The following is a 118,959-nucleotide window of genomic DNA, read 5'->3' on the forward strand; positions in this document are numbered from 1 at the left end:
TTTTAATGATTACTCCAAATCAGAATTGTTTTATTTTTTCCATAATACCACATGGAAATAATATTAATTTGTTTAACTTTCTGTTTGCGAGCATGCTTAATTTTGTAGTACCAAATCATCACAAGCAATAAAATTACTTTCACAAAAGCAATATATTTATATTATTTGTTTTTTTGTTGTACAACTTTATTATAAATAAATAAATCGACAATTTCTTGTGATGCAATATTCATTCCATGCACGGTAGTAGAATCTATTGATTTAATACTTCTTCTTTGTTTCATTCACCAGGCTATATTTAGAGTTTTTGTGACATTTATAAGTTTTATATTGTTTTAACCCAAAACTAAAGCTATATTTATTAGTACACTAATAACTAATAAGCATTCTGTATTGATAATTATTTTATATTATCAAACTATTAACTATTAACTGAGCTATTAATAATTATTTAAAATAGTTTTCTAATCTAAACATAACAGAACCCTTTTTAGTATTTACTGAGTTCATGATTGGTTTAGAGCAAACACATTTATTATCAAAACAAAATATATAATATTTTTAAGGGGTGTATGGATTTTTCATGAACTGAAAGAGGCTTTTAACATTTCATAAACAAAAACCTAATTTTTATATATTTATAAACAGCTGTAACGTCATTTAAGTACACTTTTCACAAATTCGTCAACGTACGGCTTTAGAAATATTCTTCTGGTTTTATAATAAACCCTCCTGGATTATAACATTAAAACTACTCAACAGTCTATAGAACAGTCCTGCATGAACATATATGTTTTATATAAAATGTATAGGACCCTCTTAGCGCCTTCTTGAAAATAAGTTTTTTTAACATGTATATGTTTTATCCCTGAGGGTCGTTGTAAAAAAATTGTCCGAAACGTAACGCTGAATGTCATACTCGGCGGGGGCTGAGGAAGGAGGGGGGAGATTAGAGATAACGTATTAGATATAATAGGTTAGAGATAAGATATTAGAGATACTAGATTAGAGATAAGAGATAACACTTGGAATGTAACTATGGTAACCACGATACTCGAGCGAATGGTAGGTGATGAAAAACGGGTAACACACTATTCAGCGATTAGATAACATTTATTTTACAATGTTATTTGCAGAAGTAATAGATAATAACGGTCGGTGGGTACTGAAGTACGAGATGTATTCGCGCGTCTAACACAGCGTCAATGCACGTCGAATTGCGCGAAGTGGAAACGGCGAGATCGTTGTTGAGTTGTAGTCCGAGATCGGTACTAATAAAATCGAATAATTCTGCTCCGTTTGGTCCACGTAAGTCGACCAAACTAATTGCAATTTCATTTATTTGCCGTATATGTCTGCTACGGTGTTCCTGGTTCCAGCCAGTTAACTTGAATGCATGGTTTAATTGATTCAAAATAACTAACCAAGTGAATGTTGCCAATAAATCGATGACGGCCAAATATTAAAAAACTACTAAAAAAACGTTTGGCCAACAACATTTTTTTAAAAAATCAGAAAATTAGAAATGTAGCTTATACTCAAATTGACATTTACTCGGTCATAAGACATTTACCCTATGTGCCTATGTATCCGCTTGTAGTGTGGGTACTTTGAATTTTTTTCACTAAACACAGCTTTCTAAACCAAAAAATAAATATTTAGATTACATAATATTATATTTAGATGTTTAAACAATAATTTCATAATAATATGCATAGGTCAATGTTCTTAAATAGCGAGTATAGCTTAAAATTACTCATTTCACTTCGATTAGAATAAAGTATTACCACAGTAATTAAACACTCGTTTATTTTGTTTAGATTGCTCAGATACTTCCTTAATACAATTTTAAATCGTTAAATTTCACTATATTATCATACATAAAAAGGGAGCTTAGACGTTCAACCACAATAGTACATTTTATACAATCTCTAATATAGTTATTAACAGTTGTTTTAAATCCTTAATGGTATGCACTCAAGACCAATGCATTTTTCGTCCCTTCGTTTGAATACCGTACATAACAAGGAAAAAAGATACTGTCGTTGTAAATATTTTATGTTTATGCTATACTTTACACAGAACTATAAAAAACAAAACAAAAAAAGAAGCCCAAATAAATAAAAACCACTAAAATTTAGTCCATAAATCTTTTAGCTATTAAAGTACTCGTTGAGTTCTATAGATATTATTGGGACCGAAAAAAAAGAATGATATACGACCGATAGAAATAAATTCCATAAAAACGCATTTAAAAGATTAAATAACTAATATTATAATAAAATAATCTGTCATACGAATAAATAACCTATAATAAATTAAAATTTTCTCTAGTCTGTTGGCAATAATGTGTAATCATAATTCATAATTTGAATCAAAATTGAATTGTCCACAAAAAAAAATAGTGAAAGAACATTTGATTTTTCTTTCAATTTCTCAGACGTTAGATTGATGGAAGTACAAAATAAAAATTCGTCGTGGCCTTTGCGGGGTGGAAAAGTATAGCATGAAGTCCGAGGACTATGTACGTCTAAGTAGTAGGTATGCACGTGACGTGTTGTTATTCGTTAACGAAAATACGTTTTTTGTTTGGACGAAATCAATAGAGACCTTTTTCGCGTTATTATTTTAGCATCTGTAAATAACGGACAGGTAAAAATGCGGACGGAAAATAAAATAAAAATATCCCCTCTTGTTTTTCTCGTCCCAAAATCGAATGACGGTGGACCGGAGGAAGAAATAGTGGCCGTTGGTACGTGCCTCGAGCATCACAGTGATGAGAGGCCGTCGAAAGGGGGTTAAAAATATATTTTCCTTGCCGAAAAAAATCACTCTCTGCCGAGTCGCCTTTGTGTCCACCGTGGGCAGGAAACGTCGTCGGTCGAATGTTAAAATGAAATCGTCGTGTACCTCTTCTATGTACTCTGTTGAGCGATAAACCCGTGTCCCGAATACCAGATAAGGTGGCTGGGTAGGTAAAGGGGTTGGGACGGGAACACACGACGAATGCGGCCGCCTATTCTTTGGTTTTTTATGTTTTATTTTTGTTCCTTTTAGATCTTATACACGACCGAAATCCTCTTTGGTCTCGGTCAATTTACGCGCGCAAGACTTACCCGAACAGAAACGTCCGGTCGACCGGACACATCCAATAGATCCCGGACAACATCGTGTGTGTTTTTGTACGCATCACCCGATGCGGAAACTTCCCAACGACGGTCAAGTGCCACTTTTTCTACAATCTTTTTTTTTATTTGTCAAAAGTCTTCGCGGTAATACAATGCAAACGAGATAACGTCGTTTTCCTTTCGGTTCAGTGGCTTCAATACCGTGCATGGTAAAAATATTGAGTGGCTACCCTTCGTTCGCTCGTGTACACTTTAAACGCAACGGATTTTTGTCTTTACTAAATCTACAGTTCAAAGAAGCCGTAGGATTTCTAACTTTCCTCGTCTTTATATTCTGAGATAAGGTAGAACACGTCAACCCGTATTTCAGCAGTAGATAATCAGACTTTAATCCGGGCGATACCGGGTTGGATTTAGGACCGTCTACGTTTACCTGTGTAAGACTATACTATTTCTACATCGTTTTTACACTCGCATTGTATTGAATATTAAGAAATAGCCTATTTTTACATCAGTGAACAAATCCATTTTTCCAATTAGTTAGCCGGATATGTTCCCTTATATGTATTAAAGTAATTTGAATATAAGTACCAATTTGTGCTATAAAGATGAGCATTAGGTACCTACATCATAAAACAGAATTGTGAACAAAAGCGAGTTTTTGAAAATTATGATTTTTTAATGTTTTTCATTCTCAGTCAGTGATTTTAAATATAATAAAAACTAATTTTGAGGTGCCCTCGAAAAAATTGTATTTTATTTATTCGTATGGCAGCCTAGAAAAATGAGTTGAAGTCATTCATTTTTAGTTAGATATTAATTTTTCGATATCTAATTATTTTGACGCAAACTCCGTCTATAATTAAGCAAAAAAAACAATCAAAATAGAAGTGATAAAATAGCAAACTTCCACACTAAATCATAAAAAAAAATTATTTTTATTTAGATTGCTTAAAATAAATAATGCTTTTATATAATATGTTTATACCGATTTAACATATTTATTATTGTTTTTACATAATATGTTTTGCTTATCATCTAATTTACATATTTAAATTCAATCGTATCGTTACCTAGAAATTCCATAATTTTTTTTTAAATTTACATTTTTTTTTTGACAGGTTGACCGAAGAACAATAATTATTAAATAAAGACTTTTTGGTGTGTAGAGTTAGTAACAAAATGGTGGGAACAGATATTATATATGGAAAGATAAGGCCCAGAACGACGAAGAGGATGAATTTGTTTGTTTGTTAATGCAGTTAATGAGTTAAGCAAAAACCATACTTCGGAGATTGTCCAACATCGTAATTAATAATATAATATAATAATAATCTTAAAAAGAAACGGGTAATAAATAATAATAAAGATAAATACACGGCTCGGGGAACAAGGGAGTTGTGCATCATATTTCCTAAATTTATTTCCGTAGGTACAAAATATTATATTATAAATAATACTTTACAACAAAAATAATATTTAATATATTATTATACGGTGTTCATGGTGTCCTATGGCATTTTACTATAACGCTACGGGAAGTCGTAATCGTAACTTTTAAAAGCGCGCGAGACCGTGAACGCCGCTCCGGAGGATTTAGACGGCAAACAGCGGTTAACTAAGGGTTATAGTGATAGGAGGGTTAGAGGAACGTAGAAAAGATGCTCGGAAGAGGACAGGGTAGAAGTGATATAGAAAGCAGCCGCAGCTAACCCCGCATTAAAATATTATTATTACTGCGTTTTCGGCGCTCACACACACGGTGTGTATATTATATGGAACACGACCGTTTTCTCTTTCGGTGTTTTGGGAAGGGGTGAAATATACGTCCGAAGAATATTAACCGACCCGCCACCGTTCTACTTCTGTTACTGTTGTTTTGTTGCCTTCTAATTAAAACCGCCGGTAGATATCGTATATCAGACGACGTCTCTTTCCCCTCGCTGTGGTACGCTTTAAGCAAAAGCCTAACACGAGTGCAGTAAAGAGATGCGGTCTCATCTGAAATTTTACTTTTTATATTTTAAAACCGCAACACCCTTGGTTACATCCCTACCCATTTTCCGGATTATCTTCGGGTAACGCCTTCTTTTGCAGTGTATAATATAATTGGTATACGTGGGACTTAAGTAACTACTGTGTCACCCACGTTTTCCACGATAATTCTATTGTCTTCGCAGTTACCTGTAATTTGAATTCTGAGGTCGACCACTATTAGTCATTTATAATATACAATTCTTTCAAGTCTATATCGCAATGTTCATATTTGAAAATTGTACTATAATAGTATATTAAAATACTTTATTGAAAATTGTACAATTTTCATTTTTTTTGTAAACGTTTATTTTTATGTATTATGGTTAATTATATCATCACATCCTTCTTATTCCACTATCAATATAAGGTGATTGATAGCCATGTTCAACAAATATATTATCCATTATTTTTCGGTTTAATTAAATTGGCAATTGTTCAGTAACAAAACTGTATTATAATTGTGCATGCAGTTTTTACCCCGATTTTTATATTTAATGTCAATCACATATTTGATTTTAAAAGTACTAATTAATTTTCCAATTTATTTATTTTATTTTTTATTAATTATGAAGTCTAGTTTGTATGTACGTAGAAAAATATAATAATTAATATTTTGATATTCTGCGTGCACAGCATGCGTTTTGTTTCTTCTTTGATCAAAAATATATTTTGAAAGATTTGATTTTAGTATTTTTCGATTTTCAACGTTGTAATTAAACAAACTTTAAAAGTTTATTATGTTTTTGAGATCACAGACCATTGACAACGGGGGGTAAATTAATATAAGTACACTGTGCGTCATAAGCCACTGATGACATTTTTACCAGCCGTCAATAATATAAAGTATGAACCAAACAGATTAAAAATAAAACCTATTTTTTCTACCTAGAAAAATTTAAGATTATTTAAAAAAATTATTATATTTAAGTTATTTAAATAATAAGTTTTTATATAGCTAATTATATATTAAAATTTAAGATATTTCTTGGTTTTTTTTTTTTTGGACAACTGGTCAACTAATAAACAACATAACTTGTGTAATGTAGATGCTAAAGACCACTGAATAAACAAAAAAATACATAAAAACTTTCAAAACTTGTTAGAACCCCACATGCTTTACTAACCTCTACAAAGTCGTTTTTAAATTTTATTTTTACCTTAGTAGCGCCACCAAAAATTGTAAAATTATGACTTATCTGTGACATAATTTTTATAATATCTACCGTAATGTTATCAAATTCAAAAAAAAAAACAAAACTTTATAATTGTGGCAATCACTTGCGTCGGACATAATTCACTTAAAAGTAACATAATAATATATAGTAAGTATAGTATAATATTATGTACTATATTATAATATAATATATTTTTTGAAAATATCTAGCTTCTAATAATCAGCACCTTTATCTAACCAGAAAATCATCATCATGTAGCTTTAACGGGCTATGAAGGCCCAACGCTGCCATCATGAGATGGTTTCTTGGCGAATTCGCTAACCGGGACGGGTCCTTTTACACCGGACGATTGCCGAAACGTCGACAGTGAACGCTATAACACTGCCGCCGTACCCACTCGGCCACTCATCCACCCACCAGAAAATAAAGTTTAAAATTAATAATTGAAAAATATGTGCATAAAAATGTATGTGTTAACTAAAAGCACGATGGCTACAAATAGCCAGCATAGAGAAGTAAGAGTGGTTATAAGTGTTAGTACCAATAAACATTGGTTCATTAAACATCAAGACCACAACGTGATTTTGTAATAATATCTAGAATTCGCGAAAGCTTACTAAACTATCAATACCGCTATGCAAGTTCGGGATTGAAAATTCTCTCGACCTTTTCGATTAATAATTAAGTTACCGTCGTCTATACATACACCGAAACTTAATTATCCCGCAGGTCGGTTATATCTACCGACAAAAGGATTGATCGAATTAACGAAGTATTTGACGTTCGCAGACGGTGTGTTATTATTATCATTATTATATAACATTGTACACAGTGTTTAGTATATATACGCGCATATCAGCCCTCGGGCTTCGCAGGCCAATTTGTACATACACCTAATGGCGATGCTGGCACGCACGCATAAAAGCGGCCAATTTGCCGGCATGGAGTTATGTGACAAACAATATTATTTTATAATATAATAACATACTCTGTCATCCCAAGTTAAAACTCCCGCACCCCTCGGTGATACATTTCGACTTTTAGCAACTCAAACATCACAAACTGCAGTCTTTGATTATTAATGCGCGCGCTTGAGTTTCACGATATTAATATAATAATAATAATACACGCTGCTGTGTATTGCATATAGGTACCAGCTACCAGTGTACAAACATATATATGTATAATGATGATGTTGACGATGTATACACACGTTGAAAGACGATGAGTCGCGTATGCTTCTTCCGACGGTTTGCATCCGGATGACAAGGCAATTAGCAACCTAACCCGCTGCGAACCCTTCAAAAGCACACTGTGACTTCAATATCCCAATATAAGATAGCGCCATCGATAAATACAGTGTAAAGGAAACGAGGCGAACAGTAGGTCTTCTTTTTAGTAAAAGCAGAATATTCTACTGTTTAACGCCGTCGAGGTACCCGACTCAATTAGACTCTCGTTTTATTAAGTAGACATAGTATAAATTATAATAATAGACATCTTTGATCACACCCGGTATACGTCAAAAGCAACTAAAATTAATATCCCGCTCATTAATTGTCTACCAGATGATTTGAAACTTAAAACTACCAAAATCAAAAGAAATCCGTTATTGCGATATCTATACAAAACCAGTCTTGTATCAATGTAAGGTAGAACCAATTATAAAGTTTTTCGTTGTCACAGATACAACTAATTTTGTGTTATGCAATCGAATCTTTATTCTGTGTCATATCAATTAAAATAAGCTTCTATATTTTTATTTGAATGCTTTTAATAACAAATTGTTTGCTATCACTACACGTTAAATTATCCATTATTCTGTAATTATAATATTATGTATTTTATAGATAATCCGCCGTAAACCAAAATCTCAATTAAAATAGATTTATTTGTTTGCTCAGTCTTTATATATTTAATGATGTCAATTTTTTAAATGAGGAGAAAACAAGTAGATAAAAAAGATTCAACCAAAAAGAAACAAAACCCAACAATGATGTTGAAAGGCCAAGGGATTAGGTTTAACCATCTAAGCATACTCTGCGTAATGCGTTTTACGTATTCGGCGAGGGTCCGGTAACATAATGTCGTAAAAAAGCGTTAAGTTACTGACAAGAACATAACATTCAGTATACGGTTTCAGATTGTTTGTACTATTACTATAATGTTTACATGCGGTTTACACTGTTAATTAATAACACTATACAGTATACCGGTTGTAAAATGTCTGCTTAGGTTTTTTCCTTGCTTTGAAACGTATTACATTATAATTAAATGACTACAATATTATATTAATTTGCTATAATAATATGTATGTATTAGTATTTATACATGATCGCATCCAGTACAGGTGGTTTTTGAGGAAAGATAGTTTACTAAATTAACTATGAATTTATTCGGAACTAATTGGACAATTTTTAACAATGTTTTTGTTAAATTAATTATATATTTCTTATTTTAATAAATATCCCGTTGCTAACAATTAATACGTTTATATTTACAAAAAAAGCCAGTACAGTGTATACTAGGGGCAGAAGGTCTTCGGAAGTTATTCAAACTATATTGAATCACTTTTCAATAAACGCTTCGATTGAAAAATGTATGATGGTAAAAAATAACTAATGTGTTTTATAATCGTGTTATTTGATTTCTGTGGGTTTCCCGATAAAAAAGCGTGATTACAGGTATTTGAGTTTTTTTTTTTGTTTAAATTTTGAGTTGAGAATAATTTACTAAATTAATAGAAAGGTTATATATTATTTATACATATATGTTTTGTTTTTATTATGTTTATCGATTTTACTATACATGAGAAACATTCCATACAAGTTTGGAAGTAGTTTGATGATTAATTTGGTCATTTAAAATATTTATAGCGTATTGTATTTTTAGGATGAATTATGTTTAATTTTTATAATGCTTTTTTTGATTTTAAAGGGGTGAACTTTCTTAAATTTTTGGTCCAATTAAGTCAATTTTGGTCAACAAAGAAATCGAAATAGCGGCTTAATAGATATCGTGGGTCCAGACACAAAAATTAAAACAAGACATTTGCAGGTCCGCATCAAAACTTATTAAGTTGGCTGCTATGTAAACCGTTCACATCACCATTACTGCCTTTAGTTTTTAAGTCCTATACTCCTATATACCAACCAGCGGTCAGTCATAAGACATTGTTTATCTGTTGTCCATGTGCCATTATAGACAATTTGACCATAATACACTTATTTTTCAATAACTTGGTGTTGGCAAGTTCTCTCGGCCCAAACTTTGTGCAATGTGAATATTTATAATATACATAAATTGCAATACCTATTCAATGTAAAAAATAAAAATATTATTATTTAAATATATTGATGATGCATTATTTCAATTCGGTATTGAAATGTTTGTTATCGTTCCATCCAAATCACGAAATTATTGTTTACTCTTACAGATTCGTTTTATGCGCTTATGTAGTACACATTATTATTTTTGTTTAAGAGGATGTTATCTTAACACACAATTGACGTGTCAGTTGTAGTTATCATTGTGCGTTGCTTGTACTTATACTGATTTTCAATCGTAAGATTCGTAACTTTAAGTGACTTTATTTTATCTGTCCATTTTTGCAGTTACCCAAGAACGTTCTATTTTACTGATCTCGTATTTAGTTACTTGCGAGTTGGCCGAATTGAAGGGGAAATTAAAAAAAAAAGATAAATCAACAGAAAAGGAATTCCCAACCGTTATAGTCGTAAATTTCCTTTTGCCATTTTGTAATCAACATTTTCTTTCGGTTCCGCGCACGGATGAAACGCTTACACATTGTATATTATTATTATTGCTATAACGAGACACAGTGTTATTATTGTATTTGTGTAAGTTCAAGCATTTTGAGCGAGGGGAGCGTGGACGGCGGTAGAGCGGTGACGCGAGGAATTATTGTTTTATCTTTGGGAAGAAGAAAAAAGGTCATATCCCAAACAGAATATGAATAATTTTACATAAAAAAATTACATTTGAACGTTGGAATAAAAAATGTAAATAAACGTTTTTGGTGGAAAACATTTTTGATATCGTAATTTGCCGTACACACTCATACAATATATTATAATATTATCTTTCCCCTCGACACTTTCTATTTTGTTCAAAGTTGATTTAAGCGAAAAAACAAAATAAACTGTTGTTTGATAAAACAAAAATTTAATTGAATGGTGTTTTTAGTGTATAACGTTCGTGTGCAGCATGCCGTCTGTTTATTGTTTCTTTTTAGTTGTGATGGATAAATAAATAAAATTAATATAATAATATTATAATACTCGGGCCGTTGACTTTTACTGTCTGCAAGCATTCTGAAAAATGTATAGAACCGTTTTTGAAAGTCGATATTTTCCGCCGAGTTCTATAAAACCATCTAATAGTACAACATTAGCGCATAACCACCTAACTACATATCTAGATTTTTAGGGCGTAATGACTTATGACATAGCAAAAAGACAATAATTACCTACACAACTGGAGTAGTTTCTAAAAGTCTTTCGGTTCGTAACGATCATGTCCTTGACACTTGTGTTATTGACACAAGTGTCAATAACACTTCTTCGTTTTTAGTGGCACCTTGGATACATTTCTTTTTTAATAATAGGTAAAAATATTATTTTAAATGCACTGCCACTACCTCTTATTGTGCTTGCATGTACTCAAACGAAATTAATCTAAGAAGGGGTAGCAATTGACAACCGTATTTTTTTTTTTAATGCCACCATTTCCAAAATAAATGTAAAAATTTAGGAGATAAGCTCGATGGCAGAGTAGTCATAACATATTCCTTCAATATATATAAACCTTCTTCGGGTCACATAAGAGTTAAGACTTATGTTAATAGAAGATTTTCACATTTAGATTAAAAAAATATGTTTCCTTTGCCTAAACTAAGTACGATATAAATAAATAACTTATAAGTTATAATTATTTGGCTTGCTATTTAGTGTCGCTGATATTTCTGCTACCACTAAAACTACTCACAATATAGTATATATATATATATATATATATATCTATTTACAGTAAACCCTTGGATAACAAGTCGTTCATTTCCGCTATTTAGACGAACTTTGATTCCAACTTAATGCATTTACTAAAATTAGTTTAATATTTAGATTCTGTCATCTAAATTTTAGATTCTGTCAACGCATACTAAAAAAGTTGTAAACACAGTTTTCTTTTTAATTTAGAGAGTACATATTATTGAATACATTTTAGACCACTGAATGCGGTTACTGCTTTAATTAAAAAAAGAAATACAACTATTTTTGTTAAAACGATTAACACATACTATACAGTACAATGGTAGCATTTTAGTACTATACACTATACCTACCATTAAAATATTTTTTTTTTATCGGTATCAATGACTGAATATTATATGACATGATCTAAAGTAGAGATTGCTGACCATATAATATTAGTATTGTTTTCATAGCAATGTCGCGCTTCGACATTGGCATTCCGTGTGATTGTATTGTACGATCCGGACGAGAGACGAAATAACAATATCAATACAAATACATGAATTATATTATTGTATGGAATCTGTTGACGATGGCACGAGAGAGCCGTAATCTTATCTGGAGCCCAGCGAGTACGTGCCGCGTAAGCTTTGCAGATTGGGCGACCGATGGCCGCCATACAAGGACAATCGGACGCCGCAGTCAGTTTTATGTCAGAAACATGGGACAAAACGTTTTTCCATTGCTGTGCTATCGTTGCCCGCCGTTATTCGTGGCCGTCGCTCTGTTATGCTCCGTATCGGCGTCACAGAACCACCGCGTCGGAAGATCCATCATCCAAGTGCCCATTAGAGATCAGTGCCAGTGTCCATCTGGCAGTATTGCATACGACGGACAGTGTAGGCCCTTGTTTCCCGATTGGGGGGACTACGACCTAACGTCCACCCAACGGCAAAACAACGCCAACGCCGTGGCCGTCATGGAAGCTGCTCAAGCTGTATCGGCGGCCACTAACCCCGGCGGGAGCGGCCATCCGTACGGCAGTCAGACTGACCGTAAATTAAATTTTTTACATACCTGCTTATTCTCTCTGTTATAACACTAATGTATTGCGGTGGTCTAAACTGATCATCTCTATATCCTATAATTAATATTAAGGGTAGTATACTCACAATAATATAATAGTAATAGTAATAATAGTAGGATGATAACATAACATTTTTTTTTTTAAACTGTTTTTGAAAAATATTTCAATATGAATAATTTTTATGCCGGTTTGTAAGTATTTCGCAACGCTATCGGCTGCCAATCGCAAAGTCGATACTCAAATTCAGAATTTGTAAGCTTAGTCATAAGCACATTTTAGGGGGTTTGTGTATCCATAGGAATCCAATTTAGAAATTAGCACCTCTGAAATTGTTTGCGTTCCTTCATCATTACACTGAGTTACATGGAAGAGTAGCGTTATAATACTTTGGATGTTTAAACTCATCTACTTTGTTTTAGCGTAAATGCGCCACTTCACTTAGTATATTCTAATATTACGGGGACGTTTTATCCCCTATTTATTAAGGAATTCGGTATAGGAAATGTTTTTCAAAATCTTAATTTAAAGTTTTTTACTGCAATGTGTACTTTGTTTAGTAATTAGTACTCCTTTTTTAGTATTTAATATTTGTTTTACTATCACAGCATCCATGACAACGGTTTTAAATATTTTTTCATCTACACATACGCAGAATGCAATTTTTTTATTCATATAGTAGTTTTAGAAAAATACCACTTATTATAAAATCGAAAGATTTTCAAATTTTAGAGATAATGGCAGGTAATTTTTCTAATGTGTTCCTTAGAGTTAATTTAGCTTGATACTTGTTGTTAAAAAAGATATTTTTTATTTTTTTAAAACAGTGATAACTTTTATCCTGAGAAATATTTTGAAAAAGGATAGGCCATTGTTTCTAAAATGTTGTTTTATTACATTTTCATCATGGGATATTTTGCTCTTAAACAATCATCAGTCAAGTAAAATGCATTATGCGTAGACAAGTTTTGCTCTAGAAATGTGAGTGTACGACGTCCTCTTAATATGCAAAATATTTGTTATTTTCTGGATACCAACAATGTACATCATGTAAATCAGAAAGTAATCAGAATGCTAATAATATTAAAAATATAAAATATAATTGTACAAAAACCAATGTAATATAATCTAAAAAAAATAAAAATTGCTTATCACTTATCTTACTATATTACTAGAGAGTTTAAAAAAGAAAATGGATCTCATAATGGTTGGATTGTTGAAAAATGATAACCATATCAACATTACAATAGCTACTAATTTGACTAAAACGAGGTTGAATGGTTTATTCACAACTGTCGACGCTAAAATCGGTTTTAATAATAAGTCATACAATTATTACATTTTCATGTAAACGTTTTCTATAATATTCTTTTCCTCTACGAATAATAATTATTAATAATATAAATATATCCTATTATATATAGTAGGATAACCTTATAAAAAAAATTGCACTTGTCCGCCATATTTTCCAAGACGGCAGTACTAAACATAAGCAGTGTAAGCACTGCCTATTTTGAGATCTAATAATATATATTTTGGTTTTTCATAATGTCAAAAAAAAAGTTTAATAAGTAGTTTTAATTTTTGTGAACTAACGAGTACAAGATATTTTGAAAATCTAAATATTAGTATATTAAAACAGATAAAAACTGGTATTGATCCGGATTTTCTAAAAATATTTAAATATTGGAAATTGGGAACGATAATTATAACTAAACTCATAAATTTATAATATTTTAAAACCCCTAAATTATTACTTTTTAAATGATTAAAGACAATAAGAACTTAATCGGTTCTTTTAGAATTAGAAAAATAAACTGACTATATTTAAAACCTTATGAATAAAACGAAGTATAAATATTGTTATGATCATTGTTATTAAATGCCTTTTACACGGGATTAACTGAAGTCAAAAGCTTGTAAGAGCTAAACCCTATTATATATTTTATGATAAAATACTATTTTTGGCTAGGATAAGAGCATTCAGAATATTTTACAAATGTTTGGGGGTATATTATTAGTTTTGGGGTACCTTACCCCCCCCCCCCAAAAATTTTTTTTAAGTCTATGATACTTTAGGAAAAATTAAGCTAAAAAAAAAATATATTTCTTATCCCCCTCCTCGAGAAAATCTTATATAAACCTCTGGATCCGATAGACCTAAATGCTTATGATCTAATACACTTTCTACGATTTTAGCAAAGGTACGCACCTTTAGAAAAGATCTGAAACACAACGAGTTATCCGTAATCATTTTCGCAAATTGAAATAATATAACTTTAACCTTTGAGTGATTTAGACTAACCGTAGCCGAAATTTTGATTAAAGCTTTTAAAACTTGTAATAGGTAATTTAAAAATAAACGATGGAGAATGCAAACATGTACATGTAATATAATAATATAGCCGCGCAAGCAAAAAATCTTTAACTGAATTTTGCTTCCCTCGGTCCCCTTGCTATACTTTATTTTACGAGTATTTTGTTCAAAATTAGATTTTCATGCTCAATCGTCCCATATAGTCTACCGGGATGTCTATAAATTGGTCGTTTTAAAACAATATCTCTTGGGTACTGTGCATGCCTTTGAACAATCAAGCAATTTAAAAATTGTTCTTCTGAGTGAAAAAATCTGTATATAAAATGAACTCTGTGATTATATTTGTATTTTAGAAGACGCTGTGAACACCTTTCTGTATGCCATTTTAGCAGATCTCCGAGAGCCCAGGAAAATATCAACAGAAGATAAGATTTCAACAAACTTTGTTCATTCTTGTATCTATAGTCATTATAGTTATTAATTCATGTATACGGTCAAAATACGTAAAATATATATATATATTTTTTTTAATATGTAATTTTTTTTTTTTTTTACAAATTACTGACTACCGAATACTATAATTTATAAAATTCAAATTTTATATAGACATTTAATTTTGAAAAATCCTATGCTTGGATTTCTTGTTTTTTGTGTTGAATGATATGTGTTTTAAAATTAAATTATATATTAACACGTATCACACAATACTAATTTATATTAGGTACTCCAGAGTGTCGTTAAAAGACAGCTAGAAGTTTCACTATTGGAATTGCGCCTAAAATAATATTTATTTATGACTTTACGATTGCTTTACAATGTTTTTATTTGCTTAACGTTTTATACTATTTTTAATCCATTCGGCGGCTGTTATAGATGCAAGAAACTCGCTCGCGTATTATATTACTAAATCAAAATATGTGTACTTTATCGTTCATTCTACCACATAATTTAACCCTCGCAAGACAAGCAATTTGTGTTAGTTTTGTGTAAACACTATTATTCAAAAAGTTTAAGGTCGACACGACACGTGGATTCAATGCTTTTAATAACACGAATTATTATTACGATGATTGTGTAAGTAGTACAGAATTAACTAGCAATAAATAAAATCAATTTAGTTAAAGAATTTTACATATTTATTGCTAAATCAAACAATATTTTTTTGTTATTATACATGTATAAAATTAGTAAATTATTTATAAAAAGAAAATACAGTGGGATCATAGCATATTGAAACCAAGGGGGTCAAAGGTTTCAGGAATAAAATCACTTTCAAAATAAACGATTCAATGCCAATATGTAGATCAATTGTAGGAAAAATTAGAGAAAATAGGTTGAGATGGTTCGGTCATGTTATGAGAAGAGATGAGGCAGAGTCAGTAAGAGGTGTTAAGAAGATGAATGTAAAGGGAAAAAGAGCAAGGCCGAAGAAAAGACAGATAGATGGAATAGAGAGTGATACAAAGATAGCTCGAGTGATTGAACGAGATTTAGAAGCTCGAGCTCTATGGGGTGTAGGACTAGAGTGGCCAGCCCCATATGTAGTTGGGAGAGTAAGGCAAGGATAAAGAAGAATGCATATATGTAGATGGTAGAAATAATTTGTTGCTGTTTCTACCTAATCGTAATCAACATTATAATAAAAATGATTTTGGGGCACCGTAATTTTAAGTTGAAAATATGTATATTTTTGGCATATTTTGCGATTTTAAAAATGACTGAGTAAATTATTTAAATTTTTGGCCAAATAAGTACCTTTCAAGCACTATTTCTGATCTATAGAGTTGCTACCAGAAGAAATAGGTTTAGAGTCTTAAAAAATATCGTTAGACACAAAAATAAAACCACTTCATTGTAAAATAAATACCTTCTCAGCTACGTATCGTAACTAATGGTACCAACATAAATTAAACATTCTGTGTAAAATGCTGCAAATTAAACGTTGTGTGTTATTTCCCGCCACCTAATTATAGGAGCAACACAGTTTTTAAAACGGTGAACGTAAACTGATAAAGCACGATCTGTTCACATTATCATATGTTAATTTGTAAACCGAAAACTATAGTAGTAATTGAACACTCTCCATTTTGTAACAATCTAGGTGATGCGTGGCTTACATTTATCTCATTTAAACTTTCGTACGTTTTATAACAATGTTTTACATTACAATTATAGTGACATGTTTTGTAATTTGCGAAATCAGCAGTTTACCCGTCTCAAATGGTTTTCGTCCAATAAACGGAGGTGAGTCCAAAAACAAAATGCTACTGCATCATAGTAGCAAACATATTGACGAAGATGTGACACTATTTGAAGAGGAAGATCCTTACAAGTTCAACAAAAGGTACAAAACATCCAGGTACACAAAGTTTATTAACGACATAGCCACAGCAATAGAGCCGTTACATAATATGAAACCACTTTTAGCTACAAATGATGTAGAAAACGTCGGTGAACAGTTCAAAAACAAATTTCAAGAAAATTCTCATTCAAAAAACGTCATGCTAAGAGAAGTCGAGAATGAGGTGGGAAAGGAAATTAATAATAATCTGGCGAAAGAAATAAACGATGTAATATAAAAATAAAAACTTGCTCAATATGATGAAAGTATATTGGCGGCGACGGATTGACGAACCGTCCCGGAAGCGAATTCGTCAAGAAACCATCCCATGATGGCAGCGTTGGGCCTTTATGGCCCGTTAAGCTACATGATGATGATATTGGCGGATAGCATCCAGCATAAATATAAACAACTAGCTGAGTGAGTAAAAAAGTACCTTACCTCAGATCAAAATAATAACAAATATATCTGATTTGATAAAGTTGCGTACAAAAAAAAGCAGGATGAAGAAGGAAGTTGAAATATTACAAATGTGGCGAAAAAAAAATAGGAAAATTTGGATTATTGCAAAACAAAATTTCAGATTAGCGTAACAACGATAATGTTTTTAAATTATTAAATACAAATCTAATTAATGCTAAAAATAATAATTACCATTGGCTTAAAATAACTAAAGATAATTTGGCAGAAGTGTCATAGATCGAGGTAACATTTTTGTAAACCATTAATTTATAAACCCAAAATAAAATTAAATAGTTTCTAATTATTGTATTTTGAGTTATTTACAACTATAAAGGTGCTTTAATAAACAAAATGGCGTGCTAGAGAAAATATATTACATATATTGTTTTATTTTTACTACAACAATTTTAAATTCGAATATCGAGAAGATTTGTTGAATTATTCCAGTTTTTATTTATATTTAACAAAGGTGGTAACGTGCTCTTTAGTATGATATTTTTAGAATAATAATAAAGCAGTATTTTAACAATATCCATTTGCGACGAAGGAAAATAATACCTACATATACATAAAATATTCTTTTAAACGAAAGCACGGGCAGTTTAATATATGTCGACATCGTGTCCAATAATAATCGGGGCGCCTAACAAAATATTAATAACATTGGTGCAAAGCGGATTTTTTTTTTGTTATTAATAATGAACGTTTATGGAGAGAAAGAAAATAAGTAATGACGGTCGAAAATTTAAGGTGAACGATTTTTTTCTCCCATTATAATGCAGAAGCTTACAATATTTTAATAACTTTTCCCTTCGCCTCGTTCAAATACGAGGTGATTCAATTTTAGTTCGTTTTTATTATTATTATTTACTTTTTTTAAATTGATGTTTATTAAGCAATTAGAGGGTAGTAGTAGTCGTCGCCGCCCAGTTATTTTGTAATAAAATATATTTGCAATTCAATTAGCCGGATTTTTTTTCTTACTCGGAACACTACCCCTAGTACGCCCATTTTTTCACCCTCTCGTTCCTGAAACCGACGAATAAAAGGATTGCGAACTTATTGTGTTTACAAAAAAAATGTTGGCCCGAAAAATAATAATCATCACGGTTCATCTGTAGGCAAATTAATGGCATTTAACACAGATAATCAAATTTTAGAAATAAAATATAATAACGAGTTAAATACACTGGACGCCAAGAAATAAAAAAGGGGAACTGCCGAGGGTGAAAAATTAAAATAAACATTGTAAAGTGAAGAGATTTTTATTTTACGAAAGTTTTACAAAACTACATTAACGCGTGCAATACAACCTTTAATTTTTAACATAGAAATGCCTAGGAAATAACCAAAGAAAAGACTTGTCGAAATTGCTGTAAGACTAAAAAGTTATTACATTTTAACTATTTAAGATACTGGTGGTCATCTATCCCGCATACGTCATAATAAGGTTAAAACAAATATTAACACACGTCATATAATATTATATAATATATTTTTGCGATCATGAGTTTAAAAAAAATATTTATGTGTGCTAACAGTATAATATGAATGTGTTAGAGCTTTCATCAGGTTTAATTATAAAATTCGCTTTACAGTATCCCAAATTAATCGGCTAGGCGCCAAACCTTTTTCTGTTTTTGAGAATAACTGTTTGCTAAAAAATGTATTTTCTAATAATAACATCATAAATGCCGGGATGCTGTAAAATAACGTGCTTCAGTGTGCACATAACCAAGAGTTCATGATGCAATTTCGCAGTCTATGTGTAAAATTTAATATTGTTATGTGGAACATAACACTGTGTGGTTAACGATATCGAAATAACTCGACTACGCAATAATAATATAACGGTCTGTATTAAAACGGTGAGTTATTGAACAATTAATTCCGCGATGGAATTCCTTAGCCGTTAAGGGAAACTAGCGTATTGTGTCGGAAGAGACTCGCGTCACGAGTATTATGGTGTTGTACATGAATGACATTTTCATGTGTGGAACTTCAAAAGACAATAGGCTTTTGTGTTTTGTCATGATAAAACGTATAATTAAACGCGCTAATCTTAAACTTTTGAAGTAATATGCGTCGCAAGGATTTCAATGAGAGATTATATTAATATTATGATATGTATTTTGCGCGGAGTTCCTAATAAATTTAATTAACGTTGGATTTCAAGATGAACTAGATTTTCATGTAGTTTACTGTAATTGTCTAATCGAAAATAATTATAAAACATGAGTACAACAGATCACATACATATTAAAACCAATTAATTTATGAGTAATATGTGAATATTATATAATATTGGAAGAGATTTAAACAATGTTTTTTTAATATGTATAGCATTCAAACAGCAATGGTCGGAGTCGCCTGCATCAAAAACCAAAACAATTGTTAATGTTCTAGTTTACAGGATGGTTCTTATATCGCTTCTCCGGTGGAACAATGGTGTAAATGCAAATGGTCGTATTTAAAATGTATTAAACATCACAAGACCACCGATATCTCCTAGTTTATTTATGAGTACATGTTCGTCGATAACAAAGAAAATATTGAAAACGGATGCGTTTAACAAGCGGAGGAGAACGACAAGGGAAGAACCGCGCCGGTATATTATTATGTACAAGATCATCTATTCAACCAAGTTTCCTCGCAAATTCGAGTACTCACACACATGCAAGCATACAATGGATACAATTACTTCAACGTGACACTTCCGTCACTACTACCGCAGTGTGTGTTTGCGTTCTATTAAAACGTCTCAGTATGGAATATTATTATTAGTTTTTTTTTCATTTTAACAGCGCACCGTCTCAATGCTCTCCCCTGATCCAACATGACGCGTTATTATTATTTGCATACTGTATAGTGTACAGTGTATACTCTTGTTGCGCCTGCATCGTTTCGATTATATTTCTGCGCGCCGAATAAACATTTTTTCTGATTTTCATTTTATTTTCATCAAATACATTGTATATGTGTAAATCAACAACGCTGCTCGAGAATTCGTAATGTATAATAACATATTCATGATGTATTATAATGATTACTGGGTTTACTATAGACTAGTGAATAACCAAATAGATTGGTCCTACCAACAACGGCTCCAGACTCGGACAAATACCCCGTCCAAGACACCCGGGGAAGTTGGCACATAATATGCTTACAGTGACGTCGTTTCGTTTCGGGTATTTTAATTAAACTGCCCGCCCTCAACAACAAATTTTGGGAACTTAAACGAGCTTGTCGCCTTTTATGCGGCGTTAAGTACGCTACCGTATACGTATACTATACTTTATTGAATGTATTATAGCGTCTGCACCCGCGATGTGTCCGAGTCGCCGCAAACAGCTGGTCTCTCCCTTTTGCTCGCATTTTTAGCTTGGACACTACAACGATGCAATAAGGCAGGTCCTATATTATAGAGGCTGTACTCTGTCGCAGCTCGCTTTTATATATATGTGTTATTATGAGCAAGGCGATTGTGAATATCATTTAGGCGAACAATATTTGAATAGGGCGTGCTTGTAAACTATACTGTATACTGCCGTTTCACGGCCCATTAAAAAGGAACCCCGGACTATCCGGAGAAAACTATCACCCCCTGCCCGGTGCTCCGAACCTGCTTGCTATGGCGCCAAAAACACCATTTATATGCTGTAGTGGCCATAGATCTGGTCTGTAATTAAGATCAGTATTTGTATGTGAACGATTTTAACGGCCGGGGCCGAGCGACATAAAGATGTCAGACAAAAACGTATTCTATGTACTATACAACAACCGTACAGCCCTATACATACATCAAGGTGCTTATGGTGTCCCTATCAAAGCGTATATTATATGCACTATTATGACTATATGTATATGATGATGAGAATACGCGATGGAAATATTATATGAAAATGATAGCACTGCATTTGAAATGCGCTTTCATCTTTTTGAGCGCGTATAAGATTTGTATGAATCGGGGTGGAAAATCTACTACGTGCTCGCCATTTTTAAACGTACATCCCACACGTTATACATACAGCACAATAGTGTTGATGACTGCTACCGAAACGTGAAAACATATTGTTTTTTCGCAAAAAAAATTTTTCTGATTTAATATCGTAAAAAAACACAGTCCACAATAGTGGCTATGATGAGATTTCCGACGTGCTACGGAAATTCAAAGTCACGTCAACATCATCATCGTCACCACCTGGTGGCAGACGTCTTTAAAACAATAATCTAACCAATAGCGATCATGCCAGAGAAACTTTATTAACAGTGAGTTCCAGACTCACGTCAACTGTATCACTATTATTAATAGTCCATATTGCTTTTTTATAGAGAATATTTATTTGTACGAAGAAAACATGAAGTGTAGAAAAAATGAATATTGAGGTCATTGTGAAGTGTACGATTACTTACATAATAAGGAGTGTTAGTTAATAAACGGCGGTTAATTGATTTGAAGGATTGAAATAAGTTTTTAGTTTGAGGGTTTTTCGATCCCCCAATTTGGATGCCGTGAGTCATTGCACGATGAATAAGTTGATTGTATAGAAGAGTATTATTGTTAATAGAGATGTTTGATCAGAGAAGATGTCTTAAGTTATGAAGTTTTAATTTGAGGTATATTTTTTTTAGTTTTGATGTGATTAGCCTTACTTCGTCGTTTATCAAGATATATGCCTAAGTATTTACCAAGTTTTCTATTGGGATTATATTATTGTTAAGCGTTACTAGATGATTAAATTTGAAGCCTTAGGAAAAGGTATAATATGTGATGATTTGTTTCATTTACTTAAATTTTCTATTGGTATGACACTTGTTTAATAATGGTTCAACGAAAGTATTTTAACAAAATGTTTAGTTACTATTTTATATGATAAAGAATGGCAATAAATTGTGCAGTTCGTTTTTTTTACCAGTCGTCTTTTAAAAGATGGTAGCGTATAAGAGCAGAAAACGTCAAATGCATTTCGCAAGCAATTACAATATAATGCATTCACACCCGAAAGACATGTTCATTTCGCGGCGGAAAGGTGAAATTGATTTCGGTAGGAGAAACGCCATTTAAGGGGTAAGCGTGAATTGGATTTGCGCGGGGCCGATTAGTTTTGACTTAAATTCGTTACGGCCACGTGTGTGCGTAATCGGTTTGGCCTCGTCGCCTCAGTCTCTTATACACTGTACTGACGAAAAAGACAATTTCAACCTTCCCTACCCCCTCCTCTTAACTTCACAGTTGGCAACACCACCCTCGTACAGCGTCTTTCCGAGTTTTACAACCGTTTTCCAATTACCGCGAGCCGCCACCGCCTCTGTTCAATTTACTTCCTCGAATCTAAGCGTATAAATCATTTTTGAGATTTTAAAGAGCTCTCAAATATAAAGATATTGTATTTTATCTTAATCTCGATATATTACTCTTTTTCATACGGCGGATAAATAATATCATTTACAGATATCGACATTGTAAGCCATTGTTGAGAAATTGGACCATATTCGTATTTAAACCTAAGATCCCAATAATTCCAAACCGAACTAAAAATTATAATAGTACCTACCTACATTAATTTTTTGAGAATAATACATAAAAAGACAGTCGACTATTTTATATGTTATATAAAATATGTATATTTATTTTTTGAGAAAGCATCAACAATTAAAGCTGACACCGATAATTATATTTACAATTTGCAGTTTAGTCTATATTTGCTACTAAATTGTATCACTACTAAATATAATATTATAATATCAAAAAAACTGCTAATAGTTAGAAATAAGAATAATGAATATGTATTAAAAGTACAGAATTTCCCAATCTCAAAGTAATTAACTTTTAGACAGCCCTGTAAAATCGCGATTCATGCGCAAAAAGTGCCGCACTTCTTACCTCGATCTTTATTTAATTTTGATAATTATTAAGTAGTGTATTTTAATGTATTGTTGACAAGTTAAACAAAACATTTTGTTTTTAGTATACATTATTAAGTAACTATGACACGTTAGAGTAGATGAGAAATATATCAAACATTTTAATGTAAGCAAATTATTATTTTACTTACTTACGTACTTAAAACGTATAAGTTATTATTAATAATAATAAAATGTAGTTATAAATTATAATATATTAAGTCAAGATACACGCAATTGACGAAAACGAATTGTTGTGTAATAACTTATATTTTAGTGAAAGGGTGTACAAATTCTTTAAATTACTGGCAAGTTTGATCCTGGCCAAACACCTAAGCATGTTTACAACGAAAGCGCTGATTTAGATTTCGAAGTCCTTTTGACCGTGCCGAAACGATCGTCGTTATCCACATCCGGCGACGTAGCGTAACGTTTCCGATGATATCTCAATGAGCCATAAAAAATATATATTAACCGGCCACAATGTGTCGCACAATAATATTATTGTCAGAACACACGTTGCTACTGCTATTCCCGACCGGGTTTAGTCGCATTCTCAGCAATTCGAAATCGGCGTATCAATATTAAAATATATACCATAAATTCATACATATTTTATATAAATTGTATATTTATACTACAATGTGTCATTGTAAAACATAAACAATAATAACTCGTGATAAATGAAAACGCCTTATTGCCGAGTTTTCGACATAACCCCTATCGTTACTTCTGTGTGTCACATATTTCCATACGGTGGTCGTAAAATATCACCCGACTTTCGCTTGTGAGTTGTAATTAATTTACCGGTCCATTGCGCACCCCGTTTTCGAACCACATAAATTGCATTAAATAATATAATTTCAATCGCCGCAAAACGTACGATTGCCAGTCTACCGAAAAAAATATTCTACTTGTATAATATATTGACTATATAGTTGTAATATTTTGTTCTACGCATTTTAAGGTCACCTAATAGTTGATTAAAACTTAAAACCATAATAAAATGCCATTTTTTAATTTTTATCAACAAATGTCTTCCGAAATTTTTCAACAACCAATTAGTATTTCAGTCCTTTTTTATAAGGTACGTTACGATTTCCTATACTCTCTATATAACTCACGAATACTCGAAGACGTAAAATAATAGAATGCCGAACGAGACCAAGGGGGTACAGCGAATTTTCGAGTTGAAATATACCAACAATAGTACCGGACTATCAAGAATAAATACATTTTTTTTTTTTTGACGAAGTAACTAATCTAGTGAGCCATTAGTATTTAATACGTAGTGCGAGTTACGGACACTGTCCAACTCCAATAGCCTTATTGTAACTTGTAGGTTATTTGTTTTTATTACGGTTAAATACTATTATTAAATTATAGACAAACTAGGAACTTATCGAATACAATTTTTTACAAACGACAATCGCAATATTCAATAGATCAATGTTGTGCGACTCCTATTCCTCGCTTAGAAATCCTTCGTGAATAACTTTTGAACGTCAATGGCGGGAACATTTACATTCACAACAAGGTTCCGCAATATTATTTTAGAGTCTCATCGCGCTAACGTCACAAAAACTGCGCAAAGAACGACCAAGCCCATTTGAAATTTTACAACCGTCGTGAAAACACGCGCTAACGACTCAGAGGGTGGAAAACGGGTTTTTGAAACGTTCTTAAGGAGCGCGTTTAAGAAAGCATTCTAATAAAACCGAACGACTCCGCAGAACATATCTACACAGATTTTCGCCGCCACCGCCAACTCGCGTGTACTGTTGTCGTAAACGGGTTTGCGATTAAACGGCCTGGTTTAATTATAAACTGCAGGCCTAAGTAATATGTGTGAGCGTGTGTGAGTCGATTAGTCTGTACCGAAGGAATTAAACCGTTGTGGTGTGTAATGTGTATGTGGTTATTATAACCGTGGTTTCTTTACGCTCATATTTACACCATAAAGCTATTATTATTATCGTCGTGGACGCTATGAACGACATGGCGACGGAACTTTTGTATAATATCATATAACGATCCAAGTTTTTAAGCCGGTCGTATATTTTCCAAAACGGATTTTCGCTTACACGACACGCCGACTTAAACACTGAAAAAAATTATGTTCCCTTCTCTCGCGCACACAGCCAGTCGGTCGTCGAAAGACAATTAATAGGAATTTATCGGGCCCATTTGCATAATTGGATGCGCCAGTAGCATAAACGAAATTGCCCGGTCGGTGCAATGCATATAATATGTATATAGTAGCGCATATTACATAGGGTGCCGCGTGAAGTGATCGATGGTAACAACTACCCGGTTCATCCGAGTTTCCAATATTATACTCCGAAGATACGTTGTATTGCGACCCGTAATCGGTAATAAAGCGAAACCGGCGACTTTAAAAGTCGTTCCGAGGCGTATGGACACGGTTTTTATACCACTCCTCTTCCTCTTTATTTTGTTTCCAAGTAGACTATGTATACGGACGAGGGTTATAGGGATGAAACGTCGTTCGTCGCTCACGCCGCCACGGCATTTTAAATACCTAATACCATTGTACGATACTCAATGTAATTTATTCACTGTACCTACTCCATAATACACGGCCATCATAATATATTAATATAGAATGCACCTAAATTTAATGTTATACACGCTTATACTGTATACCAGGCTGGTTTGAATTTTTTCTTTGAAATTACTTTTATTGAACACATACAATTTGTAATTTTTTTTTTTTTTACAATAAATATTTTTTAAAAATTATTTACAATACAATATGTACATGATTAGCACAAGAAGGAAACATTAAGAGCACCTCATTAAATGTTTAAATAACTATAAGTTGTTCCGCTTATAATACAGGTTGAGACAGCCGGAACATTACCCTAAATTATATAGTATAAGAAATGTGCTATGTAAAAATAAATCATTACCCTCAATTTTTTTCACCCTTAACATTTGGGTAATGGGAGGTATATTTAATATAAAAAATTAAGTAAAATCTGTATTTTCAATTTGAATGATTAATGTCACAAAATTATTTATATTTTATTTATTACATAGTCGATGACCTCCGTATTAGATCAATTTGTTAAAGTTAACATAGGGAAGTATTTTAATACTGCCGGGTTCTTATTTCGCAACCAGTATATTGTTTTACTTATACCCATTAATATATAAATATTTTTAGCTGTAAATGAATAGGTATAGGCTATATTAGATATACCCTTATGATATAAAACTATTACTGCACACAAAATCGTATTAATTGATCGAGCTGATTCAGGTAGCTAAACCTATAAATATAACCTACGCTACTGTAGGCTATTAAAGACAATTTATAAATGTCAAACATGTATTACCAGGGTTTCAACGGCCCAGCCTTGTATTTCATGAATTACATATAGATATATAGATATTGATAGCATACATTTTCTCACAGAATATTAAAAATGGCACCTGAATGAACTCCGTTAGGTATAATATGCTTTACAATTTACTAAATGAGGTCAAACTATTTTTAGCGAAGTGTTGTGTATTAATATGTGTACCTTCAATGAAAATAACTTTACATATATTCACTATACACGAAAATTCATATTTATTACTATAACTTCTAACTACTTGTTGACCCTGTGGCATACATTTTAAGTACCTAGCAATACTATATTATTACATAATAATAGCAAGGGTTAAGGGCTTTGTACATAAATTGATCAAGTTCGCCACACGCTTAAAACCCCTTAAAAATCTTCAAACCTCAATAACATTAATTAATAATCATTATAATTATTTGTTATACAAGAATCTCGTATTAACCCTAACCCGAATAGAAACTGGGTATTAACATACTATTGAATTGAATTCGTATTTCATTTTACCTATTTATTATAGGTATAAAAATCTATATTGAAGACACGTTGTATATTAGGTTATTAGATCTATTAAAATATGTAACTCAACTTGTAAAAAAAAATATACTTATGATACCTGTGCACTGTATCATATTAAGTTAATATTAGTATCGATAACACAACGTTTTAAAATTCATAATGCTGTATTAACTAACATTACATGTATATAAACTTCTAAATTATCTCAAGTTAAACTATGAATTGTCTAGTTTATTCCTATACATAGGTACCTACCTAGCTAATTTCCTCCAAATAGTGCATCTATGACATCTTTGTACTGTACCATCAATAAGTAGATATTTTAAATCCTAGATAATCTTTGGTTTTTGTAAAGCAGAGTGTATACCTACATTTTAGTTACCTAAGTATCTTTATTAAAATATCATAGATACTTATCACTTGTATTTTTTCCACACATTGATAATATAATACTTGTAGTTATACATAGACTTCACAATATTACATAATTAACAATTATTACTTATGCAACCTATATTATAGTAACATTACAATTACAGTTACTAAACATTAGTAGTTAACTACTGAAAAATAAAGAAAAGCTTGTAAAACCAAGAGAACATTGTTTACAACCCCAGATTATTTGGGTGTAATACTTTTTTTTAATGTCACTGAAATACAAAAACTATAAAACACGAATAATTGTTGGAGACGTGGGTCGTGGGTAGGTTTAACTATTTTCACAACCGATTTCTCGCCACCGGCAAATTAAACGTCAGCATCACATAATTTCGCTGTAGGCCGACACTTTTAATTTATCGGCCGCCAGAAAACCATAAATTTCTCCGTCAGTGAGAGGGGGTGCAATTGGGCAATGTGTCCGAAAGTCAAAAACTATACAAATATGTCTAGAGACGAATTGTTCTTTTTTTTTGTGTGCGAGACATTCTGCTGAAGCAAAATTCAAAACAATTATTTTCCCCTTAAAATATTTATCGTTAATGGCGAGATGGCCGACGGGCCAGGAGAGAGACAAAAAAGTTAATGTTAGTCGGAACGTAAAATATAATAATGACACGTAAAATGTAATCAAAATTTCTCTCGACGTAATCAATTTTATTTTGACAATAAATGCATATTGATGATGCGATAGCAATAAAAATGTCTTACTTGAATTAATACTATTATGTTACTTGGACTTTTATATTTGTATCAAATAATGTCTCTGTGAGACATTCCAAACCCGTAATCAAAATATTGAATAGCCAAATTAATTTCTTATGTATTTTTATATTTGAGTAAATCATTTTGTTTAAATTATTTAATCATTTAAAAGTAACTAAAATTGTATTTTTTAAATTTTACTTCCCATACTTTTAAAATAATCATAAATTAAATTAAATATTATATATAATTACTATGTAATTCATTATGGCTGACTCAATGTAGTCGGGAGTGTAAAACGAAGATGAAGATGTAATTAATTATGTATATTTTATCTATGCTGTAATATTATAATTTATATTATAGATACTATGAACCATTTGATTTGATATTATTGTAGTTATTGCAATTTTGACATTTTTAATACCTAAATGACTTATACGAGTTTGTAATAAGAACTTTTTACTTTCTCTAACACTCGTTAAGAAAATATTTAAATATTTAGAAATAAAGAAACTATGCTATACTAGTGAGATCAAAAGGCCAACCCTATTCTTGTCAAGAATAGAATTGTTTGATATATGCTTTTCTATTATAATTACATGATTAACTAAATAAAAACAATATTTATTTTTTAATACCTATTTTTTTAGTTTTTATATTTTTGTTGATGATGTTTTAATATTGTTTAAATATTTTATGTTGATATATAAAAGTTATATTATACGTAATTTAATTTTTAGAGTTATAGTAATAATTATAAGGTGATCTGAGAATCGATAACCAATGTTACGACGAGAAGTTAGGGCCAAAATATAAGGGTACCAGTGTCATTTAAAAAGTTACAGTCTACTTAAAAGTTAAAACCTAACGGCTAAAATGATAAAACATGGAACATGCTTTAGCCTACTGGCTCCTTAATAGTGATTATTTCTGATCTATAATCTCCTTACGATTTATGACGATAGTATAGTCTTAATGTCTTAATTATATGTTCTGGCCAAAACGTTTGCATGACGACGACGACTCGTTATTATTTCGATGGCATCTTATATGTTGCACAGTGTAAATGAGCGCTGCATCAGAGACGTAATAGAGACCACTACACCCATTCTAGTCGTGCAATATAATATGAGTAGAGGTGCTGAGACAAGAGGCACAGGGATCGACCACATCAAAATGATCCGGTGCATTCAAATCAATCTTAACAGAAGTAGGGCCGCTTAAGCCCGTGGCCGCGCCGTCATTTTAAGGGAGTGCTGCCCAATGATATTTCGACCATAATAGCTAGGCAAAACCCTGAGCTGAGAATGAGCGAAAGCGAGGCCAAGGACAAGATAAGGCCGATATTTAAGAAAGGAAAGAGGGACCAGATCGCATTTTTCATTACTTGCTTTGATATATCCGTCGAATATATTTAATTTTCGTTTTTAATATTATTGTAAAAATCATTAAAAACTTGAAAAATTAAAATTTGTCAAATATAATTTATTAGTTAACTAAAAATCATTTTTTAATTGTGCCTCGATCGATAACTTGTAAATGTTATGAAGAAGCCAAATGTTTATTCAATGCTTAAATCGTATTTTTAAAAAATGTGTGCATAACGTTGAGGTTTAATGAAGAATTGCCAATATCTACAATGCATCTTAATAAATGCTAGAGGCCCCTTATGGAATTCGGAGAGTTAGAAAACAGTTAGCAAGACTTTATTATTGTTTTTCATAAGTATAAAACAGGCACATAGAACACAGAAGGCATCGGAAAATAACCGCACCATACCCACTTCCCCAGGATAGCAACTCTTGTCTCTTGTAGGTCCACGTCCAACCGACCTAAAAAAGTCGCAGACTAAAAAATGTATATATATATATATAGAGAGAGAGAGAAAGAAGAATAAAGGGAGCGGATGGGGAAGGAAAGTGTTGTGAGTGGAGGAACTGAATCAACTGATTGTGTAAGGCCATAAGACATGTCATGTCATTGTATTTTCTTCAAGGGAAACATTCTGATATTTTAGTATTAACTGCAGCAAAATGATATTATGTTAATTACCTATTTGCGTCAAGTAGACAACCGATGAATATAATTATATGGTTAGCAAAAGCGATGTAAATGAACGAGTGAGTGGGAGAGGTTAATTATTTTAAAAAGTAATTTGTAGAGTTCCAGTTTTAAATAATAAAGGAGACGTACAAGAGTCAAGAATCTAATAATTGTAGCAGTATAAAATAAATGAATAACACAATACAAGTTTGAGTTTTGACAAACGTATAACAAAAACATGAAGAGTGAACTGTGAAACTCCTGTATCGGAAATTGTAATTTGAGTTTATACAAGAGAGTAATAGAGTTAATATTAATTATTATGTATAGAACAATTAATATGGATAAGGAGGGAGAAAAGGAATAAATGAAGTACATTTTGTCTAGACAGCCGTCAAACGTGGTTACTTTGTCGGGTTAAAAGTTATTAAAGCATACAATTTTGCATTTTAATTATAGGTAATATTTATTTTTAATATTCTGCAAAATAATGCAAAAATATTCAGCTTTATCATACTTACATTAGATTAAATGAATTTCATTTACAGCTTTTGTGTGTTATTTCCTTAGCATTAGTATTCATTTGTATATTCATAATTGAAACTGCAGAATGATTAATTAAATAGTATGTTTAGTGTTGAAATCACTTATTTCATTTTATAATTAGATAATACCATATCAAAGACTTGTTTAAATTAAAAAGATACCAATTCAAGTTTGGTCGATTCGAGAGTAAATATAATAGACACAGCCGAGTACAATAATTATAGGTAAAACTATTTGTATAGCTATTGAAAAATGCTAAGAAATCTACCAAATGTATTGCCAGAATAACTACAATTGATAAAACTCTATATAGAATTAGAGCTTCATTAGTACCTACCTAAATGGTATTTTTTTTATACAATTTTGCATACTTTTAAGTTATACCAACAGATTTTTACATATGAACAAACAATACCATCATTTTGACTACCAAACCAATGGGATCATAACCAGTTCTGTTTTCAATTTTTTATGATGGATGTTTGGTGAGAATTAAGTATTAGAATTAGACACCAGTACACGTGAAATAACAATTGAAAAATTATTGAGATCTTATTAATCGATAAACAAATTAATTTATTGATTTCCGAATATGTACAAAAAAGGGAACTAAAAAACTATCGAACAAATTTAAAAAACAATAAACAACAATAAAATTTACAATGACCTTAATTAACTTCTAGCTTGTTTAAATGGTATTTTACTCACACTCTATATTTTACGTACAATATTGTCATAGTTTTCGAATATTCTTTGGTTATGTGCACACGGTAAAATGCCATTTTAGGCTAGTAAATTTTCTCAAATTTTCACATTATTAAAATAATACAATTACAAGTTAACAATACAACTTAGAGATAATTTAAAATAATTAAAAAGAGAAAAAAATATATGCAATCGAGATTTACCACTCTATACAAATAGTGATTTTACATATTTTTACGTTAAGCAAACATTATATTTGAAATCGACCTAAACGTTAGACCATTTGTTACAGCATGCTGTATGATGTTAGGTACTTGAGAAATTAAATATTTAAAAAAAAAAAAAACGGAAATAATAGATTATGGAAAAATACTAGTTTAACAATTCAACATAGTTTAATTAAAATAAATTATTTGGATAGTCAAAAAAATTAAGTCAATAATAATATTATATTAACTATTGATTGTATTATATTTACAAAAAAAAATCATGGTTAGAAACAAAAATTAAAATGCATTCAAAATTGAAACAAGGTTTTCTAAATATGATTATGCATAATAAAGCTAAATGTGATCTTTAGTTTGTTTTTGATTTTGTTTGTCATTTTATAAAGCTGAAATCTGTAAACTTTCATAACTGACAGTTTAACAAATGGCACAGAGAGAAAATGTCAAACCAGGTGAGCACTACGGCAAACAACAATTATATTATTATACATTTGACACAATAAGGCTGATTTTCATTTTTTATTTCCTATTACAATATTATTATAGTGTATACACTATTTTTAGTTTAAACGATCCAAGTAATTTGATTTTATTCGTCCACACATTTTTATTTTAAACATCACCAAAATTGAAAAAAATTATAATGCATAAATTTGTGTTTTTTTTGTTATACTAAAACAAAACAATACGCTAGGTCCTAGGTATAGAAAAGTCAGTACTACAAGAAAGGAAAAAAATTATACATACAATATATATTTAAAATATATATAATATGTAAAATATTTACAGAGGCGTGCAACAAATTTGTAGTTTACTAACAAGTTCCATGACAAAATGCAACCTTTAAAATGTCTCATTGCACAGCCCAATTTTTACAGAATTTACACGGATTTTATGTTCAGAGTATAACAAGGAGACAGCCTTAAATAAATAAATTCAGGAGCCTGGATGCAGTTCACTAGCAAGCACTACTTCTTCTGTGACTGGTTCCGAAATGAAATCGCTCCCCGTCAGATCCAGGTCTACATACATTTTGGTTTTTTTTTGTCGATTACTATCATTCTGGCGGTGTTCTGCTTCGTCAGACTTAAACCCAAAGTGATCTAGGCTAGCATGGGAATTGGAATTTTCTGCACCTGTACACATAAGCACATTTGATAGAATCATTTTCTCATTATCATTTTGATCATTTGAGAAAACTTCTTCACTAGCATGCATTTGATAATCCCCATCCGCAGATGAAAATTCTATAGTGTTATTCATCATTGCTTCTAATACACTCATTTCTTCTTCAGCAACATTTTCCATCTTAAGGTCTTCATTTTTCATATTGACGTTTTTACTACTACTACTACTCATCAAATCCATTTGTACGCTTTCTTCGCCGACTACTACATACTCAACATCGGTATCTGCATTACTACTTGATTGATTACTAACAGTATTTACAGGTGTTAATATTTCTGTATCAGAACCAGAATTATTTAATTTAAATGTGCCTCTTTTTCTAAGTGGTAATCGTTCTAATAAAGCTTCTGATAACTTTTCATTTCCACAATCTAAAATTTTTGTTATTAAAGGAGAAGACTTATTATTTTCAAGTGGTACATTGATTTCAGACACACTCAATCTGGGCGAATCTTTTTTCTTGTCAGGAGTGGTAATCATTGAATCTTTAAATGCTTTTATATCTTCTGTAGTCAAAACATATTTCTCAATGTTTCCATCATCAGCTACTTTATACAAAATAACGTCATCTGGGTTATCTGGTGGAGAATGACTTTTAATATTTTTTAATATTGGGTCTTCTAAGCTTGTTTCTGGTAAAGTATTGCACTGCTGTTCTTGCACATTACTCACTTCATCGGGTGGTTTAAGGTTTACAAGATTCATACTGTCTGTAAGTTGAAAATGTAATGCATCTTCTTTAGCTAATATGTCATACACATTCTCTGTCAATGTGATATAGTTGCCATCACCATTCTCTATCAGTATTGGAATATCTGTAGGAAGACCTGCTCCTTTTAACGCATTTATATACCTTTCGGAATTTTGAGTTTGGGATTCTTGAGGTTTTTGTACTTTAGGTTTATTATCAATAGGCTTATCATTTTTTGTAAGCAAACTGGCTAGTAATGGTGAACGGTTGACATCTTCATCTGTTTTAATGTCGTTTACAATCATAGGCTTTTTTACATCATAGCGATTATCATCCAGTGAATCTGCAGGTCTTTTTCTACTGCGTTTATATCGCTGTTCTAATTCCTCATTTATTTTTTGGTTTCCATTATCCAAGCCATTGGTAATAGGGAATTCTGGATTATTAACAGCGGCTATAATATTGTTATCACTGGTTTTGTGTTTTGTAGGTGATATGTATGTTTGATTAGAGCCAGCTAAAGACAATAGAATTTGGGCAGATTCGGTCTGTGGTGGAGTGATCGGAGCCGGCTTGTTTACCAATGGTTCACAACATGGACTTTGGAGGTGCGCTTTAGGTCGACCTCTTCCAGCACATGGTCGTCTTTCATTAGTAGTATTGTTTTGTCCAAGGCGAGCTATTACAGCTTAATATTCAACACATAAAAAAAAAAAATTAATTAAAACTTAATGTTACAAAGACTATGTATTACAATGGCTTTTACATACAGACTGGTGAAGAAAAGTTTCCATTTTCTGTGACCTTTGGCGTAGGTGGTGTTGTCGAAACTTGACAAATCCTTGTTTGTGTTGTCGTGCTGCCTAAAAGAGATGGAGGTTTTATAGATTTGGAATCCTGTAAGCTTTCGTGAGCTAATGAGGACAATCCTTTCACCTAAAAATTAAAAAACGAACAAGTGTTAAGTAAGATTTTAAAACACAGAATTTTTGCAATATTAAACATTATATACATCACATTTGCAAACCAGTGTGAAATAAGCATAGTTATGATAGTTAATTCAATGAATGTTAGTTTTGTTATTGAATTCAACGCAGGTATACCGAGATAATTTCAAATTACGAATTATATACCGATAAACTATACACCATCTAGGCGGTTTTTCACAATAAACCATCCAAGACATTTTTTTTCTTAATATCGGCATACCTAAAATACCCCGAATCCTACTCTCGACCAGCAAACAGAGCCGCCTAGCCAAGCAAACTGCAACCTTATATACTTGGCCACTTGTCCTTTTAAAAGTCATATATTATATTCACTAAGTCACAGATTTATTTTTCGGGTTCAGAAGCTGCTTTTATACCTATGGCTGGCTGGGAGAAAGTTCTAAATAAATCCATAGATTTCTATGGTATGCTATCTAAAACTCCCACACCACCTATATCTAAGTTTTTGCTTTATGGTTACTATGCTGATAAAACACACATCAAACGTTTTTTTTTGTGCTTAAAGAAAAAAATTAGCCATTTCGGGATGCGACAAATCATTATCCAATTTTCTTAATTCGAATAAACACTAAAAATACGATTTTTGCGTTGAGAGTGAATGTCTCCTGAAAGGGAACATACTTAAAAAAAATTACCAAAATCGCGAGATTTAAAAAACGGTCAGTACAGTAACAACTAACACATAGTCGGCGAAACACGATGGAAGTAAACAGCGTCTGCGATGAACACATTTACAAATAAAAAACTGTTTCTACAAAATTATCTAAGATACCTCGCAAAAAAATAATAAAGTTTCAAACATAAACAATAGCTACGCGCCCTTAGAATGGTACGTAAAATGTACAACCCCAACAGCTTATCGTACTCCTGATTTGAAAACCTCGCGCTTTTTATATTTTCGCTTAAATGAGGACCACTGATCTGTGAAAAACCGCCACTAGGCGCTTGAGTATCGAGTCGCATATTTTGTGAAACGCACTGTAGCTATACTAATATTCTATTAAGTTATATTAATAGGTTTATTTACCAGGGCATTACCGAATTTAACTATTAAAAACAATACATTAAATAGCTGTTTGGTAGTTCTAACATAAATTTAACAAAAAATACACTTTTCTGTCATTAAATGACAAGCAAATTCTTTATGTAGCTGAATGCGAACGCACTAATTGAGACTTCGTCATTATTTGGCGACGGAAATGGCTTAACAATTTATTTTAGAAAGATAATTAATACCATCGTACCTACTACGATAAAATGAAATTTGTTAAATCAGTAATGACAAACATACTACAGTAAGTTATTTTCTACAGTTAAACATGGACAATTATGCTTTCAACGGGGTAAGCCTCACAAACCGATACGAAAAGCGTACCACCTCGTTAATCTCTAATGAAATAGGATCAATAACACCTGAAAGTAATCAAGATAAGAATGCAAATAAGAACGTTTCAACAAACCGTAAAAATAAATTGAGATTAGACAAAAATCAAACAAAGCAATTTTTTCTAATGCATTTATCTAGTGACACTTTGATTTATTGTTAATTTGTACAGTTTCATCTACTGATTTCATCTACTAGATGTAGCTAAAACGTGCGTAACTCCTAAACATAATTCCATTCGTTTAAAATGTCTTATATTAACTTAAAAACCTAATTGTATTTTTAAATACATAGGTAAAAATTTGGAAAAATTGTTAGATATACAGGTTTTCTCACGAAATCCTCAATATACATATTATGACAACAACCGTGGTTTAAAACTCGTCGATTATCAGCGCTAATATAAACAATTTTTTTTACACTTTTTTAGACGTTTATGCCATTTATCTACTATTTGAGACCCTAAAATTTGGAAATCACTAACAATTTTACACTTAAAACATGACTAAGTGATTACGTATGGGTTTTCTTAAGCAAATATAAAAAAAAACCAGTAAAACATATTTCTTTATTAGTGATTTCATAGCTTAACTATCAATTCTATGATAGTCTATTATTGATGTTTAAATAAACAGACAACAGTAAAAACTATAATTCATAATTTACGCCATGTATTGAACGTATTAGAACGTAAATTTTATAACTATAAAATAATTAAAATGGTTTTTTTTTAAGTATAAATAATTTAAACGAGGTTATTAGTAATGATTTTGGTATAAAGGCAACTAGACCAAAGATAAGGAGTGGTGGAACAATACGTGTATAAAAAAAGGATAAACAGTACTATTATTATCTTGAAAAATTGGAATATTTAAAAACATTTTTTGATTTTCATTGATTTTCTCATTCATTTTTGACTTTTACAGAAACTATTTTAAATTTAGATACATATCAACAAATCGTGTTTAAAATAAGTAACTATCTTTTTATAAAGCTAGAATATGACATTATTTTAGACAAGTCAATTAACGCTTTTTAACTCACAACAGCAGACTAAGATGTTTAATCAAACTAATAGCTAAGAAAATTAAAAAGAGAAAGAGGAAACTTAACTTAAAAAAGGTCCACCAAACTTTTAACAAATCTATAGTATAGTTCCTCGCACTTTTTACAATTTAATTTTATATTAATATTTATGTTATATTATATTTTACGCCATAACAAATTGAGAAATACCTCATATTATAAACAAAGTGTAATGGACAATGGTTATGACCTCATTAATTTAGATTTTATGAAATAAACATAAACCATACACGAGTTTAAAAACAATAGAACACTTGCTAAGGATAGACAAATAACATGCATAAACGTCAATAGTGAACAGAATCAGGTGTAAACAATTGTATATGCTTTCTGTAATGTTTGTAATACAATTCTACAAGTAAACAATCAAAACACTCGTGCAAGTGTGACATTGTTAGTAAAGGATTTTCGGTAATATCAGTCGAATAAACTTGACACGATAAAAAAATAATTCATGAAAAAGGTTGTCCTTATTTAATTGTAACAACACAGCTAGTAGCAACTCGAGTGGTGTGTTTGCATTGCACGTTTTGATCGACATTTCGATTTTTTTTATATTACAATATAATTCGTTGAAACGTATTAAATATTAAAGAAATATGTAATTAAAGAAGTATTTTTAAAAACAAATAATTTATATCTGTTTGGAGCCTTAATAGTTTTTTTTTAAGGATAGATGAATAAAATATTCTTAAGGTATAGAAAAACACGTTGAAAATGGGAAAATGGGCTTTATAATATAATATAAGCTTTTTATAAATAAAGCTTCAATACATTACAAAAGCATTATTAAGAAGAATAACGAATACATTTTAACCTGTGTGTACGTGTTTATTTCTAAGTCCTTTTATTAGAATAATAGATGCGCAGGCGGCAGCAGCTGATAGATAAAACCAAAATTGATTAGGTAATATAATATAAGAGATATCACTATCAATTTTTATAATATCGTGATCACGTGTTAAACAGATTAAATAAATGCGTAAGTATCGTTAATAAAACTAACTGCGTCAAAAATTGTATATATTTAGCAAGCAATGTTAATGCGTTGTAAATGCTAATTATGCTTAAGAGGATGCTGGAGCACAGATAATTTTGTCATATATAATATGTATCAAATTTCTTTCCTTAACAACATATGAAGCCTGAGAAAAATTAATCCGCGGAAAACTGTTGTGATGAGAAAACAATTTTAATTTATCCTAAAAAATGACTGTGATAGTCTGACAAAAAAAAATGACAATGAACAAAGTATCTTCATTACTGTATTAATATGTATACATTATAGTTTAAACTCTCTAAATTAAGATTTTTCGAAAAATTGCCTATTATTTACTCCTTAGAAATGACCTGGGTAGCATCCTCTTAATAACAGATACCTAGTTAATCTGTTGATAAGTATGTTAATTTACATTTCATGTTTCAGTAGACATTGACAAAACATGTTAACGTTTTTCATTGGTAGAAATTTAAGTAGTCAAAAATCGTCTAAAACTCAAGTTTTGGACTTAATATGCGTTTGACTTGAAGGGAGTATATATTATGTAGTATGCACTATTGAATAAAGTAGTAATTCAATATACATAAATTAGTGATCCCTAACAATTTTTTTGATTTTTTCTACTTTATCGTACCAATTTTCTTTAGTATTATTTTATAATATATTTATGTGAAATATAAAACAAATTTCTATGTAGTAAAACTTTTCTTAAAGAGAAAAAACCAAATAACATAACTACAAATACATTTATTAACCATATAAATATATGTCCACACAACAACATTTTTGAAGCTTTAATTTGACAATGTTTACATCACTTTCAGTTATAATAATTCCTGAACAAGTTACCACCCTAACTCCACTAACTACGCTAGCTTTATTTCAAATCAAAAATTAAGACCATTTTGCTTGTACAATATATTTATTTACTGATGAAGTATTTTATGTCAGTCGGCAACCGGTGCAAGCAGATACCATGCCTAAAATTTGGTTATTAATATTTTTATATAAAAGAAATAAAGAACAAATCAAAAACAATTAATACGTTGACTGCCAACCTACGTGCAACTCTTAGTTTAAACAGTACTGAAAAGTACCGTGGCAGTCAACGTGTTAACAGAAAACTTGTGCTGTACATTATTATGCCTATTTTTAATAAAATGTGATGTCTTTTAGATCTTCAACAAATATAAATTTGTTAGAAAAATGATTTTAATTGTCTACAACATATAAAAAAGAATTTATGTTCAAAATTACAATAAAATAATTTTATATTCGCATTTTGTTAACCATTATGTTTCTATTGAGTACATATTAACTGCATTGCAGTTTAATTTCTATTGAACAGGTTGTTAGATGTCACTAGCATATGGTATGTATTTGTTTTAGGGATGTCATTAGATGTTTGCATTACTTTGAGAACTAATAATTTGTTTAACTATTCATCAATGAACAATTTGTCATTCTGTATTCTTTAATATTGCATTTAAAATCTTTTATTTATTTAAAAAAATGTTTAGGTGTACAAAGAAAATATAGTTAACAGAATTTAATATAAATACGTAGGTACCTAATGGCATTTTAATTTCTTTTAACATAAGCATTGGTTAAATTTATTATTTTTAGATTTACTGCTACAAAACCCTGATCAAGGACAGGTCTACTGATAAAATAACATTATCTTAATCAATTATAGTAATTGATGCATGAGTGACTAGTGTTGTTAGTATAAAGTACCTTTATTTATTTTATAAAATTAGTAAAGAAACTTCATTAAGAATAAATAATAATTATTTTATATTTGACAAACTTTACAAACAACAATATACTAGTAAAGATATAAAATCTACTTGAACCCTAAACCATAAAAGTTATACACTTCTTGCGTACACATGTTACGACAACGATGTTGTCATCTTCAGCGCTAACAACAGACTGATGAATGTTATTACCATAAATTTCAATAAAACAACTTAGCGTTATAATTTAGGACATGATCAAAAATTTTAACTCTTTAAGTTTATAATATAATATTAACACTATAATACACAAAAAAAGTTTAGTATTAACTTATATATCTGAATAATTTTAATATACTATCATCTAAACAATACTGATTCAGATCTAGTTGTTCTACTAAAATAATCCTCCATTGTTTCTATCAAACTATTAACCAATTCTAGTCGATGCCATTTATTGTACCAAATTTCGAAATGTATTAATTCAGTAAACCACAAACTTCATATTTTTAAATTAAAATCTCTATTTGTCTCTTAAACAAGGTTCAATTTAGCAAATTTAGATTTAGCTTTATTAAATTTTAAATATGTATTGTCAATAACCAATGGTGTATACTTTAAAATTAAAACTGTCAATATTGATTGTGGTAAAAGTATTCAGTAAATTGTAAATAATTTGTAATGGGTTATTAAAGTTATTAAAATGTTTGCCCAATAAATGATTAAATGACTCAGTACGTGAAGAAATTGCTTTAGCAGTTTTGGATATATTGTGTTTCTATACACAAAAATATAAATATAAAACACTAACAGTAAAAACAATACTGTCTCAACTCCGCATCAAAATTAATAATTTATATTATCAAAAGATGTTTATAAACTAAAAGAAGAAATACATTTCTATAAAAAAAAAATATCATTTAAAATGATTGTATATAACATGTTATCTATGAAATTATATAAGACTAATGCTGGGCTGCACAAAACTTTATTGATTTCACAAACCGTTGGACCAATAAATCATTGTGATTGGTTTAAACCAGGTTTATAGAACCAATAAAGTATTGTGCAACGCAGCACAACAATTATTTATACTAAAATGAAAACTATTTAGTATTTAGATTCTTAAGATACATTTAGGCATCATTTTTGTGAGTGTTGGTACTCACAACTTATTCCCCTGAATATTTACATAAAAACTAGCGTTTTGAAAAATTGTTAAAGCTCATATATCCTTTACTGGTACTTTTAAAAATCAAAGGCTAGGGGACAAGGTGGATTAAGTGTTCACTCAAATTTAAGTTGATCTAATTGTGCTCCTTTATAATATGAGAAATTGAAAATTGTATATTGTTTATTATATAATTTATGTCCCATTGGGGAATATTGTTTCTCCAATATTTAATTATTTTTATAATATATAACCACAAGTTTTTTCTAGATCAAAATATTTTTTTTAACTGTTCTACAAGTTTAATGTGCTATTTAAAATCATATTATCATACTATTATTTTAAATCTCTGTAGCTATAATGTCTGATTTAATTGCTGTGTCATTAGGCAACCTCTACGACGGGCAGTCTGCTTTTGTTCTTTTTAATACAAGTTGTTCTCTTTCAACAAAATGTGTAATACCTATACAAATAACTTTTAGAATAATCAATAAGACAAATGCTAAAAAAAAATGTGAATTTTGGTCATTACTGAGCAATTTTTGTTTATATTATGAAGTTTAAATTTTAACGTCAATTAATATTAATTTTACAAGACGACTTCTTGCCTAGTAATGGAGCAGTCTGTTATCGAGTATCAAAGACAGAAAGCACTACACATTGCCACCTTATCCAATAATTTTTTTAAATACCTATAACTATACTAAATAAATAAAAATATGATAAATACCTCGAAAAATTTAGCTGCTTCTACAAGAGCTTGTAAATTGTCTTCAGTAACATTTGTTTCGCCACAATACATAAACTCTATCAAAGACTTGAGCACACTAAATTTCATATCTTTTAATACAATCATTGGATGGTTGCCCAGTTCACGCTGAAAAAATATCATTTTTTATTTAGCAATAATTACTTGTAAAGAAATTGTATGAATTAAATGTCTTATTAAACAACTTATTTGATATATTGAATTAATCAAATATTTTTGCAATAGAACACACTACAAATTGTTATCATTACTTAACTACAGTCCTTTAAATTGTTTTATTTAAATTCTAACCTAATATAATTAAGTTTAAAAAATATAAAAATAATCTAGTTAAGTATAAAATTAATATACTAATAGAGAAGTGGCATAAAAACTGTTATATTTAAAACAAATTCTTATCAATATTTATATAAACGTGTTTTTTATTCATAGTTAAACGTATACTTAATAAAATAATAATAATAATATGTTCACTAATTTACCTCAAAATATGGACTGCAAGCTGCAAGAACCGATCTATGAACTTTGAGGCTGTGTGTATTACACATCAAAGTGACATCGACCAACTGTTGGCGTTCCAAAAGATATCCAAGACGTGCCACTAAATGTGTAGAGTGATCGTCCCATGAAACCATAAAACGTGTAGGATTTCCCATCTAAACATTTTAAGTTACACGAGCATAAATAATTAAAATAGAAGTACCTATGTCAAAATGAATAAATATAATAATAATATAATAATAATAATAATAATAGTCATAATGATAAGGTGCTTAGCCTATAAGGTCACACAAAAATGCAATATTAAATAATTAATTAATTGTATATTATCTTAAACCGAATAGTATTCTTACACCTATCAATAACTACTACCTACAATAATTGTAATACTGCAAAATAGATTGTTGTAATCGTAACAAATAATATATCAAAGCAAAACAAATTTTCAACTGTTAATAACTTCTAAACTTAAAACAAATTAAAAATAATTAACACCGACTTCAAGTTACCTATTTAATAGATACTCAAAATTGTTTTACACATTACAATTATTTTGCTTGCTAAAACAATATAAATTACAATAGTTAATACTAATACTAATCAAGCCTATACCTATCAACACAAACCACTTAAATAACCAAAGACTTGGTATAAGGTATCTGATATGGATATAAACTTGAGAAATGCAAACACTTTCCCTAATGAGCACTATTGATAGCCAGTTAAGTTAACTATTATTATTAAAATCATAGAATATTACGTTACATCCTTATTCTATCGTAAACTCACAAATAGCACACAAATGTAAATTATCATTAATTAACAATTATTATCATGAACTAGGATGGTAAATTATAACCTTGCAGCAGATCATGAACAATTAATAAATTAATTAACACGCCCAATAACATTGACATAGAACCCAGCTTAACGTACAGGGAAGTCATCCAAATACCGTATGTCTACTCGTATCACTATTGCTGACGATACAGACTTTTTCCCATTAAACATTTTATGTAAATATGAAATCCCATCGTGTCAATCGAAAACAAGTTGTAATTCAAGTTTTGAAAATAATTTTAAATAAATAATGAGGAAGTAAAGTTTTGATGGAATAGGAATTTAATTTTGCGCGCAAAACGCTATAGCTTTAAAACATATGACAGTCCACTGAACCAACATATTTCTAGGTTGAGATTTTTGTGTAAAATTGTTCAGATTATATACGAGGCTACTACCTACTAATATTATGACTGGTCACATTTGTAGAAACTAGCACAGTAGGCAGTAGCTTACCTTTATGTCGTGATACAGGACACTATGCCAGCGACATCGGAACAGGAGCAGTAGCAGCAACGGCGGCCAACGAATCGTAGGGGTGAGGGCTATATTATTATGGTCGACTCAGTTGGGCCGCCCTGCAGAGAATCCAACGTAAAAACCAACGACGACGTGGACCGCACCAACGACGATGACAACGACCGCGACGACCACATTATCAACGCGAATCGCGACGCAACGACCAACACACCACAGTCGATAGGACCGCGAAACGTCGCTATCAGTTCACTGCGCGTTCCGAAAACAAATTTAAAAATTAACAATATTATTAACGAGAAAAGATTATCACAGATCGATTAATTTATGTCACACACTTGGACTTGAATTTTGCACAGAGATCCGATGGAACGGTAAAAGCGCGCACTCTTCGAATATAGGTGACCGTGATGATAATAACAATAATAATATTATTAATTTTCGTTCGACTCGCTCCGGAAAACAAAACGATTAACGTAATATACTATATGTGTGTTTGTGTATATATCTATTATAATAATATGACATTATATAATAGATATAAGTATAAATGTGCATATATTATATTTAATATTATAATATGTATGTGTGTGTGTGTGTTACTTAAAAATAATAGATAGCTGATAGATTGTGTACGTTACATTTACAACGTTATGTATATATTGTAATAATATTCTATACGGTCGTCGACGTCAACCACAGGGGAGGGGGACACCGTAAATCCGTTTGTTTTTAATAATAAAATATTGACCAACACAAACTCTGAGTGAAATAGTGTAGACTTTCATATAATATGTGTATGTGTGTGTGTGATACAAAAAGCAAAATAAAATTCCGAGTAGGCACGTCGCACGTATCTAAGTATGGATATATGTATAACAATAATACGAATGTTCGGGGATATTTGTGATTATGCGTGAGTGTGTGTGTGTGTATACTACGGAATGAGAGGAGGCGGTATGGTGGTAGTGCAACGCGCGTGCGTGTGTGCTTGAGTAGGCATCGCGGTTGCGAACCAATAGGTGTGTGCGATTCCAGCGAATGACGTCACATAAGTAAATAAAGTTCTCCGGAATAAAAACCTCAACCATCGATCCTTCTGAAACTCCAATAAATTGCACTACCTGCCGGCACATAAAAAATTACACTACGCGGACAGAAACTAACTCACCAATTACAATTTTCTACTCTTAAAAAACCTACTGAAAGCCAGTAGTCACCGCAAAGAGAGTGCATCAAGCTTTTCAATACTTCATTTTGTAATTTAACTCACTCGACACTGCAATTTGTTCTCCCGTGGTGTTCGCCACTTACATCCATAAATATTAAAATAAAGGATAGGCTACTCTTATACTAATAAAACACGAGGCTGCGGTCCGGAATGGGGAACAGAGAACAGACAGTTCTTTTTCCATAGAAATATTTATGTCTCTTTCAGGCAAGGGGCAAAGCTGTATGACGTTGTGAACCCTCACAACCTCAACATATTTCATATTCATTATCCATAAAAAAAACTACTATAGTCTATCCATTATTTTGTTACATCGCCAACATAATAACACTTTATTTTAAAAACCAAAGCGTTTTGCAACAAGCTATATTATAAAATGTACATTGACCCGTGTACAATATTAAAACAGAGTTAACTCTTGTCAGTAACCATTGATCATTGATTACTAACTCGTAACAACATCTGGAATAAAGAGTTCTGCGTAAACCATTAAACGTTAATATTTATACGAAAATAAAATAACATGTGCAAAGCCCTGAACGGCAATTTTACACTACGAGCATATTAGACACTAATAAACTATATTATGATGGCTAGTATTTAGTACCACCATCACTTCCTCTATATTCGTTTAAATAATTTTACGTTTTGTCTAGTCGATTTGCACAATATTAAATGCTACAGATATTATTGGAAATACGTTCAAAATTTGGCGGCAGCGTTGTACGTCCCGGTTGTACCCGTTTCTTCCATGATGCGCCAAACAAACCACGGTCGACTCGAAATGTCCGATCACCTCATGCTTAATGATTACTGTTGTGGCCTGTGCTCAAAATTGGCTCAGTGGTGGTGGTGAAGATATGTGTATGTGTGTGTGAACGTGGGCCTATCTACTTTTTGTGGTTTACATGTGTATTAGTGCAAGCGCGTGCTTGCTCTTTACAGTGTTGCCGGCACTATAAAAGTTGATATTGACTCGCTACGCGTGCCACCCGTAAAGCAGCTCCTGTTTGTCTGTTTAAATATTAATCCCCATACGGGTAGGTAACCAATACCTACAGAAAAGTTAATGATAATTGTATGTAGGTCAACGGAAATGGAGACGAGGTCGCACACGATCCGGTTCGATTTCCTCCGACCGAATTACTGCTATATAGGCGGCACGATGTGTCCGATATCCCTATCATTCCTTAACAATAAGTCAATGTATAATTATAATTTATAACATAAAAAAAAAATAATGTCACATAAACTAGTCGCGGTCAGGTCAACTTTAAAAAAAAAATGATGCGGCTATAATATAATGTGACGTATTTACAAAGTGGGTTGGAGAGTCCAGGGGTACTATAGAACCTCCTCCCACTCATGCAAAAAATAACAGTAATTACGATTTACACTTACCTAACATTTTTGGATCCCCCTTTAAAAAAAAAGTTGAAAATACGGGACTAATGTAGTTCAAAAAATCACAGTTCACCCATATAAAACCAATCTAAAATATAAAGACCTCCGAACAGAATTCAACATCCCAGATCAACTCCAGGCAGCACTTCCCTGTTATATTTTCCTATTATATTATATACAATATACTGTACCCCAATGACCCTATAGTCGAGGCTTTATAATAATAATAATAATAATTAAAAACAAAATCTAAATTATTGGTTTTGCCATTTGCTTATACTACTACCAAGCATTGCTTGATCCTATCTTTTTTATTTCTATGTGGCAAGGAAACATTTATGAAAATGAATTAGATACTAATGAGGATTAGCCTACATTAAGTATAGTAATGTTTCACAAAGAAAGTAGAACATAATATTTTCATTCTTCACTATTTGTTATTTTACTTAAATAATTTTAAACGTTACACTTCTATAAGAAGTTTTACTTATGCAATATTCTAGTCAAACGTAGGCGCAACGTGTGTGTAAAGTAAAAGTTAATTACACGCTGTGATTCTCATTGCACCACACGGTGCGAGGCGCGAGCTTACTCTCACACGAATGCTCATTGCTCTTGCCTACAACAAATGAATAAAGTATACATTTAATATTTTTATTATTATTTTACCTCAAAAAATACTTATTTTCGTTATAAAATATGTTTATCATTTGAAAGATTTATGCAATACATTCTTGGTGATTTGAATTATACTTTGTACCCATCTTGATAGACTTACTTGAGAGTAAAATAGATTTTTTCGTTTTAGAAAATGTATCAAACAAATGTAGAATAGGGAATAGTATAAAAATGTGAATTTTATATTATTTAGACAATGTGACTAATTTTATTTATTTATTGTTTAGGTAATAACTAAACACTGTTCGATGGAGTAAATAAACTATTTATGGGGAATTATACGATCATATTTATAGATAAATACAAAAGTAACGGTCAGATGAAATATGATCGTTAAGCTGGGTTCAACAGTGAAACGGGATTATTTGAAGTAGGGTTGAAAGCTCATAAGGTGGTGGTGGAGACAATATTCATCGACCCATCGCCATCAGCACGGCTTACCATTTAGTTTACAATGAATCAAATAAAATACACATTTTTTCAGCAAGACGGGGCACAAGCCACACTGCAAGAATTTTGATGAATGCTTTGTTCTTGGGCGGTGTCATTTATCGAAACGGGAATATTCCTTAGCCCCCTTGCTCTCCCCATTTAACGGCTTGTGACTTTTTTTTGTGGGTATTTAAAAGTAAAAGTGTTCAGGCAGATCCACCCAGAACCTGCCAATATGCTGCGAGAGGTCATGCAAAACTTTCATGTCCGATTCTAAGAATACTTACATGTTCAATGGAGGACATTTGGCAAACATAGTATTTAAATTATATCTTTTTAATATATATATACAGAGTGTAATGTAAAGTTCTACCGAGCTTCAAATGTGACATTTAGGATGCTCTAAGGGTACAATAAATCAGTATTCTTTTTTTTTAATTTTAAAATTATTTAAATTAGAACTCGTATCTCATTAAATGGTCTAACGAAAAAAATAATTTCAGATCTAAAATCAGGAGAAAAAATCTTGTTGAATTGATATGTAACAAGATTTTTTGGTATCTGGCCACTTATGTGTCCACCGAGTGGCCAGCATATGACCAAAACCAACTTATGAAATGTGACACATCATTTTGGGTTAGAATTTTATTCTCAATTCAGTGGTGCCTTAGAATTATTTTATATTAAATGATGTGTCGCATGCCATATGTTGTTTTAGTCTTATGCCGGCCACTCAGTGGGCGTACGTGTGGCCAGATACCAAAAAATCACGTTACTAACAATTCAACAAGATTTTTTCTCCCAATTTCAAATCTGAAATAATTTTTTTCGTAAGACCATTTAATGAGATACAAATTCTATTTGAAATAATTTAAAAATTTAAAAAAAATTAAAATCATTGAACTCTTAGAGCATCCTAAATGTCTTATTTGAAGCTCGGTAGAACTTTACATTACATCCTTTATATAAATATATAAATATATATATTTATATAAACCAACATGTTACATTTATAAAACTCAAAAAATATTATTTGAACTTCTAATTTTTATTTGATTAATATTAATATTAAAAAAAAATGTTATTTTATTTAAAATATTTATTTTTCCATCGATTTTAATATTATATATGTGTAAAATATATTTAAAAATCAATGATTACAGTATGCATGCATGTGTGAGAAACATAATAACATATTTTATATGCAGTTAATAATACATATTAAATAATATACAATATACATCTTATAAACAATAATTAGATCTAATTAATAATAACAAGTTGTTGAGTTTCTTTTAACAACATTTTGTTTATTTTCTTAAACATATTAAATTAAGCTTGACGGTATTTTATAAAATAAGTTTACTTTTATTCAATAGACTAGACACTTGAATATTAAATATAGACTCAGAAAGCTAAGATTTAAGTAAATTTTCTTAAAATGAACACAAACAGTGGAAAACATTTTAATAGCAAAATATAATTAAAGTTTAATATTTTAATATTTAATTTAGTAAAACTATTAAGTAAAATTAATTTCTTTGTTTCTTTAACATTGCACATTATAGAAATATATATATTTATAATCAAGGCCAAAATAAAAACCTAATCTACTAATACTGAGGACAATTCAAATATACATACAATTAACTATGAGAAAATATGGACCAAATTCTTAAAACCAGTAAATTAATTTAAAAACATAACATAAGAAGTAAATCGGTAAATAAAAAAAATGTACTTAGAAGCTACTATTTGTAACTTAGTAACTGCTCTCAAAGAAAACGGATATACAGTTAATGTATTTTTAAACTTAAAATTATATAAACTAATTTTGAAATAAAATAACTCTAAAGGGGAAAAATGTTATTAATTAAACAAGTTATATTCAATTATGACATCATATGAAATATAATATACATTAGTCATTTACAATTAAAAACAAATAACATGTTAACTTGTTATAATAATGAAATAGGTACTTTTTTTTATTTAGTTATAATATATTTGTATGAAATATGAATAGAGTTGAAATACAACTACCTAAATTTGTTTTTATAACATTATGTATACAATTAATTTAAATAATATTATATAAATTAACACATACTTGTTGATTGTTTGTCAACAAATAACTTTTATACTATTTTATTTAAACTTTTTCTAAATAGTATTTTATTAACAAAAGTTATGTATATATTATTAAGACGTTTATAAAGTTATATAGTTAGTAATAAAACATTAAAAACAATTGAGTACATTAATTTATACAAAAACTAATTAGTAGTTTACTGAGTGTTTTTAATTCTATTTGGCACATTTATCTTGATTTTAATGTAAATCTATAGACATAAAGCAATGTGTGTGTACAATAAAGATAAATATATTTTATTTTTGTTAATTAATAATTTATATAATATATGTAAGTAATATTTATATATTATACTAATATATAATAGTATACTATAGTAATTTTTAAAAATATAACAAATAAATTGTTTATTGTATTACAAATTAATATTAAAATGATTTAAGGTCCAATAAAAAATGTATGTGAAAATGAAATACAAATCATTAACCATGGCAAGAATGAAAAATTTAGTGGTTATAAAATATTAGATTATTGTATATTTATGTATATGAGTACATAAATATTATATAAATTATGTTGTATGCTATAAAAAATTGTCTGGAAAATTAAATTATTACTTAAAAAATATTTATTTTGTACTAAAACGATTTTTATAAATATTTTTACAATATAATATGCACAATTGTTAAGCAGATTTGAATATAATTAAATTTTTCACACAATAAAAAACAAAACTTTATACCTAGACTTAATGTCTAATTTTGATTAGGAATCATCAACAATATTTGAAAAATTGATGGTGGCCACAAATAAAATAAGTAAAATTTAAAACGATAAATATAATAATAAATACAAATATATTAACTACACAGCCAAGTGACAATGTCTTGAAAGTCCAGTGGCATATTTTTCAGCTTCAAGCATCGATACTCCTTTATCATGCATAAACACAAAACATTCTCATCATCCAAACAATAATTATAAAAAGTTAGCAGCAATTGCAGTGTTATGGTAATTAGTTAGTGTAAAAAAACATATTATATTAGCAACTGTGTTATGATTAAAAGCAAATGGTGCCAGAAATGTCATGATTGAAGTAGCAACCAAAAAAGCTTTAATATATTTTTTATTTTAGTATAATTTTGTATTAGTTTTTATTAAAACTTGTTAGTTACAAAAATTACTTAATAATAATGTCAGGTTGCATAAATGTTTATTAAAGGTTTAAGGTAATAGATATTATATTTAGAGATTCCTTAAACATTTATATACTTTTTAGCAATCCAACATAATTTAATCAAACAATGTAAAATATGAGTTTATATTATTTCTTGACAACAAATACATTTTAAAAATGTTTATTATAATATGGTAACATACAAAATTCTGATTAATAAAAATTAGAAAAACTTTTTTAAATTATTTAAGTAATAGAAATTGTACAAGTTTAATACAAAATAATGTATAGCCTAATTATTTATGAAATAGTTAAAAATGTTATATCACCTAGTTTTAATAACAAATGAACCCAGAAAGTAGTACAGGTGTTTAGGTCCAAAACAGTGCTGTCAAACTTGGTGTGCTAAAGCCTAGGTCCAATTTTCCAATTAAGTTGGTTTATTGCTATCACAATTTTATTATTTATCGCAACTTATTTTATATTAATTATATGACAATCATCTACTAAATCTTTTGACATAATGATCATAGTATGGTTAGGCAGTGAGCACAATGCAAAGATTAAACTTTTTAAGTCTTAAAAGGCATAAATGAGCAAAACTCATTTAATTAATATTCAAATCTTTTCTAAAAACTATTTCTATTTATTAATAATATTATATATCTCGATTCGAGAATTGCTTGTTAAATTTTAAATAGCTATCTTGACATTTTTTAATTAAAATATTTATTTGACTCCAGACGCGTCTAGCGTTAAGCAACGACGTCTAAGTCTATCTCCACTAATTTTAGTCTATGGCAGCATCTATATTTCACTAGACATCTATGGCAACATATGACTGAATGATAAACAAATTTGTCAGTATTTTTTTAGTTTAACTTTTGTATTTTGACCTTAATTATAAGGTATGTCAAAGATAGATAATGAATAGAACTCAATAAATACAATTAATTTTCTATACTGAAAATCCTCCTTGTCTCCCATCTCACAAGTCAAAATTGTCTCTCTTTGGCTTTTCTACCTTATTCAACTAAATTTGTGCAAGAAGTAATCACTTTAGCAGTGTGCAACAACAAATAAGTTTACTGAAATATATTTTACACATTTCTATCAATTATTAAAAAAAAAAAATATATCTGTAGGCTGTAATGTTAGATTTAAGAGGACATTATCACCCAATTTTTTAGCAGAACTAGCTTAGATACTTGTAATGTTTAACTTTTGAAATCATTTTTTACTGTTTTAAAATAACTAATTTTTTTTCACATTATTATTTTTAAACCGGATATGAAATTTTTTCCGAAATGTTGTATCTTTCGAATTTATAAGAAGTGTTTTTGCTCTAAAACCACTATGGACCGAATAAAAAGCATTCTGCATGCTATGTTTGATGACATTTTTTTTTTAAATTGCTATCAAGGATGCTCTGATAGTTAAAAAAAAAAATTACAGTACCAAAAAACAAAAAGAGTCCTAATTACTGAGCTAGAAATTACACATCACAGTTTAACCTTTTAATTAAGATTTTGCAAAAATTTGCCATACTAAATTGGAATTAACAAAAAATAACAAATAAATTGTATTAATTGTGTAAGTACCCCTGGAATGGATTAGCAGTGCCCAGTTTGGGAACCACTGTTTATAGATCAAATAAATATTAATAATATATTATCTAGAATAATATTGAATGGTTTTGAGTCAAATAAGCAAACGGAGATATTTTTTTTATAAATAAAACACATTTGTGTATGTATTATAGATGTTATACTAATAGACAGATCATCTGGGTGGGATGCGGGCGGATGGTGCGAATACAATTCAAGTAAAAATGAACTTTTTTACTATTGATTAATGACTGTTGGGTTGTTAGAGCTAGTTGAAAATGATACATAAAGTCACAAGTTCCATCGGTCAAAATTTAGAAAAACTCCATTATATAAGTGACTTTTGAATTATATTCATTATTCTGTACTATTGTTTAAAATTGTTTACTTTTTACTTGAATAGTTCTTTAAAATGTTTAATCAATATTACCATACTAGTATATTGAATATAAGTGTAAAGCTAAATAATAATGAAAACTTAAGCACAAGACAATTAGCTTTCACGCAATTAAGTCATAACTAAAACACAAATTGTTAATATAGGTAGTAATGTTTTGTATATGTACCAAGTTTCCAAAGTTTAAAGCCTATAGAAAACCGATTCCCACAATGGCTTTTTAATATGTAATATTTCCCTGCACCTGGCACCTCAAATTTTAAACCAATATTTGCATTATTGTTAATGACTACAAGTAAATGAGCACATAATATAATACATCCAATATTAAATTAAATATTATGTGTGGCCATAGAAGAATAAATAGCTGCATTATAACTGTACCTGTTTGAAATGGGTAACGAGCAATTTTGGTTATTAGCAGTAATAATTTCTGCTTCGTCATCAGTCTCCAAAAGTGCAGCACTAGAATCGTACTCTGGATGCTGGATCATTTTTGATCTCAACAAACAGACATAAGTCTTATACCGTTTCAGCTATAAAATTACAAAACATTGGTTTTTAAAAATGTTATAAAATTTAGTTTGTTTAATTTTACTTCTTCATTTAAGTGGGCTTCTTTTTCTTTGTAAAACTGAAGAGTGATGTGCTTAGAACCACGTTCTGGTGGTTTTTTCTTGTGTATATCAATTTCTACTTCTAATTGTCTCAATGTGTCTTCATGTTCACGAAGCTGCTCTCGCTGTAGGAACATTGATATATATAAAGATACATACATAATTTAGTTATATGAATAAAACTAATAGCAAACCAAATTTAATTTTGTTGGTGCCGAAGGTAATAATGGCCTCTGAAATTTTTTCTGATTACCAACAGCACTTGGTAATCTAGGGGCAGAAAAGCTTGCACATACAAAGTTAATAGTGTTTATCCATGAATCTAATTCTTTGGAATCGCTAATAAAATATAAATATTGATAAGAATAACAGCCATATATCAATAAATAAAAATATAAATTTATAAATATAGTTATTGTAAGTTTACCTAGTTTGAAATAAATATTCAGCTCGATCAGCAGTTACTAGCCTAAAAACATGTTGCTTTTTTGTATAATCTGTAGCTTTAGTTGCCAAAGCATGATGTATGTGTATGGCATTATGAATACTATCGCTAATTTGAGTTTTCCGAAAACCAGAATCGTCTTTATGTAAGTAAAGAATGAGATCACGTAATGTACAAAAATACATTTTCCATCCACGTTTTCCTCTAGCGGCTGCAATTTATTTATTTACATGTCATGTTCAATGAATAATAATAATAAATTTTAACATTTGTAACTTTTATTATTTATTTACTTTTTTTCCCATTAGCCTCCATACAACATTTTCTCATTACATAGCCTTTTTTATGTTCCAAGGCTTGTGTCATGACGTTATCATCATAATTATTACCTTTCTGGCCAGGAAGTTTATTTCCAAGATTATCTGTTGGTTGATTGGCATTGGATAATTTAAGCTGATTTTCATCTAAATCGTCATCACTGAAAATATTATAACACATATTATATTTTGTACATAGTAATTTAAACGACTAATTGACTCTTACTTAGCCCATTCTAAGGGATTTGTTTTTATTGCCATATACAATGATTTAAGAACATCTCTAGGGAAATGCTCATTGTCATTGAGTCCAGCCAGGTTTTCGATGAATTCATTACAAGTCATTTTACGCCCTATCATTTGACCATGCAAATCTGTATTCAACAGCATTATAGCACAGGTTAATGTATGTACAGCATCTAAAAATGAATAACCATTACACATCATCCATACATAACATTCACAATGTATCCAATTTTTTTTTAGATAATTTGTTTTAAACCCCATTTATAGAAGAGGACCTGTTCAAAACTGCAAAAAATGTATTTACCTTGTGAATTAAAACATTGAGGATTACAGTCCAAGTATCTTTTAGAAAAGTGAACTAATACCCTTTCTCGTTCTTGAGTTTCTCCCGTCAAACTAAATTGTTTTAAAAATTGTCGCAGTGCCAAATCTAATGAGCGTCCTTTGAAATCAAAATACTTTAAATATTCTTCTGCTACAGCTCTACTAAATTCATTGCTATAGAAAATTTGTTTTTACAAAATATTGTTATTAAAATACATGTATGATGTGTTACTTATACTTTATTATTTACTTTTTGCTTAGATGTCGTGATACATCACTTTTCTTGAAACCATCTAAATGAAATAATCGTTTCGCTAATCTTACTGCTGAAGGCATATCAACGGCTTTAGGAGAGTAATGAAAGCTGTGTAAGCTTTCAGAATCTAATTCTTCATTTAAAGTCCAGTTCTCTTCATTATTAGTGACAGAATTAGCTAATTGAGCTGCACCTTCCATTAGTGCCAGTAAATGTTGAACATCTTCGGTTTCTTCTTCCTAATTATATAAAATATTTTAGAACAGTAATTTCAAAAAAATATAGCTATAATAAATTATAATACCTTATAGTTTTGATCTTTATCTTTTCCATTATAATATCTATTATTATTATCATTATTTTTTTCTGGTCCTTTAACCTGTATTACAATTCGATGATCCGATTGTGTATCATATGGATATTGCTCTCTCTCAGCACTGCGCTTCCTAGGTGGTTCAATCGCTAAAATAGTAGAATCACTATCATTAGGATCTGAATCTTCTATTTCTCGAGAATTAATTATAAAATCTGTATCAGCCATGTCTTGAAAATCTGGACTAGATATATTTGAATGACTACTATTAGGTTGACTGTTACAGCGGTAATTTCCTTTATTTGTGCGTCGCCTGTCAGATGGTGATGATATTAAAGATGATGAATTTGAAGTTGGTGAGCTAGGTGACACAACTTTAGAAAGAGAGTTGTAAGATGTTGATGTGTCATTTGGAACATGACCCGCATTATAGGTCCATAATACCCTTTTATCTTCCATTTCTAATGGCATAACATTAGTGTTTAACAATGTATTACAAGATGATGTCATATCCTCATCTTCGGTATCAATACTCATATTAGAAGTCATTGGATATGCAGAATTTGTTTGTAAAGGATCTTCTGAGCGTGAACCACACTTATAATTTGAAATACTTGAAGGTTGCAAAGAAACTGGTGAAGTATTTCCAGATTTAGGTTTTTCTATAGTGGGCCTTTCACTATCAACTGGGCTACTAGGAACAGAGCTTGAATTGACTTTTTGGAATTTAAGAGGGCCACCGTTTTTCACAATACAATCAACTTTTCGATCTCTTTTTGGAAATAAGGATACCTAAAATTATACATAGATAATTGGTGAAATATATTATTATAATAATACACCTTAAAAGTATTTAAACCAGCTAAAAATGATTTACCTGTGAATTTCTAGACATTTTAATAACTCTATCACCGGTCATCATAAAAGCTTCATATTTTGGTGCCTCTACTCTATTTGTGTTTGTTCTGGTAACCATTTCTAAAGGAGGTGGGTGAGATTGTGGAGGTGGTTGAGGAGAATCCATATCATGAAACAAGACTTGAGGAGCATTTCCATCTTCAGTTAGTTTACTATACACTTTGGTTTTAATTTCTGGATCTATAAAATATATTATTTTATTAAATGACTATATTTGTTTTAATAATAAATTGTACACTGACCTCTGATTAATTTAAGTGTAATAGGATTTTGTGCTAATCGCAAGCATTTCAACACTATAACAATAATAGTTCAAGAATATATAAATGTTTAAAATAAAATGAATCAGTAACAATATTAAATACAAATTAATACTTATTACTTATTACGTAGAGCTTTTAAGTAAAAAGTTATAATATTTTGATATTTACAATTTTTAAAACTATAAAACAGTATAACTATAATTCAATGTAATTTAAAACTTTTTAAAGACACGTGAAATCATTTACCGTCTTTTATAGTGTATGAACGAACATCTTCATTGTTAATCTTAATTATTACATCACCGGCTTCAATCTAGACAGTTATAAAATCCGTTTACAAATATTATTATTGTACATATTAAGAATATTGAGTATGTAGAAGTATTGTGTAACAGACCAATGACACTAAAAATTAATATTTTATGGCTATGTAAATAAATTAGCAATTTAAAACTAAATTGGAATATGCACCAGGCTACTATCCAAACAGAATAACAGCACATTTCTTAACTTAAGGATTATGATAATTAAGCCATAAAGTCACCAAAAATTACTTTTGAACAATATAGGATGTATATTGTAACATAGTATTTTCAAATAATATAAATGTTACACCTACAAGGGCATTTTTTTTTAGTTATGTCATAACAGGAACACCTGAATGTGCATTAATAATACAATAGCAAGTTTCAAATGTAGGCTAACTGTATTTCATTATAGTGTTACACTTTGAAGTCGGGAACAAAAGTCATGGTCACAATACCGATTAGTTTAGAATTTTAGATATTGCACAAAATTATTAACATAAACACAAAATATACATATAACTTTACAAATTAGTAATTAATAAGAAACAATATTATTATTACTTCAAATATAGAAAGAAATATTATCCAAAGAGAGCAAACAACAATTTTCAATATTGGAACTTATAAAATGTATAAGTAATTGATAAATGAAGATTTACCATATTCTAAAATTGTCGCACAGGCTTCTAAGCTAATTCATAAAATATTAAACCATAAATAAGAAGTCTTATGAGAATAATAGAATTTACTTTCTAGAGGAACACATAACAAGTTGTTATGAACTATCTGATAAGCACCTAATCGAACCTAATCGAAATGTATTAGACAAAAAATAATAATTTATATCTTATACTTATGTGAGATTTTTTTGAGATAAACTAATAATACATTTCAGTAAAAGGGTCTTGGTATACATATAATTTTTTGTACCTTAATAATGATCATTGAGTGATGGGAAACTAAAACAAAGGTTACCTGGGCGCATTCAGCTGCCGGAGTGTTTTCGATCACATCGTAGATGACCGGTGGATATTCCGCAATGCTGAGCAATGAGAAACCTAGTCCAGAAGACATTTCTAGTCGGGACAATGTCACCAAAATTTCAGTGGCCATGGTCGCAAAGAACGAAATTCACTTTAGTTCTAACACAGCTACTGTTTTTTAGCGAGCCCGGATTCAGATTGAGCGGCCAGATAATGCGATGAGACCGTGTGTTGGCGGATCCCGTGTACGCAGTACGCCGAACAGCACTTGGCGTCTGTCACCTAAGTCATGTTCACAGTTATCGCGAAAAACAATTCGAATTTCAGTGGTCCCGTCTCCTTGGCGAGTCGGCGGCAACATTAACGAATAACGAATATAACGTCGGACTCTGCTCACGGGCACATGATCATCACTAGCAAGGTAAGGCGGGCGGCGACCGATAAGCGATAACATTGGACGACGGTGCTGCGGCCGTTGACGTCACCGATATCCTTTGACCGATGTTGTCAGCAGCGGTCGTGACGTCATACCTCGTTTGTGGTCCACGCACCCGCACATGTCAAGAGGCCGTTATCACGCCACCACCGACCAGCTCACCTGTCGCTCCACACTGTTTAGTTATTTCACTATTAACCTAAACCTGCTCCTGATGCATTACCCGCTGATAACGTAGAACCTTTCCTTGATGATGAAGAATAAAACGTGTCCATTTATGGTCAGACCGGTGAAAAGCGGTCGCCGGTCACCCACAAGTAAAAACAAAAAAACATTTTGTATGAGCTTATTTTTTTAATAACAAGAACCTATATAAAAATATGACTAAATAACGATTTGTTATATTATATTGTTCTTGAAATCATTCGATAAGTAGGTACCAAATATATTAGTTGTATAGTAAATCACTTAGCATTATTAATTAGGGGAAAGTAGTCTGTTTTTTGTCGTTTGTTTTAGACTAAAAAGCCTGACAAAATGTCGACTACTTAGGATGGTCTGATTTCAATTCTGAAAAGAGGTATGAATTATTTGCTACTTTACTATGTTATATCAGGAATGAATTTTTGATTTTTTGCTATTTTGTTTATGTAGGTAATCAAATTATTTTTTATATTGAACAATTTTCAAATTTAATTGATTTAATAATTACAAGAAATTGAATTTTTTAAGTTATAATCGGTTTCTAACATAGCCTATTTAGAAGTCAAAGAAATCAATTTTTTTTAAAGAATTGAAATCGGACTATCTTAAGTAGGCGTAATTTTGTCAGGCTTTTAATTAAGTCTAAAATACCACCAAAATATCGCTTACTCATTGAAAAAATTGTCGTCAGTATGGTCACGACAGCGGAATGGTGACTAGGTAACTCTCCGAAGATAACTCTGCTATGAGTCTGAAACGTCAGCATAAAACTGAAGACATGGATACATCCGAAAAATTATCCACATAATAATTGAATCCATAAAAGTTTTAACATTTTTGATACTCAGCATGGCTCCTAGATACTGAAACACACTAACCTTTTCAAAAACTACGTCCTCTTCATTCTCTAGTAATTTCAATATCTTCATTTTTTCCCTATTGATTTTTAATCCTACTTCACCAGCTGCTTGTTCCAAGACTTGGACTGCTCTTTTGGTGTCATTTAACGAGTTTCCCAAAATGTTTAAATCGTCGGCAAACCCAAGCACCTAGATTTTTCGCTCCCCTATTGTTATACCTGTTGGCTTCTTCTGCATTTCTCCAATTGTTTTCTCCAACGCTAAATTAAATAACAATGGAGACAGTTTCCGAAAACCACACTAGTATTCTCCTAGATACTCTTCCACATTCATATGTTCATATGATACTAATCGGTTCACCAATATCTTCGAGAATATTTTGTAAGCTAAGTTTCAGTGGCGCAACTAGCACAAAATCCTAGGGGGGCTACAGACCCACCTTAATATTTTACCAAAATTAACCCGCGGGGGCTTCGCCCCTACACGTCTTAAAATGTATATATTACAAAAATACCAAAATTATTTAACTGTTAATGAGTTCTACATACTATAAAATAGTTATTAACAATTTTTTTAATTTATTTGTATGAGTAACGCCCCGCTGGGGCCAATGAGTACAGATGCAATGCAATAATATTATATACACCATACATATTTTAACATTTAACTTAACTTATTCACTGGAACATATATCTAATCACAATACATTTAAGGTACTCAATTTTAATTTACTGATATTATCAAAATAAAAATAAAAACCAGACAATGTATTACATACATTTAACATTCGACATATAGGATATGTATAGACATATAAACTCTTTATAACATCATTTTTTGACTGATGCTCAACAAAAAAACATTAGACACTACTAGAGATAATCTCTTTAGAAGTTCCGGGCTATTAACTAAACCGTTAAACAATTTAAAAATAAAAAGTGTGTCCACGTCTATTTTTTAACAGGATCAGATTTCAACGACGCTTAATGTCGACAATTTGGTTAACTTTCATATTAATTTTAAGGGTCACCAAACCTATAAATTTCATTTGGATTTTTTCAATTTTATCGATAAGATCAGCCTGATTGGTGTTCCATACTACCGACCCAAATTCTAGACCCGAGCGTATTAAAGCTAAATAAAGCACTGTTAGACAGCCTAAATCCTTAAATTCACCACAATTGCGTTCAATAATTACTGAAACGATCTTGGTCCATTGTAGTACGTATTGATAGTAACCATGATATGAGATAGTACCTATCACGGAATATATGAACACAGAATATACATCGCGATGTTAATTGTAAAAAAAAAATATTTCTGGCCACTGATAACTCCGTAAAAATCAGTGTTCACGAATGATACTACAATGTATATACCACAAATATACACTTTATTCCCGTGACTATGATAAGTGTCTAGATAGTATGTCCAGATAAGTTAATCCTGACTGAGCGAAGACAAACATTTTTTTTTGTAAATTATTATGCACGATATTTCAATATATTTGTTTAACTAACTCGAATATTGAAAATACTTATTTTTTGTTGAATTCAAGAACGTATAAAGTATTATTTATTTTGATGGGGCTAAGCTCCCCCAGCCCCCCCCCCTAGTTGCACTTATGTTGAGTTTAATAATGAGTTACCTCTGTAATTTTCGCAAACGAGTTTGTCACCTTTTTTTATGTAATGGTATAATTATCGCTTCATTCCAACTCGTTGGCACATGTTCATCCCTCCAAATCTTCTATTATATTTTGAACATGGAATAATTTAGCTGTTTGCCCCGGTATTTGATTAACTCTGATGGTATGCTGTCTGATCCAGGTGTCTTGCAGTTTTTTAGGCTAGCTATCACTTTATCCGTTTCTTCTTGAGTTACTTCATTCAGCATTGGTTCAGATCTTTGGAAGGTTGTACCAATTATTGGATTTACTGGCACCTCCGTACTCAGTAGTTCCTTAAAGAACTCTTCCCAACTTCTAGATTTTAGCTCTGGCTTCATATATATTTCCCCATCGCAGTTTTTAATAGATTTCAAGCCTAGGTTGAATGATTTTTATTGCCCGATGGTTCTGAAGAAATTCCTTATACTACCTTGCGAACGGTCTTTTTCAGCTTCCTGTAGTATCTCGTTTAGAAAATTCCTTTTTCTCTTTATAAAATTCTCTTGCAATTTTTTCTCTCTATTTCATATATTATTTTTGTGTTTGCATCGTAACATTTTACGTAATTATTCCGAGCTATACGTTGTTTTTCTACCGCTTCCCGGAATTTTTCATTATACCATTTTTTCTTCCCACTTTTTAGTCTACCAATTACTTGTTCTACAACTACTTTAATAGCTTTACTTATCTTGCTCCATTCTTCCTCTATATCCTCTTCTTTAATATTCTCAACATATATTCTCATCCTTACTGCATATTCTTATTGGATCTTGTCATCCTTCAAACACTCCAAGCTATAAGGTAGGTACATTCTTTCTGCTCTCTAACCTAACGTAGGGGAAAACTGCATATCTCTTCCAGATTTAACGTTTAAGTCACTCAACACTGTCTTAATTGTATTCCCTGGCAATTTTTCATATGCTTGGACCAGGTCCTCATAAAAGGCGTCCTTACTATTCTCGTCAGCTGATTCCGTTGGTGCATAAGTGCATATCAAAGCGATATGTATAGGTTCAGTGTCAATTCTTAGTACTGTTAATCGCTCTGATATAAGGTTGAATTCATTTATATACGGTTCTATGGTCTCATATATGGCAAATCCACACCCAAACTGGTGTTTGTCTTCCATTCCTGAGAAGTATATAATATACCTTCCTATTTTTAGCTGTCCGTTTCCCGTCCATCTTACTTCTTTTATACCTACTACTTTGATTTTATACATGTCCAATACCTCTTCTAAGTTTTGGCACGCATCAGCTCTAAAGAGACACATTACTTTCCAGGTCGCTATCTTAAACTCCATTGTCCGTTTTTTGTGTCCGAGGCTGATTAAGTGATGATACCATAATTTTAGCCCTGCGTTTTATCCCCAACCTGGAGGACTAGACTACCCCAGCCACCTAGGTTATGGTAGTGCTACTGTAAAGATACTGCTACTGAAAAATTATAACATTTTATAAAAATATGTTATGAGTCTAAGAAAAAAAAAAAATTACCTACATATGTTATTTCTAAAAGTCCATAATCGGCATTTGTTGAATGTAAGTAGCCTACTTTCTTAAAAAAGGCAATTTATAATTATTAAACTAAAGATTTTCCAGATTACTTATGACTATGATTAAAATTAAAAGTAGGGCCATAATTTATAATATTATAATATCATAAATCATAATATATACATACTTATTTTTCAAGTGCACATATTTGTAAAATTGAAAGTACATTTCAAATTTCCTAGTGCTCAATTAGTGTTCTACTTCATGTTAAAATAAAGGTTGAATTATTGAGTTCGAATCTGGTTTCAGATTTTCTTTTGTACATCTAATATATTTTTTTAAAGCACCTCCCCATCAGATTCAAATCAGTTTCGGTGTTCTGTACGTTTGAATAATTTTCTAAAATTTATTTTAAGTATAGTTTTTTTTAATCTATTTTATTTTCTGTTGCATCAATAAACTGGTTCATAGTCGTCTATATTTATACAGGTCTACTTTTACTTCGTTTGCTTCAGCATTCACCATCATTTCCACTAGTTTTTTCAGTAAATGGGCTTCACCTTTCACACAAGTCTATAATCCATTCATTATTTTTCCGGTTTGTTGTAAAACGTATTTGAAATTGATTAACAGAGATTTTGACATTGCCAATATCCATTCCTCAGCTTTTTTTAAATAATTGCGTGACATAGTCGTAATTTCAGAAACTAAAAAAATGAGATAAATTAAGAATCTTTAAGTTAGATTATCGGAAATCGATATAAGATGTATCATGTATGAATTGTTAATAGAAGTATTATAGTAGTTTTGAAAATCAATCGTTTTAATCGATGTCGCTATAATATATTTACATTGTAGTTTGTTTGATAAATCAACAAACTCGGGGTTATTTAAAATAATTATTTCAACTTCTTGTAATTTTGTTACATTATGTCAAAATTAAAAGACACTACTTCATGGATATCTTGGTGGTTGAGTAAACCAGAAAACGCGTTCATGTGCGCAGTGGACGAATGCTACGTTCGGGATCGATTCAACTTATTTGGCTTAGATGAATTGGTGCCAGGGTATGAGATCGCACTAAACACGTTGTTAAATGGTTCAAGAAATCGTAACAGCTCTCATCGTGACTTGCTCGCTCTCAGATTATTGTATGGTCTGATCCATGCTCGGTTTATAATGACGCCCCGAGGGGTTGATCTAATGTTGGAAAAATATTTTATTAGAGATTTTGGTACCTGCCCGCGAATTGATTGTGTGCGTTCACCAGTTTTACCAATGGGTAAATCATATTATGCTTTATTTCAGGGTTAAAATATATATTATAAGTAAACTGCTAACAAAAATTATAATACATTTTATTTTTTGTAGATATTTTGTAATATTTTAAAGATGTAATAATGGACATTATGTTTAAATAACTATAAATACAGGTATATCTTTGGTATAGTTCTAATAAAATACGTAACTAACATTCGTACTATCGAAAACATTATTTTAAAAAATTATACAACATGAGTAACAACTTACAGCACTCAATAATTTAACAAAAATGAAATTTCCATAGAAAATTTAATAGATATATTTAAAATTAATTAAGTTGAAATGTTAAACAAAAGTCGAAGTTGAAAGTTTATTAATAAGTTCTTATATTGGCTGCTTTAAATTTTTTAGAAAAAATTTAATCTAACGCGTCATTCCAAAAAGCTTCAGTATTTTCCCCATCTTCATTTAAAAAATAAAGATTTACTTAGAATTGTAAGATTCATAAAACAGGTAGTGTAAAAAATGGAGAGTAAGGTCTTTGTCTCCTTCTTCCGTAGCAGTTATTTATGCATGAAAAGAAAAAAAATTTGTTTCAGGTTTAAGTGATAAAGTTCGGGAGGGCACTGTAATATTGTACTGTCCCAAGTGTGATGATGCGTATTTTCCTTCAGCTGACATCGTTGCGGCTACAGTGGATGGAGCATTTTTTGGTACTGGGTTTCCTCATATGGTGTTTATGACTAAACCAGAATATAGGCCTCAAAAAAGTCTTCATCGGTATGCGGCCAAACTTTATGGATTTCGCATCCATTCGACAGCAATTGACATACAACGGCGTACGGCAGCGAAATACAATAAATGTAAATTGTCAACTATTCGTTATTGAACTCTATATTTTCTTCTTACGATATTAATTTAATATATAATACATTAAATATATGTAATGTGTTTTAACCAAAAACTGAATTGTATTATTGTTACATAATGTAATAACTATTAATTAATGATGTTTTAAAATCAGCGTTGAGACATTGTTTTTAAATAACTCGTTCCTCATTACCTATTAAAAATAATTCAGATTCTAGATTTTGTACAATTTGAATTCAGTGTTACTCTTACGAAAATACCTCATTCAGGGAATCCATTACATAGAAAATTATATAACCTATACTATACTGCATACCATATAGTACATTAAAAAAAAAATTTAAACCCAGCTAGTGTAATGAAAAAAAATTACTACTAATATTTTTAATTTTGTTTAATATATTTTACTAAAACCACACAAAAAAAATATGTTTGTACAACTTTCGCTTCTTGAGTGCGTTTGTATTTGTGCTTTATGTATATTTTATCAATATTGTCATTTTTATTTAACATTAACTTTTACGCTCACAACTCTTGAACGCTTTTGAATACATACCTACTTATACATAATTGTCTAATCAAAATATAAAACTCAAGACTTAACCATTAATTTCATTTACAACATTACCCGGTTAAATTTTGATGTTTTCATTATTTTAAACCCACAAATCAAAAAAATGTTAAATTAATTCAATCCACACATGTTTAACATATCTTAATCAGAATTAAATTGAGAATTTAACTAACTAATAATCATTTAAAAATTTAAGGACAAAAAAAAAACTAAGTTATAATTAAATAAAAACTTAGCTGTTTCTGTGTATTTCTATTTGAGTTGTAAGTAGAATGTTGCTAGTGATTTTGAAAAAATGGGTAATAATATTATACGTTAAGGGTAATGGTATGATACAGTGGTTACTATAGGTGACACTCGACATCTGTAGTTAAGCTACGTCCGTCACCGCCTAATCTCGGTTTGGTGACATTTCGAGGTTTTTATCGGAGACCTAAGCCATGTCCTTTATTGCACGTATATGTTCAACCTACACATTTTCAAATCCAACCAATACAATTCTACCAACAAACTAATGGCCATAGTTACCGAGGATTTAAAAATGAAATTGTAATACTCTGATAATATTAAAGCGTGTTTTTAAAGATTAGGACGTACTTTTAGTAAGTGGTAGCTACCCAGAAGGAATAAAATACATTTTCTTATTTCACTTTAACTATGTAAAATACAAGTCGCGTATTTCGAATTCTATATCATTGTTGTCGAAGACCGACTAGGGATTAAAAAAAAAACATTAATTCGCGGAGACGGCCGAAATCAAGTTTATACCTAAATCCCGCTGGAGTGGTTTTCCACTCTCATTAACCTCTAGACTCTAAAGCGAACAACCCGAAGCCTGAATTTCGTAAAATCTCTTTCTCTCACACCAGCTACACGAAATGCTTCCAAGTCATTGAACCTTAGAATTTTTTTATATTACATTTGAAGTTATATTGGTATCCAAGTCTACAGTGGGAAATGAACCACCGAATAAAATGGGCAAGATTAATGTAAAAAATATGATGGAAATTCGTACGATATTAATCTTTAAAAAAGTATACATTTTTGTTTTACTGATACTGTTGAGTTTAGTGTGTTTCTATTCATATGAATAATAGATCTGTAATAGCCAATATAGTATCCGTTTAAAAACTAAGTTACTTAAAGATTAATAATGATCAAAATACATTCTTTATGAGCGGGCTTTGACTCACGAAACATTTAAAATTTTAAAAATGATTTTATTTTTATTTGTCCACGGCAACAAAAAATACATATATTTTTAAAACTATAAGATAAATTTCTTCAAACTAGTCATTGTTTACATTTTATTACAATTTGTGATAGTCATTAGTTATTTTAAAAAAACTAAATACAATAACTTAAAATTACAAATTATTTATAATAATAAATTATTAAATGTATACTTTTTTTCATCAAAATTATTTAATTAGTAAAACTTAATTCTAGTTAAATTTGTGATGTACAATTACACGTTAACAATAAACAATTAAACCATACACGAGTGAATACAGTTTTAACCTAAGGTCATGTTAGGAGGACTAACTTGACTGAATTATTTACTGATATATTTGGAAACAACAAATTAATAAAATATGCATTACAGCATTAATAGGCAACGACCCGCATGCGGTCCATTAGTAAAATTGATATTTTCCCCCCTCGTTCCCTACACACTGGTGTACCAGAATTGCATACACTAGACGCCGTCTGAACTATCGTATCAATACTTGCGCAACGATAAATCTGTTGTCGCATTCGCTTACCTCTGGGCCGTAAGAATAATGATATGTCTATTGGAGGTTAGTACATCCCAACAACGCCGCGTAGGTGGTTCAAACAATAATAATAGTAATAATAATAATAATGTGAGCTTATACTCTACACCCTGGCCGGGTGAAGAGGACGTGCGGTTGTTCGACGGAGCTCGTTACAGGGTAAACAGCGTCCCAGATTATTATTATATTATTGTTCGATATACCTTAAAGGCTACACAACAACGAATGATCGTTTACCGTTTAATACATAGTATGCGTTGTTGTCGTTATTATTATCGTTATGTTATAATGTTTTTTGTTATAATGTCGTACCGAGTGATTTCTTTATTATAAATACTTTTATTTTTGTTCCAACTTGAGCGGGTGGCGGCGATTCTTGTTTGTTGTGTTCAATAAACCCCGTTTCGGCCGGGGTCGTATTTGGTCATGCGCATTCCGCCATCTGGCGGAAAACCACCGCAGTCTCCACGGTTTTATTCGCCCAAATCGAACGTGCCCCAGTAATGCGACCGCGTTCGTCTGCGAACAACCCATTGTTGACGGCGACCACCACGGGCACGACACGACGCTCCGAGCGAGTGTTTCAAGTATACTCTTGAGATGTTTTTTTTATTAAGTAAATAAATATTTAATTATATAAGTGCATTATCTAAAGTGTCGTGGGGGTTGGCGTTCAATTAAAAGGCAACGACACTATGGTGCCGCCTCCGCCACCGCCACCTCAGCTGGAGTACAACGGAGAACGCATGCCATTACGGTTGCACTAAAACACAAAAGACTCATCGACAAACCGCGCTAGGTAAACATTACGTACAGTATTATTAATAGGCGAGCGATACTACTGTATCGACACGCGGTTATATCCGCTGTACTCAGCAATACAACACAGGGGTTTACTTATTAACAATTTGTTTGTTATTCGCGGCTGATCAATACGCAGTCGCGATATAATACTAATAACAATAGAATATACATTACACTGGTATAAAAGAAAAGGCACACGCGACGGATACTCGTTTTGCGATAATGCAAAGCGAACGCATAAAATACCGCCGAATGCTGCCGGTTCGTCCGAAACGACGTCCGGCAATGAGTGTTCAAAGGTCGAGGCGACTGGTGACCTTTAAGTGTGGCACAAAAATAAAAGCAATTTATCAAACTAAAAAGTCATATTTATATTTTAACGTCTATATTTCACTCGTATATTAATATCTTCTAACACCTAAATTCGCAACCACATCAATGAGTTATTAAAAACTAACTGTGTTTTAAAAAACCCTGTACTCTTAACGTATAAGCTAAATATCTGAACACATTTTGAAATACCTTTGATATTTTATAAAACAATAATAATATACTCGAGTTTTAATAAGACTTTAAGACCATTGAAATTGTTTTTGATCGACGTAAGGAAACATCATTATTTTATTATTCTGGTTTTCTATGAATTATATATAAGACGATGCATGTTTTGTGCATCGTTATGTATGACTTAATAGAATACCTCTTAATACGGCCTACCAGTCGTCATGCCGAGCCGTAGTTATGATTTTTGGTGCGTGCCGTTCGAAGGGAATGAATGACGCGTGGGTATCCACGCTTGGCAAACAAACGACGGTTAAGGCGAAAAGTTGATAGACGAGATTTCGGTCTGCCACCCTTTTTTGTATACATGAGGTATACCTCAAGCTTAAGTGCGTTTGACAAATTAGCGTGCCGTTGGTAATCGTTTTTCGCGTTTCGAGCCACCCGTAAAAGCTACTGCGCTTTTTTTTAACGACTAACGCCATCGAAACAAGTACATTAGAGAGAGTGAAAGATTTCTTTCATTAAATTATGCAAATCGCATTTTTGGTATCCGGTTTAGCCACCGTAGTCGATTCAAACGAGTGTATCGGCAAAGGAGAGAGCAGCGGGGACAGATGACTGTACCGTAATGTTGCCTAGGTATTAGGCTTAGACACTCCGATGGCAATTTAAGCCCCATCGTTGATCGGACGAACCGCGTCAATACTACCGAAAATATGTTTAATATTTATTAATTGTTTAGTTTTATTAGTGTCATGATTATATTAAATATAGATTTTAATCTATAAATGTATCTATTTACCCGTTATTATTTTAATTGTAGTACCAGTGTTATAATAGTAGTATTGTCTGGACGGGTATGGAGAGCTGTTTCGAATACGCTCGCTAACATCGGGTGTTATACACTTTTGACCTAATTATATATAGGTTCACGATATTATAAATATTTTCACCGTGGTCGCGTTTCTAAAAGACATAAAATCCTATGCTAATATATCGGTGTTCCCGCGAGGAAACAATTATTACTATTGAACGAGTGACGGTGACTGCCGACTGGCGTAGAAGTAAAGCCGGCGTCTAGGTATAAAAATATATAATAAAAGCGGTTGGTATGCGACACACACACTGTATACACTTTTAAACAAACTATCGACGAAGGAAACGTGCGAAAACGACATTTCGATCAGTAGTTTTGCGTGTTACCAGTTCTTGTTGAGGACAACGTTTTTTTTATATACTATTTTCGTTAGGAAACGCATTGTGCGTTATCAACTTATAGGTACTACGAAGTCATAAATCTTGCAGACGTTACAAATATATAATATAAGGTCGAAAAACACATTTTCGCATCACAACCTTGTTTTTACCACGATTTCGTCCTGTGTAGTAATTAAAAGTTGACAACGTAATTGCTTTTTTTTTTGGTGTGTGCTTAACTGGTAGAAGTAGGTAATACTGCAATTTAATTTTGAATTATTTACTATTTTCCGGAAGAAAAAAAACATTTTCTTATCTACCGACACGCACACCTTAAGCACGTTTTAGTTAAGCGATACCATCGATGGATAAGAATTTAAATTTAATGTAAAGCTAACATCTACCGTGTTAGTCATGCGATGCAATACCGATCGGACGTGAATACTGCCTTTAGCAAACGTTGAAACTCTACAAAACTATTTATTTTTTCATGGACTTATAGAACAACACTATCGTTGACTCAAGATGTCAACATTTTGTTGTATATTCTTCCATAGAATTGCAAGAAAGCCGTAATATTGCTCTCATTTTTTTGTTTTACTCTTTCGTAAGATGTGGTGTTTTGAAGTTAACGACCTTTACTACATAGTCTCATGATTTAGTATTTTTTAATTGTTTTGACTATACTAGCTATAGCGGTATTGGTAGAAATAGTTTAAGATTAAATAGCGTTGTTTAACTATTACAACAAATAGATGATAATAACTATAATTTAAAAAGTACAGAAACAATTAAAATAAAGCCTTTTTTTAAAAATATTATGTATATTATATATCTTCTTCTTCTTAGGTAAATCGGCCACTAGGACCATCCGGAAATACAGTCTTGCCTCCAGTTTTCTCTATCCGATGTCTGCCTTTTCCAGTCTAAACCTCTTACTAACGCTTTCACATCACTCCTTCCTACGTCCTTCCATCTCATATGTGGTCTTCCCGGCGGTCTTTTCCTAGTAGGATTTTCTTTTAGCACTTTGCGTATGAGTGGATTTTGGCTACGCCAAGCATGCCCAGCCCATTGTAATCTTTTGTTCCTTACCGTTTCCAGGACACTGTGTTTATGGAAAAGCGTTACAAACAAATGATTTACCTTATTATATCTCATGAAGATTTTAATTTTAAAATTATTTTCTTACACCCAAAAATATCCTGTAAATTCCTATAAAATACTAAAAAGTAATAATTATTTTATAAAGAACTGTATTGTGGGTCAGGTGTATATGTTCGAAACGAAGAACAATAACCTAACAAACATATCTGTAAAAATGTACATAGATTTAGAAGAATGTCATTAAATGCATTAATGATAGAATGAGTTTTTTGCTTTGCGGAATTGTTGTGTTTTATTTTTCCCAAAGAGTTCTTAAGGTTTTATTTATGCACCCATTTTGCTTGTTTTGCAAAAATAACGTCAAAAAGGGAAACAGAAAGTCTCAACAGTCACTTGACGTCCGTCACATTTCCGGCGGCTGAACATTTTTAATACCACCCAATGCGCTTTTTTATAATAAAACTGTCTATAAATAAATGTACGCCTATACTACACCAAAAACTAGACGCATACGATGTACGACGAAATAAAAACTGGAATTACTTTATATGATGTGTACTTGCGTATATGTTTATAAGTTGTTTTTTGCTCGTTCCGGTTTGCGGGTTAGTTTGTAATTTTTACCAATTTCTCTAGGAAACATACTGAAATGTCTAATCATGTGGTCCGTGTTGTTTTTGGGGTGGCCTGGGATTGATGTTATTTATACTCGATCAGCGGAGTAACGTCAAAGGTCATTTGTTTTCTTATAAATCAGTTTTTCCGGCTCGTGCAGTAAGAAAAATGAAAGTACAAGGTGTCATTCTCGACACCTTACACGCGATATGCCGTTCTAATCCGCATACTTATAACCGCTACCTATTCTTTCTCCGTCCTGCAGTTATACACTTACCACCCCTCTATTTTGCACTTGTATAATGGCTCTTTCCATTGTTCAGTAATTACGTTTATGGACCCAAAAATTTACCAACGAGAGGACAGTAATGAATATATGTAGTCAAACAAGCTCACGTCCACTTTGGACACTAACGATATTGGAACGCTTAGACAAGTATAAAGTTCATTGGTTTCAAGTCTGTATCAATGATATATGTACCATTTATATTATACACCGGGTGATATACTCGAAGCGATTGCCGACAATCATGCTGTATATGCTTACATTTGGATTTTGGGTCAAGAAATGTGACAAACATTGTGTTGTAAAAAAATGTAAAGTAATAACTAAGTCCGGAAAACCATGATTTATAGTAGTCGATCAATACCGATACGTGGTGCGTGTCTATAAGACCAAAAATCGCCAATTATTAGTATTATTTTACTTTAAACATCGAATGATGTTAAATACAAGACAATTTCTGCGAGTGATGGTAGGTTCTTGCATTGAACGCAAAGTGATTGTATTTCTCGTTGAAGTATAATTGTATATTTCATTTTATTTCTACTTGAAACTTATTTCTTGACTTGAAAACTATCGTGACTGTGATTACGTACACGAGTTATAAATACAAAAGTTTACAGTTTAGGTTCGGTTTCGGACTAAATTTGTAGGTACTAGTCATGCACTGTCTAGACACTCGTTTAATCGATACTCTAGACTCCATTATGAGCACAACGACTGTGTATTTTGTTGCAAGTTGACCTTCATCTAATAATCCGGTTATATTACATTTTTTACAATAGCTTAAAAAAACAATTTCGTACGGTCTGCAAATAAACTACAATAAAACAAATAACATAAAAATAATGGCATATTTAGAAGTTATTACATCGCTAATAAGGCTTGCATGGAGAGATAAATTTAAAGTAATCTACTAAATTTCTGGGAAAGTAATTTTAAACATTTTTTAGCTTCGATGTAGAGCTGGGAAGGTATTGTTTTTTAATAGTGTGTTTTTTCAATTGTTTTGTGTCTGGACTTGCGATATCTTTTAAACGGCTGAACCGATTACTGTATGTACAACAACATCTGTATAAATCAGAAATAGGTATTCAGATCAAAAATTTAAAAAGTTCACTCCTTATCCTTCAAAAATGAGAGAAAACCAAAAAAAATGTACATTTTTTCAATTTAAAATTATGGAACTCTATAACTTTTTTTAAATAGTCAAATTAGTTCAGTAGAACACATAGTACAGAGTACTACCGATAAACATTGACAACCCCAAAAAAAAAACACTTTCCTCTAGAAGAGGTGGAATCTTTTATTTTATTCCCCTTTTCAGATGAAGTTTTAGGGCTTAAGGTCTCAAAATTAGAGCTACCGATTACACGAGTAAGTAAATACACGTGTAACACGTGTAGTTCAAATTGACGTGAAGAAGTTAGTGTAATTATAAACACGTGTTGAAGTTCGTGTAGTTCGTAAAGTTCGTGAAGTTCATGTAGTTATAAGTACACGTGTATCTGCAACTACACGTATTCTTACAACTCAAGTTTTAATAACACCTCTAATTTTATTTGATACTATTCTTTAATTAATGGTTTTCACTAAGATAAAGTATTATAGCCATTGGGTTAAGTTAGTGGAATCTCGGGTCTTACACGTGTATTAATTACACAAACTTCTGCACGTGAACTCGAACTACATGAACTTTTCCTACACGTGTATTTAAAATACACATGTAGAATCGTCGACTCTACTCAAAATTAGACAAGATCAATTTTTGTACAACATGATATAAATTTATCATAATAAATAATAGAATTTATCAATATAAGGATCTTTATTTTTTTTTAAGATTATAAAATATTAAATTAGAGCAACAATTATAATAAAAAAAATAGAAAATTATACACCTAATATATTAACAAAAGTAAATTTTAGCTTCGATGTGGAGCTAAAAAGGTAATGTATTTACAATGACGTGTTTTTATGTTTTATAATTATAAACATTGGCAAACCAAAAAAATATTATAAACCCTTCCCCCTCCCTAATAAATAGACATTTTTTCTTTATTTAAACTTTTCAAGCAAAGTTTTAGGGATTTAAGTCTGTAAGATAGACCGAGAGTAGATCTAAAAGTGGGCTTTAAAATTTACAATTTTCTCAAAAATTTGTAGCTTAACTTTTTTTTATTTATGAAAATCCCAAAGAAGGGGGAAATCAAACGTTGACCGTAGTCAATTTGTAGATTACTAGGTATGAGTGAATCAGATTTTATTATTTTCAGTTATAACAACTCCTAAAGCCCTGTGACCTCCCCGTCCCCACTGTGCCTTGACTTAACTATACTGGCTTTTTTGTTTATAAAATTAATCACTTACAAAAGAACCAAAATAAACTACGTGTCAAATAAAAAAACCACAAAATGCAAATATTCAATCTTAAATCATGTTTGCTAAAAGATCCATTCATATTTTATTTTGTTTTGACGTGGGCAGATTGTTTTTCTGGGAAAAAGAAAAGAGAAAAAATGTCTTGCAAAGTTTTAACCGAGATATTCGCCGGCCTGAGTTAATGATATTGTGAATAGGTCAAGGCACCTCTTAGAAACTTTCTGACAGGTGGGTTGGTCTACTCGCCTAATCTATTCAACCCTACTTGGAAAATGTCAATTGAAACATTTCAGCCCTCTCAGAAAGCTATCCAAAAACTTCACGAGCTTAATTAGAATTCGCGATTTTGTATAAATAAAATCAATTCGTGGGTCGAGGTTTGTGTAAACCTATCATAGTAATAAACAATTAACAATAGGTAGTACAATACAAAATGTATACAGCGGGAAACTTATGTTTTAATGAATTTATTGAACTTTTAGTAGACCATTTATAATTGATAAATAAACAACTTTATAATTTTATTTCTTGCTTCAAACTTATATCCCATACATATTTATTTTTGTTGAAAGTATTAAATGTATAAAACTCTATATGAAATTGTAACTATAGTTTGACAAAAGAAAAAAAACCAGGAACCAATCTTCGCTATGGTTATGTATTTATATTAAAATTGTTTTTGTATTAAAACGTCACGTACAATGTCTGTGAAACAGTGGGAATAGAATTCGGTACTTTTAGCGCTCCTAGTTCGACGACATAGTCCATGCACAGTCTTACTCAGGTCACTGTGTTTACCAAATTTATGTGGTTAAGTATAAATATCAAATAATGTGTTTATAAAATATCGTTCATATTAATTACTTCCACATTTTTATTTGTGTTACATTTTATACAAACGCTTCAGCGTAAAACTACAAAACTACAATAACTTGAAATTAAAAAAACCAATTCTTTTTTTTTAATTCTATCAACTTAGGGTTTAATTTAAAGAATTGAATGGTTTATAAATCATAATTTTTTTTAAAAGTTATTTTCATTTTTGCATCGTACAATGCCGTGAAAACCATTATAAGTTCCCTTGGGAAACCGTTTTTTGCCACCATCTACACGTTTTCCTCGCCAATATTATAAAATACCGCCCTTACTGCTCTAGGGCACGTGTTCAATTTACCCCTCATTTTAGCACGACCCCGTTTACATTTATTTTGGTATGGCTTAAAACAACCTAAGAGATAATTTTAATAAAGTTGATAAAATGTTAGTTTACAATTTCGAGTTGTAGTATGGTATTGGAACGTTAGTATCATTAACAATACCGAGAACGTAGTATTTGTGAATTATTCAAAATGGATTGAACTATTTAACGTTCACTTCTGTTGACGTAAAGTATATTAAACACGATAGAAGGACCAATTTAAATAATTCTGATGCGTGATGAAGGTGTGTTTCAGCTGCGTTCAACCAGAGAATAATTGCAATGTTTTGTACGATTTGAAGACGTCAAACAGCGAAACAAACTCAATTTTCGAAAATAAAATTTCGTGTTAACTAGTGTCTGTATTTACGCATTACTTGTGTTAACGTCACGTAGTGTCTTAATATGATTGTGATGATAGAGAGAACAAACAGTAAAGAAACGTCCGTTAAACTGACGATAATATGACAACATCATTATGCATGTTTCATTGCGATTTCCTCAGATAACTGAAAAAACAATAACCGCGTCAGACGGGATAGTTAAAAATATTCTCCACTGTGTTGGTGGACATCATTATCCTATATACGTTCTTATTATTACTGTCGAATGATTGATGAAGCCTGGACACTAGGCGAAGTGAACGATAAAAGAATCGGCAGTGTTCTTAGCAACAATAACGTACTATTTTAAACATATCTTTGTACCCGAGCTTCGACAATTTACTAGTTGCATTGTTTAGTGTTTTAAATAAATATTCTAAATTAAAACAAACCAAAAAATCCGTTAATTGTGAGTTATTTTAGAGAAATTTGGAGTGAGCAAACATTATTTCCTACAGAGATACATTTATGATTGATCGATTCTTAGAACTAACCTAGAACTTATTTAGAGCAATAGTTTTCCGATTAAAGAAGTACTAATATTTTAAGTATATATTTTTGCTGTTCATGACTAGACTTCAGCTTTTACCTTTTGGCCTTAATAAAATATTTTATTGGTTATATTACCATGCCAATGATTTAGCAGTGGCTTTTTATAAACATAATATGATAAAAAATATAATTAGTTGGTTTAAAACGCATTTTTTAAAAGTATTTGTTTCACAAAAAAATAAAAAAACAACCACTAAAACATGGATTCAAAATATAATCATATCTTCCCTGAAAAATCTAACCTAATCTACCTACTTATTTGAGAATGCAAAACAGAACTCTTAAAACTATTATTTAGGAAGTTAGAAATAGAGGTAATATTTCACTTCTTAAAGAAATAGAGGTAATATTTCATTCTGAAACCTAGGTTACACTATTTTTAAATAGCTAAAATCACGTTTTTTGCGAAAATTTGAATTTTTTAGCTTCGATCACTAATTTTTATGCTCGGGATTTAAATGGAAAATAATTATGCTCCGAACCTCGCTTAACTATAAAATATTTAAACATCTATGCACTATAATTTATTTTAAAATGTTCAATCAGCTATGATGCGAAAATCAACTTATTATTAGGGTAATATTACCCCTTATTGCTTATAACCTTATTCATATGAATATTAAGTTAGAAGTTTATTAGAAGTGAAAACATAAAATTTGAAAAATCACTGTAAAATTGTTTTTTGTAGATTATTTTCCAAGATAAAATAGATGGCTTTTCAAATTAATATAATTCTTCTTAATTCTCGTTCCTCAATCATTATTTCTTCCATTATGTCCTTTATTTTAAGCGCTGGATTCGTTATTTAATTATATGTAAATAATTAAATACTATTTTGTATTATATAGTGTGCTATAATGTGTAATCACAAAAGCAATTTAATAAAATAAAAAAATGTTTGTAAGAAAAAATATTTTAAATCAAATAATTAATTAAAGATGTGTTTTATAACGAGTGCCAAAGTTATAACCTACAATAATATATATATTATAAATTGATATATTTTAAATAAAAATAAATGTAAAAGTTTGCTTTTACGTCTTGCATATTGCGTTTAGTTATAAATTATAATCATTCGTGGGGCTCTTTGTACATGGTGGTGAAATTGATGTTTTGACTGCCTGGATTGTGAAGAGGAGGAATACGAGATTGCTGTTTTGGGAGTGGTTAATGCACAGCGGGCGGGCGGGGGTGGATTCGGTTGACTTTTTACGACACGAGCCTTTGACGAGGCGGCCAATTTGTCCCCCGGTTCCTTTGCGGCCGGTTCACCACCGTCATGTATACATGTTGCCGACGCACGATGGGGTAAAGTAATGCACACGCGGGGCGGTTGGTCTTATGGACGGCGGTGGTGAGGGACGAAAGTCAATCAAACGAGCCCAACAGGACGGGAAACGCTTCCGCTGTTAGCTTGCAACAGTCACTCGATTACAGAAACGCCCGGCTTTAACTCGTATCAAACATATAATACACTATGTTGTATGATTTTTGTTCCCTGGTAGTACTTAAGACGCTACATCGGATATAACATTATTTTTTCTATCAGGAAACATAAATGTAGCGTAAGGTTACTATTTATTCAAAAATAAAACCAGAAAAATTCGGGCAATATCCCTTTCAACGTCTCCCTCTTTTAAATAAAAAAAAAATTCAATATACTAAACCAAAATATGAGAAAATTAAATGATGTAATAATATATTACTTTACTAATATTATAATATATTATTTTGTATTGACATATTTTGGTGATTCGATGTATGTAATAGTATACATAACAACAACACTATTGTATACAGCCTGTGCTAAAGAATCTAAATATTTATATTCATAGTGAGCATAGTTATTATTACTTCAATATTTATTTGAAACAGCGCTGTTATTCTGGTCTAATATAGGTATTTCAGTAGACTGTGATAACAGTATAATATCATTTTAGATTAATTAATATTCACGAAAAACTTTAATTTTAAATTAGTCGGCATATTTAAAATGACTCCTAGATAAAAAAATTTCAAAAATTGCCTATTCTTTGCCCCTTAATAAATAACTCTTAACTAAAAAAAATAACTCGCCTCTCGTAGTTCCATTACTGGTATAGTGTAATATACGAAATGATAATATTTTTAAATAATTATGTCGTTATGATGCGTGTTTATTTATATTTCTGTATAATGTATTATATCTATATTTTTGTTATGCATAAAATATTATGATTTAAAATTGGAAACTGTAACAACTTATGATAACTATTACAGCACTTCTGGCAAATTAGTATCATGTACATAAAATATGCATATTATAATAGTGAGTCGATAGGATATATGTATATATATATTTATATATATTATACATACATGCACAATTGCAACGATGTTTTAATTATGGCTAGTCGGTTTCTATACGTATGTGAAGCACTCCAGACACACCATCACATATATTATTTTGAAATGGCTTGTCAAAGCCTCACATTACATACATATATAATATAAACACCTCAAATTTGCTGCCATCGCAATCACGGTCACGTCCGTTGTTTGGAGTTATTTTATCCGTTGTCGGTTCGTTGGAATCACAATGTTAACATAACAACAAAAACAAGTATCACAACCCAGTCGTGTTATTCGCATGATCCTTTTTTTTTAAATCCCTCTTGTTTAAGGTGCTTTAAACGCCTCAAACCATATAGATTTTAGCGACAGTTTAATCCATACGGTTTTGTCCGTGCCACTTTACTCGAAACAGTTGCCTAATTGAGCTTATATAAACCCCCAAAAACGCACAGGAAATAATTAAGCTATTGTAAATCTGTAAACATCTTAGGTGAGGTATGACGTTTTGGTTTGTACGGCATTAAATTGTATTGAAACGGCGGTTTATACACTATTACTAACTGCTTGAGAGCCTTTAATCGGCCAAAAGAAGTAATAGTCACATGTAATCTTTAAATATGTTAATACACACTATGATAATAAGGGAAAATATCTATGTAATATAAATTACCATAGTAGTTGTATTTATTATCCCTGATATAAATTTTAATAATACTGCTACGGTAGGAACTAGGAATATTGGACCAGCGTCCTTCAGTAAGCAATACCGAATAGTGATGACCGGCTAAAGTTTTTGTAGTTTTTATTGTTTTTACGTACATTTTCGGCATGTATAGTATTATATTTTACAATTTTCAACTCTCCATTGTTTGTGTCCAGTCATCATTAAGGCAATATAAAAAAATGTATTAAAACTATTTTCTCAACTCTTTATTTTTTAATAATAGCTTCAGTAATTATTATGTTCGGATTATGAAAACAGTATTTGCTATTCTAGGGCATATGATAACATAGATTACCAATTCTGTTGGGTACCAATTATCTGTTGACAGTTAATTTCAATTTAGTTTGATATGTTTACGGAATTTACTGTGTCAATGATACCTTTCGTTAAACGTGATAGATCGTAATAATTACTAAATCATTTATACATAATCGCTGTAAAAAACATGTCGTGTTGACTATACAATATGATGCAACGTGATCTCAAATAAAACAACTATCCGGTTTCAGTATGTAATCAGGATATAATATGGTCATCAGTGTTGGAAAACGTGACGGCACAACGGTCCTTTTTTTTTTTACACATGCATCCTTTGCGTTCGGGGGGGGGGGGGGGAAGGGGGTACTTGCCTGGAGGGGCATTAGTTCCCCCCGGGCACAACGGTCTTAGATGTCAAAAAAAATATGTTTAGAAGTACGTTAAAAATTACTCGATTTTCAACACTGATTGATAGCATAACCTTGTAATGGATCTAAAGAGATAATTATTAAATACTCTTAGGTGAAACCACACGGGAAAAGTTTATCCTAGAAGTGTAACAATTATTTCTATTGAAACAAAGACAGACCTCGTTAAGGGTAATCGCTTATAATATATTCTCCAAATGCTAAGCTGTTAATTATGATCTGTGTACTGTAACGCGTTTATTACAGAATCGTTTAACTCAAAAGCAAGTGGACCTTTTCGAATTAGCCAGCGCTTGTTTATATCGTATACCAACGTGTTTTTGCGTTCCGAGAAACGTCTGTCATCTAAATTTTTGAATGTCCGATAAAAAGTAAACAAATGTCAAGGAAATGTAATGCAAACCAACATAATCGTCGACCGGCTGAACAAGCAGGTTTTTAAACGTTTCGATATTATATAAGGGTTTGTAGTCAACGGCTGAATGTATCGTCGATTGTATAAATATGTATACAACCATTTCGCAGCATATTTGATTCCTTATTTAAAATTTAAATATATGTACACATATTGTGTAGTAAATGGAGTAGGACTAATAGTATTATTAATAATACTCGCGTCATGTTTTGAGAAACTTCATAGCGCCACCGCCATCGGAAAAAGAACATAATATTATTTTTATTTCTCAGTGGCAAAACGGCGAATCGTTTTTCTTTTGAGTGGTTCATAAAGAGTTTCCAAAGAATCGTTTTATAATTCAATTTCGAGAAAATCGATAACAAGCTTTTAACCAGTTCTATTCATGCACAGCTGTTCACCCGCTATATTAACTATAATCTCATTTCCGCAACACTCCACTCTAGTGTTCATTTCGCTTGAGTTGCTCGTTTACTTTAACCCGAGATCGCTCGTGATTCGGATAACATTGAAACTCAGACACATTTCTATACACGTTAAAGGGATTTTAATTAAAGAAATTATGGAATTTACTCATAGTTTATCGCAAGAGACTTTTGATCGAATTTAATGTTACCAAATAAATATGTTAGAGGTCCTTATTTCAAGTGTATCTGTGTAATAATAGTAGTGTACTTATATGTCTACTATAAAATTAATTTTACTGTAACAATAAAAATATATACATACATTTATTAATTTTTTTTTTTTTTAAATAAATCTTCAAATCTATTGAGAAAATTAATAAAGTCTATCCATCTTGGATTTATTAAACGATCCAATATTGATAACTATTTTTAGTAAAGTAACTAACCAGTTATTCCTCACAAGGCTTAAGTTAACCCTAATCCACCGAGAATTCAAAGTTTGTAAAAAAATCCTAATTTACATATTCATGCAGGTCGTTGCAGGAATAGACAGGCGTCGGCAAGTTCTTTGTTACATGAATGTAACAGTCGGCGGAAATGGGTTAATGAAGAATAATTTATATAAAGAAATTGTAAAACTGTAAAAATGATTATAAAATTAATAATTACAACCCTAACACCAAAAGAAAATTATTATTTATTACTAAAATGTTTACTTTGTTTTAGTCAACGTTTACGTTAAAACAGTATTCTAACAAAGTTCAACTAAAACAATACTTTATTCTGGCTTGATCTAATTATATATATCATTAACATGTTTGCAGTAATTCAATTTCCTGAAACTGTACTAAACGGCTCTGCAAGAACAATAAATTTGTCAATTGTTGATGCGTTGTGGAGGGCTTAAAAGTTTTAAGACACAGCATTGGAACTGTTCCAACTTCCAAGTCTACCCTAGCACACCCTATAATTACAACATTTATATATTATATATATGTTGTGTGTGTACGTTTAGTGCTTCCAGGGAATAGATATTTTGGCAACGTTGGTTTGTTTTTTGTTTTAATAGAATAAATAGCGATATAAGTATATGACACTAAGCACATCTGTATGCGCACAACTTGTGAGTATTGAAGTGCCAGGAATAAAATGAGCCATGAAGTATTTAAACTTTATTTGACCTGCTTTGTTGTTGTTTGCAGACGAATGGGTGGCAGGAGATTGACGGTTAGCTGTCTGGTGTCCGGTTGATGGCCGCCGAACGCGATGCGGACAACGGATTCGAAATTAACAGCTGCGGCGTCCCGCGTATACCACCGATCGGAGCGGCCGTTCGGTGGACCGCCGCGGCCGCTGCGGCCACTGCCCACCCGGACAGCCAAATGGAGATCAGGTTTCCGGCCAAGGCACCACCACAGCCGAGCTTGGCAGCGTCGTCGCAGGCGCAAGAACTGTACCGTCGTCTTCACAGCCGGTCCCTGTCCTCGCTTCCTCCCGAACCTTTCATGATCATGCGATCCAAAGCCCTCAACCGACGGGTGTGCATCAACGTAGGCGGCGTCAAACACGAAATACTCTGGCGGACGTTGGAACGACTGCCGCACACCAGGCTGGGAAGGCTGCGGGACTGCAATACGCACGAGGCCATCTCCGAACTGTGCGACGATTACTCACTTGCCGACAATGAATATTTCTTCGATAGACACCCCAAGTCGTTTAGCTCGGTAACTCATTCATAAGTTTACTCAATTGTTAATATTTTAAGATAAAAACAAAACTTTAGAGTACATAGGATACCCGTTTGGGCTGTGATTTAAATTTCGAATATTTGAATAATTCCTATGCATTTGTCAATCATGTCGTCAACATTGATTAGATAATTAAAATGTGAAATACAAGCCACTAATAACTGTTATGTCTAATAACAATATTGATTCTCACATTGTTAAAAAATTATTTACTACAATGTATGAAATAACACGAATATTTTTTAGGCGTGGTTTTCTATTATTTCCGCCACACAATATAAGTAGATAGTAATACAATTATTTATGTCATTAATTGGAGAATCTTTGTAGAGCTTTTCTTTCAATTCCCGTCATTAATATTTTGTTTTGTCAGATTAAATATCGCACATGTGTTTCAAAAGTGACAAAAAGTAAAAATAATTTTCAGTTATCGCTGTGGTAAAATTTAGATACACAATTTTTGAAGTGCACAACAATTATGTTGAATCGTTTTATGCTCCTGAACAATTTAGAAAAATGAATAATTATATTAGCTATTTAGGTTTAATATGCTCACTTATCAGTTTTCCCCAAATTTTCACAAAACATTCATTATTTATTTGTGCCACTTTTGGAACCCAAGTATGATATAATAATAATCAGTTATGCAACATAATATATTGACAAACTATTGATTTCCAAAGGCATTATTTTGGTTTCTTGATGCCCACGAGTTTAATGTAAACACATTTAACTTGATAATTAGTACTCGACGGCTGCTAAAGGTCACACTTAAGCTCTCTGCAATCATAAATTGATTGCATAATATTTCTCTGTATATCACTGCCTTGTCTAAAAACTCTTGTTCTAAATTAATTTTGAAAATTAACCTTATTCAATTTTTATTGTAAAGAATTATTTTTGTCGTTTAATCGTACACGAGTGAGATCGAGCATTCTAAAAACAGCTTCCTACATTTTATCCTTTTACTTAATTTACTGACTCTTCATTCCACTTTGTATCGTTCTGATCTTCAATTTAAAACTACAATAGTTCACACAATTAAATATTAATATGGCTTCGGACTTCCTCATAAAATATCCTTTATTACTAGAAAAAACCTAACAAAACTTGTGGTATATAGCCAAGTAATAAAATAGTTAATATTAAAAAATACCCTTAACCACAAAATATGATACACTTTTCAGTGGTACCTAGTGTATATTCAAATTTCGATTTTATTACTGCACTAACCACTGTACTTAGTGGTTTTTTCTTTTTACAGTCCCCACGTTGATAATTATTTCTTAGTTACTTTTATTTTTCCTTAACCTAAACCTGTACATCTCCTTTGCAATCTTTACTTGTTTTATTTCTTGTAGTATAATAATACAAAGCATGATAATGATAACAATTTCGTTGATGACGTTTGCGTGTTGCTTGTTATTTTCTTTCGCAGGTGCTTAATTTCTATCGAACTGGGAAACTGCACTTGGTTGACGAGATGTGCGTGCTGGCATTTAGCGATGACTTGGAGTACTGGGGGGTGGACGAGCTATACCTGGAGTCGTGTTGCCAGCACAAATATCATCAGCGCAAGGAGCACGTGCACGAAGAGATGCGGAAGGAAGCGGAATCACTGCGACAGAGAGACGAGGAGGAGTTTGGAGAGGGTAAATGCGCGCACTATCAGAAAATACTTTGGGACCTGTTGGAAAAACCTACTACAAGCATTGCGGCTAGGGTAAGTCGCCGACTGTAAGTCCGTTTGCGGTCGACACGACCGCATGCGGCACGTCTTCATGTATTTTTTTCTATTTCATTTATATATATATATATATATATATATATATATATATACATTTATGTATAAAACTAAACAATACGTGTGCTTGGGTAATTTTTTTTATAAAACTGTTGATGATGGTGTTATTTGAATTAACCGTTAAATGTATAAAATCACCAACACAGACAAATAACTAACTAGATTGCTAATAAAAATAAAGTGTAAAAATGGAAGCCAACCGATATTTCCCATAATATTCATTAAATTCTCGGCAAGTAAAAATAAAGATTGTATTACACATATTAGTTGTGTGCAAATTTTCTGTATGATTAATGATAATATTAGCAATCTAGTTTAATATGTGCAGGGTGCTTCCAGATAAAACAGCAAACTTTTATTTTGAAATTCAGTATTTTCAAAACTTTTATCATCTTATTAAGTAAACTAATCATTTACAGCATTAATTGAATATTGTTCTGATGTTTAAATGTATACTTAATATTTTGCTGTTTAATCTGGGAACATTCTGTATGAGTTCGGTGTTCACTTTTTTTTCGTGACCGGGACCTGCGGCAGTGTTGAGCATTATTTAGTTAAAAAATGATCTAAATAATTTTCGAAAGAATAATCTTTATTATTCTTTATTTAACCATTACCTTTATCTTAAACATTCTAATATAAAATTGTACTGTGTCTAAAATATGTACTATACCATTACAATCAACATACGTACACGGAAATAAAGTACATATTTGGACTAACTAAATTTATTGTACCCTATATTAACCATAATTTTAGTTGGTCCAACTATGTATATATTTTCCGTATAATTTAATTTCGAATAATTAATTTTGTCGTTATTTAAACTTTTGAATATTTTATTTTTATTTTTTGTAATGCTAAATACCAAATTCGGATTTTAACATTTTCGTCTCCTTGCCCCTAAAACCCTCTAGATTCATTTTACGATTTACTTGTTCAGCAACTCTATCAATCAAATATCGTTACTGATTAGTAATATAAGGATAAATGTTCAATCGGAAACAAAATTTGTAAAAGCACATACAAAAATATGTTCAAATCAAAATTTCACCAAAATCCATATTTTTAATTTAGGCACACCAAACACATGTTTTATGCAAATCTCAACTTGATCCAAACGTTTTCTATGAAGTTATAGCGTGTCAAAATTTAAAACTCTCAAAAACGTTCTAAAACACGGGTACGTTCATAGAACAATCTGACCATAATATAAAAATATTATTTTAATATCTGACCATATTTTTTTTTAGTAAATTTTTATTATGTTATAAGGTAAATACTAGGCTAAGTTTCAGCTTATATCTTAACAAACAAACAAATGAGTTAAAACAATAAACTTCTCCTCTCATAGATTTAAATATTTTTAAACAGAATCCTCTCAAATAATGTACTATACAAATTTCGTCTCGATATGACCATTTCTCACAAAGTTATAACAAGTTAAAGTGTAAAGACGAAAAATGTACAAATGTTTTAGGGGTTTTTCTCATTTTAAAGGGTGAAGGAGTGAACTTTTTCAACTATTATCATCCTGCCTTCTCTCTCCAAAGTACCATTTAAACAACATTTTTGATCGATAAAGTTTCAAATCGAGTAAATCTGTCGAGCTGTTCAAAAGTTGAATAATATATTGAACGTAACAGAAAAACAAAATTGGCTTCGCGTCGAAGCTACATTATCATCTAGAGAATAGCCAAAAGGAGAGGAATGATATTTAATAAAATAAAAAATAAAATTTCGAAAACAATTTTGCTCAACACTGATTCCTATGACATGACCCAGAACCGTTAGCGAGTTATTCAAGTTTTTTTTTTTTGAGTTTTCATATTTGATTTTGTTTGATACTTTTAATTTTTCTTTTATTACGAGTGTGTTAACAGGGAATTTATTATGCACGAGCCGCTTCTTATTTGTACCTAAAATAAAACATTTTTGTTTTTATCACTGGCTGCAGTGACACACGACAAGTTATACATGCATTGACTGCTAAGCATAATAGATATAACAAAAAAAAACATATATAGAACTCGGCAAAATGTAAAAAATTAATTACCAAGTACCGCGTGGAATGTGTTTGTTCGCAATGGACTCGTTCGTCGCGGAAGTCAACAGGAGACGCCGATTTTTTTACCTTGGATTGGAATCCCAACTTTTTTTTTTACATTTTGGTTTGCTCCTACCTTGTTGTATAAGTAGATGAATCTTGGCGTCCTTTGGGACATCCGGGGTTCGTGTTGGCGCCGGGATAGCCGTCCAACCAAAGCGATCGACTTTCCGGCCCCGGGACCTGTCTCGGACGTCCCGAATGGACCCGGATTTCAAATTCGACCGGTTTGTTGCCGTTATTAATGCGACTGAAGTTTTGATTGTTGTTTGTTATGTTTGGCTGACGGCGGCCGCTTTGATATATTATGTGGATTTCGCTTTGGATTTTATTTTCCTTATAATCAAAATACAATACATAACGATAATTTATAGTTTTACTATCCACCAGTTGTGCCAGTAAATTATTTTATTCATTGCGTGCGTCGCTGAATTATTTTACTTCTACAGGGAAGACTGGGTCCTTATTTTAGTTTTACATCGCCAAATCAAATATAGAGTTGTAGTAGTTTCAACGCCTAAAACCTACAACCACTGTATGACGTTTTCTAATTAAATTATTGTTGAGATCCTCGACGCTAATTGCTGCGGTAATATTTTTTATAAAATAACCACAGTCCTTTGCGGCTTTCAGGCTATATACATACTCGTACAAAAACTTTAGTTGTTAAAAAAGTTTTTCAAAATAATCATTCAGCGAACTTGCTATTTGCCCGCGTGTCATAATTTAATTTCAAACAAACCGTTCGCGCGCCACGTAATCATTTAAAGTTAACCGTAACGGCGCGGCGCCACGACCAATCGAACGCGGTAGAAAATCCCCATAGATATCTACTCTATTCTCCCTCTATCCTATCACAGTGAATACTTCTAAAATTGTACACGTAATTGTTTCGGATTAGGATAAACATTTTGAAACGGTACCCCGAAGAAACTGTGAAGTATAAACTTATGTCTAATCATCATTTCACTTTAAACCTAATTATTCATAATAATAGTAGATCGTACATTGGATAAACACCATAAGATTTTCTCGATTTTCGGAAGTGTATCGATAGCGCTACCTTAAATTATACATCATTAACAAATTTGGAATCATTTAAAATATATTCTGTAATATTAAAATATTCAAGGCTGAACTTTTCAACTAATTCTGTTTTAAAGTATATTTGATGAACGATTTCAAATTTTAAACACACAAAATAGACACAATTTTTTTCCTCCGTTTTTTAACTCATCACTGCAAAACTAGTTCCGCATTGAAACTTGAATAATCTGTTTTTAAATAATGGTTACTGCCTAGTTAAACAGATGCATTTGTGGATAGTTTGTTTTATTTTAAACAGATTATTATTTTTAGTAAGCATTTCATAAGAAGAATTTTTATTAAAATAACAAGTTTTGAAATTGGCTAGCTCGACTATTAAAATGTATACATACGTTAATCAATAAATATTAAGGCCTATAATGGTTTACTGAAAAGTACTCGTCGGCAATCTGGAAATTAAGTGTACTCATCGATTATGCGCCTACCTAACCATGTTTTTTTCTATATATGTTTATTTCGGCATAGTTAAACGAAAATAAAAAGAGTATTACACTACACCATACTTTTACATCCTTTTGTGTTTTTATTCCATGAACAGTTAACATTTGAACTTAGTTTTTGATTGATCAACGGTTTTAAGTAAATTAAATATTTAGAATAAAGTTTTTACTGATTTAAAAAGTTAATCTGCCAAATTATAATTTTAAAACCATTTTTATTACAATAAATAGAATAAAACTAATTTACTTAACCATACAATTATCCAGACCTTATACGACATACACAATACACATAATACACATGTGTGTATGTGTGCTATAAACGTATTTAACGACAACACATTAAAAATCCGCCGGTACCAAACGACTTTAAGGATATCCTAAACTACGCATTTAACACCGACCATACAGTTCTATATCGTAAAAGCGATGCTACTTTTTTATCACGTTCGGAATGTTTCAACAGCAAAATAGTAATTGCGTGTTATTATTATAGATAACATGGTGCTACAAAAAAAAAAAAATTGAATACATTTTGCAAGTGATATAGTGCAAATTGTAGGTCTTGTAAAGTCTAACATAAAACCGCGTTTGAAAATTATTCGCACCCTCAAATTTTCAATGTATTGTTAAAAACCATCAGTCTTGGGAATACTGATATTAGGTGTAGAACATTTGATGGTTTAAAAAAATATCAAACGCCGTTTTATGTTGGACTCGACAAGACCTACAACCTGTACTAGGTATCTTAAAAAATACAGTTACTGTAGCAGCGTGTTATGCTCAACTGTTTTGTTCACTGAATTCGCTTGGTTATACAAAATAAGATTTACTAAGCGCACTTGCACGGATTTTAATATTAATTATATGAATTTATCTAAAAAAATCGGGAACCTTGTGAAAAATATTTATTCATTTTAAAGCCGTTCTTGCGCAGAGAACCAAGATAATTGTTGTTCTTTTTATAGTTAAAACAGTTCTCAATGTTAATCGTTAAATATAAATTTACACAAACTAACCTATACATAATATTTAATATTGTATAATATTAAATAAACGCGAAAACGAATTTCTATTGGTGAATTACATTATTTTGAACTTATTCAGAAAATGTATGTAAAAGTTTTTTCTGACCTTACGGACTCATTGCAGGATACAAAGTTCACGTTTACAGTTCACAGTCCGCAAATTAGTATGTCCCAGTATTTCTGTGGCCGCGATACCACTGAAGAATCTGCAATCAGAGTAACAAACAAATCTCAAAATAAAATATTATTCCACAAAAGCTTCAACCAATAAATTTATTTGACGACAATTGTCGAATACAAAAATTAAGTTTTTAATTCCAATTTTTCACCCGGCTGCGGAACAGCCAGGTTCCCATTTTTCGTTTAAACTACTAAACCGATTTCGATAAAATAAAAACTAAAATAATTTGTAAATTCTTAGGAATGTATTTCACTAAGTTTAACTAACGGGAGATTAAATATAGTTTCGTAAAATAAAAAACGGGGGAAAACAAGAACTGTTTTAATAAGAAAGAGTGATGTTAGGTTTATGCTATTTTAGTTTTAACGTGATGCTAAAAATATACCATCATGTGATTTTTGTTAATCACAATTATTCCATACAAATTAGTTTATAGACTTCTCAATCGCTTTGTATATAAATCTATAGCTTACGAAAAATGAAACACTTTTAACGAACTTTTATATTTGTTATCAATTAAATAAAAACGTATAGATACTGCGTCACATCTATATCGATTCAATACGATTTAAAAATGTGTAGATTTAAATTCTTTCATAAATAAATGGTTTGAAAAATTATGGAAAACGAGTTCTATGTTTACTGACAAATTTATATGATCGAATCGCAACCCTAGTCAAAATGACGTAATTCAATCATCCTGCCAGATCTAATCTTATATTCTTCAATATTTTACTTTGAATCGGCATTATCTTTAATGTTAGTGACGTCCATATACGCGCAAACACGTTTCTCTTGATAAGTTCAAAACTAACGCGAACAAAACATACATTACTTTTAGTCGACTGGCACGAATGCTGTGCACGTTGAGAATTTTTCGTTTGCGTGTGTTTGTGTGCGAAAATGCCAGCTTATAGTCTAAAGGGCATAACTTTGTGTCTGACCGGAATTGGGACTATTATTGTTGACCAGGTGATAGCCGTTATATCGATACTGTTCATCATAGTGTCCACGGTTGCGTTGACGCTCAACACTATGCCAGCACTGCAGGTGAAAAACAAAGACAATTTACCTCAGGACAACCCGGCGTTCGCTGATGTGGAGATGGTGTGCATCACGTGGTTCACGTTGGAATATCTTCTCCGGTTCAGTGCGTCACCCAACAAGTGGAAATTCTTCAAGGGTGGCCTGAACGTGATCGACCTGCTGGCTATATTGCCGTACTACGTATCACTTTTACTGTCACCTGAGACGAACAAGACGGACTCGCATCAGTTCGATGACGTGCGCCGCGTCATACAGATATTCAGAATAATGCGCATATTGCGTATACTTAAACTTGCTCGACATTCGACCGGCTTGCAGAGTCTCGGGTTCACTTTGCGCAACTCTTACAAGGAGCTCGGGCTGCTGATGCTGTTCCTGGCCATGGGTGTGCTGATATTCTCCAGCCTGGCTTATTTCGCCGAAAAAGAGGAGGTAGGCACCAAGTTCGTCTCCATACCCGACACGTTCTGGTGGGCCGGCATCACCATGACCACCGTCGGCTACGGCGACATTTACCCGACCACGGCCCTTGGTAAAGTGATCGGCGGCGTCTGTTGCATTTGTGGCGTATTAGTCATTGCGCTACCCATTCCGATTATCGTCAACAATTTTGCCGAGTTCTATAAAAACCAAATGCGACGCGAGAAAGCGCTCAAGCGACGGGAAGCGTTGGAACGGGCCAAACGCGAGGGAAGCATCGTGTCTTTCCATCACGTCAACTTGAGGGACGCGTTCGCCAAGAGCATGGACCTGATCGACGTAATCGTCGACACCGGTAAGTGTCCTGACTCCCGTGCTCTGCTCACGTTTCCTCGCCTGATTTTTATTTTATCCGGTCTTTCCAACTCATATTCCTCGTGTGTAAAACTATTCATACACTATGGGTTTGGTTCTCTAGCGTGGAACGCCTAACAAGCTTATTGCAATGTTACCGTTAATCAGAGACTGAAATCTGAACCTTGCTGAAATAATTTATAATGGAGTAAAATGATATATAGGGTGTTTTTATGAATATTTTAAAGAAAAGTATTTTTGGAATTGCGTTTCACTATTGGCCACATCCGAACTCCATATTTACTTAATAAATTAGTGATTAAAATCGGTAACAAAGGGTAATCAATTGTACGGTATTCCCACACGGTGAACGAGAATTTTTTTCCTCGCGTCGTCTGTCTCTATTATCCATGTTCACGATCCAAATCCTATCAGTTATTATTATTGATGTATACAACATTATAAGTTACCATCGCTAATCAGTAACATTATATTGTGGTATATAATATTTTGTCGGTGACAATAAACAATAACGTACTCGTATTATTTATAAAATATGTAAATAAATAAATAATTTGAATTATGATTTGTTGTTAAACTTAAATGCATTTTCAGAAAGCGACTTACCAAAGCTGTCTAAGCAAAATTCACTGCGATCTCACGGTAAGTCTAAGCTCATAGGTTTCTTACCATCTTAAATAAAACTAACAATAAGTATGACGAGGCGGCGGCCGGTAGGGGTTCCCGAAAAGAATCGTAAATTTAAATAAACCGTTTACTTAAATGTCAAAATATAATATTTTTAAAACGGATCGTTAAATTCATAGTACGTACCCGCTGCGTACCCAGAGGGAATACGAGCGAGACCCGTGGAAGTTTAAACGATTACGTGGTATTGTTTCGGTTCAAACGCAATGTATTATTGATAGCCTCAATGCAAGTATTTACATGTCAATTATCAATGCGGTTATACGGTTTACAAACTTTTAAGGATATTTTACGTTTAACTCACAACTTATTTACAAGGGAAACAAAAATATAACAAAAACTGAAAAATAAATTTACAGTAACATTCAGAGTTGGCCTAAATATAATACCGGGGTTAAATAAGAAGACAAGTGTTTTTTTATCGTTAGTTACGATTCAAAAATTGTATGTTTAATAAAGTTAAATTATCTTTGACTTTTAAAAAAAAATTAACACAAAAATTAAAATTTTTATTTAACGACATTATAACAATTGTATAGGTCTCTGATTAAGTCACTTGCAACTTGCTTATTTTTCTGTATACCTCGATAAAAACCAAAAAGGCAAATAAAACAGTTTTTCGCTCAGTTAATTTTACAATAGTCATTTTTGCCGAAATGATGATGTACGATTCTCACTAATTTTCAAATTATCCTTTCAAGAAGGCGATTATTACTACAAGATATTTTTTTTAATTATTCTTTCATATTTTTCTAAAAATATATTTACTGTACAGTTATTTTTAAATTTATACATAAACAAAAATAAACCTTTTTGTTTTTTTAGTGCTAAGTCCATTTTATAAGGAAATATTTTCAACTTTCTCATATAATGAATATTAAAAAAAAATACAGTTTAAAGGTAATACGTTCTAATGTATTAAATAGAAATAATACAAATTATAATGATAAACTAAAATATCCAGGGAAAATGATTAATTCCTACTTTTTTATTTATCATTAAGGTAAGTTAAGTAGCTGTTTGTATGTCTCTATTAACGATCGCTCATTATCTACATCACTATACACTGTTTAGCACATACGTTTTTCTTCATAAGTCTTTACTATTATATTTGGCCGTCTCGTGACTTTTGTGGATTCTATACAGTATGTTCCAAAATGATAGTTGCTGAGTTAACTTCGACCAAAATACTTGTAATAATTTACAATTGTATTGAAACAGCATATTTGTTTAATTTTTCAAGAACGGAATTTTCTTATTAATGACATTTATTATGTTATATTATTTTATTATATTGACGTGAAGTTTCACATGGATATTGGAAAGTTTGTAAAGTTATAAAAGGTCACTCTGGAACATACTAAAGAATATACTCTACAGATGATAATATGACTTATGTTATATTTTTTTTATACATAATTTTTATTTTGAATCGTTTTTATTATGTTCATTTTTGTGTTTGACCATATCTACGTATAGTGGGAAGCAATTATTCGCGTTATGAAGAAACGAGCAGTGGTAGTGAGACTGTGCCTTTAAATCCGGCGCCACCAGCCAAGGCAGGGGCTTCGACTAAGATGGAGGAAGAGAAGCAAACGTTGTTGGACATCGACAACCCGGAGCAGAACGCCAACTCTTTTGGGAAACCTTTTGAGAGCGCCGTGAGTACTCGGTGTGATTTTCTTTGCTTTTTGCTCGCTCCACTTGTCACCACACCCTGCCGCCAGCCAAGGCCGGAGTACGCGTCGCCAGAAGCCGTTGTATTAAGTGTCAACATCGAGGGAAAAAAACGATTATAATAATAATAAAACACATTTGTAAACTTTAGGGCTTTTAGAAAGTACACCGCCATGTTATATAATATACAGTGTCACTTGACTCTCAAATGCGCTTGAGTGTCATTAGTGCCGCGTTTCCAAAAGGTATCTCCATTAATCGTGTGAATTAATATTTTTCATATTAAAATTGCATTGGTACCGCACAAGTGCCTAGTCCATACTAATTCATCGCAATACATTTAATGCACATCAAACGGATAGTTAGGGGGACGTATTGCAAATTGCTGTGTTACAACTGATTTTTATTTTGATATGTACCAGGCTTTAAAGAGGTGCTAAAACATATTGTATCCGTTTATTTTATTCTGCAGTGTATTCTGTTTTCCACTTAAATGGTTGTTATGATAAGCAAGAACTACACTCATCAATACTCAGGAGGCTCTTGATAATAAAGTGACTATTACTAATTAACACTAAATTCATGACGAATCGATTTCAAAATGTGTTTATTAAAAAAAAATAGAATGATCGCACATTAACAAAATTAAAAAAATATATACTTTTTAAGATTACGGCTAACGGCAATTTAATTATTATTTTTTTTACGTTCACAAGACTTGATCATTTGTTTAATCCGCTTTGTTTAAATAATGCATGTAATCATCTAAATTCTATACCCATTAAACAAATATCTAAAATTCTAAATAAAATTCAACTAGTTAAAATGTTTGTATAAAAAGCGCGTACTCCAAACTGACTTTTGCACAGCTTATTTGGCTTAGTTTTGGCTTTTTTTTTATGAACATGTAAATGGTTGACCCTCAGATCGAATTTCAGTGTTAATAAAATAATTTTTTTACACCAAGAGGGTAGTCGCTAGCTCATCGCTAGTCATATGACACTTGAGACAAAAACGTTAATGTATAAATCGGGGATTAATATACAATTTAGTTAAACAAATTTTAAAAAAAGTCACCACCGGTTTTTAAAAATGGGTTACAAAACTTTACCTATTTTGTACCATTAGTACAAAGTTTAAAAAAAAAATTGTTTTGTTCTCCAAACGAAGTATAAATACAATCTTAATAATTTTCCATTGCGTCTGAAACATTTTAAGGGATTCAAATTTTAGAACTGAAGTAAGTTGTTATGATTTAGTAAAGCGAAATAATTTCGTCTCATAAACTTAATGTGTTAAATCGAAGTGTAACAACTTTCAACTTTAGACAACAATCAATATTTTAAAGCTGTGTGAATTAAGTCTTCTTTATCTTCGCATTACACTCCCAACTACATGGGATCGGCCACCCTAGTCCTACACCTTCATTCAACTCGATCTTCTACATCTCGTTCAATCACCCCAGCTATCTCATATTGCGTATATCCATCTTTTCTTCGGTCTTCCTCATCCTCTCTTTCCCTCTACATTCATCATTAAAACAACATTCACTCTCTTCATAGCCTTCTTAACCTATTATCTCTCATTTTGCCCACAATTGATGCATTTCTTAATCTATCCTCCCTTGTCACTCCACTCATCCATCTTAGCATTCTCATCTCTGCTACACTCATTCTCTGTTCAGTTTTTTTGTCTACTGCCCAACATCCCGACCCATATAACATTCCTGGCCTCATTACCGTCCTATAAAATTTACCTTTCAATTTTATAGGCATCCTCGTGTCACACAAAACACATTATGCTCCCCTCCACTTGATCCATTCACAATTTGTTTGTACTACCGATCCTAAGTACTTGAACTTAACAACCTCATACACTTCATCATCAAATTTCAAAAGACATTTCTTTAGTTCTATATAATAAGTGTTAAATATATATAAGTTATAACATAATTTTATTTTATTGAAACATATAATGACCAAATTGTATTATATTATATTAACTTTGAAATTTGTTTTATATTGTGTTTGATAATTTTTCATTTATGAATGCTAGTGTTATGTTTTTTCTTTTAGGCCAAAGTGGTCGTGAATTGTAAAAACGTCAAATTAGACGAAAATTTCAATGAGTTTGCATGTTGCTCTTGTAAACACAAGGTACAAAAATTCATAACGACAGTTATAATTGATAGAATATATCAAGGGCGGCTCCAGAGACTTGGTTGGGGGGGGGGCTAAGTCATAATTTCCAGAAAACTTTATAACAAAAAAAAACAACAATTTTTACAACACAAATTCAAGCCGTCTATTTTTAGTTTCACCAAAAATATCAATAATATGATCTATTTGATCTAAAACATCCACTGTATTATACGCATTAATAAGATATAATGCTGTTAGTCTATCTTCAGTTATCCTTGAACGAAGCCAGGTCTTAACACTCTTAAGTATAGAGAAACTCCTTTCAGCAGAGGCTACGCTTACCGGTAGAGTTGCTAATACTTGTATTAATGTTCTAATGGTTGAAAACATATCTTCATCACAGTGCATGTATAATAATATACACATTTTTGAAACACGGGCCTGGAGGGCCGCGGCTCCTAGCCCCCCTGGAGCTGCCCCTGGAATATATTGTCTAAGGTTTAGATAAGATTTATGAAGTTTATAATATTTGACATATAAAATAAAAATACAACAGCCTATATCAAGTACCTATACCTAATGTACAATAGACCCTTTATTATATATTATACCGTCGATAAATTATCATTGCACCGAGTAATTTCCAATTACTTAACATAACGTATTCATATGGGTATTATTATTTCCAAAGTACAATAGTAAACCTACCGCACAGGTGCCAGTTTAGAAGATAGAATATTAGTACTACAGTAAATTATAGTAACAACAAAATATACTCCTACTAGGTATACGTATACGTTTGCTTTGTTCCCCTTTTATTGATTTTTTTCTATTTCAAAAGGGTTGATGTATTTTTTTTATTGCATTTTAACTATACACACTCACGCTATAAAAACACAATGCTTTGAATGATTTTAACTACGTTTTATTACCATTTTAGTATTAGTTAATATACAAACATTTGAAAAAAATTAGTGCTTTTGTAAACGCGTTAATATAATGATTTTTTTTTTTAATCGTTGAAAATACTTTATAATGGACGTTGTCAATGTTCTGATGAACCGTTTGGTTGTAAAATTTCGGTTTACTAAATTTCCCAACAGCTAACGTCGGTGTAAACGATGAAACTTTTATATTTCACCGTCATGGTACCAATACTAATACTGAAGAATGAAACTTACATTAGACTTTATTTAATAAACCTGTCATTTGCGAATCGCAATAACCTTATCTTTTTAACCTAAACTGGAATTTCTATAACAACAACGGTAGTTGTTTTTTCAATAATAGCAATAGTAAAAAACACTATTTTTTACTTATAATATCTTGCTTTTAATGAACTGGAAAAAATAATTTTGATTTTAACGATACAGCTGAATTGATTGCAAACAGTATTACAACTTCAATATATTAAAATTAACCAGTATGCAATAGCTTAATTGGACCCATTATTATTTCCATGATATTCCATGATTTTACAAAAATTATCAATAGAAAATCTAGAAGAAATTTACTAATATCCATAATTCATATTAATAATTCTAATTAGAAAAAAATTGTAATGTGCTCTAAATTTATTACTGTCTAATACTTTTTGAATCTAACCTAACCATGGCTTCAGTATTATGTTGACGTTTCGGACTTATTGCAGAGTCTATCTTCGGAGCGATAGTTACTCTTCCGCTGTCCTGACTATACTGATATGTATACATGGAAAAAAATAATTTTAAAATTTAAATAGTATTCATAATAAAAATATTTAATTTACAATGGAGATCGAGCAATATGATCCACTTAAATGTACTAGCCTAAACAAATCTAGACGGAAAGTTCCCACACCGACAGGTAATAACGTATGCTCACACCATTGCCCTACACAAAAAATGGGTCTACTACACACAATGACCACGAGAGCTGTAAGAATAGCCGACAGCCAACACATAGGAAGAAAAAATATACTTACGGCATACACTAGCAAACATCAACAAAGCATTAAGGAAAGCGGAAAACCCCAATTTATCAGAAAATCAATGTAGAAAATGAAGATGGCAAGAAAGGAATAATATTATTGTCGTACATACAAGAGGTCACAGATCGAATCTTTAGAATAACAAACAAATTTAAAATAAAAATGGTATTTAAACCAATTATAATTATTGAATCATTATTCCAAATCTTGAAAGATAAAATACCAGAAAAGAAAACACCAGGTTTATATGAAATACCATGCCCATGTGGCTAGTCATACATTGAACAAACTGGAAGAGCGTTAGAGACCCGAATAAAAGAACACGAAAGGGATGTTGACTACAAAAAGAATAGACAAATCTGTAGTAGCCGAACATGCAAAAAACAGCGGACATAACATTCAGTTCGACAAAGTAAAAAAACTAAACAAAGAAGCTTAATTCCAAAATAGATTGTTTAAAGAAACAACAGAAATTTAAAAATGCCCACAAAATTACAATAGAAAAGATGGTTGGAAAAATATGAAGAAAGATATGTGTTTCGGTATTTGATAATAGAACGTACGAGTCACATAAAAAGTCCAACAGAAAATTACAAGGAGAAATGAGAGTAGCAGTCAATAATTTTGTAAACAAAAAACAGAGCATAATGACTGGGACATGAATACGGCAAAGCAAGGGTGTCGCAATAATAGTATTTATGATTATGACTGGAAATTGGAAAAGAAAATACCACGGGATTGCACTCAAAAGAAGCGGAGAGACGTCGTAGGAAAGGATCTGGGGATCTATGGGTACAGAATTAGAGGGATATAGTACAATATTGAGAGAAGTGAAAAGATTTACTGATATGCAGCGAAAACCTTTGAAAGTAGAAGAAGCCGGAAGAAGAATAAGAAGACCTACCTACCTTATAAAAACACACCTACCTAATATGAAGCTTTTATTTGATTTGATCATTATTAAGATTATTTTATTTCAATTTTAAATTAGCTAGTGAGTATTATGTTTTTTATAAATGGAAAGGACTAATCGATAAAATCTGTATTTAGTATTATTTAGCTCCGTTATTAATCACCGGATTGTGAAACTTTTAAGCGAATGTATTTATGTATGTAATTTTGGATATATAATGTTTTTCGGGCTTAGTGTTGGTTACGGCGTCATTCGGTAGAACTTTCAATTTTAAAAGTACAAAGGCGCCATGTTAACGACAATGGCTTAGAGTTACTAGATTACCCGAATAAATCAAACTGTGAGTTCATCTTTAACTCAATTAAGTTCGTCCAGTTATTTTTATATTATGTATCAGACACGTAAGGTTAGGAAAATGTATTTTTAAATTAGAAGCATGATTTACACGTTATATTTGAACGAATTTACATAACCTAATTTAATACATCCCACAAATTTTTAGTATTACTTACATAATTAGTTTTAACTAATCAGAATATGTTTTATTTTATTATTGGCATATTATGATTGATTTTATAAGCAAAATAGATACCTAACTACTCTAGTCTTATTCTCTGTCTTATATCCCGTATAAATTGTGTAGGCTACTAATCTTCATTTTTAAAATCTATTTATAATCTACTCCTTCTTCAGTGTAGTTTAATTATTAATCCATCGATACTTATTTAGTGGTACTTTTTATTTTCCCCCTACCTAATATTTCCAAACACCCACAATCTATTCTCCTCTCTCATTATTCCTGCTATTAGCGCAAATCATTGAACACATTATAATTTTAACTTCTTCAATTTTCTTTCAATCCATTTTTTTTAGTCATACAAGTATAGTCAAAATAGAAAACAAGAAATAAAAGTGTCATTTTTTCCCACGTAGTATTAGGTTTAGCTTGATGTAAAGCACTCAAAATGTATGTTATAGATTATTTTTTACGGTATTAATTTGCAAGGGTTTTACGCATTGTAATTAGTATGCCGAATTTTGTTGACAATTTATATTTATGCATAATGCATTTTTTAGAGTTAGAATATTAATACATGAAACAAACAGAGTTTTCCATTATTTTAACCGGAAATCAGAGCTTGTCCTGCAAAGAACGTTATTTTTTGTATCACAGACATTTGTCTTTGTTATAATATTATAAAAGCAATGGATTATAAGAGCGTTTAGAGCTAATGCTATTACTACTGTCAAAATCTTTCCATTACAGACTTTTGACAATGCCATTAATTTTATCACAATATACTGATAGTGCACTTATCGTGTTGAGTGACAACAGTTAACGTGCATTTATGATACGTCAATCGGTAAATGTAGGAACGACAGTGATATTCATTAAACTTTCATGCACCTATAAGTAGCCCTCTCAAATGTATTATTAGTCGCTACCACTTCAAACAATAGTACGGTTTATCTTTTAAAATTTGATCTAGTACAAGTAGTGTGTTTAAGAGAAAGAATGATGACAGATACGTAATACCTAAGCACCCATTTACACATTTCACTTAACTTTTACTTGTTTTTAGTTTTAAATTTTACAGCTTTAATAAAATCATAATAATTTAATATATATGTATTTTTTTGAAGACCACAAAGTGACTTTTTAAATAAAAATCAAGAAATTAAATATAGCTTTTGTGTAATTTTATAATTTTAGTTTATGAGTAGAGTTTGGTAAAAATTATATGTTTAGAGGCTGTGAGCATCTAGAGCATCAATCATCCACAAGATACAATAACAAATATGCTATGCTCCGTAGTGTGAAGTTTCCGATATTGCTTTATGTTCGTGTTAATTTTACTTGATCCTGTTATCAATTCATAAAGGTTGTACTGTTTAATGATAAATCATTATACATTTTCAATAGGACAATAACAAAGACAAGAAAACATCATCATTTGAAACGTAAACACACTAAAATAAACACTAACATGTATACATGAAGTAACGTTCTTTAAACAAGTGTACCTCGTTTTATCTATATGGCAAATCATTTATTTGTCATTAGCAACACATTATTATGTTAGAATTTACTTTACAATGAAACTGATAAATTGATGCCGTCTTGTGATACAGGAAGTCAAAGAGTACTTGGACGCGGAACACTCAACTCCGTATCCAACATCAGACGCTAAAACACCATTGAACGTGGAGATGCGAACACTTAAGCCGGATGGCGAGTCGCCAGTGTTGCGATTGCCCCGCAACGAGGTGGGCAGCGTGGACAGCTCGGACACATACATTAGTTGCAAATCACAACCATTTCATTCTCAAGGCGACTTGACTACTGACGACCTGCACGATACTGTATTCGAACACCAAATCGGATCGCAACAAACTCAACAACAGCAGCAGCAGCAACATCAACAGCAAAAGCAGCAGCATCCGCCACTTCAACATTGTCAGTCGGTCGGTAACCAGGGAGCAAATATCGACAATTCAAACCTGTACGTAAACCCTCTGGAAACAACCAGCGACAAAGGGAGTGGCACCCCACGGAGTTTGGGCACTTCACCGATGGAAGAATCCAAGGAGTTCAGTGGTGGCCGTGCGGCGTCTGGCAGCCGAGGCAGTCTCAATGAATCTGCCAAACAGAGGAAAACCAGATTCTCACAAGTAAGTGTCATTCAATTGAACTGCCATTTATGTTCCCCTCCCGAAAAGGAACCCAACAAAATATATTTGATTAAAGATTTCCTCGATAGAAGATTTAAGTTTAAGCCGAAGTTACCTTAACACTATTAAATAGTCTTGCGTCAATTTTATTTTTTTATACTGCTAAAAAACTAAACTCCTGTTCCTTTTAGGACTTTGGAAAATTATTTTTAATCGTTTATCAACAGAATAACAAAATTTTAAATACCTATGCTTTCATTATCCTGTTTGAACTTTGGACCAAACTTCATGCACATACATTTTTAATTAAAAACAAAGAACGTGTTTTAACGTTACATGTGAAGCATTTTATACGTGCGCATCATTAACAAGTTTTGTTCGAAATTGTATAGCACATTTTTTTGAAAACCCAAATAATATTATATCATTTAAAAAAAAATAACATTACAAAAATAGTATTTCAAAATATTATAGCCCAGTTATCTGTAGACTGTACAGATCGTGGAAGACTGGTTGACGAGAAATCTTATTTATTTTTAATTATTTTCAAGGAACCTGAACAGATTTTTAATTCTCCATGTATAGAGTTAAAGAGACTCCAGACTTGGCTGTAATCTTATCTGGATTACCGGTTTTTGTATTAAAACATTTTATTAATCCAGTTGAATAATACGATAATTGTTTTAAATATACGATATAAACCTAATTTCATAAAAGGTTTGGAACAGTTAATATTATAATTAACCTGGGTTGGAAGAAACATTGGAACTAACTAAATCCGATAGTTCGGATACTTCAGGAAACCGGTTTTTAGTTTATCTCTAATTATTGTATTATACTATAAAATAGTTAGAATATTCTGTTACGAAATTAAATAAATCGAGTTTAGATGCAGGTATAATTTCTTCGTTTTTTTAACAGCTTTTCTGTTTATTGTGTATTTTAAAATGTTTTATAAGAACATTATATGAGCCATCTAAGCTGACAGACTCAAGAACTTTTTATTGAATTCTAGGCAATTGACTTTTGATGCTTTGAGCTTTTTCGCAATGACGTTTTAGTGCTTTCACCGAGAATAAATTGATCTTTTCATCGAAATGAAGCCCGTCAAGTACCGAGAACTTTTAGAAATCAAACACTCATCCACGAGTGTTTATTTTTCCAGCCTGGCGGATATTTGCAGTATAAGAATTACTTTTGTCATGTGAAAATACAATAATTAACCGACAGGCTACGAGTATTTTATTTTTGTAGAAATATAATATACAGACGACTTTTATAATTTGTTTAATAATATAATTTAATTATTGAAAATGGCCGCACAAAATGTTGAATAACATTTACGTATCATTATGGCTTATGTGGCTTATGGATGAAATCGCCAATCGATAGATTATTTTTTTTTATGCGATTGGACTATTTCTAATAGGCGGTTATACGTTTTTCGATGTCGGGTGTGGTTACAACATTTTACTGACCTCAATTGAAGGACAAACGCAAAATTTGTTTGAATATTATAAAACATTATTATGGTCGTCGATTTTACAGAAGAATTTTTCCTTTTTGTGTTATCTTTTTATACTTACAATTGTACTTCTATTGTGTACAAAAACCATTTGAGTTCTTAATAAAATTCTTCTCTTGCACGTTATATTTTCTATTAGGACATTAGGTACGAGACTTCAAACTAAAAATGCATGTATGTAACTGCAATTATGTTGTTTAGATATAACATAGAGTTTCCACTCTCCTTACATAATTACTAATTATAATGACGACTTTTAACCTTAAAATAGCAGAGCTTATTGTAACTGAATCAATTATTTATTTATAATAATATATATATATATTTTTAAAATCTTACTTTAGTCAAAAGTTATTAGAATATACAGCATATATTAAAAATTGACACTCTCTCAGGAAACATAATATTAATATAACATTGTAACACATACATTTCAATAATTTGGTTATTGACATTTATTACAAATTACTGGTTCGTTTGTTGAATTTTGCAATAATACTACTTGATATTAAAACTGAGGCTTAACCTTTTTTCTATTTAGATATTATCGATAAAAAAAAACTTTTAAAATGTATTCAAATGCTATTTTTTTTATTATTCGTTCAATTTTCGTATGATAATTAAATTGAATACATATTTTCAATTAAGATTTTTTGGATTTTGAGAAAATCAATTCGGATTTGTTCGGTTAATGCGCTCAGTCACATAAAAGATACTGCAGTATATTTTTCCGAGAGAAGACGCCCAGTTTCTATAGTTAAATCTGATTTTCCCTTCTTTCAATAGAAACGTTTTTTAATGTGCAGTAATATCACAGACGTAAAAGGCTTTATACAGAATATTATATTATATAGTGTATGTATAAGAAGAGATAAATATATTTATAAAAGTTACAGAATTTTGCACTGCTATAAATGCATAACAAAAAAAAATACATGTTAAAAATTTATAATTCATATATTATACTATATTGATACTACTATTTGGGGTTTAGAATTAATTTGTAAGTAAAGTCTAAAAATCTAACATGTTGTCCGTACCTTAAATTCCAAATATTCTTTTTCATCTGGCTATCTATTTTATAATGCGTTTGCTGCAATTGTGCTTACCTCCTTATTGTAGTTATTTCAGTATACAATAAGATCATATATAATAAAACAATATTTCCTGAATGTGTTAATACTTTCTTGGAGTAAACTATTCATTTGATGACTTCTGGCTGATGTTTCGAGCCCATTGCAAGGTCCATCTTTAGAGACTGTTTCACTGTCATGTCGCGACTGTACTTTACATTTAAAACAAATCATATTAAATCACATAGTTATTGATTTATGCTTTAAATCATCAATTTATGTACTTATATATTTGTTTCGTCAGATTATAAATTAACCTTTTTGAAAATCAAACTTTGTGATGTTTTAGCAATCAAACGTGAGCGATCATCTGTTTAGTCGTTCATCTCAGGAGAGTTTGGACGGCGTGAAGAAACGGCGACCTTCGTTTGGGTTATCGTCTAAATCGCTAACCACCGCCACGAGAATAATCAATCAGCATTTGTTCAATTTGCCCTTAATATCTAATAAATCAGGTAAATATTTGGGAAATTACTGTCATAAAACCGTTAGATAAGGTTAAAATGATGATTTTAATTTTAATATTATATAGTTAGCCGAAATCCGCTCTCATTAGAGAACTAATTATAGTTGTTTGTAAATATTATTAATTGATTTAGATTGCGAAACAATTATTATTGTTTTGGTTAAAAATTAAGATCTTAGTAAAAAAATGCATAATATAATTCAAAGTTTCTGCATTTAAAATAAACTTTTCGGAACTATCACTTAAAAAGCACAAATCTGTTGGTATACATGTAAAAAAATTCATTTAATTCTTATAGCTGTACGATTATTGAGGATAATGAATGTACACTATCCACAGGGTGATCCATCTTTTGTAAGACTCATTTTCTACTTCATTTCTTATACGTAAAATAAGTATTGACGCCGTTTTTCAAATGGAAATATATGTTTTTAATTCCATTAATATTTAGACAATAATTTTTTTTAAATATTAGCGTTTGAATTTTTAATTTTCATCAATTTTTTTGTTTGCTATGACTCTAAAAAATATTAAATTTCTCCTTACAATAATTAAGTTCGGATTTCCAAAATTTAGTAGCTCATACAATTCATATTTATCAATTTATGTTCGCCTTGTCCGACAGGCGAAAATACCGATAGCCGGACACGATGAAATAATTTGAGATAAGGATAGACAATCGGTTCTTATCTACCAGACTACCTATTCAAACACAATGAAGGGATTTTCTGCTCCCAAACATCCTTTAATATACTTATTCCTAATTCGCTTTATTCTAGACATTCCACATATCCATAACAACAATCTCATTTCTAAGGAAGATGGAAGAATTCCTTCCAACTATTTTACTCAATTTCCACACATCATTGTTAGCCTAACTTTTAGTTATAGACCCGTTTATAAAACTTATATTTTACCCTAAGTATAACACAATATTTATATTACACAAGTCACAACCATTCTGTTATTTAGTTCTACTTTATCCAACTACACTGTATTCTTGACACAAAACCTTCTTCAATTTCTTCATTATTTTACATAACTTAAACTTTTAAATTGAGCTACTCTATTTAAAAGTTCTCCCTCTTTTTCTAACAGAATTCATAAATACAATATATAATGTTCGAGTTATTAGTTTAGTAGACAGTAGTACATAGTGAAGCCAAGAATTTTCCACCAAGTGTGCCGCTTCATTAGATTGGGAGTCCCAGCCCAATAACATAACCCCATTAGATGCCCTGATGCCCAACTTCCGTCTTTTGCAGACATTGCGAATCATGGCTGACTATTATTTAACAATGAATTTTAAAAACACAGAATTTTTCTTACTAACAAAATTAACCTATAGAGTTTTTTTTTAAATAAATTATGTTACATGTTCACAGGGAAGAGCGGCAAGTCCACACCGTCCGCTTCGGTCGAGTCGATCAACCGTTCCCCAGAAAAGCACCAGCGGTCAAAGTCCATTCTGAAACGGCACCAAAACCAGGTACCACCACAGGCACAGGACTCGTTGCAAACGTCTGGGCCCAACGGCGGCAAAGTCAACCCGGTCAACCACAGAATAGGCATCCGACGGATGACGCACGTCGACCCGGAAACCGAGAAGCTGATACCGGACAACCTGTCCGATTGTTCGCCGGGCAAAGTCTCCGGACAGCAGCGAACCGGCAACACCGGAACCACCGGCGTCGAGGTAACGCTGCTACAGGACCTCCTCCAGGATCAGTCTGCAATTTACATCTGCCCGCCACCGCCCCCTATGAACGACGCAAATGACAACAAACATTACTCGTAGCTGACCGTCCGTGTTGTCTATAATTACACGTTCTACATACCTGTTTGTAGTACGGAATAGTTAACAAATTTGTATTTTAGTTGCCATAACAATCAGTCTGTCATCAGACAATAAGTCCCGATGCGGAAACGGTGCGTTTAGTTCGCTGATGTCCATTTGATCATTATAATTGCCACTTTTACTACTACACTATTACTACCTACTACTATTTATTGTTATTGCGTTATTACATTTGTAACTTTATTACGCGGATCAGACGACGAACCGTTTTTGCAAGAAAACACTTGCGATAAACGACCGTGCTCGTCTTGCACCCACTCATACGTAATAGCTAAACTATTAGCTAAAAGCACGGGGCCTTTTTAGACGGCATATTATTATTAATATTATTGAAACAACCGTTATGTTAAAACATTGTTTTTGACGCGACTCTCGTTTTTCTTTTGAAAACGAGACGTTTGTATTTTATTAAATCATGAGAAATGCTCATTTTATCATCATCATTAGTTTAAAAATAAACAAACAATTATTAGTATCGATGGGTTTAATCTTTTACCGTAGAATTTAGATGTTTGTATAAGAAACGCTTCTTTTTTAAGCTTCTGATCAGTAAACTGTATCATAATATCATCATCGTCGCAATCATTAGAATGTACTAATACCATCGTCATCGTTGTTCGATTTTTACGCCAAACACAAATAAATTAAACACTATGTTAATTTTCTCAATACATACCCCAACCCAACTGAACTTATTCATGTATAAATTATACGACCTGTCTATAATATGTAATATGCGATATTTTAGCATACATAATATTGTTATAAAATATAATATGTTCACTTTTAAATCACCGACCGATATCTTTGAATTTTTTATTTCGTAAAATATGTATATTGTGACATCTATCTATAATTTTTTTTTAACGTTTATTATCATTGTATAATTGAAGACTGGAAAACAAACGATATTATGAATTGATACAAACAGGAAATTAAGCATGCATTTTGCACTAGCCTTTTATAATTATTTTAGTTTTAATATAGATCATAAATCATAATAATATATGTAGGTACTTTACACTCATTATGCACAAAAAAATTAATTATCGCTAAGCAAATCCGTTTTTTTTTAACGCGATCTCAATTTTGACTTTAACGTAAAAAAAATGTAATCTAGGTACGAATGAAAAAATAAAAGTTTGTGTGATTAATATTTAGGATGAAAGCAATACTGTAGTGAAGTAACTTAATATATTTTGTCGACATAATTAATCATGAATAGTATTTTTTAACAAAACGATGTGTACTCATTGACATTAACATTTTGTAAACATACCAATCACTAACAGTAAATACTTTAAATAGTAAATATAAGCCAATTACTTTTAAGTGCGATGAGCACAAATTTTTTTTATACTTAGTTCGATCGAAACAAATTGTATTATTTTATAAACTAATAGACGTTAATTGTATTTCAACAAGAACAAAAGTTACAATTTAATTTTTTTAATTCGCCTGTGATTTATCTTTTGTTAAGTTTATAAAAATACGTGTATTATTATATTATGTGCAACAATATAAGAAGCAATGTTATTAAGCATTTAGTTAAACTCATTGTCATATTGATAATTTATTTATTCCAAATTTATTTAATTTATCCTTAGTCCTACACTCCAATAATATAGTATATACTAGTAAATATTATCTAATGTAAGCAACAATAATACATACTTACTAATGTTACTAACATTTTACTATAATTTATTTTGTCATTAGGTACTCATTTAAGTAAACTAACATAAAAAGACCATGAATATCCTAAAGTTTTAATGTGAAGAAATATTATTAATTTGATAGTCTTCGGATGTATCTATGTCTTTGAATTGTTTCTGCCGTTTTGGACTTATTGCAGAATCCATTTCAGAGTGGTAGTCGCTGTTTTTCTGTCACGACTCTACTAAAAAGTTAAGAAAAATAAAAGCTTTAACACAATGATGTCAAGACTACTAAAAGGACACGAAGAAGATATGCTGACATTCTATCCCAGAAGAAGGCCAAGCTTCTTTTCCGATTTATCATTTATAAATATATGCAGAGACACAGGAAACACAAATTTAACGCCAAAGTAAGTAATATCGGTTCACCCTAACCGTAGGACACACTGGAAGACGATAAAATGTCTATGGCCGGTATCTCTTAACCTTTTGAGGTTCAAGACTAAATCACAGCTAGCGGTCAAACCCACACTAGAACGATAATTAGCCAGTATCTCCTAGTGCGATTGTTAATCAATATTAGGGGCTATACTTAATTATGATTAAATCTGGACTATTGGTTACATCTGTAATATAGACCCTCAGAGGACAGAGATTAAGGACTACCTATATCCAAAAGTGATCGCTTATAGTTGCCCCCGTGGCTCTATTTAGAAGTGAACCGAAAATACGTTTAATGGGTAAAAGTAAAGGTAACGCTTTGAAATTAAACACATACAAAATAGTTAAGTATTTAAAAGCAATTGTAATGAACATACAAAAATATAAAACATCGTGATCGTAGGACGCACGATTAACGAATAACGACAATACAAACAAGGGTCCAGATAAAATTCCAGGAATTGTTCCGAGAGAGTAACACCCGAATTTCGTTTCGTTTGTCTTAAACAGTAAACACAATTGGAATAATTTTGCTTATGCTAAATTAAAATGATGTAGGGCACATAAACATAATGCTGAAATAGTGTTTTTGTTGTACAGATCAATTACATATTATAGAATATTTAAACGCTGTTAAAATAATGTAACGCTTAATTTATTTTCCCACTGTTATATTCCACTACATGCTACAAATTAAAAACAATAAATAATTCACATTTAGGTAGATAGGAGGAACAAACCGATTTCATAAACACAATTATAAAATATGCGGGTAGCAACAACAATAAATAGGTATAATATAAAAAGGAAATCCAAAACAGTGTTGTGCGGCCTATAACAAGTAGGTCAGAATCGGCTTTTTACGATAAATCACTTAAAAATTAATATGATTATTGAGTAGAACTATATTATACTTTTTTTTTGAAACTTGTTTTTTTAATACTTTGTGTAAACGACTTATTCTTAAATTCTAATATGTTAGCTAAAGAACAATAATTAGATGATTAGATAAAGAGTATATTTACGACTAAAATTTTTTAGCATTACATATTACAATAAAAATAAAATAACTACTCTTTGTTCCTAACTTTCCAAAACTTAGATAAAGTAGAAACTTCATTGTAGCAAGATAATTTTAGCTTTGATGCGAAATTGAGGAGGTATGGTTTTTACAATATAATTATTGTTTTGTATTTGAAAACGTACGATATTTTCCAAAACGCTACACCGGTTTCTTCTTGTAGCGAGAATATAGATCAGAAATCCAGCCTAAATGGTACTTTATCAGGCAATACATTTAAGAGTTTATTTGAAAGTGATTCTATCGCATTCAATAATAAATATTACTGAAGACCTGTGATCTCCCCCAACCCCAATATGCTCCATCCTTACTGTACTGGCTTTTTTTTTTGTAATTTATATAGTTGATTTTAGTTATTTTGAATAACTAAAATTAAAACGTATTATGGTTTACAGCGTTTTACAACTGTCAACTAGTATTCAAAGTAACACATTTTAGATAGTAAGACTTTTTACCTTTTAAATAATAGTGTTCTTAAAACTAACCTACTTTTATACATGCGAAAATAAAACAATACATTTCACTGTTAAAAAGTAACAGTTTATTAGACATTTTTTTTTTTTAATTACAAAAATATCAGGATTTTTTTTAAGCATACAAAAAATTTTAATTATTGGAATGTATACAAAATTGGTTTGATTTATGCTTTCAGTAATAAATATTTTTTAAAAAATATGTTAGGAAGGTTCAAGTTTTTCAAAAACACAAATTTATCACAGTTATGTAAATGACTACAATCTAATATTAAACTAATGGCCCACATTCAAGACTTTTACCGACAGTATATAATATAGTATATAATATAAAATAAATAAATCTAATGGACGGAATTAATTCAGTGATGTTTAAGTACACAATAAAAGGAAAAAATTAAGTAATCGTGGAAATTTATAACAATAATAATAAGAAGAAACACTAATAATTAAATAAATATTATTATTATAAGTAAAAAAAAATTATTCAATGTCCTAAAACGTAGGACGGCTTTAAAGTTAAAAAATTATACAGCATTTTCTTCTGGCTTTTAAAGGGGCACCAACAATTACATCTTCGGTATCACCAGCAAATCGGTTAAATGCAGATTCAGAATCGGATGGCAAATCAGCATTGTTGTTTATAGACCCTGTAGCTGCACGTGTTTGGGCTCTCTGTTTTTTCAACTCGGCTAATGTTCCTGCGTTAATCGTCACCGAAACGTGTATATTGATTTTACCATCACTTTCTGTTGTATAGCAAGTTTCGGCTGCTGGAGCTACTTCAACTTTTTCTACTTGTGATTTCTCTTCTATAATTACATTTTCACCTTCAGGCTCATGGCGTTCACCAGTAGGTATATTGGGAACTATTGCAATTGGACTGTACGATTCCAGCGATGAATCACCCTCAAAATCACTAGATGCTCGAGCAGTCGTAGCTAAAAACTTTTTCGCAAACTAAAAAAACCAAAAAATAATATAAGTAGATGATAAATAAAATAGATGTATTGTATTTTTTTTCTATTTAATTACATTTGTCATTGTACTATTTCAAATAGTGTACTACAATAAAAACCTATAAATATGTAGACATTCATTATAAATTATTATAGATTGCTTATTGAGACAAATTTTACTTCTGTTCGCCAACACGGGACGGGCGCTAGTAATATAATTTTCACTGTAAACTATATTACTAGCGCCCGTCCCATGTTGACGATCATAACTAAAATTTGTCTCAGTGAGCATTCTATAGTAATTTATAATTAATAGTGTAAATAACATTCACTATTTTATTATTAAAAAACATTTTTTAGCTGAGTTTGCAACCACAAAAGAGCATTTTCATGTCTTGTTAAAGTACCGAATAATTTTAGATTAGTGGTGGAATTATAGATAATGAAATAGTACAGGGTGGTGGAGAATGAAAACTTTGGCAAGCGTCTCCAAGAATGCATCTCCATTCAAGGACGCCATCTATCGGACATTCTGTTTCTCAAATAATACTTTTTTTCATGTCCAATAAAACTTCCCTAAATTTACAACAACTTGTTTTTTGTTTCACCCCTCTAACTCAAAAATTAAAATTATGGCGCCCATTACAAATATGGTCTTTCATTCTCCGCCACCCTGTATATTAACAAGCAGTAACAAGCTAGTATCTAAATGTTAGATGGTGGCTAGCTAGTAAATATATCAAGTTTCTGGCTAATATTATAGTGTTTTCATAATATCTAACCTAAAGTAATTCATAGGAATATGACCTCTTAAATTACTGAATTTATTTTTCAGTTCTAGTTTGAACGTTGTGAATACAACATACATGCCCCCAACCCCAACTCCATTTTCCCCTCCAACCCCAACTCCATTTCCCCCTCCAACCCCATCCCTCATTTCTTATCTCTTATTAGATAACAGTGTAAAGCTTTTTTCATGACAATTTTTTTGGTTATGTGCCCGATCTAAGACATGAAAATGTCAATACATACTTCAATTTTACTACATTTAAATATCAATTACATTTTGAGCTTCAATTCTAAGCCTAGCTTCCTCGACAGCATCTTTCTTAGAAGTTAAAGTTTTCTCTCTTATTGAAGTTCTTCTGACAGACTGAGCTCTAGTGTTGTTTGATTGTGTACGCCTTATTCTCCATTTTTGAGCCTCTTTCTTAGTTTCCTGTTCATTGCGTAATTGTAATATACGATCACGCAAATCTGGATCTTCACAAATATCTGATGGCGTTTCATCATTTTTTGTTTTGGCATTTAAATCAGCACCGTTTTGTACTAATACTTCCAACACTTCTAACTAATATTTTTTAATAAAAATAAAAGATATGTTTAAATCGTAGTTATAACTTATATATAATTCTGTTATTCAATTATTGAGTGCTTACATGACCCCAACAAGCAGCTGCATGTACTGGTTGCCAATCGTCAGAATCTTTAACATCTGTTGCAACATGGTGGTCTAACAAAAATTCAACTACTTTTAAATAGCCGTTAGCAGCAGCAATATGCAACTAAAATATAGTTAGGTTAAATAAAAATTACAGTTCAACAAATACAAAAATAATGTAAGCTTATAATATTATTACAGGAGTCGCTCCTTGGTGGTCATATGATTCGAGCAAATAAGTCTGGTTATCTTTGACTGCTTGTTGTAGTTCTTTTAGCATTCGAGATTCAGTAGTAGCCCGTGTATTATCAATTAATTCTTGAGTCACACCGCGTCTAGCCATTTCACTTTCTATCAGATCTAATGCAGATTCGTCCTCACAAATATCATATGGCATGTTGCCATCAGCGTTAACAGCAAGTAGATTAGCTCCCCTGAAAACAAGAAAGTTACAAAAAAGGTTTTTAAGGAGCCTAAAAAAAACATACTTATCGATAAGATATTTAATCAGGTGCAAATGAGCACATGTTGCAGCAGCATGTAAAGGAGTCCATTTTTCACTATCTTCAGCATTAACATTTGCACCAAATTCAACTAAGAGTTTCATCATTTGTTCGTTGTCATCAATACAGCACTGTACATTTTTTTTTTTTATTTAATCATAAGAAAAATTACTTAATATAATACAAGTAGTAATATAATACATATTATTTTAGTCAAGTTTTACCTGGTGCAAAGCAGTTAGACCGTCTTCATTTGTTGCGTCTGGGCTGACTCCTTTGACTAATAATCTTTTAACTAAAATATAATATTATTTTTATATTTTTTAACATTCGTTTTTTTTTTTAAATAAAGTTTAGTGTACCTTCGTCAATATCGTTTCGGGATGCAGCTTCTAACAACATAACGTTGTCATTGAAGAATATGTGTCTATTGTTGCGTGGTGGTGACAATTTCCTTTTTTCTCGATCTTTTTGTGACCATAGACGTAACTGCTGTACCCGGCGTCTTCTAGCTAGAGCCAGTCGGTCAGCTGTAGGCATACGCTCCAAATGAGCCATTTCCAACACAAGTTCTGCATGATCCATTGTAATTTCTCAATAAAAGCGTAGAAACTAGAAGTCCAAACGATCTTATTTCACCAGGTGGCTACCTGTGTAACGTGTGTATGTGACACAATTCCTTTCTACTTGTCTGATTTGCATAGTTCATACTTTCATTTAACTACGGTATACACTATTACTACTCTAAAAATAATACTATTCTAAAGGAAATCATACCGAAATAGTAGATTAATAATAGGTTTTCTTCTATAAGATTTGTAACTAACAACTATAACTAACATTAAAAATAAAATTACATTAAAAAACAGAATACCGTTGTTTTTTTATCACAAACACGGACACCACAAACTTGTTATCACGTCAAGTGTATTGTTTTTGGGGGTTTTTTTTTGTCTAACTAGACCATGAATATTTTGAATATACATTTTTGTTCGAAAAATAGTAAATACTACTAGAGGAAATTCAACTGATTATAATTTATTACATATTGTTAAACAAAATAAATATTTAAATGTAACGTTTTTCTGAAAATATGTAATTAGCAACTAGTTTATACTCCATATTATTTATGAAATCTAAATGGAGGGGCAGCTGAGTCCATTTAATGGGTCATGAATGAACCTACAATAATAAAAAATGTTTAAACTGATTAAACTCCTTGATACTTTGATAGTAGATTATAGTCTATAGTTTATGTAGCTTTACTATTGTAATTTGTAGTTGGTACATAAATAAATGGCACATAGTACTTGCTACTCTGTAAATCATCATTAATGTACTTGTAGATTGTTTTATCTTATCTGTGCTTGTACTATGTTAGTCATTTTTGATCATCAAGAATTTTGATATTCTTCCTAAGATAAAGTCTGTATTATCTTAATTATAATTGTTTATTTTATCCTTTTATAACTTGTGTAAAAGTTATTTTTTAATTTATACATTAAGTTCTAGTCGAAATTCTATTTAATAACTTAATTTTTAATTCTTTTTTATGTTAAAAAAAATTAACCAGCTGTTTAAATCAAAAAACAGAGTAAGTAAAATATTAAATATTTAGTTGTATTGAAAAAAATTAATTGTTGGTCAATTTAATTGTATATTGTTGCTATATATCATATTTTAAATTCTCAACATTTCGATAGACATTAATTTTTAATTTAATAAAGTAAATAACTAAACTACTATTTGTATTTGTTTAAGGCAAATTCATTTTATTTTATTTAAATATGAGTAATGCTACACAAATTATAGATCTTAATAATAATACTTTCTTCCATGAAAAGAATAGGTAACTTATGTGAATAAGTAAGCATTAGGTATATTCTTTTCACAAAAAGAAAAATTATTCAAATTTATTTTTTTTGCAGTTTTTAATAAAAAACAGATTAAATGTTCTATAATTAGATAATACATCTAGTGTTGCAATCAAAATTTTTGGATTTCACACTAATAAAAATATTATGAAATTCATCTATAACAAACTTCATGTTAAAAACTAGCTGTGACACTCAGTGGCGGCGCCAGGAGTAGGCCCCGGCCTACCCTAAAATGTAAATAATTTAATTCAGATTCATAATTATAATTTATAAGATTTTAAAATAAATTATAATTTCTTATAATTTATAAGAATACAAAAATATTGGGTACCAAATGTGTTCAACACTCAACATTTAATTATTTAAATATTGTTTTTTTTTTAAAAGGAATGCCTATTGTATGAATTTGTTGTATATGTGAATCGGGATTGGAAAATGTTAAATATTATACTACTCTTTTAATGTTTGAGCAATATCTTCTTCTGCATATTGTCTTTTTAATTTATTATTTTTTTTACTCAAAACTCAAAAGTAGATTACACCTTTGTTTTAATTTTTAATATAGTTGCTCACGTTATTATTATAAGACTCATTTCTTAAGTGGGTCAATAACAAGATAAGAATTTTAATCTTGAACTATAACCTTGAAGATTGATCCTTATTATTATGTTGTCCAATATGACCAACAAGCCTCACATACTCAATTCATTTTTATACCTTCTTTGGCATATAATGAGTTTATGTTGGAAATATTTTTTATTAATTATTATATAATAATAAATGAAGATTTATTACACTTATAAATTTCACATCAGAAAGGTTACAAAAAAAAAAAAAATTTAATTGATCAATTATGACTTAATTATATTGTCTAGGTCACAGTTAGTTAATCAACAATTACCCGATGTGTGGTAACTAAATACAACTATTTTATTTTAATCAAATAATATGCTAGTATTTGAAATTAATAACCTTTCCTTTCATATAAAATGTAATGTTAAACAAATTATTTTTTACATAATAAATATTTACCATATCTCAATTGTAATCCATTTTTAAGAATGATTAAATGTAGTTTCTATGTTCTGTAGTTAGATTGTTAATGTTGCAACAATTAAATTAGTTTCATCAGGTATTTTTATCTGATGTAATATCCACTTGATAATGAATCATTACCTATAATTTTATTTTTAATTAGAATTAAGTATATTTAAGCTGTTTTCTTTAAATTATCTGCCTTCTTAAAGTTGAGTTATTAAGATAAACCCTGCTTGACTTAAAATTTTAACTAGAAAAATTATTCATTTATATTCATTATAAGATAGTTCATTATTGTGCATGTTAGTTATTAAAATTGTCATTATAATTTTAAGAGTACATGAATTCTTGTGATAAAATAGTTACATAAAATTATTTACTTTTACTAATAGACTATGGCACCTTTACACGGTATTAATTTGCCAGCTGAAAAGGCAACGTTCGCAATGGGATGTTTTTGGGCTCCCGACAGTCTTTATGGATCCACTCTAGGAGTAATATCTACAAGAGTTGGTTATGCAGGTGGTGCTATTGGTTTTATACCAACATATAGAAACATGTAAGTCAAAATAAAACTATACAACATTTAAGAGCTAATAATTAATCAACTACTACTAAATTTAGTGGTGACTACACAGAAGCAATACAAATAGTATACGACCCTACAACTGTATCTTATATAAATCTTTTACAAATGTTTTGGGATCACCACGACCCTACTGCCAAATTTAAAAAACAGGTATCTAATAATATTTTTTTTATATTATCGTTTACTGTAACAATTGTACCGGAAGATACTTTTAACACCCTACTCTAGTTAACTCTTAAAATAATTGCCATTTTGTAGCGTTTCTTTTTGAAAACATTTTTATTTATACAATATTAAACAGTATTCAAATTTTCATATTTTTTAGTATTTTTTAGAGCTTTATCAACTTTTGAAACTTAAATGATAACATATATATTTTTAAATTAAGAATAATTTACTGAAAATGTTGACTGGTTGATGACCAGTTTCAAATAATTATTTTTAAGTTATTTAAGTTTAAAATTTAGGGAAGTTAAAAAATGCACGCAGATAAAATAACTTTACCCCCACCTTTCCTCCAGTCCTAAATTATAAACTTTAATAACTTTAAAACTATTTATTCAAAACTGGTTATCAACCAGTCAAATTGTTTAGCAAAATTTGAAAGGTTAATCAAAATGTATACGTATTTAAGTTTCAAAAGTTGATTAAACTAGAAAGTACTAAAAAAGATAAAAATTTGAATGTTGTCTAATATTGTAATATAGCATAAACAAATATTTTTTAAAAATAAAAACTACAAAATATCAATTATTTTGAAATAAAACTGGTGTAGGGCGTTAAAAGAATCACATGGTATATTGTACTATACTAAAAATACAGCATAATATTGTTAATTTATAATATATAGTTAATTTAATTAAATTGTTTTAGTATTCTTCATACATTTATTATCATAATGATCAACAAAAATTAGAAGCTGAATTGACGTTAAACGAAAAAAAATCCAAAGGTCTGCATATTCTTACAGAAATCCAACCTGTGGGACAATTTTTTAATGCTGAAGAGTAAATATTTCATTTAGTTGATTATATAGTTATATTATTGTAGTTGATTTATAATATTTGTAAACAAAATATAATCATTTTTTATATTATTTTTTAGCTATCATCAAAAATATAGATTGCAACAACATAAGAGCTTATGTAAAGATCTGGGACTTATTACTGGAACCGATTTAATAAATTCCCACGTAGCAGCCAGATTAAACGGTTATGTGGTCGGTCAAGGGGGAGTTGACCAGTTCGACATAGAAACAAAAACATTAGGACTAGATGAAGCGGCTATAAAATATGTTAGGCAGCTCGTGATAAAATATGAAGGACAAGGATTAACATGTTAAACATATTATTATTATGCTATTTTAAACATGAAATATTATAATGAGTGAAGTGAACTTAGTTTTTTTTTTTTTTTTTTTTTATGAAATTTTGCTTTGAAATTTATGATTGACAAAATTGGTCTAACTGCTATAATATGTATTACAATCGTATAGAATAACATACTAGTATAGGTTTCAATCACTTGTTAAGTATTAATATTGCTGTAAACTTTTAACATTGGTATGGTAATAGTTTAATTTAATTTACAGCAATACTGAATTGTTAAAAACAAATGATTTACCTTTCTCCGTCCATTGACCCATTTTTAAAGCTTGTGAATTGATGATTGTTTTAAAATTTACTCAATTTTTAAAAAACTCTAAAATGATGTATACGATTTTAAATTGAAATATTATAAAATGTAAGTGACCTTCCTACACTATTGTTATTTGTGGTTGTCCACTCCATCCTCTATTTTATTCATTACAAATAAACTTGTTCATAATCTTTATGTGTTCACTCTGCTACATTAAAGATTAGAATTATGTTCTCTTTAAAATTATATAGATAATAAATAATATGTACGCATAAATTGTTTTGATTAATTCATATTTATTAATATATTAGCCATTATATAAGATAAGTAATTATCTAATCCCATTGGTACCCTAGAAAAAGCCAATTTTCCGGAGATTATTTTACTTACATAAAATCATAATTGTTAATATTTAAATATTTTTAACTAAGAGCTAAATAAGTTATTTCAATTTTTTGACAAATATTATGAACACATGTAAAATTATAAAATACATTTTATTTTTAAAACTTACTGTTCTAAAATCTTATTATTTTGAGTTTACTAAGTTTATCACAAATATCCCAAATAGTAATAGTAGTAGGTGTAAAGTATTCTCAGATAAACCACATTTTAAGTTTTTACCTTAGAGTTTTTAGTCGTCTAAATCTAAATTCACATACTTGTACCCTGTTTTATCCATTGTATAATATTTGACATTTGTATTACGCACTTTTTTTCCATAATATATTTATAAATATTTTTTTTACAAAATTCAAATAAAATATATTGCATTAGAGTTTTTTTCTTATATATTATATTTTTTCTTATGTATACCTTACCAACAAATGTTAAATATATTGTGGTCAACATGTTTGACGACTTCAGTTAGGTGTTTGCTTTTATTTTAACATATTTTTTGTTTGGTAGATTTTTTTAGTTGATTAATTTTAGTTTTTTTTATTTTCTGCACAATATCAATTGGAAATAGTAAACGCTAAATGAATATTAAAATATATTTAAATATTCTTCCAATTAAATATTTAGCTACCAAAAAACCCTTGGATTTATAGTAGGTATATAATTTTTTTGATTCTATTATTACTCATGTACATACATTGCAATTAAACTATTTTTTTTTAATATATTTCCCTATCAAAACATAATACTTATACGCATTCTACTTCTAAATTTTCCTTATTTTATTATTTAAATTATATGCTGATATTGTTACTAAGGTAAACAAGTATTTCGCAACACGTTTACTATATGGGTACCACCTTTAAAGTAATGTATTTTTTTAAATATTTTATTATTTAAATGAAAAATAGAAAAAGAGGCAAAATGGTCGATCGTCCATAAAATTTTATTAGGTAAAA

General features: G+C 30.9%; 6 protein-coding genes and 1 long non-coding RNA gene across 12 annotated transcripts; 4 read left to right on the top strand and 3 right to left on the bottom strand.

The window, feature by feature from the left end:
- Window positions 1-12,052: 12,052 nt before the first annotated feature.
- On the top strand, window positions 12,053-15,213 carry LOC126839355 (uncharacterized). Its single transcript, XM_050574643.1, has 2 exons — window positions 12,053-12,386; window positions 15,086-15,213. The coding sequence occupies exons 1-2, from the start codon at window positions 12,053-12,055 to the stop codon at window positions 15,211-15,213; spliced, it is 462 nt and encodes a 153-aa protein (XP_050430600.1).
- A 16,406-nt stretch (window positions 15,214-31,619) lies between these two features.
- LOC126838584 (uncharacterized) lies at window positions 31,620-44,757 on the bottom strand. 2 transcript variants are annotated; one of them, XM_050573112.1, is made up of 6 exons: window positions 44,194-44,757; window positions 43,835-44,107; window positions 42,520-42,693; window positions 41,999-42,145; window positions 34,649-34,814; window positions 31,620-34,566 (listed from the first exon to the last, which is right to left on the bottom strand). In XM_050573112.1, exons 3-6 carry the CDS (start codon window positions 42,691-42,693, stop codon window positions 32,936-32,938), a joined length of 2,118 nt encoding a protein of 705 aa, XP_050429069.1. In that variant the 5' UTR covers window positions 43,835-44,107; window positions 44,194-44,757; the 3' UTR covers window positions 31,620-32,935. The 2 variants fall into 2 exon arrangements, with proteins under 2 accessions (XP_050429069.1, XP_050429070.1); XM_050573113.1 differs by lacking the exons at window positions 43,835-44,107; window positions 44,194-44,757 and adding an exon at window positions 42,915-43,040.
- Window positions 44,758-50,191: 5,434 nt separating this feature from the next.
- Window positions 50,192-58,014, bottom strand: LOC126838732 (PH and SEC7 domain-containing protein). The gene is made up of 14 exons (XM_050573392.1): window positions 57,856-58,014; window positions 56,819-56,885; window positions 56,552-56,605; window positions 56,269-56,489; window positions 55,383-56,183; window positions 55,073-55,317; window positions 54,803-54,996; window positions 54,479-54,671; window positions 54,229-54,413; window positions 53,918-54,146; window positions 53,685-53,829; window positions 53,472-53,615; window positions 53,258-53,409; window positions 50,192-50,624 (listed from the first exon to the last, which is right to left on the bottom strand). Exons 1-14 carry the CDS (start codon window positions 57,991-57,993, stop codon window positions 50,609-50,611), a joined length of 2,784 nt encoding a protein of 927 aa, XP_050429349.1. The 5' UTR covers window positions 57,994-58,014; the 3' UTR covers window positions 50,192-50,608.
- Window positions 58,015-67,531: 9,517 nt separating this feature from the next.
- Window positions 67,532-107,409, top strand: LOC126838961 (potassium voltage-gated channel protein Shab). 3 transcript variants are annotated; one of them, XM_050573785.1, is made up of 11 exons: window positions 67,543-67,600; window positions 67,669-67,812; window positions 81,807-82,328; window positions 83,791-84,075; window positions 89,992-90,841; window positions 91,456-91,503; window positions 93,028-93,209; window positions 95,301-95,381; window positions 100,382-100,921; window positions 103,869-104,034; window positions 105,431-107,409. In XM_050573785.1, the coding sequence occupies exons 3-11, from the start codon at window positions 81,855-81,857 to the stop codon at window positions 105,841-105,843; spliced, it is 3,039 nt and encodes a 1,012-aa protein (XP_050429742.1). In that variant the 5' UTR covers window positions 67,543-67,600; window positions 67,669-67,812; window positions 81,807-81,854; the 3' UTR covers window positions 105,844-107,409. The 3 variants fall into 3 exon arrangements, with proteins under 3 accessions (XP_050429741.1, XP_050429743.1, XP_050429742.1); XM_050573784.1 differs by having other exon boundaries at window positions 67,532-67,812; XM_050573786.1 differs by lacking the exon at window positions 95,301-95,381 and having other exon boundaries at window positions 67,532-67,812; window positions 105,431-107,408.
- LOC126838964 (uncharacterized) lies at window positions 81,081-118,379 on the top strand. Its single transcript, XR_007685758.1, has 2 exons — window positions 81,081-81,205; window positions 117,538-118,379. It is a non-coding gene; the product is annotated as an uncharacterized LOC126838964 (long non-coding RNA).
- LOC126838962 (protein phosphatase 1 regulatory subunit 16A) lies at window positions 109,679-113,703 on the bottom strand. Its single transcript, XM_050573787.1, has 7 exons — window positions 112,822-113,703; window positions 112,684-112,754; window positions 112,445-112,590; window positions 112,156-112,390; window positions 111,955-112,080; window positions 111,579-111,866; window positions 109,679-110,516 (listed from the first exon to the last, which is right to left on the bottom strand). The coding sequence occupies exons 1-7, from the start codon at window positions 113,042-113,044 to the stop codon at window positions 110,076-110,078; spliced, it is 1,530 nt and encodes a 509-aa protein (XP_050429744.1). The 5' UTR covers window positions 113,045-113,703; the 3' UTR covers window positions 109,679-110,075.
- Window positions 113,930-117,364, top strand: LOC126838963 (peptide methionine sulfoxide reductase). Of its 3 annotated transcripts, none has more exons than XM_050573788.1 (5): window positions 113,930-114,053; window positions 115,767-115,933; window positions 115,999-116,113; window positions 116,837-116,970; window positions 117,068-117,364. In XM_050573788.1, exons 1-5 carry the CDS (start codon window positions 114,012-114,014, stop codon window positions 117,303-117,305), a joined length of 696 nt encoding a protein of 231 aa, XP_050429745.1. In that variant the 5' UTR covers window positions 113,930-114,011; the 3' UTR covers window positions 117,306-117,364. The 3 variants fall into 3 exon arrangements, with proteins under 3 accessions (XP_050429745.1, XP_050429748.1, XP_050429746.1); XM_050573791.1 differs by lacking the exon at window positions 113,930-114,053 and adding an exon at window positions 115,658-115,676; XM_050573789.1 differs by lacking the exon at window positions 113,930-114,053 and having other exon boundaries at window positions 115,718-115,933.
- Window positions 118,380-118,959: the final 580 nt, after the last annotated feature.

This window comes from Adelges cooleyi, unplaced genomic scaffold (genome assembly GCF_023614345.1).
Source record: "Adelges cooleyi isolate 19-005CV unplaced genomic scaffold, UGA_ACOO_1.1 ACOO_flye_CR_arks_rails_tigmint_CR_PRNA_30, whole genome shotgun sequence".
Classification (NCBI taxonomy): Eukaryota; Metazoa; Arthropoda; class Insecta; order Hemiptera; family Adelgidae; genus Adelges; species Adelges cooleyi.

What these genes read in the sequence shown, in the direction of transcription:
- LOC126838961 (XM_050573784.1), top strand. Translation starts at nt 81,855, where the DNA reads ATGGCCGCCGAACGCGATGCGGACAACGGATTCGAAATTAACAGCTGC. An exon ending in ACCCCAAGTCGTTTAGCTCG is followed by an intron (nt 82,329 to 83,790) that starts GTAACTCATTCA and finishes TTTCTTTCGCAG; the next exon opens with GTGCTTAATTTCTATCGAAC. An exon ending in CGACGTAATCGTCGACACCG is followed by an intron (nt 90,842 to 91,455) that starts GTAAGTGTCCTG and finishes ATGCATTTTCAG; the next exon opens with AAAGCGACTTACCAAAGCTG.
- LOC126838963 (XM_050573788.1), top strand. Translation starts at nt 114,012, where the DNA reads ATGTTAAAAAAAATTAACCAGCTGTTTAAATCAAAAAACAGA. An exon ending in TGTTTAAATCAAAAAACAGA is followed by an intron (nt 114,054 to 115,766) that starts GTAAGTAAAATA and finishes TTTTACTAATAG; the next exon opens with ACTATGGCACCTTTACACGG. An exon ending in CAATTTTTTAATGCTGAAGA is followed by an intron (nt 116,971 to 117,067) that starts GTAAATATTTCA and finishes ATTATTTTTTAG; the next exon opens with CTATCATCAAAAATATAGAT.
- LOC126838732 (XM_050573392.1), bottom strand. Translation starts at nt 57,993, where the DNA reads ATGGCCACTGAAATTTTGGTGACATTGTCCCGACTAGAAATGTCTTCT. An exon ending in TCACGACATCTAAGCAAAAA is followed by an intron (nt 54,997 to 55,072) that starts GTAAATAATAAA and finishes AATTTTCTATAG; the next exon opens with CAATGAATTTAGTAGAGCTG. An exon ending in AAGCCCACTTAAATGAAGAA is followed by an intron (nt 53,410 to 53,471) that starts GTAAAATTAAAC and finishes GTAATTTTATAG; the next exon opens with CTGAAACGGTATAAGACTTA.
- LOC126838962 (XM_050573787.1), bottom strand. Translation starts at nt 113,044, where the DNA reads ATGGATCATGCAGAACTTGTGTTGGAAATGGCTCATTTGGAGCGTATG. An exon ending in CCGAAACGATATTGACGAAG is followed by an intron (nt 112,755 to 112,821) that starts GTACACTAAACT and finishes ATTATATTTTAG; the next exon opens with TTAAAAGATTATTAGTCAAA. An exon ending in CAGCTGCTTGTTGGGGTCAT is followed by an intron (nt 111,867 to 111,954) that starts GTAAGCACTCAA and finishes AAAAAATATTAG; the next exon opens with TTAGAAGTGTTGGAAGTATT.
- LOC126839355 (XM_050574643.1), top strand. Translation starts at nt 12,053, where the DNA reads ATGGGACAAAACGTTTTTCCATTGCTGTGCTATCGTTGCCCGCCGTTA. An exon ending in GTACGGCAGTCAGACTGACC is followed by an intron (nt 12,387 to 15,085) that starts GTAAATTAAATT and finishes TTTGTATTTTAG; the next exon opens with AAGACGCTGTGAACACCTTT.
- LOC126838584 (XM_050573112.1), bottom strand. Translation starts at nt 42,693, where the DNA reads ATGGGAAATCCTACACGTTTTATGGTTTCATGGGACGATCACTCTACA. An exon ending in CTTGCAGTCCATATTTTGAG is followed by an intron (nt 42,146 to 42,519) that starts GTAAATTAGTGA and finishes ATATTTTTTCAG; the next exon opens with CGTGAACTGGGCAACCATCC. An exon ending in AAACTTTTCTTCACCAGTCT is followed by an intron (nt 34,567 to 34,648) that starts GTATGTAAAAGC and finishes TTGAATATTAAG; the next exon opens with CTGTAATAGCTCGCCTTGGA.